This window comes from Lampetra planeri, chromosome 3, assembly GCF_965212315.1.
Source record: "Lampetra planeri chromosome 3, kcLamPlan1.2.h2, whole genome shotgun sequence".
In the NCBI taxonomy this organism is placed as follows: domain Eukaryota; kingdom Metazoa; phylum Chordata; class Hyperoartia; order Petromyzontiformes; family Petromyzontidae; genus Lampetra; species Lampetra planeri.
The window spans coordinates 20,414,694-20,517,481 of record NC_136109.1 but is presented as its reverse complement, the minus strand read 5'-3'; the positions used below and the strand labels follow the sequence as shown (position 1 = coordinate 20,517,481).

Below are 102,788 nucleotides of genomic sequence, written 5' to 3'. Positions count from 1 at the left end.
AACAATCCACTGGTGATGAATAATACATGTGATATTCCACAGTCATTCATGTCCATAATCCATATATTATACGGTATATTGCAAAGTAATTTTTTTTTAAGTTAAAAGTCTAGATAATTTTTGGGTACTCTACTGCAACTAAATAATGATCGCCAACCCCATATGCTGAGGTCATTTCAAACCTTTGGGCAATACCATTCATTATTCCTTTCGGCAGCACGTAATAAAGAGCTGTAGGCACTTGTTAATATTGGTAACCTGTTCATTCGCTTTGTCCTGACCACTTGCCCTTTGCAGGTGACAATATCAGCCGCCACGCTCCTACCAAGAACATTACATTATCCAGTCAGTTAAAAGCACTGACATTAATTTGTGAGAAAATATATCAAAGTTCGTCGTGAGCACTCTCTGTTTACAAGTTTTGAGCAAAGACCTCTCTAAGGCCTGATGAAGTCATTGGTTTCAACATCATTTTCAACCGTCATTTATCCACTGCTGGATTAAAGGCTTCCTTAAGCAATCGCCATCTCTCGCAGTCTTGTACCGTACGATCATGCAACAATCCACTTGGCACCTGCACACGAGCTGATTTTATCACTCCATCTTTGCAGTGGATGTATTCTTGGGCGTGTTTCCCCTCCCTCGGCCACCACTCCGTTGTTCGTGTTGGCCACGACCAACCCACTCACATCCCTTATAGCCGCGTGTCCCAATGTCTCTCTAATTTGTATTTGTACTGTAACCCATGTTGCTCCTCTTTCAGTTTCTGAGTGTAATTCCAAGCATGCGCCTCTGTGATTTTTTTTTTTTGCAATATGTTCATCTTTTGTTTCATTTTTTTCAATGTCCAAATTCCTGCGTTTGACATGGCAGGTACTAGAAAATGGTTTAATTGGTCCTTATTAAGGTGCGTTGGTATGTTGAATATATATGTGCCTATATTTCTTCAATTACTTTATCAAACTGATATGAAATGTACATTATATAGTAGTTATTCTAATAGTAAGTTATATACTGACTATTTTTTTCTTTATTTCATTTGTATTTTTACACTACAATATTTCACTACTAGACATATGATACTCCATATTTCATGGTTATAAAATGACCAAGCGGCAGTCGTCACTTTATGCCACGTGTTGCAAGGAACTTGTACAGAGTGAATGAGCCGAAATCGTGTGCTCTTACACCAATGCAAGCAATTCACCTTTAAAATTGTGTAAATGCTTTCCACGAATTTTGGATAACACATGATCATTCAAAATGACATCAATACCGTTGATTCATGTACGTGTTACCTGTAATTTGAGACACTTACATAATATACTTTATAACACCAAGTGAGAATCCACTGGGATTCATTTTCAGGTTAATATGGTCATGATTAAGGTACGCCATGTGAGTCGAAATTGGATGTTATTGGTAAATACTCTGTGATATACATGATATACATACTGGCATCACAATTGTTACAAAATACAGCACATTTAACAGGTCCCCGTTGCACTCTCGAGACTGCTGCAATTAATTTTCAAAGGCTTTACATTTTGACTTAAAGCTTTCGTGACTGCAGGAATTCATATTCTTGGGTCTTTCGGTAAAGTCACGCAGATAGGTTCAAAGAAAATCATCATCAAAAGTAACAGAAAACTACGACGTTTCGATCGCTTGCGTTGCGATCGAAACGTCGTAGTTTTCTGTTATGTTTTATTTATTTAGTTTGAACCTATCTACGTGACTTAACCGAATGACCCAAGAATCGGCTTTATATTGATAGGGTGTTGACATTCACGTACCATGCGGAAATTGATTGCTGTATAGCCCCCTAGTGGCTTTTCGTTGTAATGATCGTGGTTTAAAGTTTGTCCGACTAAACACACGAACATTCGTATGTCATTGACATCAAAATGATTAACAATATTAAACAAAAACTTTATTGGTGAATCTGTTGGCTGGTTGTCATTTTCAAAGTGTGCATGACTGTAATGTAAAGGGTATATGCCTAATTTACAGCTCTTTGTCAATTCACTGCTGAATGCAGGTCTCCCAATGCTGTCGGTTGTGGATCGTCTGAGCAGACTTCACCGTCTTCTTGGTTCTTTCGGTAAAGTCACGTAGAAGGGAAATAATAAAATAATAAAATTAAACAAAATCAAATTCTCACGACGTGTCGGCCAGAACACAAGCAGCCGTCCTCAGGTGAAGAAACAGAGCTCTGTTCTACGTGACTTTACCAAAAGAAGCAAGAAGATGAATCCCTGCAGTCACGAAAGCTTTACATCGAAAAATACTTCACCGTACTGGTCAGTGTGGCTTGGTGAACAGAGGGGCCAGGACCAGTTCAGCTTTCACTTGCCACTGATGTTAGAGCCATGGCCAGGAAGTCAGATCTATAACTCAGAAAGGTCTAGAACTAGGAACGAGAGTTAACTACAGACTGAAGTGAGGTCATTCATACACTCGATGTCGAAAATCAGTTTCAGTAGCGAGGCCTTGGGGGAAACGAGATTTGACTGGGTCATGGAGACCATGTAGAGAGGTGTTTGGAGAAGATAACTCAGTTGATAGCATGGGTCTTGCGGCTATTTGGTTGCCCCCCATGAGGGCAGCCGTTTAGAAAAAAAGTAATAAACTTAAACATAATTTAACGTAAAAATAATTGATTAAATATGGCAGGGAATGGGTTACTGTGGGATGTCTTGGTGACAACAAATGTACAGTGAAACTATTGTTAAGGACTAACTAAGGTGGAAATTGTGTTTATTTTAACTCAGAAGGTGTCGTCTGCTGTGTATCCGTTGCTGTGTTTGTGTGTACAAGTAGCTCTGCGTGTGATGCGGCTCTCGAACTATTTTGGTCAAAGACAAACCCCCAAAGCATGCTTATTCTTCTTCTTTGAAAGGTTGCCGACTTCTGGTCGACAGAGAGTTGGGGGTTTGTTAACTTTGCGCGTTTGTTCATGATGACAATCACGCTAATTGGCAGCCAGGTGTCGCTGTGGTCAATATTATCAGCATCAGCCATGGTCAATCACCTCCGATGAGCAGACATACAATCCACTGCTGCATGATGGCTTTCCTAATCCGACGGCATCTTTCACGATCTTGCGATTTAATCCACCTCGCAGCTGTCCACGAGCTGATTTCATTAATCCATCTCAAGACGCGCTCCGTTTCCTGGATGATTGGTGCATCTCTCCACGCTTCTTGATGAACTTTTAATTTCGTGTTACTTAAATTTTGATTTAAAGCTTTCGTGACTGCAGGGATTCATCTTCTTGGTTCTTTCGGTAAAGTCACGTAGAAGGGAAGTAATAAAATAATAAAAATAAAACATAATAAAATTATTCTCACGACGTTTCGGCCACAACGCAAGCAGCCGTCCTCAGGTGAAAACCAGGTCCGTCGAGGCGACAGAGCCTGAATGAAACAGCACACGAGCTTGGAGCATATATATAAGCTCGGCGCCTTGACAAAGGAATTTGCATATCAAGAGGAATTTAGCATATTTATGGGAAATTACGTCACGCGATTTTGGACTATTTTTGACCCCCCCCCTCGTCACACGGCGTCACAAAAAGTCAGACACCCCCTCAAATATGACGTCACAAAGCTCTCCCCCCCCCCCCCCCCAAAAAACTATATTTCCATTTTGAAAATAAAACATGCTTCAAATCGCTTTAAACTATTGTCATTGTAGTGCGTATTTAATGTGGCGCTGCACTCTGATGTTGTAGGAGTGTTGTTATAACAATTAGTGTTGTTATAACAATTCTATATTTATTTAAAGTTGCGCATTTTGATGTGACGTCACATTTCTCACCCCCACCCCCCTCGTCACACATCGTCACAAATGTCTGACCCCCCCCCCCCCGACCTAGGTGCGTGACATCATTCAAGGTATATTTTGTCCTAAAAACTTAAGTTTATGAATAGACCTACATTAGGAGACCTCCTTTGCCAGTACCAAAAGACCTACATTATGTAATAGTACGCGGGTCGGGAAGATCCTATACGCCCTTTACCCCTGAGTCGAATGGGGCGGTGTTCGTCACCGGCCACACTCTGACCTCTGCTGGATGAAGGCGTCCCCAAATTGTCGCGCCATCCCTCGATGTCCCGCGCCATCCCTCGAGGTCCCGCGATCCGGGCCAGCTCCCTGCACACGAGATGATGATCTCATTGCACCATCTGGTTAATTGGGTCGACATGGCACCGTGGTGGCGAGATTTTAACGACCTTGCCTGGTGTGCTATGAGGTCTTGGGTTCAACCCCGCCCCTTGGCGCCTGCTGATGGAAATTTGGAGTTTGCGTGTCTCTCTGACCACCACAACCACGTGCCTTTTATTTCGTGTTGTGCGCGGTGCTTTTAGCGCCACAGCACGTGGATTTGTAGCGTTTATTTTCATTTGTTTGCTGGTGACTTTGTGTATTTCATATCGAAATCGCCTCCAGTGCTTTTGCTGCTGGCGGCAATAAAAGTTGTTTAAAAGTCAAGTCTCTCCCCCGTGACCGCGTGGATTTTTCTCCGGGTTCTCCGGTTTTTCCCTCCACATTTAGAATGGACATCACGCGTTTAGGGTATTTGGCTGTTGTCAGGGGCGGTTTCTTCATTAGGGCGATTGGGCGACGCACCACCCATGTCATTCAACCACAGAGTCACGCTAGCCGTCACTGTGCCTCTGGATATAGTCCAATCAGCGTCATGTCACGTTCTGTGGAGTACCGCCTCTTTTTGGGCTATTTCACTCCGGCTGAGAATCGCCCAGAGTGTTCCCATAGACTTACATTCAAAGATGCTTTTTTTCGAACGGGGGACGCTGCAATGCATTCTCTATGGCTTCCGGGAGGGCTCGCACTAACGTGCTTACGTCATCATACGTGCTTACGTCAGCATACGTAAGCACGTTTCAGTCAACAATTTTATTTGTCGCCACCTAGTGGAATCTTTAATAAAATAAACTTGAGTGGATTGTATTAATAGTGAGTATAAAAACAAACAAGATGTATTGTAAGAGTCACTTTATTTTTCATTAATATTAAAGAAGTGAAGTTGCCTTTACATGCTTAAGCTGTTAATTTATCCTTTGCATGGGTGGACCTTATCCTTATAAATCATCCAGACATTTGCCCCCCGCTGAGAGATTTTGCAGGAGCCGCTACTGGCTGTTGTACATTTCCACACGATAAGCCGCTTCGTTGAGCGATCGTTTGTGGCCACGTTGCTTCTGAAAAGAGCTACATAGCTCAGAGAGCCTTACCTGGTCAAATAAAACGTAAGTTTATCGTTTAGTAATTGCCCCCGTTTAACTGCTAAATGTGCATATACACTTTTAACTTAGAATACATTACACACGTAGGTAATCAGTGCGAAATATTACTCACATGTACACACACCGTACACGTATCGTACTTTTGTCAATCGTCTGTTTGGTGAGGGTAGGTCCTCGGGGTTTGTTTGACCGTACTTCACCACACCTGATCTGTATAGGTTGGTGAGGGCTTGAGGGTATAGACGTGGCATAGAAGCATTTTGCTGAGCTGTCTTCTGCTAATAACTTAGCCCCACAGAAGCCTACAGCGCCTAGTATGCATGATGGTCGCTCAGGCTCAAACCTGCTTAGCTTCTGAGATCCCATGAGACCAGGCGCATGCTGGTGATTTAAACATCGATACCTTGATGAAGACATGTCTATATATACAATCCTCTGTGCATAAGTTGCATTAAGAACATGAATAGAGCATTGTTGTATGTGGTTCATCATTACGCACACACATTTCACGTATAAGAGTACTTAAGTTACAGTACATGAGGTATAATTCATATTAACACACATTACGATACTATATAGTCCTTGACTGGACAGGAATTCAATAGCGTGCAGTAAATGCGTAGATAGATATGATCAAAGAACAAAAATATCAAGATACTTACAACATCTTCTTGGTTCTTTCGGTAAAGTCACGTAGAAGGGAAGTAATAAAATAATAAAAATAAAACATAATAAAACAATTCTCACGACGTTTCGGCCACAACGCAAGCAGCCGTCCTCAGGCGAAGAATGAGAACATTATCAAGCTAGGAGCTTATATAGGTGTTGCGAGGAGGAGCGCCTTAACAAAAGAATGTGCATATGAAGAGGAATTTAGCATACCAATGGACAATGCGTAGGAGGTGGGCGGAGGGGTTTCAAAGTCCCATTATGTCCATGCATTATGCAGGATCAACAGCACCACGGGGGGGCGCAAGGAACAGCGTTAATAAAGGAAAGGAATGTTAGTGATATGTAGCTGCATTTACCAAACAACCACGTAGAAAACCAAAGTAAAAACTACATAAAAAACTAAAATATAAACTGAAACTTACTATACTCTACAATAAGCTGAGTTACTAACAACAAATAATAAATTACAATTCTACGTCGTAAGAAGTATATAATATACTTCCATCTAAACTTTATTCTCTTAGCATATACAGTACTATATACTGCCATAGATAAACCCAACATTAAATTATATACTGTATTGCTGTAAACCACCCTATACTTTATACATTTTAATATAACACTATGTATTATTCAACTCACCCTAATGTGTATCGAAATGGTTTATTACGTCCTTCCAATGATTGCTAAGCCTGAATCCATCTTCTCGGTTAAAATTGTCTCTGTGTTTGTATATGTGAATCGCCTCATGAACGAATCTCTCATGATAGCCAGATGGCTTGCAGAGAACCTCCGTCTTGGAGAAGTCAATGTCATGTGAGCCCACTGAGTTGTAACAGTGGTCTGCCACGGCTGAGGTGTTTGTCCTACCGTGTTTTAGATCAGCTTTATGTTCACGAATGCGGTCTGAGACGTGTCGTTTGGTTTCCCCAATGTAACTGCTACCACAGAGGCAACTTAGTGTGTAGACGCCAGGGTACTGTATGTCTGGAATCACATCTTTTACAGATGGTACCAGATCACGGATTTTATGTACTGTGTTGAATCGGACCTGGATCTTGTGTTTAATCAGGATTTTGGAGATCTTTTTTGTGACCCCAGCAATGTAGGGTAAGGTGATGGTCTTGAAAAGCTCCTCAACAGGATCTTTCTTGATGGTTGGAGTGATGGCTTTGCGGATTGTGTAGTCGGAGTAACCATTAGCCTTAAGAGCTTGGCGTACGTGTTTGAGTTCCCTGGAAATGTGTTCATGGTCGGAGATGCATTGGGCTCTATGATATAGAGTCTTGATGAGGGAATTCTTCTGGGATGGATGGTGGTGGGAATCCGGTTTTAGATAAGCATCCGTGTGGGTGGCTTTCCTGTAGACAGAGTGGCTCATTGAACCATCAGGTCTCCTTTTGATTAGGACATCCAAAAAGGGTAGCTTGCCATCATTTTCGACTTCCATGGTGAATCTGATGGCTGGGTGTATGGAATTGATGTGGTCGAGAAATTGGTCTAGAGCAGGCCGGCCATGTGGCCAGATGACAAAAGTGTCGTCTACGTACCTCTTCCATAAGGTCGGGCGTAGAGTGGCAGTCTGGATGGCGTCCGTCTCAAATTTCTCCATGAAGATGTTGGCTACAACCGGAGATAGGGGGGAGCCCATTGGGGTGCCCTCAATTTGCTTGTAGAAGGTTCCATTCCAGGTGAAGTATGTATTGGTTAAGCAGTGTCTCACCAGGGGGGGTACCCCAGCATTTAGTCCTTGATGAACCAAGTCTTCAATGATTGCGATGGTGTCAGGCACAGGCACCTTTGTGAACAAGGAAACCACATCAAAACTGACAAGCAGGTCGTCTGGGGACAGGGCAATCCCCTTGATTGTCGATACCAGGTCAGTAGAGTTTAGTACTGCAGAGGTGGTTTTTCCAGTGAAAGGCCGTAGGATTTCGGACAAAAAACGAGCCAGTTTGTAAGTGGGGGAGTTGATAGTAGAGACAATGGGACGAAGAGGTGTATCTTCTTTAAATGCTGGGGTACCCCCCCTGGTGAGACACTGCTTAACCAATACATACTTCACCTGGAATGGAACCTTCTACAAGCAAATTGAGGGCACCCCAATGGGCTCCCCCCTATCTCCGGTTGTAGCCAACATCTTCATGGAGAAATTTGAGACGGACGCCATCCAGACTGCCACTCTACGCCCGACCTTATGGAAGAGGTACGTAGACGACACTTTTGTCATCTGGCCACATGGCCGGCCTGCTCTAGACCAATTTCTCGACCACATCAATTCCATACACCCAGCCATCAGATTCACCATGGAAGTCGAAAATGATGGCAAGCTACCCTTTTTGGATGTCCTAATCAAAAGGAGACCTGATGGTTCAATGAGCCACTCTGTCTACAGGAAAGCCACCCACACGGATGCTTATCTAAAACCGGATTCCCACCACCATCCATCCCAGAAGAATTCCCTCATCAAGACTCTATATCATAGAGCCCAATGCATCTCCGACCATGAACACATTTCCAGGGAACTCAAACACGTACGCCAAGCTCTTAAGGCTAATGGTTACTCCGACTACACAATCCGCAAAGCCATCACTCCAACCATCAAGAAAGATCCTGTTGAGGAGCTTTTCAAGACCATCACCTTACCCTACATTGCTGGGGTCACAAAAAAGATCTCCAAAATCCTGATTAAACACAAGATCCAGGTCCGATTCAACACAGTACATAAAATCCGTGATCTGGTACCATCTGTAAAAGATGTGATTCCAGACATACAGTACCCTGGCGTCTACAAACTAAGTTGCCTCTGTGGTAGCAGTTACATTGGGGAAACCAAACGACACGTCTCAGACCGCATTCGTGAACATAAAGCTGATCTAAAACACGGTAGGACAAACACCTCAGCCGTGGCAGACCACTGTTACAACTCAGTGGGCTCACATGACATTGACTTCTCCAAGACGGAGGTTCTCTGCAAGCCATCTGGCTATCATGAGAGATTCGTTCATGAGGCGATTCACATATACAAACACAGAGACAATTTTAACCGAGAAGATGGATTCAGGCTTAGCAATCATTGGAAGGACGTAATAAACCATTTCGATACACATTAGGGTGAGTTGAATAATACATAGTGTTATATTAAAATGTATAAAGTATAGGGTGGTTTACAGCAATACAGTATATAATTTAATGTTGGGTTTATCTATGGCAGTATATAGTACTGTATATGCTAAGAGAATAAAGTTTAGATGGAAGTATATTATATACTTCTTACGACGTAGAATTGTAATTTATTATTTGTTGTTAGTAACTCAGCTTATTGTAGAGTATAGTAAGTTTCAGTTTATATTTTAGTTTTTTATGTAGTTTTTACTTTGGTTTTCTACGTGGTTGTTTGGTAAATGCAGCTACATATCACTAACATTCCTTTCCTTTATTAACGCTGTTCCTTGCGCCCCCCCGTGGTGCTGTTGATCCTGCATAATGCATGGGCATAATGGGACTTTGAAACCCCTCCGCCCACCTCCTACGCATTGTCCATTGGTATGCTAAATTCCTCTTCATATGCACATTCTTTTGTTAAGGCGCTCCTCCTCGCAACACCTATATAAGCTCCTAGCTTGATAATGTTCTCATTCTTCGCCTGAGGACGGCTGCTTGCGTTGTGGCCGAAACGTCGTGAGAATTGTTTTATTATGTTTTATTTTTATTATTTTATTACTTCCCTTCTACGTGACTTTACCGAAAGAACCAAGAAGATGAATCCCTGCAGTCACGAAAGCTTTAAATCGAAAAATACTTACAACACTATGGGGCCGTCCATAAATGACGTCACGCGATTTTGGACGATTTTTGACCCCCCCCCCCCTTCGTCACACGGCGTCACAAAAAGTCAGACCCCCCCTCAAATATGACGTCACAAAGCTCTGCCCCCCCCCCCCCCCCAAATACCAAAATATAAAACATTGTCGGGCGTATTTAATGTGGCGCTGCACTCTGATGTTGTAGGAGAAAACATTTATTAAAAAGTATAATTAATTAAGTAGAACGTGTTGTCTATAATTATTTAAAGTTGCGCATTTTAATCTGACGTCACATTCTCAAACCCCGCACCCCCCTCGTCACACATCGGCACAAATGTCTGACCCCCCCCCCCCCAGGTGCGTGACGTCATTTATGGACGGCCCCTTTCCTGTGTAGTTTTGTTCACAAATTGGAATGTGCTCTTGTTGCTATACCTTTTTAAGCCCTTGAAAGAGAGATATCTTGTATCAGTGGGATCATAGTCGGTTGTAAACTGAATTGTGTGAAATTAGTGGGTTTTCAAATAATTCATTCTTATTTGGTCATATTAACAAATCCGTACAACTAAAACTTTGCTATCTAAGGTGGTAACCAATTTCTGAACCGGCCCTGGGCATCCCCTAGATCGACTCAGCCTTAAATAAGCACCTGGTGTGGCGTGAAAACATCAGCACTGGGGAGACAAAGGCGGCCGGGTGTGGCACTGACCACCCACTACCCTGGTGTGCAGTAGCAGTCATATAAGTACTCGCAAACAGCACTTAACAGAACAGTTTGTCAAAAGGCGATGTTTGTTGTTGTAACTTTTTGACCGCTCCTCCTGGACATCTGTGAAAAAGAGCTTCACAGCTTATCGGAGTTCTCCAGTGTGCATAAAGATTTTATTCTGATATGGGGGATATTCGTCTTTGTGTGTTTCCCCATTATCGCCAGGCACGCGCATCATATAACAACTTATTTTGGTGATCACGAAAGGACGTCCTATCTTTGGGAAAACATCTCTTATTTACGCCTACGAGTTATACCACAAGCCTTCTACAATTGCCTTGGCTCAGATTTTACAACATAAACATGACCGCGGCCATGTCTCTGGACAATGTCAAATGTGCCGTTTGATGATTTTCAGAAGGCATTCAGCCTCAGAACACAATCCGAGACTATGGGTGCAAAAAAGTGGGTTGACAGAACATTGAAGGGACAAATAAAAAAAATTGATGCATCTTCACGTTCAATCCACTGCTGGATGAGAGCCTCCTCACGTCACACTGGTCAGTGTCCATGAAGGCGAGGTGCACAAACGTGGGGGAGGGGGGGGTATAAGTGTATCCAGAGAAAACGGTGGGAATTCCACATTCCCATGGCGTGAATCAGTTATATCAATGATGCAATGTAAACATGCGATTTCCAAACCGTGTCAGTTACAGTACAAACTGGATTTTAAAAAACATATTACGACTCCCAAATTGTATTTATACTCAGTGCACTTTATATTTGAAAGGGAGTCCGGACGAGGCAACCTTCGACGAAGGGCTTTCTATTCAAAGATCCCCACTAGAACACACACGCACACACGTGGGAAGACGTCCCTCCAACAGCCTCATCCTCCTCGCCGATCCTGTCCCTCGCTCCCTCTCCACCCCTAACAGCCCTCTCTCCCTCATCCGTTCTTCATGCTCCTTTCCTTTCCTGGATCCCATTTAGCCAGCCCCATGCTTCTACCACTCTCGCCTGTCCTATGGCTTGGCGCCGTTCTTCATTGAGTGGCCGTGTATGTGTAGAGGAGTGAAATGGTGACGTGACGTCAGGTGTGCCGTCCATATGTATGTCAAACTTCGTTCGCATCGTACGTAGCCAACCGTGCGAATCGGAGGTGCTGGCTATCAGGGACAATTACACATTTCGTGTTAATGAGCCACGAGATGTGTGCCTGATTGATTGATTTTGGGGATGGGTGGGGGCTGTGACCAGATTGCCTGGAATGCGGCTCGTCTTGTCAGATCTCGGAGGCTCAAGCAGATTTTAGCCTGGGGTAGTGATGGGATGGGTGACCAACATCAAGGTCGTTGTAGGTTATTGTAGGCTGGTGTGAGGCTACGCGCTGGTTAGCCGAGTATTGTTGCAATAAAATAAATTGTACTGGATGTTCTTTAACGTCTGTGTTTCTCGCAATCACCAAACCGCACTGACCACCGTGGTGAAGTATGGTCAACTAACTCCCACGGTGTGTGATCTAGCAGTGGATTGACATAAGGGGTTGTTTATGTACAAAATGTAATAACGTATCCACAATGTGTCGTAATAATGATGTCGCATCAATTCCATTGTTGTCTGACTTACATAACCAGTTTGGTGGCGTTACAAATCTTGCGGGACAAATTTATAAAAAAAAAACAAGATTTCAAAACCCATTTTCGAGGTGGATTATTCGAAGCTTTGCATCCAATCAGTCCGGTTAACAAACACGTGATTGTTAACCATCATTATTTCCAGATGGCCAGAGAAGAATAAAACAAACCCGCAGTTTGATTTATACAAAAAAAACAGATCTAAAGTTCGCCTCTTCAAAACACAACTCCCACTTTGAATGTAAACTTTGTCCAGCTTGTTAAAGTGTTTATTTTTTAAGTTTAATAAAAATGCAGAACGGAACCTTCTCGACTTGTCAGAGACACATTCCTCTGCTCTGACACGTACCTCCCCGCCCATGCGGGCCACGTGCTTTAAATGCGAGGAGGCAGCGTGCAACCGATTCATCGATCCAATATTAAGACTGGCATCGATGTATTGTTGCCACTGGCGATTCGATTAATTAATCGAACGTGGTAAACAAGCAAACAATTAGTACAAAAGGAGTCTACAAATACGAACACAAGTTTCGACTCGAGCTCGTGTGCTCCGAGGAGTTGTAAAAAAACGGAATCGTAAAATCACGACACTATTACAATCTCTTAAAACTACTATTGTGCGTTATCTGACAAAAGTACAAACCATACGAGCCCATAAAAACCCACAGCAGGATACAAAAAACAACAATCGTGGTATTTAATCGAATCGCAACCGGAATCCGTGGCGTTTAACGAGCAGTGGCACGGCTCAATTGCGGCTGATGACCCCCACGTTTATCGGAGGCGACGATACAAATCAGACAGTACCAGCGAAACCGGTTCACAACTTTGGTCGGTACAAACAAACAAAAAAAATCGTCAATTAATTCATCGAATGCGCGGGGGAGGGGTGGGAGGGGAGGGGCGCGGGGGGGGGGGCGTGGTGACTCAACCTCCCCCGACCACGTGCGAGGGGACACGTGGCCGTGACTCGTGGCTGTTGGGGCTTTAAATAGGAGGGGCGCAACAGCCTCAAGTCGTTCAAACACATTTTGTTTCCGCCCTTTCGTAGTTGATGCAGCTGCTCTCATCTCGCTCCAGTCGTTGAGTGTCGTCTTGCTTCTGCGGGCAGCAAACTCTGCGGTAAACGCCGTCGTCAGTCGTTCGTTTCACTCGACGTGTTTGTGTGTTTTGGGGGGGTGAGGACGATGTCGATTGCCGCTTTAGTGGAAGTTTCTCTCCGTCTGTTTCGTTTCGTGCTGCTGCTGTGCCATGGGTCCTGGTGACGAAGTTGTCCTTCCGTGTCTCGCCAACGCCAAACCTTGCCCTAGCAGGGCCTGGACGTGGTGTGTGTGGAGTGGAGGGGGGGAGATGTGTTTGGCTAAGGGTTGTGTTGGGGAACTTCTTGATTTAGTTTCTTTATACGTGGTAATAGTTTGCGAGGATTTGGAGTAGGGAGGGGGGTGGAGTTTTCACCGTAACTGTTTAGATGTTTTTTTCTAAAGTGTCTCGCCAGAGTACTAACAGAGTTTGTCTAGTTTACGCCGGATTTGCTGTGTGGTTTCATTACAACGGTCTAGTTGGTGTGTATATGTACCCTACTAAGTACATGTTTTACAAACACGTGTGTAGTGACGTTGGCGTACTGGATCTTTTGTGGAAGTTTCTTTTCTTGAAACGCTGCCAACACTGAGATTTACAGTGCGAACCACGATGTCCGTCCCTTAGATAACTTGTGTTCAGTTTCCAGTCGTTATCACTAATTTCTTATTTTGCGTTTTTATATTAACCCTGTTTTATACGCTGTGTAACTAAGGGGAGCTGGGAACGGCTTGGTAAGTCAATTCGATGGTGAAACAAACGTTCCATATTGACTAACACTGGATGTTATAACGTTATACTTAGTTTATGTGGTGTTTGTAACGCGTGTGAAACTACAATGTTGTCTGTGGCGTGATCAAAACCTTGTAAGAATGTGATCGCGGTTGAGGGGCAGTGGCTCCATCCTGTGGGTTTTCTGGTTTGCTCTGTCCAGTACAGCGATTTGATCAACTTTTGCTATTTTATTGTCCATTGACGCCACCTTTGTATTATTTAGGGTCGGCGTTACTAATCCCTTCCCAAATAAGTGTAGCTTTTAATTTCAAAGTCTGCAAGAGGGTTGTACATTTTTACAGTAAGAATATAAATTTGCACAATAGTATTGTACAATTACCCAGTACTACGTTGTTAATGTGGGGCTCCACTGTTGGATGAAGGCCTCTTTATCCCGCACGCGATATGTGTCCATGCGGGAGTTGTTCGACCATGTTTCATCACTCGTGGTGGTTGCCAATTGGCAAATCGACAAGTACAAATATCTGGTCGAAATGTTTTTGTAAACATCTAGGATGGTTTAGTTTTGGATTGTGGATTTTTTTTAATGCGACTGACTTTTTCACTTTCTCAGACTAAGAAATGGCTGACGTTGCTGAAATTGCTCCTGATGCTGGTGTTGAACAGCCGGTAAGGAACATTTCAAGCTCCGCAGAAGGCGTTTATCCCAGAGGCTTTTGATGGTCGTGAGAGGGTCCCAAGCAGCGGTGGCTTTGCAAGGGCTGCCTGAATGTGTACGGATTGGACCGTTTGAATATCCGTGTGATTTGCTTGTTTTAGGACTCCAATAGCGAACGAATCGCTACCCCACAACATACACGCTCGTACAGATTGTTAAGAACACTGGAAGCACAAATTGTTTAAAATCTGATACACCCCATGTATGTAGACTCTTAATATGATGTTTGACAATTGGATGTAAATTTAATGGAAATTCTCGTGCTAATGGGGTAGATGAACTTGTACAATTTAAGAAACTATAATCTTAATTGAAATGCTTTGGGCATGAATTGCTCTCGTATGAATGTCGAAGTTGGAGCTCTCTTTTAACATTCGCCTCCTGCAAGTCCTTGAAGCCTTAAAATGAATGCCGTTAGTTTCCATATTCTATAGTTGGAGGGGGGGGGGTCATTGGCATATCGCCACTTGTTTCGCAATACGAATGATGCAAGTTCAAATCTCGGGCAGGAATCCCTAAAACAAGTACCACATTGTGGAGTGAACAGTCGTGCTGTGGATATATTACACCCACATTTCTGGGGGGTGGGGGGGGATTGAGTTCCTTGCCACCTGGCTCGGGGCTGCCTCTAACGTCCCATCTGAGCAGGGAGATGCAGAATGGTAACATTTGCCAAAGTTAAAAGTATTAATGTGCATTATTGCTTGAAAACCTTACAGGTTTGAGTGGTGCGCTGACATTGCTGAGAATGGGTTCAAATTATGGCAGCCGCCTACGATTTAAAACTGGGTCCAAAATTGTCAGCTTGTTTATGAGTTTAAGGACGGGAGTTTCCCTCCCTGCTTTGTGGACCAAAGGTCAATTTAAGTCCTCTAGTGGCGAACATCTGCATCCCCATGGGCTGTTCTTTGACGTGAAGGGTTGCATTGCTCAAAGCTCATTATAGATTTGTAATATAATGAAATTATGATGTTTGTGCGTTGGGGGTAGAGTTTTGCTGAAAATAATTTGAAGGAGTTTTCACATTTTGTTGCATTGTAACATGCATTTTAATTGCAAGACTAACCGTTGAAAAACTTCTACACCCAGGCTGCACAGGAGAGCATCATGTCACGCGTGGCAAACCTGCCCCTGCTGAGCTCTGCGTACGAAATGATGGCATCTGCCTACAGCAGCACCAAGGAGAACCACCCGTACGTGAAGTCGGTGTGCGAGGTGGCAGAGCAGGGCGTGCGCACGGTCGCTGGTGTCGCCGCCACCACTGTCAAGCCCCTGGTGGACAAGCTGGAGCCTCAGAGTGAGTGGCCACGCAGCACCAATGCCTGCCATTCACCACTAAGGGATGGTGACATCACTACAGCGCCTGTGGCAGGCCAGGTACACGGAGGCCATGAAGTGCCAAGACTAGCTGACAGGTGGCCACTGGGACAGACTCGTGTGCTAATGGTTGACTGGTTGATGACTAAAAGATGCACCAGCTGTGTACCCCCTCTGCCACATGAGCCCTTGTGCAAGACAGTGCCTCTGCCCCCATTTGCAGGACCCTTTTTAAATCCTTTATATTAAGTTCGCTTGCTTGCGCGCTTACGACCGTGCAAATCTTTCGGTCGTTTTTTTAACCCACTTCCCGTGATCCAATCGAGCTGACATTTTGCACAGACTCGTGCGTGACGATTTATAATGAAAAACTTTGTTTTTACGGGTTAATTTTTAGTGCTTGTACTGTGCTTTACATACGGGGGGGGGGCCTTGTCACAATGGCCAACACTTCCACATGTTTGGCTGGTTGCACATTAGTTGACTAAACTTTGATCATGCTAGCACTGCATTGACTGCTCGGAATTGTTTTGCAGATTAGTAGGTGACGGTGCTAAAATTAGACACGGTGTTGCCAGGTTGAAAATTTTCCCCTCTGGCAATCGGTGCAGCTCTGATGCTTGCGGGATTGGATTGCCATTTGGAAGTCGGTAGACCTTGTGGGCAGAGGCCAAGTTCCCCCCCACCCTTTCTCTCGAAGGTTAAAAGTTTAAATTTTAGTTTCGTGACAACTGCATCCCATTAGCTGCCAGGGGAGGGGAAAAAACATCCTGGAACTTGGCTCAAACGCTAGTTTGGAGTGGTACGGTAGGAAAGGGAATGGATGCAATGGACCGAGTTTGTGCCATGGACTTGCTCTTTGGCAGACAAATTAAGAAATGGGACGTTGCAAGTGGTTGTCTGGTGGGGTGGCTGCTTAGTAATGATACAATGGAATTTTCAAAGGCTCTGTCTTCCTTAAGATTGATGCTGAAAATATGTTCTATACTTTGACATGGCTGAAGAAAATCTCATTCAAGTAGTTAAGTGTGGTCCCATGCCAATGATCCTTGTACCATAGAACTTTTATACATTGGATTATTGTGTAACCATTTCGTTATCGTCATTGACATGCCTTTTTTTTATAAACCGTTCCAACGTGGTCTTCACTAATTCTTCTACCATGAACTTTTATGCTATGCATGGTGAAGTATAATGAGAACCATAATTGTCTCAACTGGCTGGCGTGATCTTGGCAAAGTTAATTAAATTCTCATGGTCTGACTCTGTAAAGTGATTGGAGGAAATTTTATCTGGTTAGTACCAGGGAACTGACAGATGTTAGAACTGTTACATTTTGCAGGATCTGATTACATGGCTTTGTCCTTTACCCTAGATTTTTTTTTACTACTATTGCAGGCTCAATTTCATCACTGGTGTATCTCGAGGTTGCTAATCCTGTGTAAATTGCATGGTGTTACACAACCTTGCACTATAGCCCCATCAAAAGTCAAACGGTCCAAAGTTTACACATTGAAGCTTTTGACCGTGTATGAAATGGCAACCTGGGCCTGTCGTAATACGGTTTGCGCAACGTAGTTTTATTGGCCTCCATGTGCAAATGAGACCTTGTATAATGGTTAAAAAAATTGCTTGCATACCTCTTATTGATATACGTGTGGTTTATATTTTTATCAGATGGTATTCTGTAATTGGGTGAACAAAACATTGCTTTACACATGGCAATTGGTGTGCATTTATCTCCAGTTTCCACCGCAAACCAGTACGCATGCCTGGGGCTCGACAAGCTGGAGCAGAAGCTGCCCATTCTGCAGCAGCCTACAGAACAGGTGCGGTCCATTGAATTGGCCAACACTATTAAAGGCTGAGCATTTGTTGCCATGTGTGGTTTGCGTCGCAGTTTAAGACGAGTGTGGTTAAATGTGGTGTGTTTGCACAATTTAACACGTAGGCTTTCGCGACCAATATTATTCATAATATAGGTTTTTGGATCCAATCGCGTTATTTATAAATGTGTCGTAACCCTCCACCACCCAACACGGCCAAACAGTAAAAAATGTGTCACTTTTTCAAAGGACAAAATAATTCACTTTAGCCAACCAGTGTGCTGAAGAGAGAATCGACAGCATTTTTAAATCCTTTATAATAAGTTCGCTTGCTTGCGCGCTTACAACCGTGCAAATCTTTCGGTCGTTTTTAACCCACTTCCTGTGATCCAAACGAGCTGACATTTTGCACAGACTCTTTGTGCGTGACAATTTATTTTCGTGAAAAAAAATTTCCAAAATGTTTACTCAAGAAAAACAGAAATGAATAATAAAATAAAACGATGCCACGCATATAAAGGATTTATAGTGGAACAACTTTGTTTTTACGGGTAAATTTTTTTAATTTGAGTACGACGTTTAGCTGATAATTACAATCAGCTTCATCGCGCAAGAATGGTGAAGCTCTCCTGTTGCTTCCAGGCCGCACTAAACCTGTAGCTGTCAGAGTGATTGAAGTTATTTCTATTTCTCTCAATTTCAATGGATTCTCTAATTAGTCATGGCCAGCACACCGGTGGGCTAAAAAAGTGAATTATTTTGTCCTTTAAAAAAGTGAAACTTTGTACTGTTTGGCCGTGTCGGTGGTGGAGGGTTGCGACACATTTATAAATAACGTGATCTGATCCAAAAACCTATGTTTGCACAAGTTTATTTGGAACTTTTTTATAAAATGCCCCATTTTACATCCCAAGAGCTTTTCTTTGAGTGCTGATGGGCACTGAGCTTATTTCCGAACCCAGAACTGTTAATGGTTGATTTTTTTAAGTCAAATATGGGTCCCCATGCTCGATCAAGGCGGCACTGACCTCTTGCAAATCCTAGGGCTATGATGGAAATTGACTTCCATAGTTAGGGCCAATATTGACATAAGATTGCCTGTTTTTAACTGTCTACGTGTACACAACTTAATAAAAAAATAACCAACTGCCTCGCACGGCATTTCTAAATGAGACCATAGCTGTAGTGGTTATGCCCCCTGTTGGCTGCTACTGGAAAGGCACTTGGTGTTGGATATTTGAATCCTCCTGCATTTGATCAATTCTGGAAGAATGATTGCTGGGCGTTTCTATTATTTTGTCTATAAACTGTCTAAGATTGCGCTATGCAAAATATACCTGAAATAGTATTGACTTCTGAATTTTTTTTTTTTTACTTGCTGACCCACAGGCATTTCCAGTCATGTTTGATCATGTTTTCCTGACCTATAGCAATTTCTTGCACTAGAACAATTGTGGTAGAATGCAACGGCAAAGAAATAATGTCATGTATTCCATTGCTGGAGCAGTTCCCTGAACTGGAAGCCAACCAAGAAACAACACTAACAGGGATACATTGAAAGTAGGGGGTTATGGATGCAATAAAACCAGCTGCAGAAAAGAACACTCATCACAGCTGATGGCAGCATTACCAAAGTGTTTTTGAGTCTCTGCAGGGTTTCTGTTGAAGTTCAATATTTAAAGCGGCAGCAATTGGTGCTTGACGTAAGAATAAATTGTACCCCAAATGTCTCGGCACGTTTTGTGTATAAACAATATCTTCTAACGATGCAGGTGGCTTCCAGTGCTCGTGGAATGGTTGGTGCCACCATGGGCACAGTGACGAGCAGTGTCACCGGCGTTGTGGACAAGACCAAGGGCGTGGTGACCAGCGGTGTTGAAATGACCAAGGGGGTCGTGTCGGGAGGGGTGGAGATGACAAAGGGGGTAATGAACGGCAGCGTGGAGATGACCAAGAGCGTGGTGTCGGGTGGGGTGGAGATGACCAAGGGCGTGGTGTCGGGTGGGGTGGAGATGACCAAGGGCGTGGTGTCAGGAGGGGTTAGCACGGTGATGAACAGCCGCGTGGGGCAGCTGGTGACGGCTGGCGTGGACTCGGCACTCGGCAAGACTGACGAGTACGTTGATTACTACCTACCGCCCTCCGAGTTGGACGGAGCACAGCCCGAGCAGTCTGGTGGGTACAAATGTGGCTACTTGGTTTTGTTCTGCCAGTGACTTGAAAGCTGTTGTGATGGTTATGCCTTTTTTTCTAAAGTGGTATGAATGGGTATGATATTAAGGAAAGTCTGGTAATTATACCCTCCCACCTCCGTTAATCCACCAAGTGGCTACCCAGGCTATTGGTCTTTGAGGTTGTTTGACCATCGTTTGGTTGGTTTGGGTTTATGAAGGTGGGTGACTTGGGACCAGTTCAGATGTTTTAAATGGCTATGAATGAAACTTGTCTCCATGGTCTCATGATGGTGTGCTAACTGACGAGCCAATTAACGATGCAGGCCAATTAAGCCTTAACGACATTTATATGCGCCTAGTACTAAGATGTGTGTAAACTTTGCCAAATATGGATTTCCAAACTCCATTTTTCATGCTGTCCAATCTTGTGCACATGGGTTTCTTACCTCTAGTAACTGGCATGATGGTCATTACAACCTGGGAATGTGTAGGAAGCTTTGGAGAATAATTTTGTAAAACGTGACCTGCTGCGTGCCCATTCTACTGTTTTGGACAGCATTACGATTCTTGCATTAGTCGAATGATTGCCTTTTTAGGTGTGCACCCATTCTTAGACCTGTCTTATGTTCCCATGTTGCAGGGGAAGCTGTGGTTGCAGTACCAGAGGGGCAGCTTGTGGCTGGGCAGGAGCCCCAGAGCTACTATGTGCAGTTGAGTTGCTTGTCCACCAAAGTGCGGCAGCGCCTGTACGAGCAGTCTGTGACCCGCCTGCGCAATGCCAAGCTGCGCAGCCAAGATGCCATATCGCAGCTGCAGCACACTGTGAACCTGGTACGGTCACGTCCGTTTATTCCATCTATGCAGCACAACTTCATATCCTGTTTTGAATTTGTATATTACATAATTTGGTATAGCAATGCACTCTGCTCCTGTGCCCAATGCCTCTCTTCTGTGCCGTTTTTGCAGATTGAATATGCCAAGACCCATTTAGACTCCTCAAGCCAACTGGTGCAAGAAAAACTTCAGAGCTCCTGGCAGCAGTGGAAGAAGACCCAGCCAGCTGGAGGGGCAGATGGGGCAGGTGCAGAAGAACCTCAGGTAACCATGTTAAGACGAGCTTATTTGCCCCTCCAAGGACTGCTGTATATTGCAATAAATCTGAAATATTCACTAGATAAATTGTTCGGCTCATGATTATTAAGGGGGGAGGGTTGCCCCATGTGGTGTGACATTACCCAGTAATTGTTATTGGGGAGGGGTGTGGCATGTGGAGTGACGTCATGTGCAGGATACTCATTCTTGGCTTGTATTAGTAATGATGCATTTGTAATTATGTTGAACGTTCATTTTCGAGCCACATCTTAATGCAGGGCTATAAAACCAACCTTTCCCCATGCACTTGTCCCCATTCTAATGCTAATAAAGCTGTTAAACGTCTTCATTGCTGAAAATGGGCAACCCTGCCCTAATATTGTCCTATACTGCTCTTCTCTTTGTAGATTCTGTCATTTGTCTAGTGCCAACCCATTTCTCCCTGGTGAGATTCTTTACCATAACTTACACTAATTTCCTTACTTTTTGCAGTCTGACGAGTCCCGGACGCTGGCGATGGCTCGCGCCCTGAGCCAGCAGGTGCACGCGTCGTGCGTGTCTCTCGCCTCCAACGTCCGTGGCCTCCCACAGAATGTGCAGGACCAAGCGCAGCGCGTCCGCCAAAATGCAGAGGCCCTCGTTGCTGCCTTCCGCAATACCACCTCTTTCAAGGTACTTGTATTGAACTTCTTGCCCATTTTAAGTTGTCTTGGATAGAATGTGTGGCTGGATAATTGATGGCTATGGTGGCTTCTGGACAAAGGCCAGTTGGTCTTAACGTCTTTCCTTTTGTCTGAAAAATATTTAGTTTTGATCTCAATCACGTTTACCACAACTTGACACTGCCACACTTGGCAACTAACTTTGCACTTTCACAGGATATCCCAGAGCAACTGTTGACGCACAGCAAGGAGCAGATGGCCCAGGTCAGCAGCTCTCTGGATGGAGTGCTTGAATATGTGGCTGGAAACGTCCCCGGGGGCTGGATGGTGGGGCCCCTGCGTCGCGTGGAAGGAATCTCCACGAAACCAGTTGGGGAGACTGGAGGCACAGCTGATGTGGTGGAGGCAGGAGATGCACCTGTTGAAGAAGATAAATCCCAAAATGATTGATTTTGGTGAATGCATACTGACAACTTTCTGTTTTTGCTCTTTGCTCCGATTGCTTTTGGAAAATGGTGTGATATTGAAATGGTTTCCAAATATGTGATATTTTCAAATAAAACTATTCAGCAGGTTGTTGAAATACTTTGATACTTTTTGTACGTGCTCCTGAGACTTGTGCAAGGTCATTGTAAATGAAGAGGGAAAACCTGTCTTTTATCCACTGCTTGATAAAGTTCTCATACTGCCAACGACGGCAGGAATACAATGACCCATATTTTGACAAAGCTCATCTCCTGCAGTGGTGTATCTAGTCCAATTCATTGGCCATCTTTGAGTTGCCTATCCTGCCCATTTGTCAAATGTAGCACTTTGCTACACAGTGCGAAAAACGTTCATGTGCTCCCCTTGACGTCCTGAGGTCATTCCAAACGCCTGCGTCTTTCATCAGTTTGTGGATGGCGGCACCTTTTAAGTAGTTGCAGAGAACAGCCGATTACATGACTGCATACATTAAATTCGCACCAAGGATCGAATTTAATGCCTTGACTGATTGCTGCTTTGTTTCAACAGGCATACAATGTTTGAACTCTACACCATTTTCATTCTGCTATTCTCTTAGTCACTGCAAGAGGTTATTCAATTTTAGACGGTAACCTGACCTTGGGTAGATCTACATTGGTTGTCTGGTCCAGAAATTATGCATAATACAAATGCAATGGTTTAATCCAGTTCCTAATCACTAAAGTGCCTGAAACTTTACCATTTTGACTAGACTGTTACACGTTCAGCCTGGAAAATGCACTTAAACCTTTTGCAGTAATGTTCCGTCAAAAATGTTTAGTGCAATTAGCATTATATATACTGACACGTGTGCGTACTCTTGCATAAGAATAAAGCATTTCCTGCATCTGCTCCTGTCTGTGCTACCTGTTTTGTACCGTTTGCAACGTAAAGTCGATCCTTGCTAATGCAAATCCACGGTGATGGATGTTAATTGCCTCCTAATATACAGGTCATGGGTTTGATCCCGATGCCTGTATTTGGCGTTCGCATGCTTTCATCTGTGACCGTGTGGATATTTCTACACTTTTTTTCATTTTATAAACTTGAGTGGTTACTATAAATGCATTCCTGCGGAGGGAGCTGGTAGGAACGTTGGGTTGCTCGGTTAATGGCCAGGGTCAATGGTGGCGTGCTGTATTTTGTAAATATGGCCAACTGTGGGCGGGTACAAGCCGGCGTGAGTAGGTTAAACGTTGAGTTTTATAAGGGCACCACGGGGTGACCAGCCCCTCCCGACCTTCCCCCAGTATAAATTCCACCTGACTGTCCCCACTCAAAATAAAAATATATATTTATCCCACAGCCTGCAGCGTGCGGCGCCCCCCAACAACCACAGCGTGCGGCGGCCCCCAACACACTGGTCAAGCAAATCCTTACGATCCACTCGCACAGCGTGCGATGGGCCTTCATCCAGCCATGGATTAAGCACCAAAAAAAACGAGTACTAATGTAACGGACAGAGCACGGCTCTCCCTCAGGGCAGCAGTGGAGTGCATCTGTCTCCCTCAGGGCAGCAGTGGAGACAGTGCATCTGGCTCCCTCAGGGCAGCAGTGGAGACAGCGCATCTGGCTCCCTCAGGGCAGCAGTGGAGTGCATCTGTCTTCCTCAGGGCAGCAGTGGAGACAGTGCATCTGGCTCCCTCAGGGCAGCAGTGGAGTGCATCTGTCTTCCTCAGGGCAGCGGTGGCGACAGCGCATCCGGCTCCCTCAAAGCAGCAGTGGAGACAGTGGGGCTCTCCCTCAGCCAGCAGTGGAGAGCACAGGGGTCCCTCAGGGCAGCAATGGATGGAGCACGGCTCTGCCTCACTCTCACTCATCCGTCTCCTCTGAGCCGCGTATGAGTGAGCCGTGTGTGTGGATCGACCGTCAGCTTTCCGTGGCTGCGTCTCCGGCGCTGTGGCCATCATCTTGCTGCTTCTCGGGCCTCCGAGGTGCGGGGTGCACCACAACAACACGAAGTGGGCAGCTCGCGGTCACGTGACGCACTTCAACCAATCTGGGGGCGTTAATCACAGTCCCCTTTCCACCCAGCCCCACCCCTCCCATTTTTTAATGCACGACGAACGGACACAATAATCCCCTGTGGACTGGTGTAACCAGGAGGTTCCTACCCGTACTACATACGATGTCGGCTGCGGTTTCAGACGCTGTATCGGTGCTCTGAATAGAAATTGTAATACTTGTTAGTTATCAACTTAAAGACCAGCAAGGTTAGGTAGTAGAAACACATTCCTGTGAAAGGAAGCTGGGAGGAACGTTGGGTTGCTCGGTCAATGGCCAGGGTCAACGGCGGCGTGGTGTATTCCGCAAATATGGCGGGCACAAGCCGGCGTGAGTAGGTTAAACGTTGAGTTTTATAAGGGCACCACGGGGTGACCAGCCCCTCCCCACCCAGCTCCACCCCTCCCACCCCCCACCCAGCCCCTCCCTCCCCACCCTCCTCTCCCCACAGCCCCTCCCTGCACAACGGACGGACGGACACAATAATCCCCTGTGGGCTGGTGTAACCAAGAGGTTCCTACAAATATAACCTTAGGACCTATATGGAGTGGCTTTGGAGCTTCCGTTAATTGGCAGGGCGGTACATCGAGCACTGCCAACTTATATTAGAAACTCATTGAGAACTTACAGCCAGTGCGCCATGCAACGGATGACGTTGCCCAAAATAAATTCGCTTCTAGCATCCACCAGGAGGGAAGACATTTACTGCCCTGTAAATAGTACTAATCGCGATTAAATTTCGACTTAACGTTCGTAACTGCAGGAATTAATATTCTTTATTCTTTCAGTAAGACACGTAGATAGAATACATTTGTATTATTGTATCTACTTGACTTTACCGAAAGAACCAAGAATATAATCACGATTAATTTGAGTTTGCTTGATTAAATAAAACTAATTGGCCGATTTAAGCATGGCAATGAACTCTTTACATATGTAGGGCTGTTACAGAGAGCCCGTTATGCATGGCAGCCTATGGTAAACAAACACAGTAGGCGGGGCTACATGTGTGCACGAGCAGGTGCCCTCTGCGACGTCCGCGCCAGACACCCTGGGGGGTCGATTCGGTCATTATGATCCCCCGGGGCCCCACCCCTCGGGGAGGGGTTGGGTATAAAAGGGGAATGTATCGAGGGGCTCGGGAGTGTTGTGTTAGCTAAGAAGAGGAGACGGAAGACGTCCTAGATAGAGCCCTGGTCTCCCCCTGGCACGCCGTCCTTATCAGGACCGCGCAGGCTCGAGCCAGTGGCGTGGTACCAGAGCCAGTGCTGGTCTGGACTCTGGGTACCGGGCCCGACTGACCAGTGTCGGGCCAAGATAGCCTCCCCTAGCCCATTAGAGGAGGACTCAGAGGCAGGCTAGGGTTAGCCTAGAGGTGTGTCCTCAGATAGACGGGTGAGGGGGCCGATACCCCCTCAGTGTGTATGTCACAACGTGTGGTGTTAAATAAACAAGTGTGCCTCCAACTCCGGTGTGAACGAGTCATAAGCGTTACTACATCTGGCGTCAGAAGTGAAACAAAGTACGAACATGGATACACGCCGGACGACTCGAGTCGGAGTACCAGGAGCGGAGGACACCGCTGCAGTTGGAGAGCCCGAGACGGCTGAAGATGCCATCGAGCAGCCGGGGCTGGGTGCATCCACGCCACAGCAGCTGGAGGAAGGGGAGCCGTCGACGGAGGGGCTGAGGCAGGCGCACGCGAAGCTGGCCGAGCTGCTGTACGCCGCAGCCGCCATGCTCGATAACATCACACGGCTGGGGGCTGCGGGACCGCCACGAGGCGACAGCAGCCAACGACCACAGCGCCTTCCCGCCATTTCAACGGAGCAACATTTTGAAACTCCCGCCATCGCCGCAGCTGCTGTTGAGGGCGTGGCCGCTCTAAGCATCGCGTCCAACGGCGGGAGTACAGTACCTGCCGCGTCACCACGGGTGCGACCGGCGATGCCATCGCTGCTTCGGGCCGACGCTGAGTCGAGTGAGGGAGACGAGGGAGCGCGATCGTCCTCTGCAGCCGCTGCCTTACATCAGCGACTGCCGCCACTCAAAGAATTTGTGGGCGAGGAGGGCGACTGGGGCGGCTTCCAGCGGCGCTTCCTCGCTCACCAGGAGATGGCACAGTGGACAGACGCCGAGGCTCTCCGAGCACTGCCAGCACTCCTCGACAGCGACGCCCTCGCCACACTAACATCGGCAACGAAGGAGAGGCGTTCCACGCTGCGGGAGGCGATGCAAGTGCTGTCCGCTGTGTATGGGCCACCATCGGACTGTCGTCAACTCTTTTACGATCGCCAGCGGGGGACGAAGGAGTCGCCCCTGGCATACCGTACAAGCCTCCTGGCGCTGGCAAAGGAAGCCTTTCCACGAATGGACGACGAGGGGATCGACGCCATGGTGACAGAAAAGATACTTTTGCTGGCGGACGACTTAGACATCGTCATTGTCGCACAGGACGATGCAGAAATGTGCTCCCTCCAAGCGGCCCGTCTCCTCCACGCAAACCTGTCCTCTCAACGACGGAAGGCCAGCAAGGCGGCGAGTGGGCGCGCCGTCGCTGCGGCCACCCTCCCGGCGGAAGAGGTTTGCGCCATCAACCATCGACGGCAGCACGGAGCGGGAGCGCGGGGGGACCGGGCCGGTTCAAGCCATCTACAACGTCCATCGTCGCCACCAGCGCTTCCACGCTGCTACAACTGCGGCATCCGGGGCCACGTCGCCTCGGGGTGCCGCTCTCCTCGGCAGCGCGGGACGACACCTCAACGGGACGCCGGCCCTCGTCACAAGCTCCACCATCATAATCCGGCGAGTCGCGGCACCCCTCACGTTTGGCCCACGCACACGCCCGTCGCACACTTAAACACCGCAGCGAAGGGGGGGCCAATATCGCGTACCATGGCACCAACACGCACCGCTCTGGGTACTCACATTGAACCCAGCCAGTGGTCCGTGTTGGCCCATCGGGTTGTAGCCGCGTCGTCGGGGTCGTCGGCCGTTGTGGGTCACATCGATGGGGTGGAGGTTCGCATCTTGGTCGATACAGGAGCATCGGCGACCATTATTTCGGAGTTGATTTATAACATTCTCCCTGCCCAGAGCCGTCCTTTGATGCCTGTTAATGTGCCATTCTTTGCTGCTAACGGGGGTTCACTTGGCATCATCGGACAAATTCGAGCCCAAATTTGTGTCGGGGATATTAAATTATCTGGGCCGATTTTTGTTTCCTCCTCGCTGGCGGTTCCGTGCCTGCTGGGGACGGATTTCCTGGCCAAAATGCCGATTAGGATATTAATCGACCAGGGATGCATTGAGCTCCCATCGGGCCGACGCATGGCGTTTTTGCCATCCCCCGCTACGAGCCGGACGGCGTTCGCGACGGTGCCGGCGTTCGTAGATAGAACGGTGCGCGTTCCTCCGGGGGCGCAAATGTTAATTCCTTTGAGACTTCGGCGGCCCTTCGCTAAGGGCATTGGGGCTCAAGGGGTTTTGCTGGGACCGTCTAGGGCCGGGGTCAGTGGACCTAATTTACTCCCGGCCCAGACCATAGTGAGAGGGGATGGAGAACCCTTCATCGCGGTCCTCAATGTGGGCTCGCAGACGGTGGTGGTCCCACAGGGGACCGTGCTTGCTCACGCAACGCCGGTGCCCTGTGAGGAACCCGTCGCGAGTCATGTCGGCGCTGCCCCTGCACCGCGACCACATTCAGACAGCGATGAAGGGTGGCTCGAGGCGCTTTGCGCGGGATCGACGGACCTGTCAAATTTAGAGCGCCAACGTCTTAAGACACTACTGAGGGAATTTTCCGACGTTTTCAGTCGGGATAAATACGATTTGGGCTGCACTCATCTGCTGCGTCACCATATTGATACGGGTGACAGCGCGCCAATACGCCAAAATCCTTTTCGGTTGAGTCCCGCCGAAAAGGACCATGTCAAATCGGCTGTTGATGACATGCTAGCCGCCGACATAATTTCTCCCTCCAACAGCCCTTGGGGAGCGCCGATCGTCCTGGTTAAGAAGCAGGACGGTTCGTTGCGGTTTTGCGTTGACTTTCGGCGCCTTAATAAAATTACGGTTGCCGACGCATACCCGCTCCCACGGATGGACGAATCGCTTGACGCCTTGGCGGGAGCGCGATTCTTCTCCACATTGGACTTACTTTCGGGATTCTGGCAGCTTCCTCTGGACGATGATTCAAAGCCTAAAACTGCTTTCCGTACTCCGCACGGCCTGTTTCAATTCAACCGGTTGCCGATGGGCTTACACTCAGCGCCGGCAACTTTCCAGCGGTTGATGGAATTGGTTTTGGCTGGATTGCAATGGGAGTCGTGCCTGATTTATTTGGATGACGTCATTGTCTTTGGCAAAACTTTTGAGGAACATCTCCAGAGGTTGCGGGCGGTTTTCCTAAAGATGCGGGCTGCTAATTTGAAATTTAAGCCCCAAAAATGCCATTTGTTACGCGAGTCGGTGCGTTATTTGGGGCACATCGTGGGGCGCTCAGGTATTTCTACCGATCCCGCCAAAACGCAGTGTGTAAGCTCCTGGCCGACTCCCACCTCAGTGGGAGAGGTTAGGAGTTTTATTGGGTTTGCGTCGTATTATAGACGCTTCGTCGCTAATTTTGCGACTATCGCCAAACCCCTACATGCTTTAACATCTAAAGGGGTTCGGTTTTGCTGGGGTCAGGAGGAGGAGGCTGCTTTTTGCTCCCTTCGGGATGCTTTGGTAAACGCTCCTCCCCTGATTTACCCTGATTTTTCAAAACCGTTCTTGCTCGACACCGATGCGAGCAACACGGGTATTGGGGGCGTGCTCTCCCAGGTGGTTGACGGCGTGGAACATGTGGTTGCGTACGGCAGTCGGGTGTTGTCTCCAGCGGAGCAACGGTATTGTGTCACCCGTAGGGAACTGTTGGCAATTGTCCATTTCGTCCAACAGTATCGCCCATATCTGTACGGTCGGCATTTCACCGTCCGCACAGATCATGCGGCACTGCAGTACGCCCTGAGGGTTCAACAGCCATCGGGACAATTGTCCCGATGGTTGGAGGTCCTCCAGGATTACGATTTCCAAACCACATACCGTAAGGGCGTTCGCCACACCAACGCGGACGCTCTGTCACGCTTGCCAACCACCTCCGAGTGTGCATGCCTCCTGGGGTCTGGACGTTGCAGGCCTCCAGGGGACACATCGGTACCTGTCTTGGCGGCCGCCAACGACGACGATGCAATGGTTCCTAATTCGATCGAACAACAGGGCAAAGATTCCCTGTTGGGGTTGCCCGTCATTGAATGGGGGCGCCTCCAGATGGAGGATGTCTCCCTCCTCGGGTGGCGACGTCGCGTTGGCAGTGCGGCGGGGGGAAAAAGAGGTGGTTCCGACGCATGGGAAATGTGCCAAGGTCTGCTAATGCATTGGGACGGGAAGTCACGTCGACATCGGCTGGTTGTCCCTACTGGGTTGCGGGGTAGGGTGGTATGGGCCGCTCATGAGCGCCTCCTACACCTGGGGACCCAAAAGACTCTCGCCTTGCTGCAACTTGATTTTTACTGGCCTGGCATGACGAGGGATGTGGGGGATTTGTTGGGATCGTGCCCTCAATGTGCACAACGCAAACCGCCGGCACGGGAGTCTAACCCGCCCTTGCAATCGATCAAAGTGTCCAGGATAAACGAGCTGGTCGCTCTGGACATTTTGGGACCATTCCCCGCCACCCCCAGAGGGAATAGATATTTGTTGACGGGTGTCGAGTATTTTACACGCTGGCCTATGGCCTGGCCTTTGGCCAACCAGTCGGCAGCAGCCATCGTGGAGGCCTTTGTTCAGGGTTATGTCCTGGACAAAGATGCTCCGGAGAGGCTGCTGACCGACCAGGGCAGAAATTTTTCCGGTAAACTACTCAGACAAGTCTGCGATCTCCTGGGCACAAAGAAAATTCGGACCTCCCCATATCACCCACAAACTGACGGGATGGTCGAACGTTTGCATCGCACCATCTCGTCCATGTTATCACAACAAGTTTCGGACTCGCAAACGGATTGGGACCTACAAATTCAGGGGGTCTTGGCGGCGTACCGGATGGCACCCCATGCGGCTACGGGGTTTTCTCCCTTTTACCTCATGTACGGCCGAGAACCAGACCCGCCTGTTCGTGCCCAGTTGCGGATCCCCGTGCCGCAGGGAAAAACTAATCTGGCTGACCACGTTAAATTTAATCTGGACAAATTGACCGAGGCACGGGATGCTGCAATGCAAAACTCTGACCTCCGTCAGAAGGCAAATGAGCGCCTCAGATTGAGTCGAGCGCACATGCTGCAGTGGAAGCCGGGGGACAAGGCATGGTTGCACTGCCCCCAGGTGCCACTGGCAACCTCCTCTAAACTTGTGCGGCCGTGGCGGGGCCCTGTGGAAGTGGTGGAGGTGTTACGTCCGCAGTGCGTGCGCATCAAGTGGGGGAAGCGGCGATGGTTCGTGCACCCCTCCAGATTAAAACCCTTCGCTGCGGTACACAACCCCACTTCACACGCGCGTGGCCAAACGTGTGGGGGGTCGGCCGACTTGCTGGGTCCGTCTCTGTCGCTCTCACCTAATGCCTTGCCGGCTGTGCCACCTTCAGGGGCATCAGGAGTGACGGGCTCACGCCCGATCACCCCTCCTGCGGATACCGAGGGTCACGCGGAGTCAGAGGAATGCTCACCTCAAGACGGACAGTCGCCACCTGATGGTCCGCCACGCGGGGTTACCCCGTGTGAGGGGCCCGCTGCAAGGACGCGCGCTAAAATGCGCAAACTGTTGTGAGGCCGGAAAATGTGTACATAGCTGTTGTGTTTATTGGCTGTTGTGTGGATGGTGTGTTTCCCGCTCCTCGGATGTACATATGTTGGGTTCACCGTTTGTTGTGTGTGCGGGGTGGGTTCCCTGCTGGTTGTATATAAGCTGTTTTTTTTACGGAATTCGTATTTATTCGGGGGGGTGCGACGGGTTGTTTCTCATCTTGTTGTTGTGTCTTGTTCTGGTTCCTGTTATGGTTCAAAAATAGTGAGGCACACGTCAGGGGGTGAAGGCACCTTTATTGTAAAATTTTGTATGTTGGCAGCCGGGACGGCTGCATGCTATGTGGGGGGGAGTGATGTAGGGCTGTTACAGAGAGCCCGTTATGCATGGCAGCCTATGGTAAACAAACACAGTAGGCGGGGCTACATGTGTGCACGAGCAGGTGCCCTCTGCGACGTCCGCGCCAGACACCCTGGGGGGTCGATTCGGTCATTATGATCCCCCGGGGCCCCACCCCTCGGGGAGGGGTTGGGTATAAAAGGGGAATGTATCGAGGGGCTCGGGAGTGTTGTGTTAGCTAAGAAGAGGAGACGGAAGACGTCCTAGATAGAGCCCTGGTCTCCCCCTGGCACGCCGTCCTTATCAGGACCGCGCAGGCTCGAGCCAGTGGCGTGGTACCAGAGCCAGAGCCAGTGCTGGTCTGGACTCTGGGTACCGGGCCCGACTGACCAGTGTCGGGCCAAGATAGCCTCCCCTAGCCCATTAGAGGAGGACTCAGAGGCAGGCTAGGGTTAGCCTAGAGGTGTGTCCTCAGATAGACGGGTGAGGGGGCCGATACCCCCTCAGTGTGTATGTCACAACGTGTGGTGTTAAATAAACAAGTGTGCCTCCAACTCCGGTGTGAACGAGTCATAAGCGTTACTACACATACATTATGGGTGGATGTTTTGATTCAAACCCACGATTTAAGTTTAATGTTCGACGCCAGCATTCTCGTCCTGAGCCACCCAGCCAAATTTCACCAAAAACATTTACGTTCATTCATGGTACCTTAATAATACGTCGTAGACTACAATTTAAGACTACTACGAAGATCGACAATATTATCCCTAGTTTATATGTGTGCATGTGCCACCACCAATTCAGTTCCTTTTGTATACATCACTACACTTATAGTTGCGTAGTACGGTTAATTTACAGGTAGGAACAACAGGTTCCACACTGTCCACCAGGGATTATTTGTTTGTCTTTCGTGCATAATTGTCTGTCGTGCACGAATGCGCTGTCCAACCAAGTGCCTACCTGCCCACTCCGAAGGAACGTGTTATACTTTTAAAATGGTTGGGACCAGGCATATGGGTGTACACATCTACCCAGGAGATTCTGTAACGTGTTTTAAATTGCCGAGATCAAATGTGTATATGGGTTTTCAAGTATCCGTGTTTCATATTTGCAAATATGATTTTAAAATGTAGCTATTTCAAATATCGGTGATCATTTACATAAGAAAGATAACAATTATACCATACTATACATCACTGTAAGAGTACACCTTGATAGAGGTGTGGCTGTGGAAAGGCTGGTCCCTGCCATGGGAATGTGGATTTTTCGACCACTTCGGGCTGTCAGCGTAGATAAACATAACTGCATATATGCGTGAGTAGGAAGACATGTTAACTACCTCGCCTGGTATGAAGGAGGTCGTGAGTTCGATCCCGACCCTGACGCCTGTATATTTGGAGTTTTCATGCTCTCCCCGTGGTTATGTGGATTTTCTCCGGATCTTCCAGTTTTTCTTTCCACGTTTAGAAACATTATTTTATAGTATTGGGCTGCTATAAATTCCCACATGATGATAAGCCACTTTGTTGAACTATTATTCGTGACCAGGTCGTTTCTGACATAGAACTACATAGCTCAGTGAGCCTTACCTGGTAAAAATTAATACTGGTAGGAACCACCTGGTTCCACCAGCCCACAGGGGATTATTGTGTCCGTCCGTCCGTCGTGCATCCAAAAATGGGAGGGGTGGGGCTGGGAGGAGAGGGGAGGGTGAGGAGGGGCTGGGTGGGCAGGGTGGGGCTGAGTGGGGGGGTGGGAGGGCTGGGGCTGGGTGGGGAGGGTCTGGTCACCCCGTGGTGCCCTTATAAAACTCAACGTTTAACCTACTCACGCCGGCTTGTGCCCGCCCTCACAGTCGGCCATATTTGCGGAATACACCACGCCGCCGTTGACCCTGGCTATTGACCGAGCAACCCAACGTTCCTACCAGCTCCCTCCTTAGGAATGTGTTATACTGGTAGGACCCTCCTGGTTACACCAGCCCACAGGGGATTATCGTGTCCGTCCGTCGTGCAGGAAGGGGCTGGGTAGGGAGGGAGGGGCTGCGTGGGGAGGGGAGGGTAGGGAGGGGCTGTGTAGGGGAGATTGGGGAGGGGCTGGGTGGGGAGGGGCTGGGTGGGGACGGTGGGGAGGGGCTGGGTGGGGGGTGGGAGGGGTGGGGCTGGGTGGGGAGGGGCTGGTCACCCCGTGGTGCCCTTATAAAACTCAACGTTTAACCTACTCACGCCGGCTTGTGCCCGCCCTCACAGTCGGTCATATTTGCGGAATACACCACGCCGCCGTTGACCCTGGCCATTGACCGAGCAACCCAGCGTTCCTACCAGCTCCCTCCGCAGGAATGTGTTATATATGAACTTGAGTGAAATTGCTGGAGCTGAATCCAGAGCAGTGGTTTCACACAAGGGTTGTACATAACTATTACCAAGAGATATTTGTAATCAACACCAGCCCTACGCAGCAAATTGAAATTATAATCCCGTGGCTCTATTCCTCGTCTCATTTCAGACTTAACTTCACTTTATGGATAATTTACGATACTCTAAAACGAAATTGCCTTGGACGATTACGTGAGTAAAGGCTCCATTATAAAGTTATATAATCGCACTTGTAGAAACGCAGGCAAATTAAACTGCAGACCTATGCCACGACACGTCAGCAACACGATGTTGCATGACAAGTCACTACAGGTCATGCAAGCTGTCGTCATTATCATCTGATGGTTCAATGTCCTATATCCAAGGTCCGTGTATGGGGAACCACTTAAATCTGTCCTATCTTCACTGGATAATGTGCCTCTTCCATTTGAAATATTCATGTTTGTCTTACACACTGCTGTGCTTGTATTTATTCACATGGCATGTTTTTTTTGTCTTTCACAATTGTATTATAATCGTGCGATCGGAATCATGTCATAAGATGACTAATATGTTCGGAACTCTCCAGTGCAGTGCAAACATCGTGTGTGTTCGACAATGGTCCGCGGAAGTTAATATCACAGAACTTCTTCTGAGATACAGTACCTCCAACTGAAAATGTTTGTCCACATACTAAAGAATGATGCACTTTCCAATATGCCCTACGACAGAAAAAGAATCACATGGCGGTCAAATTCATGCTTTTCATGAACATATCTCGAATTTTGCCAAATAAAGTGTAAACCAAACTTCATGTTATAGGGTTATTTTGTGCAGTCATTCGTGGCCTGGCTTAGACCATTAACTACTTGGGAACCCTGCTTATTGGCATCTGATGCCTCCATACGGATCTCAGCAGTACCAGCTCAGTACTCTAACCCCCAGCCATCCGACCACATCAATATTACATTCAGCTTATTGCGCCATGAACCCGGCCACCCGAGATCGATTCCCAGCAATGCCTAAAAGCAGTGATGAGTGATATCTGAACTGGTTTTGGGCCCACTGCTCTTCACAAACCCGTGCTTACCAGTGTGGTGAAGTATGTTCACATAACCTCCACGACTGACATGGCATGGGAAGGTGCTCATTCAGCAGTGGATTGACATGTTTATACCACATCACCAGAACATGACCTGTGACTCACACGCACACCACTATTTTGCCTGGCTCAGGCACAGTGCTAAATATACATGCACAACCTGGCCCAGTCACCCCGTGGGTGTCAGGTAGGAGGAGCCTTACTCCTCCCTCCTGCCCAGCCACTCAGCAGAGTCAACCTTGAGAACACCAGAGACCGTAGGGTTAGGGTGATGAATTGTTTCGCTTACTGAAAGGCCGAACTGGACTTTCAAATAGCTTTGGCGGGCAACCACATATTAACACACACCTTCATCACGTCTTCTTAGTGATAAAAGTGATGGAGTGCACTAAAATTAGTGTTGTAAGGTCATTAGTGTGGCTATATTACGCTTGTAGTTACAGATAACTGTTGTGCATGCGCCGTTTTGAAGTGGTAGCTTCAATGTCACTCCAGGCCGTATGAAATGAAGCCGCTGGACACATGGAATGAAGTCGCAGATCACATTGGGCCTGCGGGCCATAGGTTCCCTACCCATTCTAAAGGGCAATGGGGTGCTGTTAGCAAGCCCCTATTAAGGTTGGCACAATACTTATATCCATGAGTTGCATGGCCCTGGTACATACACTCGTTGTCCCCCTTTCAGAAATGTGTGTTATGGACAGAACCATGCCCAGTCGTCCTTTGTCTGCCTAGTGCTGATGTTCCCACTGCAACAGGTACTCATTTGGGGCTAAGTCTACCAGGCAAGGACAGGTGCAGATACGAATTGCTACAGGTGAACATGAAAAGTTGGCATCAATTGAAATTCTAGATTTGGCCAGTGAATTAAGACATGTACATCGGGCCCTCAGGATGAATGGATACTCTGAACGCACCATCCGCCAAGCTGTTTCTCCCACCATACAGGAACAACCACTTGAAACTCCGATCAAAACTATCACGTTGCCATACATAGCAGGCGTGACCAAAAAGATTTCCAAAATTTTAAACAAACCTAAGATCCAAGTCCGATTCAGTACAGTACATAAAATCCGTGATCTAATTCCATCTGTGAAGGATGCCATCCTTGACTTGCAATACCCTGGAGTCTATAAGCTGAGTTGCAGCTGTGGTGACTGTTACATTGGGGAAACGAAACGTCATGTCTCTGATCGTGTCCGCGAGCACAAGTCAGATTTGAAACACGGCAAAATTGAGTCTTCCGCCGTTGCCGATAATTGCTACAACGAGGTGGGCTCTCATGATATTGTTTTTTCCGAGACTAAGGTGCTCTGCAAACCCTCTGGCTACCATCAAAGGTTTGTACACGAATCCATTCAGATATACAAACACGGACATAATTTCAACCGTGATGATGGGTACAAACTTAGTAATCATTGGAAAGATGTTATTAACCATGTAAAAAAGATTTAACTACACATTTTTGGACCATCTTATCTGACAGGCACTATTTTACTTTACCGAGTGTTAACATCCCCAGTGTTTAACAGTACTCTCTTTATTGTCAGCCAACACTGGTATAAACATGGGCATTTTCGTTCTTTTCTATCATGTGCATCAACAGGTGCTTGTGCACAGGCATGTCCACGTACACTTGTACCACGTGCTCTCTTTTAGCCCCCCCCCCTCCCGATACGTTCCATTCATTGGCTACCACATTCTGATAAGCTCCCCCCCCTTCTCCTCCACCTTAACTTGTATTTAAGAGCTTGCATCTTGAATCCCTGCCTCACTTGATGCAGCAAATCTGGCTGTGACGGTCCCACCTGATGACGGAGACTTGTGTTGCCTCCGAAACGTCGTGATTTTTATTTTATTTTTATTAATTTTAATTTCATTTTTTACCTACGTGACTTTACCGAAAGAACTAAGAGTATCAATTGAAATGTTAGCCCTCTACTGTTTGTTGTATTTTTCTATTATTAATTAATCATCAGCCATGATCAATCCACTGTTGGATGAGGTTTCCCCAGTCCGTCGCCATCTCTCATGGTTATGTTATACAGTTGATTATATACTGGATATGAATGTTAATATTTATGTGATTGTAAGCCACTGGGTATCTGATGAAAAATAAATCGACAAACGAATAGAAAAATGTCTCATTGTTTTTATTAATGGCGCGAGGTATAAAACACAGGATATTCCTCCCATTGATTTTCCAGGCGAAAAACCCCCGAACAGAAATAACGTATATCCAGCAAATTTCGCTTCACCCACTCATCCAGAAGACAAGGCTGTTGTGAGTCGTCAACCTTTGCTTAATAGGAGTTGGCTCTTTCTCCTCTGCTGCCCACACTTTCTAGTACTCCCTTCTCGTCTCCCTGCCCCTGGTCAAGTCCAAGCTCAAGACATTTTCCTTCTCTGGCCATATAATGAATGTCTGCCTCTACAAAGTGAATAGGCCCACTAGTTTTGTACGGCGTCTTGATATGCGCTGGCGATGTGTGCACGTATGTTGAACTTCATTCGCACCGTACGTAGCCAACCGTGCTAATCGGGAGAAGCTGTGTGAACCCACACAATATTTTGATTACATTATCCTTGCTTGGAAATCAAACTCTGCAGGGTGCTTCTTGGCCAACGGAGAATTGTGAAAAGCACTGCGTCACCGCTGCCAACCTTTCACCCGCACAGCAAGAAACCCAACACATTCGTCACTTCTCGCACGCAGTGCGAGTTGAGGGGGTGGAGGAGAGGGGGTGGAGGGGAAGAGGTGGAGGGGGTGGTGGGTAGGGGGTAGAGGGCAGGGGGTAGAGGGGAGGGGGTAGAGGGTAGAGGAGAGGGGGTGGATGGGAGGTGGTAGAGGGGAGGGGTGGAGGAGGAGTGGAGGGGAGGGGGTGGAGAGGTGGAGGAGGGAAGGGGTGGAAGGGAGGGGTGGAGGAGAGGGGGTGGAGGAGAGGGAGGGGTGGAGGGGAAGGGGTGGAGGGGAAGGGGTGGAGGGAAGGAGTGGAGGGGAGGTGGTGGAGGGGAAAGGGTGGACGGGAGAGGGTGGTGGGAGAGGGTAGAGTTCAAGTTAATTTATTAGGTATAGCCCTGTGAGCCATTCGGCTCTTGAATCGGGTGCAACCGCAACAAACAAAAAACTAAAACATGAACAAAAAACATCTTAAAGTGAGGGGGGTGGAGGAGAGGGGGTGGACGGGAGGGTTGGAGGGGAAGGGTTGGAGGTGATGGAGGGGAGGTGGTGGAGGGGAGGGGTGGACGGGAGAGGATGGAGGGGAAGAGGTGGAGGGGAAGGGGTGAAGGAGAGGGAATTGGGGGGGAGGGGATGGAGAAGGGGAGGGGCTGGGTGTCCCGCGTGCCCCCCCCCACCTCTCGCTGACGTCACCGCGACCACGTGACCGCAGGCTATATATTAGCGCGCGATTGCGCGACACCGGTGTGAGACGCTTCCGCTGGGCTGTCAGGTGAGCGATGTCACGTGAGCGAGGTCACGTGCTCCCCCCCTTCTCTCGCCCCGCCCCTCCGCGCTTCAGATCCGTGTACAGTCGTATGTTGTGAGTACAGTAGGGCTGTGTGTGTGGTGAACTTCTTTGGCGTCGTACGTAGCCAATGTGGACGTGCCGTAGAGCGCATGCACAGTGCATATTGAGAGCGTTGGCCGGCGACTGACAGGCGGACGGTGACGGAGACGATTGCGTCTTTTTCTCTCGCATTAGCAGGAATATTTCTGTTGTTGATGATTTCCTCACGAATTGAATGGGGAGGTGGAGGGAGGAGGAGGAGAGGCCGTGTACACCGACCTCTCTGTGGGCAGCTCGGTCCGGCTCTGTGGGACAGGGCCCCGGAGTGACCCCGGGCCGTGAGACGGGCGGTCGCCAATTCTTCACCTCGGAGGAATCTGAATCTTTATTTTGTATCCTCCAGGAGAAATCTGAATGTTTATTTTGTATCCTGCAGGAGGAATCCGATGAGCTGTGAAGCTCTTCCCCCCCCCCCCCCCACGTGTGTCCAGTACGGGGCGTGGTGTGAACGTTACAGCAACAGTTACACAAATACGATATCAGTGCAAAGTAAAGTAAAGGTAAACAAATCACTTGCGGTATTTAGATTATTTTTGCTGCTATAATTTACACACGATGAGCTATCATGTGTGGGCAGCTCGCTTTTGAGACATAAGATAGCTCATTGGGCTTTACCTGGCAAGATACAAAAAAATTGTTTAGTTTCATTTGTGTTTTTTTTGTGTGATTTGTTTACTTTTCCTCTGCTTATGTTTTAACGTTTTGAACCCGCCCAGACTGAATATCTCTTCAAAAGAGCTTCATAGCTCATCGGATTCCTCCAGTGTAATGACACAAATATTGTGATTCTAACTTACAAACGGCCCGCAAGCTTCGTTTATCGTCCGTGAGAGCATCTCAGCCGCACTAATCGGATACCAGAAGGGTCATAGCTACAATGTCTTAAACAGGTTTTTTTTATATATAGTTAGATGTCAACGCAGCAGATGTGACGCGAGCGTGTTCATGTGCGGTGGCCGCCAGAGGCTTTTGAAATCTCTGTTCGATAAGGAAAAGGCTGATAGTTGTGGTATTCTCAATTGGGGAATGTTCTGCTGTGTAATTTATTTTGGGTTGCACTATTTACAGTGCTCTGTAATAGGGGAGAAGAGACTAATCCGAAAATAACCGACGATTTAGGTTGTGGTTGTAACTACAGTCTGAGTATGCTGTCATTTGTTTGACAAACATTTGGAGTTTTAATTCGGAATGTTTGTTTGGGCCTGGTCCAATCGCTATTCTTAACACGAAGTATGTGTACAACCCTGTTTGCTATTTATAAATCTATCCAGAGTGCCAACCCTGACTCTGACACCGTCCAAAATACTAGCACTAATCATGATGTCCCTACTTCAAATGCTGTACAACTAACTCGATCGCTACTTTTTGGTTAGCGCAACTAGCACAACATTCTTCCCATCAGCTTTAGCATCAACCCCTGTCCATTGTATTGGTCCTTCCCTAACATTACTCTGCTCCTGTCACTAACAAGAACCCAGCCCCTTAACGGACTCCAAATTAGTGGTTGGTGTCTGAATACCAAATTACGAACTATAATTTCAAAATACATTTCGATTTAAAGCTTTCGTGACTGCAGGGATTCATCTTCTTGGTTCTTTCGGTAAAGTCGCGTAGAAGGGAAATAATAAAATAATAATAAAACATAATAAAATAAGAACGGCTGCTTGCGTTGTGGCCGAAACGTCGTGAGAATTTTATTTTATTATGTTTTATTTTTATTATTTCCCTTCTACGTGACTTTACCGAAAACCAAGAAGGTTCAAAATACATGGCAGTAGTCTCAGTCTATACCTACATGCCATATGTTTAAGTCACGTATTCCATTCATTTGTCACACGTCAGTTGCTTTCCATGTCCTTTACGGTGTGGGCCATGTTCACTAAATCAAGTATGGATCATAGATTGGTTTTATTTGTCTTAAGCTAAAGTATATATGATTTCATTGGCAGCAAATCTTAGGAAAATTTAAGAAAATAAGTTTCGAACATTCGTACCTTTCCTCGACATTGCCAGACGTATGCTTCTTAAACTTAAAGCAAGTCCTTGCAGCCAAACACCTAGCAGGTACATAAACTACATAGTCTCTTGGTTACTAATATTTGTTGTTTAATAAAACCTGCCGTTCACATCTAAGCACTGTGAATCCAGAACTGGTCATGTGCGCACAACCAATTTAATAATAAAATGTTAGTCACCAAGGTCAAGGTTCATGGAATGCTACCTTTGGCACAGTGGTCATAAATGAACTGCACATAACAACCTGTTGCATTTTTTTTTGCTGGAAGCACGCCAATAAGTTCTCCATGGATATTATGTTTTGGTAGTTTATTGATTTATCGAGAGAGGTAGTGATTCAGTTTCTGGACTGTTAGAAGAATTCAGCGATTTTAGTTTTAATCTCCGGCCACGGCTATCATCGGTGCCAAGTGGTATCTGAACTGGTCCTTGAATCTACCCCTTCACCAACCTACATTGGCTAGTGTGTTGAAGTTTAGTTTAACTATCTTACTACACAAGTACTGATAATAGTTTTTTTACCCTTTTATCTGGCAACAAAACTGACACCTTTTTTACAAGGAGTCATGTTTGCATTGACCACAATACCTACGGTCGGAATGCAAACAAAAAACACAACTCTGATAATGTATGCACTGTCCTTGAAATTGTAAAAAAGGTGTCAGTTTTGTTGCCAGATAAAAGAGTAAAAAATAATTATAATTTTTTGCTACTGGCAAAGGAGGTTCCAATGGTACACAAGTGCTGTTTGGCAAAATTCAAAATTTGTGACTGTTCCTAGCGTGCGGCAGCTAAAAGAATGGTGCAAGTTCCTAATGCTCTTTGCCTCTATCCACGCAGCACTGTAAATGGGTGCACCACAATCCATCCGCAGGTCCGCGTGTGGCGTGCTAAAGCGTGTGTACTCCCACCTATTCGAAGACGTTTGACCAGTGTAGAAGAGTAGGCCAAATAACCTCTATAGCAGTAGTTCTTAACCTTTACTACAGCCTTGCACCCCTTTGGTTCTTGGGGCATCTCAGGTGAGGAACCACTGCTCTAGAGGATCTTTCGAGCTTATTGTGGAGGCCCTCTTGCCAACAGTGGTGTGCGCCAGAGGTCGCAACCGGGTACCCGATACCCGTACCCTACCCGATACCCGGCTACCCATACCCGGCCGGGTACGGGTACCCGTTTGCGACCCTGGTGCGGCCGGGTACGGGTAGGCCATGAGTCACTGGTGAGTAACCGTTTGTCACTCATTTCCCAACGTCTTGTCTCTTCTCACAATTAAAGTTCCTAGAATCAACCCACCCGCGCCTGCAACATGGCTTCATCCCAGAGGTCGCAATCGGGTACCCGATACCCGTACCCGGCCAGGTATGGTACGGGTACGGCCGGGTATGGGTACGGGCACCCGTTTGCGACCCTGGTGCGGCCAGGTACGGGTAAGGAATCAAAACCCGTTTGCGACCTCTGGTGTGCGCAAACAATTTCGGGGCGAGTACCTTTACAATGTGTAGTATTGTAAATGTGCTTCTTTAATACTTCTCTACACACAAAGTCATTAACTAAAGCACATCACTTCATGTATCTTTGTCTATAAATTGTAAGATGTTGAAAATGTTTGTGTTAATAGTGCTTTTCTTATTGAGTACAAGGCTAAATGAGGATCTTTGTTGTGCTTGTGCAGTCTATCTCCAGAGTCATCTATACGGGCTGCAAAATGGCTGATGCCGTTGTCATGGGAGTGCCGTTCGACTTGGCTGAAGACAAGCGAGGAAGCACGCACATCACCTACAATGTGAGTGATTTTATTGTGTGCGTTTTCGGATTTCAGTTTGAGCAGTGCACACTTTTTTTTACATTGTTTACACTATGCTGAAACCCCAAATCAATAGTAATGTTTTCCCACATTACAACCTGATTATGATTGTCGGGTTGCAGAGGGTATTGCTGAAAGTTGCCATTATATCTACACGCTCTAATCCAAAAGTAATTATGAATCATTATAGTAATATTGGTCGTGAAAACCTATGTATAAAGTTAAGAAGGAGAGTATTCCGAAATTATCATTTTTGACGACAGCAAATGTGGAGTGCGTGACAGTTTTAACCTATATCATGGCTTCACGTTGCTTTTGCATTTTTATTCTTGAGCTGGGCATTTCTAAGCACTCCTGACACTTTTTAATGATGACCATGAATAGAACCTATCGTAAATAAAACTCTTCTTCATATCGTGTGCAGGAGAGCATTGTGTCGCGCGTGGCGAATCTGCCCCTGGTGAGCTCGGCGTACGACATGATGGCGGCTGCCTACAGCAGCACCAAGGAGAACCACCCGTACGTGAAGTCGGTGTGCGAGGTGGCAGAGCAGGGCGTGCGCACGGTCGCTGGCGTCGCCGCCACCACCGTCAAGCCCCTGGTGGACAAGCTGGAGCCTCAGAGTGAGTGGCCACGCGGCACTGCATCTCCCACGATGGTCCGATGGGCCACTCACCACTTGCAGACCCCCCACGATTTTTCGATGGTCGAGCTATGATGAGTAAATTCAGAGCAAAGTAACACACCCTAAAATATTTTATTTATCCAGAAAATCCTCGTGGAATCTGGACACATTTTCAGGAAGTTGCTGCTTTTCAGGAATGCTTCAAATGATTTTTAAATGAAAGGAAAATGACAAAAGAGTGACACAGAGGATGGTCAGCTATACTATACAATTAATAAAATATAGCTCAAGTACGTACTTTTTATCCCGGATCGGTGCTAACTTGTGTGGAGGGAAGGATCAGTAGTGAGGCAAGACTTTCAGTGTTAACGGTCTCGTTTTGGTCTCAAATATCTACGTAAAATCATCACTTAAAAATGTTTATTTTTATCAGAAAGTCCTTTAAGAAGTTATCTCTGCTTAAATTAACATTCGGACAAAGCTCTTCTTTATTGACAGCCTTGACGGATGTAGAAATTCCACATTTCTCTGGTGGGGGCTGAGGCCATTGTAGGACGGGCCCCGTTGACTTATCGCAAAGCGCATTTTTCCCTATAAACCTGGTTTTAAAAAAATATTGTCTTGTACTACTTACTTCCTCTCTGGTTCAGTAGCCGCACACGACCCAGAGATGGGCACCTCACCCGAGTTCAGTAACATGTTGACAGGCCACAAGTCACCCTCGGTAGCTGGTCACCTGAAGGCTGGTGGACGCACATTAGCATCGGTCTGGCTGAACGACAATGTCACTGAAAACGTGGTCTCTCTCGCTTCCAGCCACCACATGAGGCAGCCCAATATTTCTTTGTGTGGCACCATGTGTTTGCAATACAGCTGAATAATGAAATGTTTCCTGCTGTGGTTCGTGTTGCTTGTGTGTGTTACAATACCAGAAGTGGGAAAACTAGTTCAGTGGTTGAATGGATGGCATAAAATACAATTTGTGACCATGCATAAAACAAGTCATAGGCTATGTGGTTGCCCATACAAGCACTGTCCGGGCTTAATCTCTGTGGTAGCTCCTGAGATCGGATGAGAACGGGTGCTTGTGTAAGAATGGAGCAATTGTAAAAAGTTTATGGGAGGGGAAAACTGAACAAAACCTCGTGATATTCTGTACTTGTTGTGCTTGGTAAGGGTGAACTTTGTCACACTTACTGTAATATGTGCGTTGGTATTTTAAGGCTTAGGGAAGTTGTGGTTGAGAGTACCGATGTAAAATGGTGAAGTGACTCACAGTTGCACTGTTGCAGTGTTGGACTAACCTTTGCTCCACTTGATAGTGTAATCATTTATCAGCATATTTTCATATTGTGTTTGAGGAATATATAACTAAACGGTTCACTACTGGATAATGGCCTCGCCATGCCTGTGTGGATCGTGAGGGGTTATGACCACGCTGATTATTGCAGGTTTGTGAAGGTGGGGAGCATAAATGTGAAAGCACAAGTACAGTACAATAATGATTGTACTGCACAACCCACCACGTAGCCCTGCAATTAATCTTGTTTTCATTGCTTTTTTATGGATTTTCTTTGCCTTTTTACAGACGTCAGATATTTTGAATAGTGTTATGCTTGTCCAAATAGTGGTGTCATGTTACTTACATGCCTCGGTTTGCTGAGGAAGGCTCTGCCTGGTCACCAATGGCTGCACACAAAGTTATAGTAAAGTTTTTCACCTGAGATGGCCTCTCAATGTTAAGAGGGTTAAGATTCTAGTTCAGTGACACCATTCTTTATGGTGCATTATGCGGTAGGGGTGGAGTTGTGGCACAGTAGTTGGTGCACTGCACAATGAACCTGGCCACCTCAGTTTGATTTCAGGCAATGGCCAATGTTAGTGGTGCACGATATCTGAATCGTTCCTGGGCCCCCCCACTACTATGCCAACCTGGGGTGGGGAAGTATGGCCAAATATTCCATGACCCGACACTGCATCGGGTGGCCGCCATCCAGCAGTGGATTGACAATGGGCTTTTTAAGTTTATGAAGGATTACTGTCAAGCACCAAATGAGATGGGCGCTAAGGGTGCCGAGATGTTAACTATCTCGCTTGGTATACAGGAGGTCGTGGGTTCGATCTCGACCTTGACGCCTGTATTTAGAATTGCATATTCTTCTCGTCGTCGCGTGGATCTTTCTCCGGGTCCTCCGGTTTTTCCCTCCAAATCTAAAAACATGAATTTCTAGTTTGGCTGGTGCTATAAGTGGCCACGTGATAAGCCACTACGTGGAGCTATCATTTGTGGCCAAGTCGCTTCTGAAAAAGAGCTATACAGCTCAGTGAGCCTTACATGGTAAAATAAAAAATAGTTTTGAAAAGATGGTCCTATTGAAGATACTCATAAGTACAATATATTTTTGTATAGGAGCTTTACAGATCTAAGTGTTTTTTTAATCTCCATGACGTGACTCCAACAGCAGTAAAAACGTGGATATGTACTTGTGTGTCTTTACAGTTTCCACTGCCAACCAATACGCTTGCAAAGGGCTCGACAAACTGGAAAATAAGCTGCCCATTCTGCAGCACTCCTCTGAAAAGGTGCAGTAAAACCTCACGATAAAGGTGGAAAACAAGCCAATACGTCCATTACCAATTAGTCTTACAAATGTGATGTGGAAATCCACGTAGAAGGTGTACTGCTGGATAAATGGGATAGAGCCAGTAGTATGTAATCGTTTAAAAACAGTGGACCTTAAGTCCCAATTTTGTGCTTACCAACTCGTACGTAAAGGGCTTGGTGGCATTTATTTGATTGTAGCTTCAGGATAAAAGTTGGGTGTTAACCTCCCATCACACCTAAAGCCTGGTTGCTACTATGATGCAAACTTGGCAGTTCATAAATGATGAAGCGTTGCACACTTTATACAAACTGCAATGAGATCAGAGTATGGGAGGAGTATTGCCCGTGCGCCAGTTATTTGCATAATGCTCAAGTGCAATTTTTGGCTTTAACATGAAAAAACCTTGTACAAGTTAACTATTTCACCCATCCATAATAGATATTGGTCGCGAAAGCCTACGTGTTAAATTTCACACATGTTGAAATGAGCAGTGGGCAGTGTTCATCTCCATTGGACAACTGTTGCTTTCCCACAAGGCAGAAGTCATTTATTAAGATCAGAAAAGACTAGATACGAGTTGATCCCTGCCCAAGATTCGAACGCGTAACCTTTTCTTTTGAGATGTCTGTGCCAACTAACCAAATGCCCACCGACCTTGTGCAGCTGGCAGCCAACGCCAAGGACATTGTCGCATCAACTGTCGGGGCCACCGTGGACACGGTGACCGGCAGCATCACGGGTGCCATGGACAGGACCAAGGGCGCGGTGAACAACAGCGTGGAGATGACCAGGGGCGTCGTGTCAGGAGGGATGGACATAACCAAGGGGGTGGTTTTTGGAAGTGTGGAGATGACCAGGGGCATCGTGTCAGGAGGGGTGGACATAACCAAGGGGGTGGTTTTGGGAGGGGTAGAGATGACCAAGGGTGTGGTCAACAGCAGCGTGGATCTGACCAAGGGAGTGGTGTCGGTCGGGGTGGAGATGACCAAGAGCGTGGTGTCGGGCGGGGTGAGCACGGTGATGAACAGCCACGTGGGGCAGCTGGTGACAGCCGGAGTGGATACGGCACTCGGCAAGACGGAGGACTACGTCGACTACTACCTGCCGCCTGCTGATGCCCCCAACCACGCCGGTGAGATAGCAGTGACTGCTGGCTCTGACCAAATAAATGTGGTATGTTGTTCACTAACGTGTTGTGATGATTGGCATTGCAGCTAGAGCTCTCAACTCCGTTCTAAGTTTGGAGATGACTTTCAAAATCATTCTCCTGGTAGTGTTAAAATGAGTAACGCTTTTACATACGTTTAAACGACCTACTGGTGTCCAGAAGGTCCGTGGAGGCTCGGTGATGGACCGTCCAGGTTGGACGGCCACTGCCGCCTGGTCAGCCCTCTAGGAGGGCAGGGAGTATTTCCAGGCTGATGAGGCCTATGACCACATGCTGCCACGTGTGGCAGGTTGAGTGCACCAGTTTGGCAGCTAGTAAAGGAAGAGGAAAATAGCGGTTGGGGAGAGCTCTGGTGATTGTGCAACAAGTCATCAAAAACAAAACACCTGGTTTTGTCAATCCAATCTCTGGCAGGCAGTGAAAACAATTGTTGTAGCAAGTCAGCAGTGGTCGTCATATACGAAGACTGGTGTCTACCATGTGAATATAGAATTCTCAACAGAGCTCAGACAGTGACGCTGTTTCATCTTTGGGTTGTTAAAATTTCCCCCCCCTTTTTAATGGCCAGCAGGTGGCGGTGTGCCCATATTCACCGAGTGTGTACTTCACTGCTCCCTTCTGTGTGCAGGAGAGGCAGGGGATGCAGCGCCAGAGAGGCAGCTCATGGCCGGGCAGGACCTCCAGAGCTGTTACCTACGATTTAACTCCCTCTCCGCCAAGGTGCGGCAGCGCCTGTACGTGCAGTCTGTCGATCGACTGCGCAACGCCAAGATGCGCAGCCAGAACACCATTGCGCAGCTCCAACACACGGTCAACCTGGTACGTGGATTTTTGTGATTTATTTTGACACCCCAGTATAATGTGCAGAATGCCCAATTACTGAATGCGTGTGTTTTAAAAACAGTGGTCAAATTTTCAATCTATTTTCCCAGCCCTATCTATTCTTGCGATTATGTCATAAAACGGCGAGAGATGGCAATGGCTTGGTGGGGGGGAGGCCTTTGTCCAGCAGTAGACCGCATATTATCAAACAAAGCCTAAAGTGACAAATTTATTTCAAATACCATTGTCTGGTTTTTATAGAATCTAAAAAGGCATTTGGTTCAGGGAAAACTAATGCAGTAATTGATGCAGTCTTCATAAATCAAGGCCTGAAATAAATTATATACAAACCTATCAAAATATCAAAACCAATATGATAGAACAAGGCAACAAAATACAAACCATTAAAATGTTTCAGACAAGGAGATGCGCTATCACCATGACTAGTCACAGCAACACCATTAAAATGTTTCAGACAAGGAGATGCGCTATCACCATGACTAGTTACAGCAACACCATTAACGTGGAGATATTTTATGAAAATTGGTACAGTAATAAGTGACCACAATGACTCGTCTCTACAGACAGGGGGGAGGGCATTGCAGACTAATTTTGTTTACCCAATCTGCTGGATGGGGCAATTGAGCCTTGGTCACGTAGACTTGGTTGCGTAGTGAATCTTGTGTTTACGTCAAAGTAATTGCAGGCGCTGTTTACGAAATGTCGCATGGCCTATTGCACAGTTGGACAATGTCCAGCGAGCTTCCCCCCCTCCTGTTTTTGCACAACCACTTGAGCTGATGTGTTTTTTTTGTCGTACCTGCCCGTAGATTGAGTACGCCAAGACACACCTGGACACTGCCAATCAACTGGTTCAAGACAAGCTGCAGAGCTCTTGGCAGCAATGGAAAGGGACCAGCCCGGGTGAAGGCGAGGGAGAGGGTGCGGAGAACGAATCTAAGGTTAACACCAGCACTTGTACAAAAAGATGAATTTAAAAAGGAACATTTGTATTAATGTCAAATTTGTGTTGTGCGGTGGAAATTACCTTTCTTCTAAGTGGGGGCTGTATGTATATATGAACGTCTTTTGCATCATACGTAGCCAATCGTGCTAATCGGAGGTGCGGGGGAAGGACAACAAACTAAATGCAAAAAGCAGTTCTAAAGAAATGAGTTTTCACTTTAGATTTAAAAGTGCATAGCTCCAGTGGCTTCCTAAAATCGGAAGGAAGAGCGTTCCAGACAGCCGCGGGAGCGTATCTGAAAGTGCGTGATGCAGTGACCGTCTGTGTTCGATGGTTGGTAGTTCATAGTCATCAAATCTTTGTCTGCAAGACGATGTCCGACTGCATGAAGTGTATGCAGGAGGGAATGCGCCAAATAGGTTGCTGTCTTGTCTGTAATGCATTTGATTGTTATTGCCTATTGTACGTGGACTTTATCAGGACCGCCTGGTTTCGTCTTTTAGTACGGAAATGTACCTAAGAATATTGTGCCGAATATCTCGCGCAGTATCCTGATAATGGGTGGGGCTTAATGAGGCTGTCCTGGGTGAAATAAAAAAAACTCTTGTCAGTCTGTCTAGCTGGGTTAAGCTGCGAGTTTGAGTGCTCATCTAAAATTGGAAGGTTGTAAATTCAAAGCTTAGTTTGTAATTTGTTCAGCCCATCATTTCTTTGAGTACCAATTGGTGGGATGTATAGTGGTCAGCCTATGGATAAACTAGTTCTTCCATGCGAATGTGTAGTTTCCACCAGTATCTTATGGCCACCATTGTAGATAAGCACCAGCCAAGCCAGTGAGCCCCTTTTGAGAAGCGAGACATTGACTTTGTGCGAGTGCCCTTCCACTTGACTCTTACATTTACACTGGTGATTTCCTTGCCGTTGGAGCACAGTCTGTTGAGTCCAGGACGCTGGCGATGGCTCGCGCCCTGAGCCAGCAGGTGCACACGTCGTGCGTGTCTCTGGCCTCCAACGTCCGCGGCCTCCCACAGAATGTGCAGGACCAGGTGCAGCGCGTCCGCCAAAACGCAGAGGCCCTCGTTGCTGCCTTCCGCAATACCACCTCTTTCAAGGTATGAATTTAGTTCCCCTCATTTTGTGGCCTTTTCAGTGTTTATTATTTTTCAGATTGTTGATTTTGGTTCCTGATTGCAACGTGTGTGAAATACATTGTCTCTGTGGATACGCATCGTGTTTTCCTGAGAATACAAAAACCCATAAGCCCCTAATTTAACTAGCTAACTCAACAGCGTGGTGAAGTATGGGTCAAACAATTTCCATGAACAACACGACATTGAGAGGCCTTAATCCAGGAAGTGTTGGAAAAAAGGCAGTAAATTATAAATAAAAAAATATATTAATCCCTGAAAAACACATTAATGTCCATTGTTGAAATATGGTCATTGGTAAATAAAGTGGAAAAAAATACTTAAAGTGAATGCGTCGTGTTTCCGTGTTGAAATGAATGTTGAGTGGTGCTTGGCTCTGGTGGCTCGGAGTCAGTCGGAAAGTACCAGACTCCACATGTGACAACCCCTCACGACTTCCAACGAAGTGGTGCTCAGTGTATTGACCTTGGAGGGGTTAAGACCGGGGTCAATCCCAGACGTTATTTCAAATTGCAGCCACCCAATTGTACTACACGAACCCTAACCACGCTGTCACCGCCTGGAGTCGATCTACAGCATGGTTTTATGGGAAATTTGCAAAGACTAAAAACAGGTTTTCTATCGCCTTGCTTTTGCAGGACATCCCGGCGCATCTGTTAACCCGCAGCAAGGAGCAAATATCGCAGCTCAGCATCTCCATGGAGGATGTTGTGGACTACTTGCTTAATAACACGCCCTTCAACTGGATGGTAGGTTTCATCATCACCCACCAGCTGGAAGAGGGCACCCCGCAAATCGGGGAAGGTGAGGCTCCAGCCGAAATGGACACACAGGCCCCCCGGAGCCAACAGAGCACACGCAGTGTGAGCACTAACGTGTGGCAGCTCTGAACAGGCCAGTGGTGCTTGTGGTGTTCTTTCTAAACTAAACTCTTTAAATTTTACCGGGTAAGGCTCATTGAGCTATATAGTCATTTTTTTCATAAGTGATCTGGCCACATATGATCGATCGATGTGGTTCATCATGTGGAAATTTAAAGCAGCCAAATACTCTAAAACTAGGGCTGAGGAACCTCTTTCTTACTGAGGGCGACTTGAAAAAACAGTGCAATGCATCAACATCTTACACAGAAGAGTGTTCCTCCAAAGAGAACAACACAATATAATACAAACTCGGTATAACTGTGTTTATGCCTTACAATACGCCATTTTAGGAGGGTTGGGAGAACCCTTTTCTTCATGAGCCGAATAAGACTTGAAATAGCCACGCCTCCTGTCAATTTTTTCACTGCAAAAGGCCCTTGCAGTTACATGTGACATCGTACTAAATTTATACTTGGGTAAAAAATATTGCCGATTTTTTGTCCATTTACGATGATTTTAGTGATGGACACACAGTTTCTGAGCCATTTAAAAGTGACAGGTCCCTTCTGGGTGTTGGCTATATGAAATTCAGTGTTGGGCCATATTCTGCTCGTGGGCCATAGGTTCCACACCCATGCCATATCCCGGCCTGTTGGTTTTTTTGGAAACTAACTTTATAGACCATGACCTGTATCAGAGTGCTTGCATGAAAAAAAACTAAAATCGAGATGGCTCTCTCGTCTCGCTAATTTATTCTAAATGAGTTTGCATTACCTTAATGAAGGTTCTTTTTCTGGATGTCTAAGCATGGATTTCTTAAGGGAAAGGACCCAGTTACAAACTAAACTGCCTCCTTTACAGTTCGGGACTGACATGAGTGTTTGCTTTAATGAACATTGTGTGATGAAGTGCATAGAATGTAAATGCTAACTTTCTCATGCCTGCCAATGCGAATTATTGGTAATCGTGGGCTATGCATTCCCCTCCTACCATTTATCTCTGCGATGGAATGGTGCGTAAACAGCCATTGACTGTCGACCTCTTAAAGCCACGCTCCAAAATTGCGACGGCATTTTGCTATTTGGGAATAACCTGCACTCCTATTGCGATGTTTACATTTTGAGGCTAAAAGATGGAAGTGGTAATTCTCTGCGAGCTTGCAACAGCTAAAACAATATAATTTTAACGATTTAGAGTGAAAAGTCTGCTGTAACGTTGGTAGTTGTATTATTGATCTATCCAAACACTTAATGCAAAGCTTGCCATAACATCCATGTGCAGTGCTTTGTGCTGCACGAATAATAAGAAGGATAGTGGTAACCTTTTTGGTTAGCAGAGATGAGTATTTTTCTTTCTGCTTTGCACATTTTATCTAATTTGTTAAACCTATCCTCTGCCTCTTTTAAACTGATGTGAACCACTGAAGCAACACAACTATTCTGACTGCCATATGAATTGAGCTTAGCTGCAATATTTTTGTATATATAAGTCTTAATTACAGGATAACACGTAGCTGGCAACTGGCATTGTAATGAAATAAGAACAATATCCATATCGTTTTATTATCTTCAATGTGAATTTTCAGAGCCCCATCGACTGAAAAGACATTTTGTTTATTAAATTTCTTGCAATACATACAAGTTGCAAGTAATTGCTAGTAAAACAGAGAAAAATTGCATTCCAGCCAATCTTGATTGGATGTCGAGGACATGAATAATTGTAGCTAAGGATAATATTAGCATTCCAAAGTAATTTTAAGCATTTGCCTTGTGTGAGTCTGCTACCGCACGTACAAACATTTAGCAGGAATATTGTTTTTGCATGCATATATTTAAGGAGTGAGGTTTCTAAGATAATTAAAAACAAGAACTGTAGTCATCAATGTCGTGGTAGGTTTTCAAGTACTTTTGTAATTTTCCAACACTGACAATGAGTTGCAGATCCTTGAAAAACTGGTTCCTTGCTGAGCAGCCTGTTTGGAAAAGACCATTTTAAACAAGGAACGCTTCATCGAGTCTTACAGATTTAGGGGAGGGCCCTGCATTTATATGTTTGGCCAATTCCATGAATGAGTTTTCATTGCACAGGTCTGAAATGTATTTAAAACTGACAAGTCAGAATTGTTTACCCACATATTTGCTGCTTGATTTTCACGTGTTACTTACACCTGACAACACTCAACATATGCTGTAAGTTCACAAGATTTGCGTATTTTGCCATGTTCTATCCGGTATTTTTATTAAATGTTTACTGTCAAATAAGCTGGTTGGTATGTGATGGTAATTTAATGACAACGTTGCACACTTGGTTACCAGTGACTTAATGCACGGGGAGGGTGTACCAATGCTTATATTCCTAAATTAAAATATTTTCTTAAACTCATTCTAATGCGTCAAGCCTTATGTGTAAGAATTTATATTTTCTCAGTAGATGTAAGTGATGGATTTGTATCAGCCCTGCAGCCACTTGAGTTGCTGATTTTCACTCAATAGTGGCGGTCTGTCGAATTGGTGGGGTGGAGTGACTTGTTCCGCCTGTATGAAACGCCAGTGGGGGTGGATATGTTTGTTACAAAATGTGTATACTTTTGGACACTTACTCATTGCTCTGTGTTCATATTAGATGCGTGTAAAAATGTAGCAGTGAAGGTATTATGGCCCTGTGCATCTGCTGTATTACGGCAAACCCGACAGCTGCTTCTCCCACCTGCTCTCGTTCTTTAGACGGTGAATTTGGATATCAGTGACCTGCAGTCGGAAAATGGAGATGAGGATGAAGAAGAAGTTGTTATGGGAAATGGATCGGCTGTATTCGTCCACTGAACAAAAGAAATCTTGCAGTCTTTGTTTGTCATTTTAATTGCCACTTGTGATATTTATGTTTCTTACTTGCATGATTTAAAAATGGATCGCACAATACTATTTGTGGTTAATGTTGTGACATGCTTCAGTGTATGCAAATAGTTGCATAAAGTGGAAGTTTTGGCCTTTATTAGAACGATCTAATTTAGGGTTAACATCAAGATCGTATAGAATGTCTAAATTTAATTCAAAATGGCAAGTCAGATTTAAAAAAACGGATTATGCCAACATTATTTTACATCCTTGTTGCCTTACTGACTACAATTTAACTTTAATTTATTTCAAATAGTACTTTTAATTTGCCAGTTTTTTTTTCTTTTTGCAAACTATGCTCACTTAACCTGTAATCTTGAGTTGTCAGAAACCGGGTTTTTCGTTTGTTGTTTCCTAATGAATATAATTTGTTGGCACTGCCAATGTTAAATACTAAAGCTGACCAGTGACTAGCTTTTTGTTTCGAGGGTGAATGAATGCATGCCGTCTGTTCATTGCATTTTCAAGTTACGTGGGTATCTTGTGACTTTACAGCCTTTGGTACAAGACTTAAAAGTGGTGGTTATTAAATTGTTTTAAGGGTTGTCACGCAACATTGTGCAGTGGTGTCTGTGTCTGGTGTTGCACAATTCAAGTGCCCCAACATATAACGTCTGCAAAGGCAGACCTGTGCCATACATTGAAAAGTACTACTGAACTCTGGTTTATGGCTGTTTGTATTTTATAACTTGTTAACACTGGAACATATCTCTTCATGTGCTGGATTGATACAACTGGAATGATTTCGTATAAGTGCCTTATTATATAAAACATTGTCCTTTGCATCCTGGTGGTGTGTTCTTAATAGCCCGTCAGGCTATTTGATGTAATTGTTTACGTGGGGTATAAAACATTCAGCCTTAAGCGGCCTTCCAAAAATTATGACCTTAACACATCAGCCCATCTTACATTGCTCCTCTCATGCTCTTGTATGCCAGTGGTACAGTGGGGGTCGGCATGGTCCCTGGTGCAAAGGAATTAAAGGGACCTAATTTCCACCCCCCCCGCCACTTCATAGCATAGCCCGTTGTGCCAGGGTGGGCCATCACACATGCACTGCCTGCACACGACCTTTTTTGTTGGTGCCTATTCAGTGACCACTTTCCAAGGAAGATGAACGCTTTGTACAACCGTGTAAATCGGTTGGTGTAATGCGTTCTTAAAGTTGATGTGCGTTCCTCTCGTTTGCTTTCAAGCTGATGCCCCGATTTTGTTCAAAAGTGCAGGTTTATTCCTTGTCTATATTCAGATGTAGCAAGTTAAAAATGCTCATTCAATCGTAAAAAGATGAGAAAATATTGTTTTTATTATATAATGTTTCCATACAAATTCCAGAGTATACTGAAGCTTTATAATCATTTACATTATTACACAAGACATGTCATAACGTCAAAGCGTAGCATCACAATAAAACGATTGCATTAAATCACCTATAGCACCGAGGTCACTGTTCAAACGCATAAAATCCAAAGGCAGATAACAAATACGGGACAAAGATCCATCCAGAGTCCAAAAGCTAAAATCGCTGCAGAGAATTTTACAAAAGCTTAAAGTGTGCAAAGAAAAAGCACGGAGAGGTGCATGCTTGGAATTGCGTTGAGACAGGAAGAGGAACGCATGTATTGTAAAACCCACGCAAGATAAAAACATGGACTTGTAAGGGGGCTTTGACAGGACGCGACTATAAGGGACGATGGCCGTTGGCCGAGACTTAAAGATGGAAATGAGTGAACATGTTCTAGAGGATGTTGACTCTGCGTGGAATGTTGACATTGGCTTGTGTGAAGGAGCTCTGGATTGTAGGACAGGAATGTGACGGCTTGTGAAGACCACCCACCAATAAATATATTGTGGATGATAATTACTGTGAAATGTCAGAGTTATGTCAAGGTCTCCTGCTCAAATGAAAGATGTAGGTTGTCATCTCCATTCGTAGCCCTCAGTCCAATTTGAAATTGTAACGGTTGAGGAGCCGGACTCCATATGATGACTACGGTTGACTTTACCCGAGAGCGGTGCTCGCTTTATAGACCCTGGATGGATGAGCCAACATTCCCATTGTGAACCGAGTCCAATACACCTACACTGCAGAGGTTATTTTATGCGTTGGCATTTTTACACCATAGAGGTAAACTTACTTCCATAGATATGGATAAATAATTGCAATATGTAAAAAACCCTGCATGTTATGAGAGTTTGGCTTGCAAAAGTGATGTGAGCCCTTTACTGTTTAAAGTTTAGTAAAGGGTTGTAGGAAATTGATCATTACCATTGACCTTATACTTACTATGAATCACAATCTGTGCCTCGTCTGTTGATTAAAATGCATTCGACTCGATGGATATTGATGCAGTCATCCAAACGAGTATACTTTGTTATGCATTATGATACAGAATTAACAATAAGCAGATTGTGGTCAATCTGGTCCAATTAGTGTATCACATATCCAGTGTCATTAGTAAATCCTGTGGAATAGCCGTCCCTAGACATGTGAATGTACAATTTCCACACTGTCTCTGGGCCGCCAATGGAGGAGATGAGTGCTTTGCTTGAGCAGGGAGACATCTGGCAGCTGTAATCACCGTGTATCTGATCCTCACGCTCACAATGAGTGAATGCGCTTTCTGCCAAACACCACAGCCGACACGCTGCGCACAATTCCTCGGAAGCCACCCTTCCTGCCATGCAGTGCGGGATGCACAATGGCAACTCCATCGTTCATAACACTAGCTCCACCAGGGGCACCGCCACTTACACTAGAGCCACGAGCACCTGCATCAACACCAGCAATGCCAGTGGCCGGCAACGGCAGCAGCAGCGGCAGGAGGGCATCCCGTGCCAGCGCACCCAGCGCGCGGTGAACTCCGCCCCCCACTCCGGCGTCGTAATCGTCTGCGGCGGACACCTCGACGAAGGAGGCATCCAACGCGAGCGCCAGCGCGCGCCCTTCCCCGCTCGCCACCGTGCGCCGGTGCTCCAGGTCCAGCTTGTTCCCCACGAGTAGCAGCGGCGGCGGCGGGGTCGGGGTCTGGGTCACCCCCGGCTGCGGCAGGGACCCGGCCCGCCGCCGCCGCTGCTGTTCCCGTGACCGCCAGCAGCAGCCGCCGTCGCCGCCGCTGCCACGGGACCCCGGTGGTGGCAGGCGGCGTCGAGCCGCATGGCGCAGGAGGGAGCGGTGGGAGCACAGCATCGCGAATGTGTCTCGCTCGCAGATGCTGTAGACGAGCAGGAGGGCGTCCGCCCAGCCCAGAAGCCGCTCCAAGTCCTGCGACGGGGGGACGTCCTCGCTTTTATTCGTTGAATCTCAAACTCGGCGTAAGCGGAATTGAAATGATCTTGACGCCACGTTTGCACGAAGAGCTCCCGTTATACGGTTATTGTCACGATCACCATCAACATTGGTTGGCAATGATATGCGAAAGGTGTTTGCGGTTGTGCTGCACGGCTCTCTGATGTGTTTTCGGGTTCTATCGCATGTTGCTGTCACCCAGCTCGTGGAGTGAAACGTTGGCAACGTTGGCAACGCACGGCATGAGCACAGGAGGGAACCATGTTGTCCATGAACTGCTCCATTATAAAGTTATATATACGGCAATCCATCAAAATGCATCCAGATTGAGATATAGTATAGGCATATGCACCGACACGTCAGCGATTTGAAGCTATGTAACGAGCCACTGCAGGTGAAGGCAAGCTGTCAACACCTGGTGTCCCAGTGTCCCAAACCCACGGTCCGTGTTTGAGAAATCACCTGGCGCTGCTTTGCCAGGTGCTTGACCTCAGTTCATTGGAGTGAGTGACCCACACGTAACAAGACATTGTGACCCATTTAAAATAAACGTTATATTCTCTCCATCTAAATATGCCAAAAGTTTATGGGCAGCCGTCTTGAGATGCACTTGCATTTATATGCTATTTAAAAAAACACTATGAATCTGATTATGTGGATCTCTTTAAAATCCACGTATTCCAAATGCACTACAGTATTGGCATCACGACATGAGATGTACAATTCGTGTGCATCTCTCACAGGGCCATGCATCACCCGTGTGTTTAGAGGGCAGCCAGTGGAAGAAAGGTGGTGTAACAGAAATATGCATTCTGCGCAAGGCTCGGCCTCTGAAACGTTACGAATGCAAAGCCGAAAGAGACACGAGGGCTTACCTGGTCATGAAGGGAGGGGGAGTCCCAGATGTTTACACAAACCTCTTGGCCGTCGATGATAATGCTGTGGCTGTAGATGGACTCTAAAAGACAAAGATTCCCCGTATAGCCTTTAAGCAGACGTCTGGGGTAAGTGGTGGCTAGCACCACGCCCGACCGCCTCTGTCTCCCCAGTGGCGACGCTTACCCACCACGCCAGATATTCATTGGAGGCTGAGTCGACCTAGGGGAGGCCCAGTATCGGTTCATATAATGGTTACTAGTGTTGGCCGTGAGCGGGAATCGAACTCAGGTAGTTGGGTTCATAGTGCAGTGGGCCTACCGCTCTTCTGCCACTCCCCAAAGTGACTCAACACCACCACCACCTTACTCTTTGGTTCTTTCGGTAAAGTCACGTAGGTATAAAATCATCATCAGGTGGGAAAACCACAGCAAGAAAACATTTTGCTGTGGTTTTCCCACCTGATGATTGCTTGTGTTGCAATCGAAACGTCGTGATTTATATTATGTTATGCCTACGTGACTTTACCGAAATAACCAAAGAGTATGGATTCCTGCAGTTACGAAAGCTTCAAATCAAGATTACCACCACCACCATCATACAGAGACAACCTCGTTACTGTCGTAACGCTCGAGGAGCCGTCTATAATTTTACGAGAAGCCTGTTGCAATATAGACAAAGTCAGTTGAACACGTAGGCTTTCGCGACCAATATCATTCATCATAATAGAGGTTTTTTGGGTTAGATCGCGTAAATATATAAATGTGTCGTTAAAACCCGCACTCGACACAGCCAACTAGTAAGGGTTGTCACGTAACCCCCCCCCCCTGCCACATTGTGCAAGAGCGCAGAAGGGTGGTCAACACATCTACGCCTCGATATAAGGAACGAAACAGGTGGACTTCTCCACAAATCTGGCTGTCGCCTGATGAAGCTGGTTGTAATTACTGGCGAAACGTCGTACTCAGTTTGTAAATGTTGTGGCTTGGCTCTCCAACACACCGGTGTGATGTACTAGTATACTCCACTATACACTACACTATACACTACACTACACCGGTGTGCTGAACTAGTGACGAATTGGCCACGTTCTGTTTACGTGACAACCCTTACTAGTTGGCTGTGTCGGGTGGTGGCAGGTTTTAACGACACATTTATATATTTACGCAATCGAACCCAAAAACCTTTTATGGATAGACAAAGTCATTATGAAAACCGATGCCGTTAATGAATAACAAAAAATATCTACTGACTGGCTAAAAATGTCAATACTGTGGAAAGCAAACGGCTTTCTTGTAACATGTAAAAGTTCCTAAATCGCACGCATATTCTTATCTTTCTCATGTACTCTCTATGACGATCATTAAGAAAAAATAAAAATCGTTGCTTTTCACAATGCCATACGAAAGAAGAAGACTCCCCCAATTATATTCAAATTGTCCTATTAACGTCATGTCGCGACACTAGAAAGTTTCTTCAGGAATGATATTATCAGTGAACATTGCACCACACTGCGCCATAGTTCTGCCGCGAAAGATAAAGTCACGCAATCACTTCTGAAATAGGTTACATATGCCTGTTTTATCCGCACAAGGGAGCATATGTCTGCAAAGTGTTTATCACGTGTCAATGACAAGTATTGTACACTGATATTATTTTGTTTTAAATCTAAAGGCTGGAATGTATCCAAATGAAGCGAATAAACAAAAAAGCGTTATATTTGTCTGTGTAGTCATTGGTGAACAGTCCACCTGTTGACAACAAATCTAGAACTGTTGACTACACTTGAGATCTCAGCAGTGCCAGAATCAGCATCTACAACACAATCTCATGCCCCTGAACCACCCACCCACTGGTCACTTTAGCTGACACGGATTTTTTTTTTACAAAATGCTCGACGAACCAGCCGCCTTAAGACGCATTTACTCTCTAAAAACTATTTCGAATGGTGTGCGATCGCAAATGCACTCACTCACCTTTATCACCATATTCTCCAATGAATCTTCCAGTCAAAAATCGAACGGTCAATGCTAGAAAGTATACAACGAAACATTAGCTTGGAATAAATGATATACCATCCGATAAAATGTCAATAACATTTTGAAAAGTCACATTAGGTGGTGGTGACAAATACAGATGAAAATTTATGAAAATGAAATTCCCCTTTGCATCCCAAAATCCCTTTAACAAACATTAAATTTGAAGAGTTAATTTTTATTTTGCCCAAGCCTTTTCATGAGCATCCTACTTGGGTTATTTGATCAATTCAATGTATGTTCTGAAATGTTTAACATGTGTGAGTAAATGGGAAAAATCCAACCGTCAAAGGATTTCTCAGATAGGCTAGCATACTTCAATCTTAATTTTAGAACTTTTAGCATACTTTTAGCTCTACTATACTCGTTGGTAGAAAAATAAAATAAAACCAAAAATAATATATCACGACGTTGGGAACTGCTGGATTATTTGTTCCGCCTGAGGACGACCACTTGTGTTGCGATCGAAACGTCGTGATATATTTTTTTTCTACCTACGTGACTTTATCGAAAGAACCAAGGAGTTTGGATTCCTGCAGTCACGAAAGCTTCAAATCAAGATGTAGCTCTACTGTGTTCTACAGGCATCCATGCACACCATTTCCTGCAAGCCATGCCGATGACTGTCTCACAAAGTGGCTTCACAAGCCTGACTCTTCCGTTGAAGCCCACAAAGTAAAAATCGGCCCAGCATTTGCTTGCTTGAATAAATGTTGCTTGATTACATTGGTCTGGCTGATGGACTAAAAGTATTTTTTATTTATACTGCTTACACAGAATATGCTTTGCTGATTGTTAAACACCGAAAAGCTGGGCAATTATGGTTCTGATATCGGAAAAGACCAACCCGTGCTAAAGGCGCAACACTTACCAGATTTACCGACGTTGTCAGCTCCAAGCACAGCGATGTTAACCTCCAGCCTGCTCCTGCCCAGTGATGACAGCATCGCTGATGGTAACCGTAGGTAAGCCATGAACTGTTAAAGTACCCACATCAAAAACCACACGCACGCTCGAGCTCAGTGTCTGGGCTGTATTTATTTTTGCATTAAAGCTTTGAATAACGCAACTGCCCATTTAATATATACAAAGGGAATGAGTCATCAAAAACAAGTCCAATGGGGACGGGGCAAGTTTGTTTACAGAAATTAACCCCGTGCGTAATTATCATGAATCAGTTGAAATACAGTCATCATCATTGCTCATACACCATTTTTTTTCTCTCCATGCCTGTGTTTTAGCACAATGCAGGAAAGAATGTTCGAGAGTTCATGAAAGTGGGCTTAGGCAGGACACGTGACGAGGAGGTGTGATTGCTGGTGGTCAAGGCTAATGACAGAGTAACAGTCAAAGGAGAGAGCAACTTCGAGAGGGTGTCCATTGCAGAGATGGACCAATGAAATCAGCTCATGTACAGGCGAAAACTAATTTGTTTAAAACTGCTTTTTGTGTTTAGTTTGTTGTCCTTTCCCCGCACCTTCGCTTAGCACAGTTGGCTGCTACATCGCAGGACCGTGAGAGATGACGATGGCTTGGAGATGCCTTCATCCAGCAGTGGGTCGATCATGGCTGATAATGGTGGCGGTGAAGTGATGTTAATAATGTTGATGATGGTGCGCAGTTGAAGTATGTATGTTGAACTTCTTTCGCACCATACGTAGCCAACCGTGCTAATCGGAGGTGCCGGGGGAAAGGACAACAACAGTTTTGTTTGCGACAGAAACTTGGGAGAAAGAAAGCCATGAGAAAGCCATGAGAAGACCTGGAAAAGTCTTGAGATATGAGTTGTGGCATCCAATGGAGACACTCCGTTGAATAGAGAGAAAGAGTAATTAGGACATTCTAGGGAAAGTTCAAAAGGACAGCATTTTCATTTAAAAAAATAATCCTTAAGAAAGCAAAACATGGCGACTGTGCACATTCTCAGAGATGGAAGGAAGTTCTGGAAGGATGTCGGAAAAGAGGCAAAGAAACAACACTTAAAACTGCTGCTTGACGACTTGAAATGGGCCATACAGTGAAATGAAGCAGCATACATTATACTAATAAGAAGAAAGCCCTCGGTTTAGCTGAAGGGCTGCGATTTGCGAGCCAGCTAGATGACTAAAAAATAATATGGGGGGGGAGTGATATTGCCCGATGCTGAATGAAATGTAAAATTGCTTCTAAACAAACTTCACACCGCACCAATGCTGCCACCTTGTGGCTCCCACTGAGGTGAATGCGGCGTTCTGTCACTTCTTTTCCACTTATAAAGATGCGCATTAAACAAAACAAAAAAACTGAACACATTCGTGAATAACACTGTGGCCTTAAAAATATAAATATATCATAGGTAACGTTTCGGTCAATGGCCCGACTTCATAGTTCGCATGAAACTAGGTCATCATCTGCCTTCTCTGGAAACCATCGAGGTCGATTGTACTTTCCAGCAGAAATGGCAGTACTGTAGTTACATAACCCTTCTTCCACAAGCCATTAGGTTGACATTCCTGAAGAGACTACCAATTCCCCAACAGATATAAGCTTTTTCTCCACGTATATACATAAAGCATGTTTGAGTCCCATCAGCCGGTTGCCTTTCCAGTCCAATATAATTATCAAGCACAATTGTTTTTTAAGCAAGCAAACGCTCGGTCTCATCGGCAGGGCTTGTGAAACTAATGCTGCTCGTTTGCCAAATGTTGTTGGCAAGGGCAACTCCGTTGAAATGATGGGGCCCTATTCAACGCAACAAACAATACCATACACGGTGATTTTATGCGTTGCCTTGCTAAGCCGGCGATTGGCTGATAACTTTACTTGCCATCGCATTTGACAGACAGCACATATTTGTCAATGTCACCCTACATGTGTTTCATTATTAATATTGCGAAATTTATATTTGTGGAATGTTTTTGAGTTCTCATGTGCCACGAGTTATTTGCACTGATTTATCTTGGCTTCATTGCTTGCACTTACTTTTGATTCGTGTTGCGTTTGTGTCGTATTTTTGTTGGTCACTCTTGGAAATGATGATGGTGATAATGATGTTAATTCTAAACTCAATTGTCTATAACCCAAATTCGCACAAGGAGACTATATTCTGCTGGTTAAACAAACAAAAGAAATAACACTTCGGCTTTCGCGAAAAATACCATCCATAATAAAACGTTTTTTGGGTTAGATCGCGTAAATATATAAATGTGTTGTTAAACCCGCCACCACCCGGCACAGCCAACTAGTAAGGGTTGTCACGTAAACAGAACGTGGCCAATTCGTCACTAGTACAGCACACCGGTGTGTTGGAGAGCCAAGCCACAACATTTACAATCTGAGTACGACGATTCGCCAGTAATTAAAACTAGCTTCATCAGGCGACAGCCAGATTTGTGGAGAAGTCCACCTGTTTCGTTTTTTATATGGAGGCGTAGATGGGGGATTCATGTGTGAACGTACATTATGCATGCGCAATATGCGAGCTCATTGATCTTGTCCTTCCTGTCCAATGTGTGTATGAAAATAGCCGTACTAACGGTAATCCCTATTGAAGTATGGTGGCCTATATAGGCATGCATTTAAACAATGTATTATTTGATTATTCGCTTCCACGCACCACTAAGTCGGTAGCTATCCGAACGGTTAAAATATTTTTTATTTCTTTCAATTTCGATAGATTCTCTCATTAGTCTTTGCCAGTAGTAGCTAGTTTTGCACAGAACTTCAACATTATCAAAATCAATTGAGTGTACTTGTGTGTGTTCTGCTACTGCTGACAGTTGTATTTAGGAGTATTTAATGTTTACTCTTTGGTTCTTTCGGTAAAGTCACGTAGAAAGAAAATAAATTAAATAAAAGAGTACGACGTTTCGATTGCAACACAAGCAACCGTCATCAGGTAGAACTACATTTGAGAGAGAGACAAAACACAGACACGGAGACACACAGATAGACACACAAGCAAAGAGAGACAACACAGAGACACACAGAGAGACACACAGAGACACACAGACAGACACACAAGCAGAGACAACACAGAGACAACACAGAAACACACAGAGAGACACACAGAGACACACAGACAGACACACAAGCAGAGAGAGACAACACACAGACACACAGAGAGACACACAACATAGACACACATAGAGAGACAACACAGAGACAACACAGAGAGACACACAGACACACAAGCAGAGAGACACACACAACATATACACAGAGAGAGACAACACAGAGACACACAGAGAGAGAGACACAACATAGACACGCAGAGATCCAATGCCTGTGTCGGGACCTTTAATAGAGTTAGGGGGGGGAGTTGGGCAGAGAGAGAGGTTGGTCTGCTGGGGCAGCTACTGGAGCAGAGAAATTAGCATGTCAATTAATCCACCCGAAGCGAAAGAAGATCGAATGAGAGGTTCAATCTTCTTTCCCTCCGTCGCTTCAGGGTGGAAGAATAATTCCCGCAGTCACGAAAGCTTCAAATCAAGTTGTATTTAATGTTTCTTTAATGTTATTTTAGTTTTGTGCTGATCATTCGTCCTGTTTTCCCAACGTAGCATTTGTCACAAGTGCAGTTAATCCTGGACGAATCTTCATAAGGATGGTGACATCGCTGCAGCAGCTGGCTGCAGTCCCGTGTCGCTCCCACTGTGTATCGACTGTTGCCACACCTCGTACCTTACCCACGTCCCTCTTCACTATCCCTTGCCCTTCTTACTTTCATCTTTCACTCCAATTTTCTAATTATTTATTTTGTTTACTTATTTTCCTAATTATTACTTTGGTAGATCTTTGCCTCCAACCCCGCCTGCCTCCGCGCGTACTGCACGATAGTTTTAAGTCAATAATTAAAACTATCAAAAAATACCGCACATTGCGGGAGTAACTGATACACTAGCCAGATGTTTCGAAAAACGAAAAATCCGAGTTAGATTTGGCACGGTATATAAAATACAGAAATTCATATTTGGTACAAGAGCGCAGAAGTGTGGTCATCACATCTACGCCTCTATACAAGGACAGCAACAGGTGGACTTCTCCACAAATCTGGCTGTCGCCTGATGAAGCTAATTGTAATTACTGGCGAAACGTCGTACTCAGATTGTAAATGTTCTCCAACACTATACACTACTATACACTACTATACACAATACACTACACTACTATACACTACACTATACACTACACTACACCGGTGTGCTGTACTAGTAACGAATTGGCCACGTTCTGTTTACGTGACAACCCTTACTAGTTGGCTGTGTCGGGTGGTGGCGGGTTTAACAACACATTATATATTTACGAGATGTAACCCAAAAAACCTCGATCATGGAAAAATATATAAAAACTTGGAGCAACGCAGACCATCTCTTCCAGAAGACGCCGAGATTGTACTTCCCCTTCCAGAAGAATCTTCCGGAAGAATCTTCCAGAAGAATCTTCAGTAAGAGTCTTCCGGAAGAATCTTCCGGAAGCATCTTCCAGAAGTGTCTTCCGGAAGAAGCTAAAAATAGTGAAAAAAACACCGATCCCGACCGTGCGAGGCTTCCCCAGTGACTGAATGCGGTGAGGGCTTCGCTCCGTTACTTTTACAACACCAACAAGAACAATTAAAAGACACACACCGCTCTCTAACCATCTCAGTTTATCCAGCAGAGCGGAGAGACGCACGAGCCGCCCCGAGAGGGAGAGGACGCGAGAGGCGAGGCGGTTCACCCCGTGTGTTCGGCGTGTGGGACTAGCGGAGCCCTTTCTGCAAGGCCTCACCTCGGCGTCTCTCGCGGTTTGAGCAAATAATCGGCACAAGAAGCTCGTCCTGTCGCCACACATCTACGTGTGCGTGAATTATTATCCCATCGACCAGCGTTTGCAAGCGGGACGGGCTAAAACGGAGGTTCGCAGACGGAATGCCCATAGACTAGAACCGATCGATAGGTACCCAATGGACTCGAGTGCAGCATTGCATTCCCCATAGACGATGTTGAACTTACTGTTTGGTTATTTCGGTATCATTGCAGTCACGGGAACTTCAGATCTTTGTTGAACTTCTTTCGTACAGCGCGTCGTCAAATGCGCTAATCGGAGAACAATGCTCATGGGCTACAGTGCAGAGATAACTGAATTCCCATAGACTATGTTGGAACAGTTTGGTCAATGGGAGAGCCAGGATTTTCAGGTAGGGGGGAAACCCCTCCAGCAATGAAACATGATAGAGGAGTTGTTAGTAAGTAAGGACTCGTCCCTTGCTTTTTATTCGACGCGTGTGCGGCGATGGTTGCAGCCATCGATCGAGGGTCGAATTCGAACCGCGTTGTGTGATCGGCATCGCGCTCGCTGAAGGTGTTGATGCCTTCAGAGAAGTCGTGGACTGTAGATGCAACTGCGCACAATTCTGTGAATCACTTACAACTGCTTTGCCATTACTTATTGCCAATTATGAACTCAGACTATTGTCATATCATCTCATAGAGTCCCTGGCACATAATATGCTACACAGTGGCAATGGGGGACGCAAAATGCCGATTTATTACTAATAAACCCCAATGATCCGATCGAAATGAGGGATTTCGATCGGATCCTTGGGGGGGGGGGGGGGCACGTGCCACCCCACCCCCCACTGGCTCCGCCAGTGAGTATGACGATAGATTATAGTATAAAAAATAATGCCCGTAGACTGTAAGAGAGGATTGAATGCCCATATACTTAACTCCATGATAGGTCTATGCATATTGCGTTTTCTGTCGTCGTTTAGTCTGTCTCGTAGCAAGCAGTATTAGTTTAAGCAACCAAAGTTTGGACCTTATTGCTTTGTTGCGTTGAACAGGGGCTGAATAATTTCAATGGAGTGCTCGCGAAACGACATTTGCTTATCCAGCAGCATTTGTTTAACTACATGACTTTGCTGATGAGAACCCAGCAGATTGAAGCCGGTCCAGAGTTTTCTTGCTTGAACAAATACTTCTCGATAATATCGATCTGATTGTTGGACTAAAGCCAGTTTATTTTACTTCAGTTTTTTAGATTACCATTTTCTGATTATAAGACGCGCCTCTTTCTCCTCTATTTTTAAAGTGTATGTTGGAGACGTGTCTTATAACCTGGTAGGTGTGTGCGAGTGACCATATTTATTAAACTAAAGTATTGACAGAGGGAGCTGTTCGGGGTGCCTTAGTTTCTTTCGCTTACAGAGCACCCACCATCAAAACCATGAGAATAATGTATGCTCCCGTGGGCTCCCTCTGAGCCTTGAGCATTAATTATCAATGAACACTCGCCTGGTTCATATTCTTAGGTTTTTTCGGTAAAGTCACGTAGGTAAAACATTAAAATTAATAAAAGTAAAATAAAATAAAAATCACGACGTTTCGGAGGCAACACAAGCTTCCGTCTTCAGGTGGAACCGTCACAGCCACGACAGCTGTATGGCTGTGACGGTTCCACCTGAAGACTGAAGCTTGTGTTGCCTCCGAAACGTCGTGATTTTTATTTTACTTTTATTAATTTTAATGTTTTACCTACGTGACTTTACCGAAAAAACCTAAGAATATGAATCCTTGCAGTCACGAAAGCTTCAAATCTAGAATTACTCGCCTGGTTCCCAATAATCAACTATTTTGTGTCCTCCAGCAGGGCAGAGATGTCGGGATGGGGGAAGAATCAGCAGAACCCTGGCTTCGGTCGGCAGAGCAAGTTCATGAACATGACGCAGCAGGAGCTGCTCATCGAGCAGAAGAAGAAGGAGATTGAGGCGAAGATGGCGGCACAGAAAACCCAGCAGCAGGCAAAGCCCTGCTCGCTCACACCCAAGTATGTGACCACAAAGCAGGCACGAGCTTCGGTGTTATTCAGCGAGGCTGATGGGGCTGTGCCCACTTGAATGGGTTATAAGGTTGCGAGTTCAAATGTGGTCGAGGGTCCATTGTGTTCGTCATCCAAATGGCATGGATAGGTAAAGCGAGTGCCACTTGTCGGTGAAGTTGACATTGGCTGTCGTATGGCGTGACTGGCCCCGCCATAGTAATAAATATTAACCACTGTCTCAGGACCAATACAAAAATGCACGGATACAATATTTTCATGCATGCATCTAACAAGCGACAAATTGTGTTCTAATTACCTTCAAATGGCGTGAAAAACGGTGCAAATTTGTTTCGGCAATGAAGCAGCAGAGCTACATTGTTGTTAGCGCACGAGACCCAAACTGTTGTTTAACTTTGATATTTGTGGCAAAAGTAAAGATCTTTAACCAATTTTAGCATAATGTTGGCATAATGATGCAATGTATAGCACGCACAATATTGCACAGCCTTGAATGACCGTGACTGGGGTGGGGAGCAGGTGTCCTCTTATTTAGCAGTTGGCCCCTTATTGAAAAAAATACTACGACAAGGAAAGACAAACTCTCATGTCCCCCAGTTCTCCCTCGAAAACAGCAATCCAGTGTCAAGGGGCTTTCGCGTGGTTTTAAATAAATATTGTTTATCTCCACAATTTCCCACCCCCAATGCATGGACATTGAAGTATTTTAGCTTTGTGCTGTAATTTATTGGTTGTGTGTTTGTGCTTCCCTGTAGCCCAAAGCCTGCCGCCAGCGTTCCCAACAAATTTGCCAATGATGGAAGTTTTCTTCAGCAGTTCATGAGCATGCAGCAACAGAAGAAGACACGTGCGTAGCGTTTTACAGTAATAGCATTTTTGTGTGGCTGGTGAATCTTTATAGAAAATTTTTTGTTAGTAGTATTTTGTTCTTGTGGTGAGTAACGAACGTTAATATCTAATTTTTTTTAAAATTAACTTTAATGGTTTAAGTCCACAAATTGATTCGCAAACGATTCCAGTGTAGGTGCTGCACACTTCAGATGACTAACTTCGTAAGATGAGTTTTAAGTGCGAATGTGTGTGTTTGTACAGCGAGCAGTCATGCTGCTACTGTCAGTAACATCACAAGCGTGACTGCATCATCCAATGAACACATCCAGAGCCTTATTAGGTAAGACTGGACCACAACTTTAACATTTCTGCTGTATAGTAGGTACTCATAATTCAAATTATGAGCTTTTTCTTGTACCTTCTGGTCTAAAGTCTTTGTCCCAATATACTGTGGACCGAATGAAGCATTTCCTAACTGTTTCAAATGTTGCTGAGCTTGAACTGTAGTTAATGTGTTGAGTAACCATTATTCACTGCAGTGCTAAATCGTACTGCTAGTCACAAGCATGTAGAGGATAATCCCACACAAACATCACTAAAAAACACCCTCTTATTTTGCAAGAATGGCTTTATATATTACAATCACAACTGTTGACCCGTGCATGTCATTCTAATTATCATTACAGAACGATATAATTTGCAGTTGTTTAAAACACTTGCATTTCATCCTATTTCATGGAATCCAATACCTATTTCATAAACTACAAATTTACCAATTTGAAGATGCTATAGTTCCCAAGGTGGTCAGCTGGATACACATATAAACACAAGCTACCAGACTCAAGTGTTCCAGTGCCACTCATTGTTGAAACATGGTCATGCATTCCACCTTCTGGTTTTCTGCAATTGTCTATTTGGGTTATGCCCCAAGTTTGTTCAACACGATATTTTGACGTTTTGTTCCACATCTTTGGATCTTCAGGAGCTGAATTCAGTTCCTGAAGAATTCAGTTCCTGAAGAACTGAATTCATGATGTCAGATATTTTGCTCCACGTGCTAAGAACTTCCTGAATTCAGTTCCTGAAGAAGCTCCCAGCACGTGGACCGAAACGACGGACGTCCTACCCAACGACACGTGACAAAAACGCATCGGCGAGCTACACAAGCACAGCCGCGAAAGCCCACGACGTGGTACCTCTTGATTCCTTTGCAGCAGCGGCAAAAGCCCCGTGGTAATCGGCAAGAGGACGGCGGTGGCCGCGAGCTCAATCGGCAGCATGCTGAAGCAGATGAAGCGCAGCACTCCGCCGAGCACCAAGCCAGCGCTATCCACCAGGCCCAGCGCCTTCCAGCAGCCGGACGATGAGGATGACAACAACAACGACGAAGGTGGCGGCGGCGGCGGCGGCTGCGACGCTGACAAACCTGGTGATTTTCCCAGCAGCACCACAGACACGTGTCGGGCAGTGGCGTCCGCTGACCGACGCGTACTGACAGGCCGCTTAAAGTTTGCCCCCCAGAGGAAAGCGAGACACGGGACGTGGCTGAGAAGCTGGCTCGTTTTGTGGCCGAGGGGGGCCCCGAGATGGAGCAGATTGCTGCCGAGGGCAACCGCGACAATCCTGCTTTCTGGTGAGCCCGTTCGCCCTCATTCTTCAAACTCATTGACAACACATTACGTAATATGTATATATGTTGAACTTCTTTTGCACCGTACGTAGCCAGCCATGCTAATCGGGGTGCGGAATGGCTTGTGAAAATGTACCCCCTAAAAAGAGAAGTGTTTCAGATGTGCAGATTTTTTACATGTAGGTTTTTGTGGCCTAACCCAGAAGGACTACTCTTTCCATGCAACATTTCATTGATTAAAATAGTTTATTATACTTATAATAAAATTAATATTATTGAAAAATTCATATAAGAAGTTATTTTGATATATCAGAATGCAAATAGGGTTGGGCTAATATAGCAAGACAAACTATATGAGACGGTACAAATAACACAATTTTTTTTTATCAAATCAATAAGTGACCCAAGAATCATAACAATTGATTGAATTGTAGTATAAAATCGAATCGTAGTGTTTTCACATAATTATTTATATTACAAATTCTACAAAACTATATTTAGACCAGCGGGTTGTCAATTTTTACCTTTATGAACAGATATTTTTGGTTTGTATGTAAATGCAGTACATCTATTAAATGCCTTTGGATTGTCAACTCATCAGGCTACACCAGAGGTAGCCTTTCCAACTACTTGCAGTACTGGGACAGGAGTTCAGAGGAGGATCCACAATACAATTTGTTTTAAACAATTGACGATGAATTTCTATAAATATTGAGAGCATGAACGATGAACAGGTGTCGAGATAGTATTTATTTTTCACGAAATTACCCATACAGGTTCCTTTATGATCAGAATAGCGGAGCCTACAAATACTTCAAGCATAAAGTGAAGGAATACACACGAGCCATGGCAAATGAAGCAAAGCAACTCATCCCAGCCTTCACCGCGGCAGGGTTTGACCCAGGTATAGTACGTGTTGCATCAAGCATTGTTCAACTCCTGTGTGTTATATTTCTAACCTAGCATATTGAATTGCACGATTGGGTGTCCTTAAAGCATTTTGATATTCCAGCTTTAGGTAAAAGTTAAATCTGTAAGGTGACAATGTCTCAGAGGACTATTGTGCATGCCACCATGAAGATCCTAGGTTTGATTCCTGGGCTGAAAATATAAGTCTCAACATTTTCAACAATGGTTACATCAAAAAGGAAACCATGTAAATCATGATCATGATTAAATTTGAATTATCTGAACTATGAGGATCTTAATAATAAATGTCACATGGCCTAATATTGCTAAATGAATAGTAATTAGTGGAATTGTATCTGGTGGCTGGGTAAGTGGGGGGGGGGGGGGGCTCTTATGGATACATCTAGGGCTATACTTTATGATCCCAGGGTTATCCTCTTGAGGTAGCTATCCTTGGAAATCTGTAAGGCTTCACAGTACATTAACATGCCCAGTTCTTCTCAGTTGCCTAATAATACACGACTCAATACACGCATGTACGTGTATTTCTCCCATTTTCTATTACTGCGAGATATTTTTCTTTCCATGAGGTTTCCCAGTTAGTTGTGCCTCAGATTTGGAAATCCTACACATTTCAGAAGTTGTTGTTCTTGTCATCTTGCGGGATTATTTCCAGGTGAAGATGGCACTTCCAGTAGGGATGGTTCAGAATAGATAACCTTGCCATCTGATGTGACTCTATTGTGAGAAACTGTAGAATAAAGTGAAAGAGGTTAAACTTGTGAAACTTGAATTTTAAAAACAATCGCACAAAAACAGCAAACCAGGACTCAAGGAGTCAGCCACAGGAAGGGCTCAAGAGGAGGAAGAAGAGCCGATGGGGCCCAGAGGAGATGAAGTCGGAGACTGATGAAAGGGCAGCGATTCGCCACTTCACAGAGGACGATAGTGAAGGCGCAGGTATGTGACCTGAACCTCCTGCAACCCCAGAACTTGCATGTTTCTGATTTAAAGTGGCTTGCGCGGTGTTACAAGTTGTTCCGAATGTTATTCTGAATTTTCTACGCTGAATTTCACGACGCTTTCTCTGGATGGACCGACAGTTGTTACATTGTCATGCTGTTGTTGCTTGGTGCTCATCGATGTTGCAGGTTTGGACCTAAAGGACCTCGGTTATGCGAAAGGGAAGCCGGCAGGACTGGTCGGAGTCACTGAGCTGTCTGATGATCAGAAGAAACAGCTGAAAGAACAACAGGAGGTTTGTAAAGGAGTTCTTAAATATATCTTAGTCTATAAATGACCTTCAAACATGTAAGTCGAAATCATTAAGAGTGCATAATAAATTTGGAAGTTTCAAATAGTTACACTGATTGCAGAGGGTCTCGTGAATAACAGGAAAAGATACCCATTTTGGCAAGTACTTTAATTGTGGAAAACAATATGAAATTAATTGTGCGCTGTGGTAGATGTTCCTCGATAATGACTAAATGATGAACAGTCATGCCCTCCAGTAAAAATAAATTGTAGTTGAAAACTAAGTTGGTGTGTGTGTGGTCTTTATTGCCACAAGGGGGCACATGAAATGCTGGTTTCACTTGCGTAGTAAATCTCCTCTTATCCATGGTAATTAATTCAGGGATATTTATAGATAAGAGGACATGAATAATGAAAACAAGTTATTAATAACCCTATTACATACACTGCAGAGCATGGTAATAGTGACATTGCCTGCTGCTGTAGAGAATATCCAGGGGCCGATAAAAAAAATCCCTTAGCATCTACAATGCTGCACAGAATAGTTACAAGTAGTCTGTATATTGAAAAAAATCAGAGACATACAGAACAAAGTTAGGTGGAACAGAGCAGTGGTTAATTAGCACTCCGAAGCCGGCGACCCGAGTTTGATTTCTGGCCACAGCGAACATCGGTGGCAAGTGGTATCTCAAATTGTCCTGGTTGCCGCCCCCCTTAACTAACCCACACTGACTGACGTGGTCAAATATGGTCAAACAATTGCCATATTGACACTGCGTGGGGGGGAAAGGGGCTTTCAGGTGGCTTGTGGTGGGTCCTCCCACCTCTTCCAAGATGTGTGGCCAGCGCGAAGGAGTTGGTAAATTACCCTCGAGGGGAGTTCTCGAGAGGAGGGAGGCTATTTCATCAGCACTGGCACGCGCAAGCAATTGCGGGGCTGCAACTTTATCCTTTACCACCTATTAGAGAACAAAGTCTGCGCTTCTGACCCGGTGCCCGTGTGCGTGTGTTTTTCCTGGCGAGCAGATGCAGCAGATGTACGACATGATCATCGCGCACAAGCGCGCGATGGCGGAGATCGAGACGATGTGGGCAGCCGCGCTCAAGAAGAATCAGCACGAGTACGACAGCGACGAGGAGATCGATGACGAGGCCGGCACCTGGGAGCACCGCCTCCGAAAGATGGAGATGGAGAAGACTCGAGGTCCCGCTCTGTTCACCTCGCACATACTCACTTTGCTGCAGGTTCACATTCCTGCGTGCGCTGTTTTGTGTTGATAACGCCTCCATAACAAAGAGTTATGACGATGTATTGGCCTCTAACCACAGCATCTGCAATGCACACTATTTCATCAGATCTCAGAATAGAAGCAGGATTTTAGCCTGGATAATGCTTGGATGGGCAACCACCGTGAAAAAGGTGTTATAGTTTTTGTGGGCTGCAGATTGCTGTGCAGAAAAATGCTTTGTACTCTACGTCTATATGCCCCGCCTTTACGAACCTCCACTGACGGGCGTGGTTATGTTTGGTCAATTAAGGCCAAATACCCACGTAGAGTGGGGAGGCCCTCATCCTGAACTGGATTAACAATAAGGGCAATACATGTGCAACGATGTATTGATACAGGGATTAAAAGGTATTCATGTCCTCATGATACATGGATCAAATCAAGTGTGTAATCAATTATTTTCAATTCATATGCTCATGTAATGGTATCAGGTGACCCCCTCCAGCCATGCAAGGGGGCGAATCATTCACTTGTATACAATCTACACTAATAAAATAATAAAAATAAAACAATAAAATAATTATCACGACGTTTCGGCCACAACGCAAGCAGCCGTCTTCAGGTGAAAACCAGGTCCGTCGAGGCGACAGAGTCTGAATGAAACAGCACACGAGCTTGGAGCATATATATAAGCTGGGCGCCTAGACAAAGGAATTTGCATATCAAGTGGAATTTAGCATATTTATGGGAAATGCAGGAATGTGATTAGTACTACATATGCATGTGCATTATGCAGGATTAACAGCATCAAAGGGAGCTGCACTTACTGCTGCAATTGCTGCTGCTGCAGATGCTGCTGCTGATGCAGTTGCTGCAGTTACTGCTGCTGCCACAGTTGCTGCTGCAGTTACTGTCTTATCCATTTTAATATAACACCATGTATCACTCTACCCACCCCAACGTGCATCACACTGCTGCACATCTACTATACAATTACGACACCATACATCACTCTGCACACTGCACCAAGCACACAAATGCCAAACACTGCCACTATACTTTACCGAAAGAACCAAGAAGATGAATCCCTGCAGTCACGAAAGCTTTAAATCGAAATTTAATCTACACTAACATCGACCATAAATGCTGTGACAATGCACAGAGTGCCAGACTAAGACACTTATAAGATTATTTTGGCGTGAGAGCCACTCAAGCCAGATCAGTCCCTGCATGATGCGTTCAGCAACGATGCTGGAAGTCTGCAAGCTGCTTATGTCATATACCCGTGTGGGCCACACTACGGGGTCATATACCCACAGTAGTTGGCATATATCCAAGGGTTGTACAAAACTTCCCATGAGTCAAGTTTGTGAGCATTGTGATCTGTTGACCACATGTTTGACGCACCCCATGTAGAATAGAGTGCAGTGAGCACTAATCTGTGTTATTGCATTTCCTAACGTGATACGTTCGCCCACCCCCCCCCCCCCTTTTAAAGCGTAAGCTTGTGCTCATTTCATATGAAACTCATCACTGTGTAAACTTTCCTTGTTTCACCAATATCCATCCACTGCGATTTTTCTAGTGTTATTTTTAAAAAAACTTCAGTTGATTCCAGTCACCTCGCTCCTCATACTGGCATTGGATTTGCCTTGGCCTGAATGCACAAGAACACAGCATGTGCATGTAACGGCCCTTTGTCAGTTTACTGCTGGATGAGGCCGTGCCCACACCATGTGGGTCTTACTTGACCATACCCCACTAACACTGGTCACCAACAGCAACAGCACCAGGCTTGATCGATTGTGCATCTGCTTTATGTGTTGGGCTCTGGCTCTGAATCGCTTGCATAAATCACTGCGCTCTCACCCACAGAGTGGGCTGAGAAGCTGACCGACATGAACCGTGGGAAGCATTTCATTGGAGACTTCCTGCCCCCGGACGAGTTGGACAAATTCATGGAGACGTTTAAAGCCTTAAAGGTAAACAGACATCGATATAACATTTCTCCCTACAGTATTTAATATATTGCATAACGACTACAGAATTTGTTTACTAACATTAAGTTGCTTTCCCTTATAAAGTTGGTTCACCGTTACATATTCAAGCTACTTTGCCGTGTTTGAAGAAATCAGAATGATCAATATTTACACAATATAACAGAACAGTTTCTGAAGTGATATTCAACAATGTTTACAAACATATTGTTTATTTTAATGCCATCCATTTAAGCCTAACTGAATCTTAAGGTACTTCATCAGGAGGCTCCAGCTTTCGGATGTTTGGCAATTTTTTAAATGAATGTTACAATGGAGAAAACTCTCAACCCATCCAAGCAGATAACACTTAAAGTTCACAAACCCACGTTCTCTACTGCCATATCTCGGCTCCCTCTCAGCCCAGCAAATTTGGGGATGTTGCAAATTCACATGGTGCACCAACAACCCCTTGGCTCCACAGTGCCACATCACAGCTGTGCACCACTACACCCACGTGGCTTGTATAGAAATCCCTCGAGTCTGGCCAGCTGTGAACGTTTCTTCGTGAGAACTGAGTAAGATGTCCTGTCAGGGTGTGAGCACAGGCATATGTGCTTCTCGCGTGCATTCCTATCGTGTTTTTGTAGTGTAACGTTTTGACCCACCCCTGCTGGAACATCTGTAAAAAAAGAGCTTCATAGCTCATCAGCTTACTCCAGTTACAATAAATATTCTGATTCTTCACTGTGCAGGAGGGCCGCGATCCAGATTATTCGGACTACAAGGATTTCAAGCTGACGGTGGAGAACCTCGGCTTCCAGATGCTCATGAAGATGGGATGGAAAGAGGGCGATGGTCTGGGCACCGAGGGAAAGGGCATTAAAACTCCCGTCAACAAGTAAGGGTGTGGGAAGCTCAGACTGGACACACACATATTGTGATTGTTTGCAGAAATTGCATTTGGTGTAAAGAGAGAACGTTGTCCTATAATGATATTGTAGCACAAATATATAACATTTACGGTAACCATAATATATTATATGCAATGACAATGTAAATAAATCTGCTGGTCTATTTGGTGATTTTATTTTAAATCCAAAATGTGTGTGTTTTTTTTTGTAATATAATACACCACAGCATTGTTGAATTCAGTGCCAGATGTGTAGTTAGTCCAATTAAAACATACAAATGAGATGTACTTTTCACAGTGAAGATGAAACAAAGAATAGTCCTCACCCTTTCTGGCAATAACACAGGTGTTGAGATGTTCAAACACCAAATACACACCGATTGCAAGGCATTAAATCTGCATTAACCACACATGCTTGTGGTAAAACATGCAACAAAAACATGTACTTCTAGATTAGAAGTTTTCGTGACTCTTAGTATTTTTTCGGTAAAGTCACGTAGGTAAAATAAATTTAAAATGAAAACAACTAAATTAAATCACGACGTTTCGGGCGCAACACAAGCGTCCGTCTTCAGGTGGGGACAACGCAGCGAAAGCACGACCGCTTAAGTGTGTCTAAGAGATGGCTGCGACGAGGAATTATATACGTGACTTTACCGGAAAAAACAAAGAGTACAAACATGGACTGTATGTATGTTGAACTTGTTACTCTGATCATATATGGATTGTCTTTGAAACTGGTTGGCCTACCAGTGTCTCACAAGCGGTGTTAGACTAGAGAACGCCAACAGGCAAACAGTACAAAGGCAATGCAAATATAGAAGCATGAATAGCTCGGGTTGAGTAATATTGATGGGACCTTTTTTGACAGTCGTATGAGTAAATATTTCACATTGAGCATTATAAACACATAATTAATGTCAAGCAACAAACATTTTCTTTGATGCAGTAGCTTAACACTGTTCAGCCAGGCATATTGACTCGCGCTAAATATATTATACTGTGGTCTACAAAATATTGCCTTTTTAAAAACGTTCTTTGTCTGAACACGGCACTCGCTTGGTTTTACTTCCACTGTGTGCAGGGGCACGGTGGCCAACGACAAGGCCGGCTTTGGCATCGACCGCCCAGCCGAGCTCAGCAAGAGTGACGATGAATACGACGCCTTCCGCAAGCGCATGATGCTGGCCTACCGCTTCCGGCCCAACCCCCTGGTACATAGGCACGCTTCATCAAAACTGAATCAAAATCTCAACGTCAAAAGTGTATTTTTGCTCAAACGAGCATTGGGTGGTGCTCGTATTCCTTTTGTAGCTCCAAGCCAGCGGTCGAAATTCCACATTCTCATGAAGGAATCTAGAATTTACATAGGACAACCACGTCTGACTGCACAAAGCAGTATTGACTTTTGACTGTGAAGGATTGAGCGGATGAGATTTTAACTGCAGCATTTCTGAGTGCGAGCTGTGTGCATTGCCACAGTGGAATATGGGGAGGGGTCATGATTGGCTTTTACATGAATGAATAGACAGGAAATGTTCTGCATTGGGATGTTTGACTAATTCTTATTTAAATAGTGCTTTTTCTGCAGGTGTTGATAGTGATTTTGTGCCTGTACATGTTTCTATGCATTTAACAAAATACACTTTTTATTGCAGAAGTTAACATTCCACATAGCCCCATTCACATTAAGTCAACTGTTAAACCCCCGTAATGTTTATTTCTCGCAAAATCGAAAACTCATTACACCTCCGTCAATCCACATTAACTCCTGGAATGCTTTCAAAATTTTGAAAATGCTTATTGCACCCCAGTGAGTCCAACATGTGACATCACCTACCACCAGTCCTCACATACGAAGAATATTTAAGACCCTTTAAACCTCAGTACTTTTGGAGGAAGCTGTCTGGCTGAAAAAAATACCTTATATTCCTTTTGGTGATTGTAAAATAAAAAAAAATTCTGCCAAGTTTAACGAACCTGCTATTTTATTTGATTGACTGCTGCCCGTCATAGGAATTTGGAATGTTAGCCACTGGTTCAGGATTGAGATCAGAGAGCAACACCACACACTGCTCGTTTTAAATGTAAGAGGAAGTGTTACATTGTCATATTTGTTTTGCTTGTTATTGACGTTTTTTTGTAATTGTGGTTTACAGAACAACCCAAGAAGACCATATTATTGAACTGGACACCGTACTTCTGTGTCGGGCTCAAGCCGTGACTTCTCAACATCAGTTATAAACACCGGTTCACATTTTAAAAAAAAATATCAGTATGCCATCTCCATCAAAAAACCTTGACATTGATAAAACCACAATAAAATTTCCATTTGTGTTCATTAGCTTTGAGGTATGAATGCAGTGATTGTGTAAATGTACAGGCAATTCATTTTACTTTGACCCTGTTTGTACAATTTGAATGTACAAGCAGATATGTTAGTGTACAACATGGGCCATTTAATCTATTAAGACCATTACATATGCCCATTTGCTCTGCTGTGTTTTAAAGACTTAATTTAGGCTAAGCTTGAGAATAATTAAAGTACAGTATTACACGTGTGTTATTCGGTGTGGATGTTTGATTGATGCTTAAAGTAACACGTTCAATAGTTTTTACCTCTTGCAAATGACTCATAGTGATATGATTAGTAGCAGGAATAAAATAAATAAAGCAACCTTCGTACCGTATTTTCACATATAAAACGAACACATTTTGAGTCTATTGGATTTCTAGACTCGTGTTAATCAGCAGCATTTGTTGAAGCAGGAAAAACTAGTCTGGTTTTTGGCCTTTTGGGTCTCATCAGCAAAGTCTAGCTTGTTAGAATGCCGGTTAGGTAGATGTTTATTTTATTTGCACAGCCAGAGTTCCCATACGCTTTGAGCTGGATTTGGGGATTTGCCTAATTTGGGATTTTTTTTTACATCTGGTACGGACCATAGGTGGCATAAAAATACGTGTTCACAACTTTATTCTACAGTTTCAAGTTTATAAGAAGCAATAAACAGTACTCATTGCTGTTTAACACCTGTGGATGCATTTCTGTAACTGCAGTTACTGGGCCAGATGGCTGAAGACGTTGACGGTGTGTGTTTTTATTGTTCTTGGCAGGCTCTTGGTTTCTGTCTTAAGTCCCAGGAATGTATTACCTGGGTGACTCAGTTTCACCGACTCCGCTTAAGGACACGATTGAACTTGACGCATCCTAGGCATGTTTAACCCTGCTCGACCGCAGCAATTCGAGTAATTTTCACGATGGAGAGAAGCGATTCTGTTTGAAGAGTCTGGTTCTTGTGTTTATACATTATTATTTTTCTTGCATCTTTGCACGCTATTAGCATAAATGGAACTTGCATGCACGTTAAATAACTGATTTTCAAATGCAAGATTAGGTTACACACATGATCGTAAGAACCAGTCATCGATGCATTGCTGGATTGTTGCATACCGAAATACCCATTTCTATGAAGGCGCATCGGTATTTTACAAACTTTGACAAGTGCTGGGCATAAAACTATAAAGGGTTTTAAGTTTGCAACACTCAGGCCTTATTACGGTTTCGTAAGTGAACTCTACATGACATTCAGTGTACAGTACCTATAAAAACAACCTTATGAATTGCTATGCAAATGGGGGTTTAGAATGTGCATACCCTTGGGTTTTTATTATTCTTTAACACCCTGAGACCACGTACGTATAGCCCTTTTGGCACCGCCTGTATGAGGGCCTTCCCACTCCATTGTGGATCGTGTGGAGTGCTGGATTTGACCGCAATTCGCCACGCTGGTCAGTGCAGGTTGTTGGTGAAGCTTAATATGAAGTGAACTAAACCACAGCTCGGCCAGAGTGAACTGATGGCGAGATAAATAAACCGCTGTACATACTGTTGGGGTCATATTAATACTATTGGACAAACCCCTCCTCCACACCGCTGTGCCTCGAACAGGGAAGAATGATTTTGTCAACTAGCATTTTTCTCACCGGTGTAAAGTACTGTGGGCTGGCCTTTTTAATGTAATCAGTAGCTCAATACCTGACAAACCTTCAAATGGTAGTGAAAGCTGTCGGTAGTGGTGGAATGATTCACCACCCCCTTGCGATACCGATAATTTTTTTACGATTCGGGGTGAGAAGGAATGATTTTTGGAACATTGAGGCGAGTGTAGCAGCCTCTACTGGCTGGAGGTAGCGTAATTCCAGTTCATCAGAACACTAATAGGTTTATACATGAGATTTTCTGCATGTGTCGTGAACTAAAGATTAACTTTTGGGCTTGTGTTGCATTGTAAAACCCCAACTACATAAAGGGATTTTTTTTGGGTTAGATCGCGTAAATATTTAAATGTGTCGTTAAAACCCGGCCACCACGACAGCCAACGTAAACAGAACGTCGCCAATTCGTCACTAGTACAGCACACCGGTGTGTTGGAGAGCCAAGCCACAACCGGCCCTGGGCCTCCCCTAGGTTGACTAGGCCTCAAATTAGTAGCTGGTGCGGTATGTAAACATCATCACTGGGGAGACAAAGGCGGCTGGGCGTGGTTGCTGGCCACCCACATCGTGTGCCGTGCCGGCCTTCATAGGTACTCGCTAACAGCACTTGCCCCCAACAGTCTTAAAGCTACACGGGGGATCTTTGTAGTGGATGAGCACTGCTGCTGATGTTGGCTGTGGCCAGGTATGAAACTCGGGTTATCGGTTTCATTGCCCAGTGTGCGAACCACGACAATAAAGAATCCGTCATTGGCAATGGATAATCTTTTTAAAATCTATACCTTCTGCCTGTGTGCACAGAGGCATTGAGAGAGAATTACACTGACAACTTAAAATGAACTCGTGGATTGCAGAACACGCAAATCATGAATGAATAAGAAAAGGAAGTGCGGTTTTTATTTGGCAGGATACGATACAAGGAAGGGGGAGGGCAATGGACGAGACTGGTGACATTCCTGAACGTTTCGTCACCCAGTCTGATCGTGTGCTCTTCCGGCAGCCGAAGGAGAGAGAAAAAACGCACCCAAGCGGATACGCATCCGTGGAGATAGATGCAGCAGTGAGTTGGTGGTGGTGGAGCATGGCATCGCAAGGACCGTGATGGATGGTGACAGTGTAGAGGCCTTCATCCAGCAGTGTATAGCTAATAGCTGCTTAATATGAATTTTAAAATCTCACACGGGATTTGTTTTCGATGGTTCTAGATTCCACTGGACAAACCAATCGGGGATTCAGTGGTCCATTGGTGTGTTTTTATTCTTATATCATTAGTTCAGGTTGTATGTTTAAATATAAAATGTAGTTTTCATAGAATTGTGTTAATATTCGTGATCAGTTTATTACACTACTTCTTTTGACTGTAAAGTGCCTTGGATTGATGTTTCTAGGACAGGCGTTACTGTATATCAGCATTATTTTATTGTAACTATATCTAGTAACTAAAAACGCACTGATCACTGGTCGAAGATAATAATTTGACCATATAGGGACTCATCTACTTACGAACATTCGACTTATGAACTTTCAGAGATACGAACAAACGTGTCCGTATGTCCAGTAGCCTGTTCGGACCGAGAGTCGTAAGTTCAACCGCTGCGCAATAGATGGCGGTGATGGCATCGATATCTGCACAACATTAAGAACCAGTGACATCTCGAGGAGATTATACAACTTTTAAAGCCATTCCCCGTGTTTGGTGTACACGCCGTACAACAAGTTTGGAATCGACGGGAGAAAAAAGTTGGACTTACGAACAACTCGACTTACGAACAGACCTCTGGCACCCAACTCGTTCGTAAGTAGAGGAGTCCCCTTACACATTTTTCACTCGTCTACTCGTTTGAAACGCGCAGTGAGCAGTCTACGGCACAGACATCCTCACCTGGAACTCCGAATTGCCAAAGCCGACAAAGTTCCAGACACCATTTACACCTCTTTACCTTGGGGTTGCTTAATTGGTTTTTCTTCCACGGATGTTGTGCGCGTGTTGTTTGTATCCCCGAGCACCCGTGGACAGCTCACAGGAGGAGGAGGAAACTGACTCAGCAGTTGAGCCTGCATCCTTCCACGTTCCCAGTGGGTGCTATGGCAATCACCACACCACACCCTTGCAGCCGCTTCGAACCCCAAATGTTTAATGTGGCCCACTTAAGCTTTAACGTCACGTCATGAAATTACTAAATTCCAAAAGCCACTTTAGCCAACACCTGGTATAAGAATTTGGCTCGTTAGCCTTTCCCGTGTCTCGCCACGGACGTTCATCATCGTCTAAAAAAAGAGGGCAGAGGCACACAAAGCGCACCCGCCTCATGTCGCTCAGGAGACGGCGTTCACAAACAGCCTGGCATTCGTGGCTTTCCAGACCTGCCAGATGACCCGGGCCCCTTCATTATTTGATTAAGAGCCACTCCCTGTTGTTTGATCTTATACGCAACAAACCCAGACCACACACACACACACGTATACATACAAAGATCACCCGCATAGCCTTAGCAGACTGTTAAGGTAAGTGCTGTTAGCGAGCAACGATGAAGGCCGGCACGGCACACGAGGGGGGTGAAAGGCCAGGACCACGCCCGGCCGCCTTTGTCTTCCGGGTGGCGATGAGTTTACAAACCACACTAGGTACTCATTTGAGGCCAAGTCGACCTAGGAGAGGCCCAGGACGGGTTTAGATCATTGTCACTGGTGTTGACCATGAGCGGGAATCATTGGGGTCGCCAGGTTTGGAGTGCAGCGAGGTAACCATTACACTACCGCTCCCCACACAACACAAGCATTCATACACAACACATAGGCTTTGAAACATATATACAAAACGCACCTTTATTTTTCTATTTTAAAAAATCAACAGAGGTGAATACATTAAGTTATTTAAAATATATACATTGGAGTGTTTTAAGTGTTAAAATTTAAGTCGCCGTTTTTAATTCAAAAAGTGCCACGAAATTACACTTAAAATGTTCACTTAAATGTGAAAATAAATTTCACTTAAATATTAAAACCAAAAACACCTAAGGTGTCGCGTAGCTGCTGTACGAAATATTAAATAACAAAAAAATGAGACATTACAATACATTAATCCGTGAAATAAATAATCAAATCACAAATATCGCTGAAAGGTCACTTCGGAGTGCTGCACTCACAGACATAAATCATAAGTTTAATACCCGAATGGGGTCAACTCACAGTGGTTCCTGTGAACTGGTTCCTGGATAGGAATGTGGAATTTACACTACAGGGTCACCAATAGAGGTGAGCACTAAGTGTGCAAAACTAATAATTTAATTTAAAAAAAATTTGGTCTCGTGTTTTTCGTTATCGGTCGTAGTTTTGTACACAATATTAATCTAATTACAACATTAGCATATCATTTGCATACATCTTAAACAATAAGATCCACACTGTTCGATACATGTCGTGTAATATTGATGCATCATTACCATACCGAATTGACACCACCCCAAAACCCTTGAAGTAGAAACTCCAACTTTGTCAGGAAAAACAAACACTTTAAATAGACGCGCATTTTACGCACGAGCGTTTTCCAACATCTTTAAATAGATCTATAACTTAAAAAAAACATAATTTATAAATAGAGACCCCCAAACAAAGTAGCAAATGGCTCGTCTACGGTAGCTGCACACAGGCCTGTGCTCCGGGCTGCCCAACAAGTTTTAACCTTCTGTAGATAAGAATGGACTTTCAGGTATCACTGTATTGACGTCAACTTGTGGCAAGGACGTCACTCGTTTGAATGCGTGACTACAAAGCCACTTTCTGCAGCAACCTTCAGTATCCTCGATCAAATGTGACAGGGGGGCGGGGGGGAGTGGTTAGCGCACTGCGCAGTGAAGCCAGCGACCTGAGCTGGATTGCTGGCCACAGCTAACCCCAACCAGTACTGATCCACGTGGTGAAGCATGGTCAAACAACCCCCACGACAAACATGGACTGGGGGGCGAGGGGGGGGTGGCTTCATCCAGCAGTGGATTGACAACAGACTAATTAGAATTTTTTTAAATCAAATGGAAAAACTTTTAAAACAAACATCAATGGAATATTGCCGGTAGTGTCTTCAGAAAGCGTCTCATTACCAAAAAGTTGAACAAATGTTGGACGGCCCAAGTCACCCAGCCCAGATGTGTTACTACGATGTGAGTAATACTCGTCTTTTGGAGAGTGCTTTTAACAGCATACATTTATTAACTTAAAACAATAAAAGCACGTTATTTTTCTTACATTAATTTACGTGAAACTTAAGGCTCCGTCATAGTTGGCGAGGTAGCTCAGGGGCCGTGTTAAACACGGAGCCAGCACCACTGACGACCTGGGTTCAATGCCCAAGAGCTGATATACTCGGGGGGATTTTATATTGGCCGTATTATGTTAATAATGGCTATGTGAGGAATACTAATCCAAAACTACCAAGGTCCTAAGTTCAAGGTTGGAGCCCTGGGGTCTAGACATCTCGAAAGGGATTCACATGAGCTAATGTCGGAGGGAACAAATCAATATTTTTTTTTGACCGGGACAACAGGACTGCTGCGACTACTATTGCTGATGACTATGCTGCTGCTGCTGCTGTTAATGATAGGAAAATTCCAAGGCCGCTGTTAATGATGCCGTTGCTAATGATGATAATGTTGCTATTCATAACAGATAATAATGATGCGACAAAAAATGAACATGCTGCCAGTGCTGCTAATGATGAGTGTGAAGCAGCTGATAAAAATGCTGCTGCTGCTGGTAATGGATGATTATCATGATGATGGTGATTATGGTGATTATGATGATGATGGTGCAGCTACTGCTTACACTGATGCTGCAAATAACATCATCGCCACTACCGATGACGACGACGAAGGTGGCTACTACGGTTTCTCCTGCTGCTGCTGCTGCGTTACGAGCAGCCCCAGCGCGTAAGCGAGCCTCGTCCGGATGAGCGCGCGATGGGGCGAGTCTCCCAGCTGCTGCGCGCTGTAATCGGACGCCTCGCGGCGATCGTTCACGAACGTGAGGAGTTTGTCCTCTCCCTTGCTCTCCCCGAACACGACGACCTTCGTGTGGTCATGGTAGAAGTTCACCTGGAAGGCGACAAAGGATCCAGGGGTTAAAGAAGGCAGTCAAAGAGGTCAGGGCCTCAGGTGATTAAACTAAAACTAAATTATTTTTTATCTTACCAGATAAGCCCACCGAGCTATGTAGCTCTTTTTCAGAAGCGACCTGGCCAAAAATGATAGCTCAACGAAGTGGCTCATCGCGTGTAAATTTATTGCAGCCAAATACTCTAAATGCATGTTTCTAAATATAGAGGAAAAAAACCGGAGGACCCGGAGAAAATTCCACAAGACCACGGGGAGAGAGACATGCAAACTCCAAATATACAGACGTCAAGGTCAGGATCGAAACCATGACCTCCTGTATACCAGGCGAGGTAGTTAACATCTCACTACCGCACATACAAACACTTTGGGTAAATGAATGTTGATGTCGACTTCCATTAAACGAAATAAGTTCCTTCTTTAAATGTTGAATAGTTGCATGTTGCATGAATATAAGTTCCAAGATTGAAAGGGGAAATGTTAAAAGTTAAATTGGGTTATTATATTTTACTGTCTTATTTGCATCGTTTCTCATTCAGTGTCATTTCACCAATCTCGTTTTCACCATCAGTCTCAATGTAACAACGTATAATCTGCGTGCATCGTAAACTATCAAAATCAAACATGCACGTATCGCGAGATGTATCGATGCATTGTCAAGAGCCCCAAATATTCTACATTTGTTCAAATATATACATCGCGGGTGCAGCAGTGAATAGGAGATGAGAGAAAGCACGCAGCTCGAATCATGAAATTAAATTCTACGAACATTTTAAACTCAAAGAAAGTTCAATTAAAAAAAACGATGTACTCTCTGAACATATAACTATCAACACAGAGTTCGATTGGGGGGATATTTTTACAATTCTGGCTATGGCCTTATGATGCTGGTTGTAACTATCAGCGAAATGCCGTACCCATTTAAATATTGTGAGATTTCTCTCCAACGCACTGGTGGTGCTCCTGAAGCAGTAATAAAACTGGCACGTTTGTTCATCACGTGTCAACTTATTTCTTGGCTGTGTGTCGGGTGGAGGCGGTGTACGACACATGCATTTTATTTGTGCAATCTGACCCAAAACGATCAATTAAGAATTGTCAATAATCGTGTTGTGGTACCTGCACAGTGTTGTTGCTGAATAGCATCAAAACGGCGCGGTCCGTCTTCACCCACTGGACCAGGAATATGCCCTCGTCGCTCCTCCTCTCCACCCGTTGGCTGGCAGCGTCCACTCCCTGGCCAATCACAGAAAGTGTTCAACAACAGCGTTAGGAGGGGGAGGAAGCAGAAGAAAGGCCGTGGCTTGATGACGATGTCGACACTAGTTTTGTTGTTCATGGCAATTACACTGCTGTAGTAGATTTTGGCAATGTTAATGCTATTGCTGTTGACAATTGCGATAGCACCGATTTCCACTTACCTCAAGGAGATGTTGATCCATGAATTGAGTAAAATATCGCAGCGTCGCCACAACCCGGGTCATGTGACGCGGGGGAGAGGTCAGATCAAAGGTCGTTGCTGTGCCCACCTCAGCCTGGTGCTGAACAGTCCTGCATTAGAAACAAAGATACATTACCCACAATGCCCCTGTGAAAAACGCCTTCATTGATAAACTGATTTGATGCAAAAATTAAGTGGTTGCGACAAAATAAAACACCATACAGTGTGCTTTTGCTAGGCTCAAAGAAAAGGAAATGGACATATCCATTTAAATATTTGATTATGTTTCAATGTTGATAGATTAATAAATTCATAATAAAGGTTTTTGGGTTAAATCGTGTTATTTATAAATGTGTCGCAACCCTCCACCACCCGACACGGCCAATCAGCAAAAAATGTGTCACGTTGACAAAAGACAAATAGTTCACTACTTTAGCCTACCGGTTGAAGAGTGAATCCACAACATTAAAACATTTTGAGTACGAGTTTCGCTGGTAATTACATCCAGCGTCATCGGGCAATGTGCCAGAATACTATTTGCCAGAATACAAATTCTGGCAAATTGCCCGATGATGCTGGATGTAATTACCAGCGAAATTCGTACTCAAAAATAGTAAATGTTGTGGATTCACTCTTCAACACACCGGTGGGGGCTAAAGTAGTCAACTATTTTGTCGTTAGTCAACGTGACAATTTTTTTACTGATTGGCCGTCGGGTGGTGGAGAGTTGCGACACATTTATAAATAACGCAATCTAACCCAAAAACTTTTATCATGATTAATAAATGTTTAACTTTTTCAACTCAAGTATTTTTTACAGGAACATTTAACAAAAACCTTAAAACTTGTTGTTTTTTCAGATTCGGTCAAATAATGTCTCATTCAACTTATACATACAAATATAGCTTTTTTAAAATCAAATTAGTGCGAGCAAACAGGCCACACATTTAACCATAATCCAATCACTTTTCCCCCTTATCATTGGCTTCCAAGCACCTCTAAGGGGGTGCACACCGAGGACCCAAAAGTAAAAAGCCCGATAAAAATGAAACTAAATTAAAAAGTAAACGTACGTGGCATCTGAGAGCAGGCGGAAGTGGCTGCCTTCGTTTGACAGAACTCCAACGCTGCCATCGCTCAGCTTGTATCCAAACCCCAGGCGATTCGAGTGATCGACCCACTTGGTGACCCACAGGCCCCGTCTCTTTGACGACCCCTGATCTCCCGGTGGCACCTTGTTCTCAGAATCCACTTTTTCTTGCTGCTGCGGTTGGAGTCCCAGTTCCTTTGGCCTTTGTTCGTGGGCATTTTGTTCCTCTTGCTTTCTTGTTTCACGTGTTTGTTGCGGTTGTTCCTGCTCATGTTGTTTTATCAGTGCGTGTTCCTCACAACTTTGTTCGTTTTGGCTTTTTTCATCACAACTTTGGTGCTGCTGCTGCTGCTGCGGTTGTTGTTGTAGTGGGGGTAGGTGGCATGTCGCCACGTGCTTCAGGCACACCCTGAGGGCAGACATGGACGCTCCAACGACGTCGGCGGTGGGGCCTGGCGGTGAGTCCAAGCCTAGAAATTCAACCACAACGTCAATCATTGTCACCAACGTGAACATCGCCATGAACATGTTGGAGGGGCTGGGCAAATATTGCAGGTGTTGAGTTGAGTCAGCGGTAATGACTCGCACATATAGCCCAGCGCTTTAGAGGTAAGGGTTGGTAGATAACATGCACAGATTTGTGAAACGAATCAAATTGTTATTATTATGGTTGTCCGAGCAGATGTTAGGAGCAACCTACGTGAAGATTCCCAACCATGGCTCTCATCAGTGGTGAGTGATAACTGCACCGCTCCTCGGTCCCCCTTCACCATCCCTCACTGGCCAGTGCGGTAAAATATTGTCAAATAACCACCATGACAACCACGGGGGAGGCCTTCATCACCCAGCCGTGGATTGACAAAGGGAGGGGCTGTATAAGGTGTTTGAGGTGTTAAGGAGGCCACTCACAATCACTGCTTTCTCTTCTGCTGCTACTGCTGCTGCTGATAATGGTTCTCTCTCCAGTACATCTCTCACTGGATTCTCTGTCCTCCGTTGGAGATAGATCTGTCCTCAAGCAAACCTGGAAAACATCAACCCCAACATCAGCACCATCACGAATATGAACACGAACATCAGCATAAGGACCTTCAATAGCACCACGAGCAATATCACCACAACCATCACACCAATATCACCACCACCACGACCATTACCTCAGTGTTGCTTCCCGTTTGACATGACGCGCAGTTCAGCCCGGCCTTGAGCATGTCACTAGTCACCATCTTTTGACCCCCGTCGCCATTGCGATCGACAGTATCTGACCCTGCAAAGTGGGAGGGGGGGTCAAACAAGGCTGCTGAGTTCAAGAATTAAAATGGAGTGTTGTGCATTTCCGTGTCCTTTGTGTTCTGGATTGTCCTGTGTTCTCAATGATCGCGTTATAGATTGTTGTGTGTTTTCTGTTATCTCATTTTTTCCAAATCCTCTTGTGTTCTGAAGGATTGTTGTTTGTGTTCCGGACAGCCATGTGTTCCGGATTACCGTGTGTTCCAGATCATCGTGTGTTCAGTGCTCGCATGTTCCGGTGAAATTGTCCTCACCACGAGGCTTCCGGCGGAAGATGGTCGCCGCAGCTTTCCGGAGGAGTCGACCGGCGGAGCTCGGTGTCCGGAAGATGGGAGGGGAGAGATGCGAGGATGTGGGGAGACGATCCGGAACAAAACCCTAAGAGGCAGACAAGCAAAACACATGTAGAGCACATTTACATATAGTTAAACACTCAGACATGCATGGATATGTATGCATACAGAAACAAACATACACTTAAATACTGTATTTAACACAGACACGCAGTAATTACACGCTTTTTATTTAACTCACTCTGTTGTTGTCGTATCCTCAAATCCTGTAACCAAATTTTAACCCACTTCCCAATGTGGTATCGACTGCAAACTTGGTATACGTATGTCATACTGATGACAATACTATATTCTATCATTAAAAATACAAAATAAATATTTTAAACCATCTTTTTTATATGTTATGTTTCGGATTTGGATCTAATTGTCCACGCTCAACTAACGTTGGCTGTAAATCACCACGGTCCCATACGTTATGGCAAGCTTCGGGGCCACTTCCTGGAGTCGCGGAGTTCTGCCATGACTCGTACGGTACATTTCATTAAAGCGTGTTTAAAAAAAAGTATTTTTTATATCTTACTAATTTTTAACCTGACATTGCCATTATGAATCCAATCAAGCCAAAATGAATTTCACCAGAGACCCTGAGCTTGCACCCAGGCACAACACTCGAAAACCTGCCTCTATGCATCCCTGAGTTGCCATCATTAAGTCATCACCGTACCTGCGTAAGGAAGGGGTGGGACTGAAGGTCGAGCAGGGACGCCCGGAGGTCAGGGTCAGGGGTGAGTGCAGAGGTCAAGAGGTCACGGGCGGCATGGGAGAGCGAGGGTGGGAAGTTGAAGCGCCCGCTCCGGATGCACGCGTAGGTGTTGGCGAGGTCAGAGGTCGAGAAGGGAGGGCGCCCGGCGAGCATGGTAAACCTACAAGAACAACATCAACGTTGGTGTGTAGGTTTTTGCAGTTATGCGTGCGAGTCGGCGTGTGTGTATATGGGTAATGTGTGTATTGGTATGCATGTGGATGGGTTGGTATGCATGTGCGTGGGTTGGTTGGAATGCATGTCTGTGGGATGGTGTGTGTGTGGGTTGATATGCGTGTGTGTGGTTTGGTGTATGTGTGGGTTGGCATATGGGCAGCGGTGGCACCGTGGTTAGTGCACGGTGCTACGAACCCAGAAACCAGAGTTCGATTGCCGCTCACGGCCAATACCAGTGACGACTATCTGAACCGATCCTGGGTCTCCCCTCAATTGCATACTTGGTGCGATGTGTAAACATCGCCACTGGGGAGACAAAGGGCATGGTTCTGGTCACACCACCCCCTCGTGTGCTGGCCTTCATGATGTGCTTGCTGACAGCACTTGCCTCAAAGGTCTGTTAAGGCTATATGGGATATTGTTGTTTTTGTTGGCATGTGCGTATTGGTATGCGTGGGATTGTGCTTACGTGTAGGTTTGTGTTTACGCGTGTGTTGATATGCGTGGAATTGGTATGTGTGCGCTCCATGCTGGTATGCGTGTACGTACACGGCACACCCCAGTGACCAGATGTCAGCCTCCGGACCGTGACCTCGCTTATTCAGAACCTCCGGAGCCAAGTAATTGGGGGTTCCACACACAGTGCTGTAAAGGATGATCAAAGCCAAAGACACACACACAAACGTATAAATGTAAACACACGGCAAGAAGTGTGCACACATATGCACGTGACGACACACACACTGCACCATACAAAGTCACTTGATCTCATGCGAGCCGCATCAAACTCCATTGGACAGCCGAGGCCACAACCATCGTGTGTCACAAACTGTGCGTGTTTTGTTCAGTAACTATATTTCTTACACGTGTGTAAGTTATTATTTTGGCTAAGTAGTTTCCGATATTATCATGAGTATACAACTGTTATTGCAGTTATTTGGCTCATACAAACGAGCAACGAGTCACACTGAACACCAACGGTCATGATCTTTGATAACGCTGAAATTAAAAACGTCCCCATTGAGTGGGTGCACTGTCTAACCCCTGGGTCCACTCAGACAGAACACACCGTTTCCTCATCTCTGGAGGCTCCAATGTGGTCGCCAGGCCCAGGTCTCCAATCTTCACCTCCATCGAGTCGGTGACAAAGAAGTTTCCTGGGATAAAAAACCAGGGTAGGGCTCATGTTAGGGCTAGTTCTAGCATTAGGGCGAAGATTAGTGTTAGGGCTAGTGTTTGGTGGTGTTCAGTGTAGTGCTAGCATTAGGGTGTGTATTAGTGCCACGCCTACTGTCTGTTATTGTTATAGGTCGTGATAGTATCGAGGCTATTGTTCGGGTTAATGTTAGGGTGAGAGCTAGGGTTATGGTTAGTGTTAGGATTCGTGTTGTTCGAGCGAAAGTTAGAGGTATCGTTAGTGTTACATATAGGATAGAGTGAGTGTAAGGGGTCGTATCAGCCTGTGTACCCCATGTCATCGCACGCCACACCCCTACCCCGCTCCGTGAGTAATGTGGTGGTTGTGAAGAGGGTGGAGGAGTTCCTGTATGTGGGCAGTGCGCTGATGACCAACTCTGGTTTGGCAGGAGAGTTCTCTACTCGGAATCAGTCAAGCAGCATTATAATTTCATCAGCTGTATAACAACGCTGTGTGGAAACTGTATGGCCTGTCGCTCCGCACGAAGCTCTGGCTCTCAAAGATGACATGGCCCCAAAGCAGCTTGAAGCTTCACCTAGCCTGGCACATGTGCCATGATGATGTCACCGTCACATGGTGGCTGTTTCTCATGCTGTTTGTGTATACTGTGTCTGTGTGTGTATGTATGTTCATATATATGTGCGCACTCGTTTGTAAGTATGTTCATGTGCAGACACTTACCCAGCTTCAGATCCCGATGTACCATGCCGCACTGGTGTAGATATCGCAGGCCCGAGATGAGCTGCCGCAGATAGTACTTCACCTCCGCCTCGGTCAGAACCTTCCTCGATCGGAGCATGTGTGCCAGGGACTGGGAATTGGAAAAAAACAAAGGTTATTGTGAGTTTACAAGCCTCCAGTCACTCCCATGTGTCTTCCCCTTCTACATGTCTCCCTTTCTACTGTGTAGCTCATATCTCTCTTCAGGACTCCATGCCACCCGCTCTCCCCTTCCTTCCCAGTGTCTCCCTCACATCTTTCCGTATTTCCCTTCTTCTCCAAATCTCTACCTTCTCTTCTCCCATGTCTCTCCCCCATCCTCCCCGTGCCTCTCGTCTCCCCTTCCTCGTCTCTCGCACCTGTCCACTGCACAGCTCCAGGATGATGTAGATGAAGTTTTCATCTTCGAAGCTGGATATGAACTGGACGATATGGCGATGGTGCAGTTTTCGGTGAAGGGAAATTTCTTGTTCAATCTGAAATGCAGACACAAACACAGATCCCCAAGTTAGTCTCGTGTTCCATGGGGGTAAGTGCCGTTAACGAGCACCCATTACGACCACTGTGGTAGGCGAAGGGGTGGATAGGTCGGCACCACGTGAGGTCACCCCTTTGCCTCCCCAGTGCTGATGTTTACACACCACACCAGGCAACTGAGATCGCAACAAGTTCAGATTCCACTTTCCACTGATGTCATTAATGACAGGGAATTGAACCCTGACCACTGAGATCATAGTGCAGTGCATGAACCACTGCACCACCACTACCCATACACAAAGATCCCCCTGTATAGCTGTAACAGACTTTTTGGGGCAAGTGTTGTTAGCGAGCACTTACGAAAGCTGGCCCAGAGGCCAGCACCACGCCCAGCCGCTTTTGTCTTCCGAGCGGAAATGTTTACACACCACACCAAGTACTCATTTGAAGCCAAATCGATCTAGGGAAGGTCCAGGACTTGTTCAGATAATTTTCACTGGTTTTGGCCACGAGCAGGAACTCAGGTCTCCAGATTCGTTGCGCAGCACACCGAACCACGATGCTACCGCTCCCCACAACTTATACACACACAGATAAACATTCAGACACATCTATACAGCAATAAATGTAAACAAGCGCATAGATTTGTAAACACGCTGATGCTGATGATACTGCCGACGCTGCTACTGCTGATGATGATGACGCTGCTGCTGTTCCAGCTGATCACTTTAATGGATCTCGATAAGAATTCGACATCCAAATAACCAACAGGAAACCTGTGACTCAGTCAGCCTTTCCTGCTTCTAAAATACTTGTAAAACATTTCAAAAGTTAGAGGCGCACTCCACATTAAATGGTTTTGTGGCAGTGCTCTGCTACTGCTCACATGGATCGTTGACTAACACAAACAATTTAAAATAATATTGAGATACAATACTTGCTATTTGCTGTAAAAGTAATGTTTTTTTAACGAGACGAAGAGAGCAACACCCTTCATGGTCTACATATAAAATAGTTTGGTTTCTTCTAAAAGAAAGCGTTAACAAAAAATAAGTTTCCAAAAATGTATCTTAGCCTGGAAAAACCCAAAAATTATTCCATGAGGAGACATCATTCTTGGCGCTTGATTGGCTTAAACTCCGTCACTTGACTGTGACCGTGACCCAGGCGCCATGGGCGTGAAGCAAACAGCGACGTTACAGGGAAACTATGCACGTGTGTAAATATTTGAGCTATTTTTAAAGGTCTCTTTCATTTCCTCGTAAATTCCTCAGCTATCGTGTAACCTCAACTTTTCTTGGCGAGAGTTATAATGAAAGAGTCACTGGCTTTTCTGAATTATGACTATCATTTCATCCGTCTGGGTGGCAAAGAAAAGTGTTGAGTTCAACTCCAGGTTGTGGGTTGGCTTTTCCCATCATCATAATCATCCTCTCTGGGGTTGATAAAATGATCATCACTGCGATGTGGGAGGTTAATGATGATTGGGCATCGTGAAGGGAAGACTGGTTCCTGCTATGGCAATGTGGAATATCCACTTCTGGCTTGGGGCCAGCAACAGAGATGCGTGCTGCCCCATCGGCTGTATACGCGAAGAGAAACTTTAACTTCTTAAACTTTCAGGTGCACCATCAATCTCGCAGTGCTGACTATCTCTGGCACGATCACTATGAGCCTCGCAAGAGAGACACAAAGGCTCGCAACTTGAACATTTCTCCCAATACAGCATGTTTTCCTAACGCAAATTTTATGTAACGTGATTCATATATTAGGGCACACATTTTTTATACTGTGGGTGCGAATTGAATACAACGCGATCGAGTGAACAGAACTGCGTCGCGTGAGTAGGAATAAGCGGTTGTACGGCTGCCTCGGCGTAACATCACACAAGGCGGGATGCTGCTGGATGCTTCTAGATGCTACCTATGCACCCCAGTCTTTGTTCAGCCTGCATATGCATCTCACGTGTTATCACGGACTCTGCTTTATCCTATACCTACTATAATCACCCAGGAATGTCCTTAACACTCGACCAGTCCCCCTCATTAACATTCATGAGCAGGTGACGTCCTCCAAATGGACACCCCCCCCCCATTATTATTACCTACTATAATGAGCCAAGAATGTCTGTGTGCAACGCTCGTGACGTCACTCCACGTCCACCAGCCCCCCTCATTAGCGGCTGACGTCATTCCACATCGGGGGCTGAGGCGCCTCCTCCCCCCTCCTCGGCGTCAACTTACAACCCTCACTACAAAGGCAGAACCCTCACGTCACGCGATCTCCGTAACGATATTGAGACATTAAAGTAAAAAGGACGTCGTGATGAACAAGGGATTATAAACTTAAAATAAAATAGGTCTGTGTCACCGCGCCCTTACAAATTGCACACGCATTGATGCAATGAATATCACATCGCGGTCTGCTTTCCGCTTGCAAGTTTCAGATTTACTGCAATACACCCGTCCTTGGACGGGCAACAGGCTAGTATTATATATTATTTACTATAATGCATTTTTCCATAACGCGGAGTTCTTCAGGAACGCAACTACCGCGATACAGGAGAACAGACTGTACCTCTAACCCAGGGCTTCAGCCATGCTGGCTGGCTCGGTGTTTCTCCGGTACGGTCACCGTGAGACCAGACCCTCACCTTTGCTCTGTGTCCTGGCTTCTCAACCCTCTGCTTAGTGATGATTTTCGCGGCGAAGTGGCAGCCAGTGTACTCCTCAGTCACCAAGTAGCATCGCGCAAAACCTCCCTGAGACAGACAGCACAAAGGACAGCGGTGATCAGGGCAACAAAATCGTCAGCAGCAGAACAATAATCATATTCAGCGACAATACTAGCCCAGCAGCAACGGTGATGTAATTAGCGGCAGTATCACCAGAAGTAGCAGCAGTGGTCGTAGCAACAGCAACAGCATTACCATCACTGCTACGCTTGTCATGATCACCAGCAGCAGTAGCAGTAGTACAATGCAGCAGTAGCAGCAATAGTGCAAACAGAAGTGGTAGCGTGATCAGTTGCAATAGTTACAACACCACCACCACCTTCATCAATTCATCAGCAGCAATAGCAACAGTAACAACAACAACCACGATGTTCGCCACGAAGTGGTGGTGTCGTCACCGCGGCGCTTTGTGCCAGGCTATGTGCACTTTGAGGCCACTTGAAGTTATCGAAGGCTCGCTGTGGCAGGGGCTCACAGAACAGACCCAGGTGCCACGGGGTTGACCGGCTGTAACAACTGGCAGTTCCACCCTAAGTGCTCGCTCCCCGTCGTGCCAACGCACCTCCGATGAACACAGCTGGCTATGTACGGTGCGACAGACGTTCAACACGCATGCAACCGAGTGCAAATCACCAGAAGCGCTCGCTCGCTCTCTCGCTCTCTCACCTTGCCCAGGAGGCGGCCTCGTGAGTAGATGATGTCACGGCTCGCGTCTCTGATGACCCGCGGTGGCCGAGGAGGCAGCTCTGAGGACATGACCCGGGGTGCAGAGTTTTCAAGCTTGGTACTCGCGGAACTCAAAAAGGCCTGGAAACGAAGAACAACCCCGAGGAGTCAACAACAATAAACCCTGAACACACCAAAGATGCAACACCAAGAACACAGAAACCTGACCCAGACCGACATCATCATCATCATCGTCGTCCAGTACTGCATCTCAGCTGGACGGCGTCTGCGTACTGATATTGTACTTGATTATTTCATACAGTTGCCCTGTTTATTTCACAACAGTTGCCTTGTTTACCTTGCACAGGCCCAGAACCTTCAGCGGCCAGTGGTGTCATAGATTTATAAGACATATACTGGGTACAATTAAAAGAATATCGCAGTTATTATCCTGACTTTGGGCGCCACGGTGGCGAGATGTTAACGACCACCTGGTGTGCAGGAGAGGTCGTGGGTTCAATCCCTACACACTGACGACTGCTGCTGCTGTATATTTGGAGTTTGCGTGTCTCTCTCTCCCCGTGGTCTCGTGGATTTTTCTCAGTCCTCCGGTTTTTCCCTCCACATTTACAAGCCACATCACGTGTTTAGAGTATATGGCTGCTAGACATTTGCACGTGATAAACCACTTCGTTGAGCTGTCATTTGTGGCCAGGTCACTTCTAAAAAAATAGCTATCAATAGCTCAGTGGGCCTCACCTGGTAAAATAACACTGTTATAATTTGAAGACTTATAAGTTTAAGACCACACGGATCACCGGGCACCAATAACACAATTTAACAAACTAAACCTGCATTTAAACGACATGAACTATGCATCATATGTGCAACAGGCTCCTCCTGTGGGTGCCACTTCCCTTGGGGCCACACGGGCTACACGTTGACAAGTAGTTCAAGTTCATTTATTAGGTATAGCCCTGTGAGCCATTCGGTTCTTGAATCGGGTGCAACCGCAACAAACAGAAAACAAAAACATGAACAAGATAACATCTTAAAGTGACTGTGTGCAAACAGAAAATCCAAGAAAGACAGCAAAATATTGCAGAAAAAGCACCGTACACCAACACTGTGTGCAAAAATCCCAGTGGGATGCAAGTCAAACAACAACAACAACAACCACAAGACAACTTAGATTAAGTATTGCTCCCTCTGGCTACATCTCAGTAGCTACAATCAAACACGAACTTGGAGTCGAACCCTGGTGAAGACCGATGGGGGGGTGTGGGACACAAGGTGAGCGAGCCCAACAACAAGCAACCTGAGGCCAGCACTTGACTTAGATGCGACCCCCCATGCAGTCTCCTCCCTGGTCGTCTATCCGCTAAATCGAAAGCAGACATCGCAGCGACCAAACGAAGCGTGTTGCGACGCCCTTTCTTTAGCAGGGCCCCACGTGAAGTGGAGTCGGCGATTACACACGTGGCGGAATGTAATTAACACGATCGGCCAAGGGGGCCGATCACACTCTCACTCACTCAGTCACTCACCCAGTCACTCAGCCATTTACTCACTCACTCACCCACTCACTCACCCACTCACTCACCCACTCACTCACCCACTCACTCACCCACTCACTCACCCACTCACTCACCCACTCACTCACCCACTCACTCACCCACTCACTCACCCACTCACTCACCCACTCACTCACCCACTCACTCACCCACTCACTCACCCACTCACTCACCCACTCACTCACCCACTCACTCACCCACTCACTCACCCACTCACTCACCCACTCACTCACCCACTCACTCACCCACTCACTCACCCACTCACTCACCCACTCACTCTACCACTCACTTAACTAACACCCGCCCGCGCGCCACTCACTCACTCAGCCATTTACTCACTCACTCAGCTATTTACTCACCCAGTCACTCACCCACTCACCCAGTCACTCACTCACCCGCTCACTCACCCAGTCACTCACTCACTCACCCGCTCACCCAGTCACTTACTCACCCACTCACTCACTCACCCACTCACTCACCCACTCACCCGCTCACCCACTCACCCACTCACCCAGTCACTCACCCACTCACCCAGTCACTCAGTCACTCACCCAGTCACCCACTCACCCAGTCACTCACTCACCCAGTCACTCACCAAGTCACCCAGTCACTCACTCACTCACCAAGTCACTCACCCACCCGCTCACCTGTTGCTGCTGCTGCTGTTGCTGCCGCTCCGCGCGCACGAATTTCAATGAATGAGCGCGGGGGGCGTGGGCTCTCGTGACGTCACCCGGGAAGGGGGTGGGGGTTGAGGGGGGGGTGGGGGGATCCTCGCCGCGCGCGCGCCGCGTACGTTGGTTCGTGACGTCAAACTTTTTTTTTATAAATTTAAACGCGCGCCGAATATAAAGATGGTTTAAATGTATTTCAATAGCGCGAAGTGATTTTGTGACAGCGTTTGTATAATTTCGCGGGCGTTCGGGCTACGTCACGTCGCGCGTTTCTTTCGGCGCGATGACGTAACACCCCCCCCCCCCCCATGACGCGGCGGTCATCGCGCAACGTAATCACCACCCCCCGACGAGAGACGTCGGCCCGTTTGCGCGATGACGTCACTGCAGCGTGCGCGCCTGCGTCACGGGGCGTACGCGGTGACGTCGCGGGGCGTGCGCGGTGACGTCGAGGGCATGCCCCGGCGTGCCTGGGCGTCGGCCGCATTCCTGCTGCTTGAGTCGGCAGCAGCAGCAGCGGCGGCGGCGGGGAGACCACCTCGGGTCCAAGGGTCCTCCCCTCCCCTCCGCGGCGTTTGTTTTTGGTGTTGCCGCGGAAAGTTAAACATTGACGCGCTCATGAACGACACTGCCACCAAACAATACCACGTTAGCCGCCGTTCGCCCCGGAGTGACGGCGCCTGTGCCAGGCCAGGTGCACTTTGAGGCGACCACGTGACGTGTCGAAGGGCTCGCTGCTGGCAGGAGGTCTCGGGACAGACCCAGTCGGTGCCATGGGTTGGCTGACTGAGATGACCGGTAGATGCACCACCAGCTGCAGGGCCGGCCCGAGGCATAAGCGAACTAAGCGGCTGCTTGGGGCCCCCTGGCCACCAGGGGGCCCCCGAATCGTTTTTTTTTTCCTGAACTTCCCCAAACTATGATGACTGCCTTTGAGCTTCTCACATACCTCTCACAAAATGAGATGTGTGAGCTTTACCCAAATCTTTGGGTAGCTCTCAGGATAGCCTGCACTCTGCCTGTGTCAGTTGCCTCAGCAGAGAGGAGCTTTTCCAAGCTCAAATTGATAAAAACATATTTGAGATCATCAATGGCCCAGGAAAGACTAAGTGGACTTGCAGTCATTAGTATTAATAACAAAGTTGGCCAAGCAATACCATACAATGATGTCATTAGTGACTTTGCCTCCAGAAAAGCTAGGAAGGAACGATTTTGAGGTCATTGTTGTACAGTTGACATTGTTGAACCCTTGCTGTTCTTATGTTTGCTTTCATTATTTAAGTATCTTTTTTTTTGTAACATTCTATTTTTGATTAGATTAATGTTTGTCTATTTTGGTTTTATTTAAAAGATTGCACATTTAATGCACATTTGCAAATAATTTATTTAATATGTTTTTTGTGACCGTTTGTATTCAGAAGTTTTAATAAAAGAGTGAAGTATTTTAAGTGTTGTTTTTATTTTTTATTAATACATAACCTCACTGTATTCGTTTATAATATTCGCTATAACATTATAGTGTGACATTTGTGTCAATAATCTTCTAGCACAGATGAGTCTGCGTGGTGGGAGGGGGGCCCCCAAATCAAATTCTGCTTAGGGCCCCCAAGAGGCTCGGGCCGGCACTGACCAGCTGTGCCCCCTACTGTGCCAGGCTAGGTGCAGGAGGTCTCGGGACAAACCCAGCAGGTGCCATGGGTTGGCTGACTGAGATGACCGGTAGATGCACCACCAGCTGTGCCCCCTACTGTGCCAGGCTAGGTGCAGGAGGTCTCGGGACAAACCCAGCAGGTGCCATGGGTTGGCTGACTGAGATGACCGGTAGATGCACCACCAGCTGTGCCAGGCTAGGTGCAGGTCTCGGGACAAACCCAGCCGGTGCCATGGGTTGGCTGACTGAGATGACCGGTAGATGCACCACCAGCTGTGCCCCCTACTGTGCCATGCTAGGTGCAGGTCTCGGGACAGACCCAGCCGGTGCCATGGGTTGGCTGAGATGACCGGTAGATGCACCACCAGCTGTGCCCCCTACTGTGCCAGGCTAGGTGCAGGTCTCAGGACAGACCCAGCCGGTGCCATGGGTTGGCTGACTGAGATGACTGCTGGTAGATGCACCACCAGCTGTCAACTTGCTGCATTGTAGCCGCCCGGCGCTCCGCTCGTTGTTGTGAGCGTCGCTCCTCTGCCCTTCGTTGTTGCTGGAGGGCGACTGCCATATGCCCTGTAGCAGCGTCCTTCATGAGCCTCCTCCAACAACCACACACACACTGGCACACAGTAGCAACAACCACACACACACAGTAGCAAGCAGCAGCAGCAAGCAACCAACAAGAGAAGCGACTTTTTTTTCTGGTCTCCCTTTGTAACCATAAAAATCATCGCGTGACGCCCGCGTCATTTGTCAAACGCCACACGCCGTCTAAACATAGGTCACCCTCCTATTGTTAACTCGCCCATTGTAGCCCACGGCCTCTCATTGTCTCCCTTTAGATCAGACGGGACCACATCTGCGTCAAGGCGGCGCGTTTACCCTCAGAAGAAGCCCTGGGGCCATTGACTTTGAACCATACCGGGGAGCTTTAGTTCTGACACTTTGAACTTCTTGAGGCATTTACACTTGAGTCTGAATGCTGCAGAGCCGGGCGGTGGTGGCGGTAGTAGTGGCTTTCCGTGCACGTGGCCTGTAATCCAGCACTGGGAGGGACTGCCCAGGGTTGGTGGATCACGCAACTGTTGCGGACCTCCCCGTGGAGATGGAATATTTCTATACCCTGGCTTGCCAGGAGAAAGGCGATACAATACCGTACAGCAAAGTGAATACTTTAACTACATCTGTCCTGTATGGGATAGTGTTGCCCCCTGCCACGGGTGCGTTTTATCCTGATGAATACACACTACATTTGACTGAAACATCTTAATTGTTCGTAGCACTGGTTCACCTCTTGGCTTGCTGCCTTCCAGCTTAGTCTGTGGTTCCTTAATAGATTGTGAGATGCAATTTGCATGAACGACGATATACACAACCAAATAATATTAGTCTGGCTCTTTAAACCTCAAGCATTGTCACAACCCTAACAGAGCCTTTAAACAATGATTAACACTAAACTTAAACTACACTTTTTATTTTACCAAGTAAGGCCCACTGAACTATATAACTCTTTTTCAGAAGCGACCTGGCCACAAATGATAGCCCAATGTAGTGGTTTATCATGTGCAAAGGTATAGCAGCCAAATACTCGAAACAAATGTTTCAAAATATGGAGGGAAAAACCAGAGGACCCGGAGGAAAATTTACATGACCACATAGAGAGCATGCAAACTCCAAATATACAGCAACCGTCAGGGTCGGGATCGAACCCACAACCTCCTGTAAACCAGGCGAGGTAGTTAACATCTCACCTCCAAAGTGCCCCACTGAACTCAAGAAGAGCTTCCGTCTGCCTCTAAAAGCCTGAGGCATTAACAATGAACTCTAAGAGATGTTAAGTCTGGCTCCGAGTCTCAGAAATTAACATTAAACCCAAAGAAAGCCTTAATGTGGCTCTATGTGACTCAGGCATTGTTATGTAAATATCATCTCCTTGCTTGGCTGGCGAGCTCAACGTGAAGTTCCAGGGTAGGTACAGTGCACGTGGCAGCCTTCGCACTGAATTAGTCTGCAGCAGCGTTTCGTAATTTCTGTGTGCCTGTGGTCACGGTCAACTGACACTGCTGAACTCCACCCATGAGAAGAATCTCTCGTCTGTTAGAGGTCACCATCGATACCATGGCTGCCAGTGGTGACAAGTACGGTTCCAACACCAACCCACCACAGACACGCTCTTGAAGTACATGGAGCACAGTCGTGTAGCTATTGCGTGTGCAGCCGGTGGAATTGCAGTGACCCTTGAGTTGGAGATGTCCAGGCACCAGGCGATGAAAGAGGTGGTGGGGGGGGGGCATTAGATGGGGAAGGAAATCATTTAATTCCTTGCATCGGACTCCATGCCAACCAGACTCTGCCACTGGCGGTGCTTAAAACTCGATGCTGCACACCGACATCTTAAATTGCACTTCCAATGCGTCTCGTCTCCCCAGTGCCCTGTGTGGATGTGGCCGCACTGCTGTGCACTGACATCACTGGATGGCCACACCGCCTGGGGCGAAGAATGGCAGCGCAGGAATGCACCAAACTAGCACCTTGACAGCGACCCACTCCAACCACCCGCCCAGCTTTGATCCGCCGCCATGTCTGTGGGTGCAACTCAACCGCTTCCGCTGTGGCCAGGGGCTCTGCGTGCCAGAGAATCACTGGGGCTGTGCGTGACAGTGAACTGTGTGACACTGACAGCATACTGTGTGAAACTGTGACAGGCTACTGCGTGACACTGCAACAGCCTCATGTGTCACGGTTTTCTGTGCTACAACTCACTGCGACTGAGGAGTAAACTCGTGCGCATTGTCCCTGGCTGTGCACTGGGACGAGATCTGCTGGAGAAACCCTTAATTCATGCACATGCCATTTTAGTGAAACTATGCCCTATATTTAATAATTTACCCATT

General features: G+C 45.8%; 5 protein-coding genes and 1 long non-coding RNA gene across 15 annotated transcripts; 4 read left to right on the top strand and 2 right to left on the bottom strand.

Annotated features, from left to right (window-relative positions):
- The first annotated feature begins 13,090 nt into the window (after positions 1-13,090).
- LOC144740732 (perilipin-2-like) lies at positions 13,091-23,056 on the top strand. The gene is made up of 9 exons (XM_078623496.1): positions 13,091-13,219; positions 14,526-14,581; positions 15,720-15,927; positions 17,694-17,776; positions 19,546-19,948; positions 20,588-20,778; positions 20,914-21,045; positions 21,532-21,711; positions 21,918-23,056. Exons 2-9 carry the CDS (start codon positions 14,534-14,536, stop codon positions 22,149-22,151), a joined length of 1,479 nt encoding a protein of 492 aa, XP_078479622.1. The 5' UTR covers positions 13,091-13,219; positions 14,526-14,533; the 3' UTR covers positions 22,152-23,056.
- A 2,570-nt stretch (positions 23,057-25,626) lies between these two features.
- LOC144740748 (uncharacterized) lies at positions 25,627-30,961 on the top strand. The gene is made up of 2 exons (XM_078623499.1): positions 25,627-27,014; positions 30,829-30,961. The coding sequence occupies exons 1-2, from the start codon at positions 25,740-25,742 to the stop codon at positions 30,841-30,843; spliced, it is 1,290 nt and encodes a 429-aa protein (XP_078479625.1). The 5' UTR covers positions 25,627-25,739; the 3' UTR covers positions 30,844-30,961.
- A 7,185-nt stretch (positions 30,962-38,146) lies between these two features.
- Positions 38,147-54,049, top strand: LOC144740696 (perilipin-2-like). 3 transcript variants are annotated; one of them, XM_078623492.1, is made up of 10 exons: positions 38,147-38,236; positions 42,042-42,152; positions 42,598-42,796; positions 45,299-45,381; positions 46,068-46,536; positions 47,201-47,391; positions 48,225-48,356; positions 49,294-49,473; positions 50,148-50,258; positions 53,096-54,049. In XM_078623492.1, exons 2-10 carry the CDS (start codon positions 42,075-42,077, stop codon positions 53,192-53,194), a joined length of 1,542 nt encoding a protein of 513 aa, XP_078479618.1. In that variant the 5' UTR covers positions 38,147-38,236; positions 42,042-42,074; the 3' UTR covers positions 53,195-54,049. The 3 variants fall into 3 exon arrangements, with proteins under 3 accessions (XP_078479618.1, XP_078479620.1, XP_078479619.1); XM_078623494.1 differs by having other exon boundaries at positions 50,148-50,313; XM_078623493.1 differs by having other exon boundaries at positions 38,227-38,326.
- A 3,376-nt stretch (positions 54,050-57,425) lies between these two features.
- Positions 57,426-60,422, bottom strand: LOC144740760 (uncharacterized). The gene is made up of 3 exons (XR_013589761.1): positions 60,339-60,422; positions 59,408-59,461; positions 57,426-57,513 (listed from the first exon to the last, which is right to left on the bottom strand). It is a non-coding gene; the product is annotated as an uncharacterized LOC144740760 (long non-coding RNA).
- A 4,491-nt stretch (positions 60,423-64,913) lies between these two features.
- Positions 64,914-79,037, top strand: LOC144740646 (SURP and G-patch domain-containing protein 1-like). 8 transcript variants are annotated; one of them, XR_013589708.1, is made up of 15 exons: positions 64,914-65,014; positions 67,076-67,255; positions 68,023-68,114; positions 68,360-68,438; positions 69,313-69,527; positions 69,608-69,731; positions 70,505-70,632; positions 71,457-71,597; positions 71,789-71,895; positions 72,918-73,095; positions 74,996-75,102; positions 75,852-75,997; positions 77,094-77,223; positions 78,169-78,299; positions 78,342-79,037. XR_013589708.1 is itself a non-coding variant. In XM_078623467.1 (15 exons), the coding sequence occupies exons 3-15, from the start codon at positions 67,086-67,088 to the stop codon at positions 78,193-78,195; spliced, it is 1,644 nt and encodes a 547-aa protein (XP_078479593.1). In that variant the 5' UTR covers positions 64,987-65,014; positions 65,105-65,284; positions 67,079-67,085; the 3' UTR covers positions 78,196-79,037. The 8 variants fall into 8 exon arrangements, 7 of the variants coding, with proteins under 7 accessions (XP_078479571.1, XP_078479583.1, XP_078479593.1 ...); XM_078623467.1 differs by adding an exon at positions 65,105-65,284 and having other exon boundaries at positions 64,987-65,014; positions 67,079-67,255; positions 78,169-79,037; XM_078623445.1 differs by having other exon boundaries at positions 78,169-79,037.
- Positions 79,038-82,813: 3,776 nt separating this feature from the next.
- On the bottom strand, positions 82,814-98,290 carry LOC144740636 (serine/threonine-protein kinase PLK3-like). The gene is made up of 15 exons (XM_078623434.1): positions 98,220-98,290; positions 95,999-96,139; positions 95,252-95,359; positions 92,481-92,597; positions 92,083-92,212; positions 91,273-91,360; positions 90,753-90,848; positions 89,949-90,147; positions 89,186-89,309; positions 88,799-88,908; positions 88,551-88,665; positions 87,625-88,111; positions 86,532-86,661; positions 86,230-86,346; positions 82,814-85,092 (listed from the first exon to the last, which is right to left on the bottom strand). Exons 2-15 carry the CDS (start codon positions 96,086-96,088, stop codon positions 84,880-84,882), a joined length of 2,124 nt encoding a protein of 707 aa, XP_078479560.1. The 5' UTR covers positions 96,089-96,139; positions 98,220-98,290; the 3' UTR covers positions 82,814-84,879.
- Positions 98,291-102,788: the final 4,498 nt, after the last annotated feature.

Excerpts from the sequence above, each read along its gene's own strand:
- LOC144740696 (XM_078623492.1), top strand. The coding sequence starts at position 42,075 with ATGGCTGATGCCGTTGTCATGGGAGTGCCGTTCGACTTGGCTGAAGAC. Across the intron at positions 45,382-46,067 it reads TGCAGCACTCCTCTGAAAAG|CTGGCAGCCAACGCCAAGGA; the intron begins GTGCAGTAAAAC and ends GACCTTGTGCAG. Across the intron at positions 46,537-47,200 it reads TGATGCCCCCAACCACGCCG|GAGAGGCAGGGGATGCAGCG; the intron begins GTGAGATAGCAG and ends TTCTGTGTGCAG.
- LOC144740732 (XM_078623496.1), top strand. The coding sequence starts at position 14,534 with ATGGCTGACGTTGCTGAAATTGCTCCTGATGCTGGTGTTGAACAGCCG. Across the intron at positions 14,582-15,719 it reads ATGCTGGTGTTGAACAGCCG|GCTGCACAGGAGAGCATCAT; the intron begins GTAAGGAACATT and ends TTCTACACCCAG. Across the intron at positions 21,046-21,531 it reads CAGGTGCAGAAGAACCTCAG|TCTGACGAGTCCCGGACGCT; the intron begins GTAACCATGTTA and ends TACTTTTTGCAG.
- LOC144740636 (XM_078623434.1), bottom strand. The coding sequence starts at position 96,088 with ATGTCCTCAGAGCTGCCTCCTCGGCCACCGCGGGTCATCAGAGACGCG. Across the intron at positions 88,666-88,798 it reads AAACGGGAAGCAACACTGAG|GTTTGCTTGAGGACAGATCT; the intron begins GTAATGGTCGTG and ends GATGTTTTCCAG. Across the intron at positions 86,662-87,624 it reads CGCCTGCTCTCAGATGCCAC|GACTGTTCAGCACCAGGCTG; the intron begins GTACGTTTACTT and ends TTTCTAATGCAG.
- LOC144740646 (XM_078623445.1), top strand. Across the intron at positions 68,439-69,312 it reads CACATCCAGAGCCTTATTAG|CAGCGGCAAAAGCCCCGTGG; the intron begins GTAAGACTGGAC and ends ATTCCTTTGCAG. Across the intron at positions 69,528-69,607 it reads CTGCGACGCTGACAAACCTG|TTTGCCCCCCAGAGGAAAGC; the intron begins GTGATTTTCCCA and ends GGCCGCTTAAAG.
- LOC144740748 (XM_078623499.1), top strand. The coding sequence starts at position 25,740 with ATGGATACACGCCGGACGACTCGAGTCGGAGTACCAGGAGCGGAGGAC.